The sequence below is a fragment of the Heptranchias perlo genome, unplaced genomic scaffold (genome assembly GCF_035084215.1).
Source record: "Heptranchias perlo isolate sHepPer1 unplaced genomic scaffold, sHepPer1.hap1 HAP1_SCAFFOLD_73, whole genome shotgun sequence".
Classification (NCBI taxonomy): Eukaryota; Metazoa; Chordata; class Chondrichthyes; order Hexanchiformes; family Hexanchidae; genus Heptranchias; species Heptranchias perlo.
Genome location: NW_027139761.1, coordinates 1917800 through 2061978, shown reverse-complemented (window position 1 = coordinate 2061978; position 144179 = coordinate 1917800). Strand labels below are relative to the sequence as shown.

The following is a 144179-nucleotide window of genomic DNA, read 5'->3' as shown; positions in this document are numbered from 1 at the left end:
GTGATGAATTGAAGGGATTGGTGCTCCAAGCAGATCTGAAAAGTGCGCAGTGCAGGCGCTCAGGCATTCCAAATCCACCCTCTCGCCACTCGGCGATCTCATTAACTGAGCTTTACACTGGTCTTGTGTCACCGCGCTGAAATCGAACACGTTTCTCTGAACTTCACAGTTGCTGTTTCCGGAGTGAAGACCAGCTCGTTGGTTGAAGCTTGCAGGAGTAAAAATCCAGTCATTTTGGAGAAGTAAACTGACAGTAGACAACTGTTATATTGGTGGCTGCAATCTCATAGTTTCGCTCAGTGAATTGCTGGTTTAGCAGGTGACCTCTTTGTATGTTTCGGTGGTGCTCTCATTTAGCGAGAAAGTTTGATGGTTCGAACCCTTATTTATTTTTTCTCCAAGGATTCATCGCCTCAAAGTTCCAGGGTTTCAATCTGTGTTTGGTTTGTAACAAAATGTACCGTGATCATAGCCGGCTGAGCAGGGCTGATATTCCACCATTTACCCTGCGGTCGGAAATCAGGCACATCAATCATATAAAGGAATGGAACATTGGCTTCACGGATATCACAACTGATAACCCATTTCTTTTAAGCGGGTTTACTTTAAATCAGTTAACGCCTGCTTTAAATGGTAGACTCAGGACTGTCAAACAAACATAGAATAATTACCACAGTCATTTTTAGACTGGACGCCGCACGGTGACTTTGATGTCAGTGACGAGCGACGGGAAAGACCAAAGTGTCGTTTCCCCCCTCAGTGTGGCCCTGAAGGACTGTGTCCAGGCTGAAGTTCTGTTCCCACCGGACGATCCTCCCCGCAGATTGTGCTTTCTGAGCTCCAGTCAGGTGATGCTAAACACTCAGGTGGGAAAGACCAAAATCTACAACAAGGTGTTTAAAACATAGCTGATTTATTTAACATATCCAGAATCTTAAACTCCAGCCCAGTTATAGCGGTTATTAACATCAGCAGAAACAAACCCCAAATGTCAGAATGAATATGGTTCAGTCCTGGATGGGATTAACAGCAGAATCCAACCCCTGCAGTCACTTGTGAACTCGCTGGTGTCTCAGCACGTGTGATGACTGAACGAATCCCTTCACACACATAGAATCATAAAAAGTTACAGAACAGAAGGAAGCCATTCGGCCTATCGTGTCTGTGACGGCCGAAAAAGAGCTATCCAACTTAATCGCACTTTCCAACACTTGGTCATCGCCCTGTAGGTTACGGCACTTCAAATGCACATCCAAGTACTTTTTAAATGAGTTGAGGTTTTCTGCCTCGACCACCCTTTCAGACAGTGAGTTCCAGACCCCGAACATCCTGTCCGCTTCTGTGTATCCCGTTACTTTTTCACTGCTGTCAGGAAGTCTATGAACAACTCCCACCAAAGTCTTGCATTCTATTCTGTTACTCATTTCCACGCAAAGCCTTTCTACTGCGTGCTCACCTTTACTGATATGTCTTCTTTCTCATGCAGTAATAGTATCCCTCATCAATATCGCTACTCCACCGCCTTTTCCAATGTCCCTATCCTTTCTAAACGGCTTATAACTTGAAATATTTATCTCCCAGTCATGCCCAGTTTGTAGCCAGGTCTCAGTGATGAGCACTAAGTCATGCACTATAAGCTCAATTTACGCTTCTAATTCCCTTGTTTTATTTCTTATGCTACGGACATTAGTGTATAGAACATTTAATTGGGCATTAGAACTTGTCCTACCCTTATGCCCTGATGTTGTGTTTAACATACTTGGTAAATAAGGTTGGTGAGCTGCAGACACAAGTGGTAACATGGGATTATGTTATAGTGTCAATAATGGAGACCTGGCTCAAACAAGCGGAGGAGTGGCCACTTACATATTCCTGGCTACAACGTATTCAGGAAAGGCAGGGGATAAAAGTTGGGGGAGGGGGTGTGGGCCAGGCACTATTGATCAAAAATACTGTTACAGCGGTAGAAAGGGTCGCCATGCTTAAGGGTTCAAAGGCAGAATCTATTTGTTTAGAATTAAGGAACAATTGAGGAGCTATTACGCTGCTGGATGCAGACTATAGGGGGCCAACTTGTGGGAAGGAGATGGAGGAGCAAATTGGCAGCAAATTGCAGAAAGATGCAATAATTTTAGAGCATTGATAAAAGGGAACTTCATTTATCCGAATATAGACTGGGAAAGAGCAGTGCAAAAGTCAAAGAGGGCGAGCAATTCCTGAAATGTGTCCAAGAGAACTTTCTTAATCTGTATGTTTTCAGCCCAACGAGGAAGGAAGCAGTGCTGGATTTATTTAGGGGAAAGAAGTGGGGCAAGTGGAGCATGATTCAGTGGGGGAGCATTTGCAGCAGGTTTAGTATAGTTATGGAAAATGCAAGGAAATATCAAGCATGAAAATACTGAACTGGGAAGAGCGAATTTCAGCGAGTTGAAAAGTGATCGGGTCCAGGTGGATTGGAATCAAAGATTGGCAGGTAAAACAGTAAATGAGCAATGGGAGGCTTTGAGTGAGGAGATAGTTCGGGTACAGACTGGACACATTCTTACTAGGGGAAAGGTTGGACATGCAAAACTAGAGCTCCCTGGATGACAACAGAATATTTCAGACAGCATTTTGTACATTCTGACTACCAATGTCCGGACAGGTGTGTCCGCGGTTATCAACCACAACCTCGTCACCTCCATGCTGAAACAAAAAGGGGCCACATTCTGCTTCAGTGAGATGAAATCCGAGAGCGGTTTCAAGGTCAATTGCAATTGCAAGTAGAATGCATTCAGAGGACGTGAGATTATTGAGATACCGACAAGCACCCTGCCAGTTTGAACAGCAGCTCAAGATCAAAAATCGGGCGGGGGGGCGGGGGGAATGAGGGCTTGTCCGGGATTTGAACCCGGGATCTCTCACATATTTCAAACAACAAACCCGAAGCGAGAATCATACCCCTGGACCAACGAGCCCGCTGAGCAAAAAAACACAAGCAGTAGTTTCTGAGTATCAGCGGCCACTTTCCCCAAATCTCCTTCAAAGTTCCGTTAATAAAAATGTGTCCGTACATTAGTGAAGAATCACAAAGCCAATTTCTTCACTGTTGGGTTTTGTTTAGGGCTCCTGACGCTAATAAAGATGATTGGGGACAGTTGATGAGTTAATGGTTGTAAGGGCGCAGATACTCCGGTGCAACGGTGCACATACTCCAGTGTGAGGGTGCAGATACTCTGCTGCAAAGGTGCAGATACTCCGATTTAAGGGAGCAGATACTCGGATGTGAGGATTTGTTGCCGCGACTGAAATGCGGCTTAGAACTGTTGTTATTATCCAAGGCAGCGCTGCAGGATCCTTTCATGATCTCTCACAAATCAACTGAAACCGTTCGGAATGTGAATACAATTTTGCGTTTCCAAAATAAAAGGGAGTGACATTCATTGTGGAAACAGTCTGGTGTCGGTCACTGCAGAAATATCGATGTCAGACCTTGTCTGTCAAGAAGAATTCAGAATTCGGCGAAGCCAATCACAGGTGAAATGATGGAAGATCGGCCGCACTCAGCTGGCCATCGAAAGCGGGCATTTGTTTTGCAGCCAAAACAAACATCAGAAACCAGGAAATGCGAGACCATGAAGATAAAAGTTTCCCTGCCGTCTCTGGGTGGGCTCGAACCACTAACTTTTCGGTTAACAGCCGAACGCACTAACCGATTGCGCCACAGAGACAGCACACGTTTGTTGTTGAACTACTGATTCAACGAACTAAAAATTCAGGTTGCAGCGATCAAAATAAATTCTCTCTGCGATCAGTTTACTTTTCCAAAATAAAGTGTGTGAAGTTTGCACGAGTGAAAATCTGTGCTCTATTATTCATGAACATTAAACTCACCTCGCCATTAAACACCTGTATGTTGGAAGACTCCGTCCCCTCGTGGTCGAGAGGATTGATTTCTCGAGCTGTGATTCGCCATTCTCTATTCCAGTAATATTCAGGTTTGCAGAAAATGAGATGAGATGAAATGAGCAGGTCCGACGAGCAGGTCTGTGACACGACTCGGTGTTTGCAAAGATGTCTCTTGCACTTACAGTGAAGCGGACGGCAGTTTTCACTCTTAAACCAGTAACCATGATGTTCAGAAAAACTGTGGCCGAGACATACTCGATTTCAGTTCGGTGACACTGGGTCAGATTAAAGTTCAGTTCATGCGATTGCCGAGTGGCGAGAAGGTGGATTTGGAACTCCTGTGCGGCTGCACTGCGAGTTGTCCAGATCTGCTTGGAGCGATATTCACTTCAATTCATCACTGACAGGGACAATTTGATTCCAAGATTCTTTTTCTCTGCTGCTTGGTGAGATTTCAAAAGTTGGAAACGACCCACACCAACCCCAAACTCGTCACTTACACTCTGACAGATGTAACGCGGTCACACTCTTCACTTCAGTGAGATGAAAGCCGGGAGCGATTTCACGGTCGAATGCAATGGCGAACAAAACTCATTCCAAGAAATTGCAGGTCATTGAGGTGCCTTTAAATTCCTAACTGTTTGCACTGAACTTCTTCCCAAAGCGTTTAAGATTCACGTGGAGCGATTTGGGGACTTCTTTTCCATCTTTGCAAAAGTTTCAACCGTCGGTCAAAATCAAAAGTCGAGGGCGGAATGAGACGCCTTCCTGAAGTTTGAGAACCAGGGAAGCAGACTTTAGAGCAAGGTTCTGTTTATTGAGAAAAAGCAGATACAATATTCATCCCGGAACGATCCAGAATCTGATCAGCTCGAAAAGTAACGGTTACCCCGTGATTTGAACACGCAGCCTTCTGGTGACGCAAAATGTCATGAAGATTGAAGCAGGAAGTTGAAAAGTGGGAATTGATAGATTCAGTGAGTGGGCAAAACTGCGGCAAATATAGTTCAATGGGGGGTGAGCGAGATCATCCAATTTAAATCTAAGAAAGATAAATCAGAATGTTTTCTAAATGGTGAGAAGCTAGGAACTGTGGAGGAGCAGAGAGATTTCGGGGTCCAAGTACAGAAAGCGCTACCAACTAGCGTACAGGTCCAGAAATTAATTAAAATGTCTAATGGACAGTCAGTACGGCCGGTTAACTGTTGATTAAAGTGTGTTGTAACGCCTTAATCACGGATTCGATTCTTTTAATTTACTTTACTTATTTCGGCTTTTTATAACTTTTAAAATCGAAGCTTTACAAAAAAAATATAAAGACAGATTTGAGGGGACAGTTTTTTGAATAATATCCATTGTCACTTTGCCCCTGGACCGGAGAAACACGTCTTTCTTTTTGTTCGGGATTTTTTGGCAACTGACCCTGTGACGCAATGGCGAGTGTGTTGGACTTCTACTTGTTTTGTTTGATAAGCCATTCAAAGGTTGTGGATTCGAGTTGCAACGGCGTTGGATTTTAGTTCGGGAGCTGGGAAGTGAAATTTTGCAGCAAAACCGCAACAGGATCATTAATGTCCGTCAAGGATGTGAAACTGCCCCCTACACTTCATCTTACACAAGTGGCTCCAGTCACACCCGAATTCATGATTCTTAATCCACTCTGAGCTTGATTGGCGAAACTCTCTCAAGAAGGAGACTCAACATCTGCTCAGACCGAAAGTCAATCTGCTGGACTTCCGGCTCTGTCAGACTGCATGTTCCTTCAGACAGGTTTCTAACTGGACACATGCATCCTGCTGCCGTGCGAGCATTGGTGCTTCAGGGGTAGAATTCTTGCTTGCAGTAATTCTATTCCTGTAAAACTAGCTCCTGAAGTGTAGAATGGAAAGTATCCTGGCTGAGCGGCCTCTGGCTCTGGTTTAAAGCTCCAGTTAAATCCCACGATTTGAAGATGGATCAAAATCATAGTTTGTGTCTACAAAACCGCAGCCTCCCTCCTGTAAACAAGTAATACTAAACATCTCATCTGCTCTTGCAACCGCGTAGTCCGGAGGAACCACATGGCAATTCAGATAATTAAATGAATTTTGGAACACAGCAATTGTACCTTCAACTCCGGTCGAAATGTTCACAAGGAAAAGGATAGTTTGATCTTGCTGAGATTCGAATCAAAAACCCCGGCATTTCCTGAGCCTGTAACTAATATAAGGACTGATTGCGCCGCGAGAGCCCGGTCACTCTGATCACCTGTCACACTCTGCTGGAAAGAATCTGAAGGTGAGATCTCATTACCTGTGGAAACGTGTCCTGTCCCCGTGATGAAACTAATATCTGCACTTTCACTTTCAGCTTCTTTCACATCCTCTGCTCCATTGCACTGCAATCGGGATTTCTGTGAACAGGTCAAAATGGATATTTGCAGAAATTCAGTCAGTGGTAAAATTAGAATCGAGAAACGCCCCAAACATTGAAACCAGCGATTTAAACCACGAGCTCACACTTCCACAAAACAAGGCCTGCCTTTAAAGGTCTGTTTAATGATCAAATAAATTAATTGAAGCTAATTGACCGCATTTGCCTCGTGCTGGGGTTGTTCGCCTTGGAGCAGAGAAGGTTCAGAGGAGATTTGATAGAAGTGTTCAAAGTCATGAAGAATTTAGATAAAGTAAACAAAGAGAAGCTGTTTTAATTGGCGGAATGGTCGGGAACCAGAGGACACAGATTTGAGGTGATTGCAAAAGAACAAAAGGCGATATGAGGAAAAACTTAATGACGCAGCGAGTAGTTCTGATCTGGAATGCGCTGCTTGAAAGGATGGTGGAATCAGATTCAATCGTGACTTAAAAAAGGAATTTGAAGGGGAAAAATACCGAGCACCGGGAAAGGGCCGGGGAATGGAACTAATTGGATTGCTCTTATAAAAATCCGCCACGGGCTCGATGAGCCGAACAGCCTCCTTCTGCGCTGGAACCATTCTATGATTCGATGGACAGAAGCGGTCTGAATGAATGGGCGATCGGTTGTGGGGAGCAGGGAAATTTTCGACTGGTTGTCCGGTTGTGTGACTGACGGCTCCTTGTTCTCGGATTATGGTTTTCATTTTGGGCGTTTCACTGATTGATATGTGAGAGGTCCCCAGTTCAAATTCCAGAACCCTCCTGTTTCACTATTTCCAGTGAAGATTCACTCATTTCTTTCTCACATCTTTTCAGCGTTGTAGAAAGCAGGATTGATTTAATTCTCGAGCATATTTGAGGTCCAGAGGCCAGAATGCAGCCGGTTTGTCGACGCAACACACACGGAGAGAGTAAAATGTCTCACGGCGGTGTGCAGATTGAAACTCAAGGTGAATTTATCCCAATTCAGGCGATCTCAGAAGTACAGAATAAAAATGCTCCTTAATTGGTCTGGAATACGAACCCTGTTCCCTCGCGTGGTCAGTGCAAATTCTACCAGTGAAACAGCAACGTTTGCATGGTATCGGGCTCTCTGTGTCCAGTTGGAAACCTGTTTGAAACAACATATAATTTCACAAATCTCCTCTGAGTACCTTGCGCATTCTGATTTACAGCCCTGCATTACTTGCACTCGCTGCTTGTGATGGCCGAGTGGTTCAGGCGTTACATCTAAAACTTGACCGGGTCTTTCGGTGATACACTGGAATGCTGCTCGCGGCGCTATAGATTAAAGTTTTGTTCAATGCTCAAATAAATATGAACTGGAGATAACGGGCCGCATTTCCTTCTCTCAGAGAGATCCTCCACCGCGGCAGAGCCTTTTAATTGGGAGCCCAATGGTCTTGCAAAGTTTCAAGGTGCGTGATGGAAACTTCACAATAATCCACAACTGGAGTATTGTGTCCAATTCTGGGCACCGCACTTTAGGAAGGATGTGAAGGCCTTAGAGGTGGCGCAGAAAAGATTTACTGGAATGGTTTCAGAGCTGAGAGACTTCAGTTACGTGGATAGACTGGAGAAGCTGGGGTTGTTCTCCTTAGGGCAGGAAGGTTGAGAGGAGATTTGATCGAAGTGTTCAAAATCATGACGGGTTTAGATAAAGTAAATAAAGAGAAACTGCTCCCGTTGGCGGAAGGGTCGAGAACCAGAGGACACAGATTTACGGTGGTTGACAAAAGAACCAAAGGCGATATAAGGAAAAACGTTTTAAATCAGCGAGTAGTTATAATCTGGAATGCATCGCCTGAAAGGGTGGTGGAAGCAGATTTAATCGTGACTTTCTAAAAGGAATTGGATAATTATTTGAAGGAAAAATATTTGCGGGTCTACAGGGAAAGAACGGGGGAATGGGACTAACTGGATTCCTCTTGAAGAGAGTCGGGGTAGGCTTCATGGGCCGAATGGCCTCCTTCTGTGCAGTAACGATTCTATGAATGTATGATTCCATCTCTCTCAAGCTTCATTTCAAATTCTGCTCACTTGATATTCAGGCTTTTTTTTTCTATACTTTTATTTCTCTATCTCTCCCTGTCTCTGTCCCTCTCTGTATTCCCCTGATGAACATCTCAGACTTGCTTGAACGGCCAAAGCTCATCGAACCTGCGACACCAGCAGAGAAGGTTAAGATCGAAAGACTGAGACGGTAGGAAAAGTAAAGGACCAACCCAGATGATGAATTCATAGCCAATGTCCACAAATTGATATCTCTTCGTCCTCATAGTGAAATCATCAGTACTTTTAGCCCAGTATAAAAACTAAGTCTTGTCTTTATAAAGCGCTTTTCACGACCTCAAGACGTCCCAAAGCGCTACACAGCCAATGAAGTATTTTTGAAGTGTAGTCACTGTTATACTTGTGGTAGTGTGGATAATCTGCGGATGCCGAGACAGACAACAATGTAGCTTTAGAGCAATTAATTCTGCAAAATCGCACTTAATAATACAATTCGCACATTCGAAACGAATGTGGTAAAGAGAGGCTAATATTGTTGATATGTAATAGTGTGCAACTTTATATGGCCGGACATCGGAATAGAAAAAGTGATAGGATGTACACAGCCGATCGGCTGTGGGTGGCATCGAATTCTGCATTGGTTTCACCCCTCTGTTATCAGTGGCTCTTTGGTCTTCGGGTATGATTCTCGCTTTGGGGATTTGCTGATTGTTATGTGAGAGATCCCGGACGAGCCCTGCGGTGTTACCATTTTTAGTTCAAAATCACTAATTGGCTTCTCACGTCTTGTCAGCGGTGTAGTCGGCAGGATTGTCTTAATTCCAGTGCATGGAGGACAGAATACAGAGGTTCTGTCGACGACAACACACATGGAGAAAGGAAAATGTCTCAAGATGGTGTTCAAATTGAAGGTGAATGTAAACATATCCCAATTCACGTAACCTCATGAATGGAGAATGAAAATGCTCCTCTATTGAGCGGTGATCGAACCCGGGCCTCCCGCGCAGAAAGCAAGAATTTTATCACTGAAATATCAAAGTCCGCACAGCAGCCGGCGGCATGCGCTCAGTTCGAAACCTGTCTAAAAGAATATACAGTCTCAGAGTTCTCCTGTCATAACCTTATTCATTCTCTTCTGCAGCCGTGTCGGATTTGTCGCTTGCAGCTGCGATGACCCAATGATTAAGGCGTCGGACTTGCAATGTGATTTTCCAACCCAGCTTCGACGCAACACACGTGGAGAAAGGTAAATGTCTCAAAATGGTGCGCAGATTGAAGCTGAGGGCGAATGTCGCACAATTCACGCGATCTTATGAATGGAGAATGAAAATAATCCTGAATTCGAACCCCGGTTTCCCACGTGATAAATGAGAATTCTATCACTGAGACGCAAAGTCAGCACATTCACGCGCTCGAAGTTTCCAGTTGGAAACCTGTCTGAGAGAACAAAGTGTCACAGATCTCGTGTGATAACCCTACGCATTCTGATTTACAGCCGTGCATTATGTATTTTTGCAGCTGCGATGGCCGAGTGGTTAAGGCGTTGAACTTGAAATCCAATGGGGTTTCCCTACACAGGTTCGAATCCTGTTCGCAGCGTTCATTTTTAAAGTTTCTTCAATAATCAAATACGTATGAAATGGAACGAACGGACCTTGTTCGCTCCCTCAGAGAGGTGCTCCATCGCCAACGACGCTTTTAACTCGGAGCCCAATGATCTCTTGCAAAATTGCAAGACACGTGAAGGAATCTCTATCAAGCTCCATCCTAAATTCTGCTCGTTCTCCGAACTTGACATTTATACTATTTGTTTCCATACTTCAATCTCTCCCTGTCTCTGTTTCTTGACTCTCTGTGTTTTCTCCTGATGGATTTCTCAGGCTTCCTTGAACAGCCTGAGATGATGGAACCTGCAAAACCAGCAAAGAAGGGTAAAGATGGAAAGACTGCGACTGTAGGAGAAGCAAAACTGCAACCCAGCTGATGAATTCGTAACTAATGTCCACACATTTATGTCTCTTCGCCCTCACAGTGAAAAATCAACAATTTGAGTACAGTACACTTATGGTAGAGTGTATAATATGCGGATGTTGAGACCGACAATCGAACCTTTGCCGTGGTGATGAAAGCGCTGAATCCTAAACACTAAACCCCAAGGAAACGCTGAAAATTCTTTGCTGTGAACAAGCAGAGCAACGCAGCCTTTCCTACTTGCCACTGTTGTAATTCAAGTCATTTTGGGGCCAGACAAGCTGCTCGCACAAAATGCCATTTTCTGTTCAAACTACTATCGCGACAGAAGGTGATGTTCAGGCAATGAAAGCACCAAGTGCAAGTCGGCATGTACATGAAATGGAAAGTGAGGTAAAATACTCCCACAAGCTAGCGGTGTAAATGTTTCCATTTCCAAAATTCACGCACCGAATCAATGCAGCTCCTGGGAAAACTGCAAGGAAAAGCAGGTCCATCGTGAATCGTTTGAAGCAACTCGCAGTTTAAAGTGGCATTTCCTGCTGCTCCTGTGGGGAGTGAGGGAGAGACACTGTCGGTATCTGCGTACAGTTTGATTTTGTTCGGAACTGTACAGAGAAAATGTAAATATACCGGGGCTGTGAGATATTCTATATTATTCATATTTGACGACAAGAATATCCGCAGTCAGAAGCTGAAAAGAAGGGAGAGATAAGAGGCCTGAGATTAAACACAGAGCTGAATGAATCACGGAATAGTGAAAGAAAAATAAATGTAATCAGTTCCACTTTGTCTCGTGCGCAATCTTGGGAGCTCCCTGATGAACTGGTGGTTAAAATTCAGTGCTCCCACCGCCGCGTGGTTCGATTGTCGGTCAGGACATCAACTTTAGCAAGATTTATGAATTTATTAAATTAATTACATGAAGATATGAACCCTGTTCATACCTGAATGACTGTTTTAATCATCATTAATCAACCGATAACTTTTTATTTGAGACTGGAGGAGATACTGACGGGGCGACCGAGACACAGTCAAAACTTTAATAAGATTTTTGTGCTTTGATGTGATGAAATTTCTTCATTTAATAGACTGCATCTTAAGAATGGGATTAAAAACTCAATGCAGTCGTTGTTAAATTTATAATTAACTGGCAATTGTCGCTGTTCATCACAGGAACGCCCTCACCGGTTCTGCGATCAAGATAAAACTAACGTAACAAGGAACTTCTGATACAACACGAAAGTCATCGGGCTGTGACAAAAATCCCCACCGTTTTGCTTTTCCAAAATAAACGGTGTGACATTTATTCTCTGAAGATAGAAACAGTCTGGTCTCGCTCACTACAGAAATCTCCATGTCACAGCGAACCAGCTCTCCTGCAGCTCGTGCAGCCTCCCTTCGGGCCTTTCGGGGGCTTGTCTGTCAAGGAGAATTGTAATTACCGTGAAGCCAATGTTCCATTCCTTTATATGATTCATGTGCCTGATTCCCGACCGCAGGGTAAATGGTAGAATATCAGCCCTGCTCAGCTGGCAATGATTCCGGTACATTTTCTTGCTTCCAAAACATGCGTTGAAACCCTGGAACTTTGAGGCGATGAATCCTGAGGAAAAATAAAATAAGGGCTCGAACAATCAAACTTTCACGCTAACCGATAACACCGCCGAGAACAGGTGAAGAGGTCACCTGCTAAACCAATAATTCACTGGGCTAAACTTTGAGTTTGCAGCGACCAATATAACAACTGTCTGCAGTCAGTAAAAAATGAATGGTTGAAACTTGCAGGAGTGAAAATCCAACAAACCGGCCTTCACTCTTAAACCAGCAACTATAAAGAAAAACATGCCGCACAAATACTCGATTTCAGTGCGGTGACACTGGGCCAGAGTAAAGCTCAGTTAATATGATTGCCGAGTGGCTGGAGGGTGGATTTGGAACTCCTGACCGATTGCACTGCGCATTTTCCAGATCTGCTTGGATCACCAATCACTTCACTTCATCAATTCGATTCTCGGTTTCTTTTCCCTGACGATTGATGAATTTTACAAATTGGAAGCGATCAATATCAAAGCTCAACACGCCGCCGACATGCTCACAGATACAAAGCGGCCACACTCTGCTTCAGTGAGATGAAAGTCAAGAACGATTTCACGGTCGAATGTAATGTCTAACAAAATTGATTCAACGAAAGTTCAGGTCGTTGAGGTGCCTTTAAAGTCCTGTTTGTTTCCATTGAACTTCTTCCCAAAGCGTTTGAGATTCACGTGGGACGATTTGGGGACGTTATTTCCTTTTATGCAAAAGTTTCAACTGCAGTTCAAGATCAAAATTCCTGGGACCACAGTTGTTCACATTTTGTCGGCGCTGGGACCACTGCTGTTCACAATTTATCGGTGCTTGGACCACTGTTCACAATTTATCGGTGCTGGGACCACTGTTGTTCACAATTTATCGGTTCTGGGACCACTGTTGTTCACAATTTATCAGTGCTGGGACCACTGTTGTTCACACTTTATCGGTGCTGGGACCACTGTTGTTCAAAATTTACATTCATGATTTGGACACGGGAATCGGAAGTACAATTTCAAAATTTAGGAATGACACTTAATTGCGAGCTGTAATTTATACAAAGGAAAAATGAGAAAAATAAAGGAAGACATTAGTAAATTTGCAGAATGGGCGTGTAAATGGCAAATTAATTACAATATTTGTTGTGTACTCCGTTGCCTTTTTGCCCCCCCCCCCCAACTAACTCACACTTCTTCAGATTGAATTGCATTTGCCACTTTTCTATCCACCTGTCCGCTCTATGGATATCTTCCTGCAGTCTACAGCTTTCCTCCTCACTCTCAACCACAGGAACAATTTTTGTATCATCTTCAAATTTCTTAACCAAGCCCCCTACATTTAAGTCCAAATCAATAATCTGCACCATGAAAAGCAGGGACCTGGTAGGAAGCCGCATGGAACCCCACTCGAAACAGCCTTCCAGTCACAAAAGCACCCGTCGACCACAACCGCTTGCTTCCTGCTACTCAGCCAATTTTGGATTCAACTTGCCAATGTCCCTTGGATCCAATGGGCTTTTACATTTTTGACCAATCTGCCATGTAGGACTTTGTCAAAAGCCTCGCTAAAATCCATGTTGACTACATCAATCGCGCTACCCTCATCGATCCTCCTTGATACCTCCTCAAATAATTCAATTCAAACGACCTTCCCTTAACAAATCCACACTGACTGTCCTTGATTAATCCGTGCCTTTTTAAATGACGATTTATACCTTCCCTCAGAATTGTGCTCGATAATTTACCCACCATCGAGTTTATGGTGACTGGCCTGTATTTACTCGATCTATCCCTTTCTCCCTTTTTAAACAATGATACAACGTTAGCAATCGTCAAATACTCCAGCACTATCACTTTTGCCAGGGTGGATTGGAAAATAATGGTCAGAGCCTCCGCTATTTCCTTCCTTGCTTCTGTTAACATCCTTGGATATATTTTATCTGGGCCTGGAGATTCAGTTGGGGCGATTTGAGGACTTCTTTTTCCTATTTGCAAACGTTTGTACCGCAGGTCAAGATCACAAGTCGAGGTCCAAATTTGGACGAATTCCGGCTTTGAACCTCAAATCGTGAATTATACACCGACCCCAACGAGCCCAGAAACAAGAACGTGTCCTTAAATTAACGTGTTACAGACACATTCTCTGAGAGGTCTGTCTGTCGAATGAAAGGGCGTTTTTGAACAGTCATTCTGTTATCCGTTTCCTCCTGAAACCTTAACAAATACGAACACCACATTGTTATTTTGTCGCTTTATTCCACAAATTCGGTAAAATACTAAGCTGCACAAGGCACTGCTGGAAGTTGAACCCAGAATCTTCTGTTTACTAGACAGATGCTTTAACCAGCTAAGCCACAGCGCCAATTGCGGATACTTTGCCCCCACCTCCTCTCACTAATATCTATCAGCGACACTTCACTTTTGGGGGTTCAGGCTGTTTTATCTCTGTCCATTTCGCTTGTCCGTTTCCCTGTGCATCCCGATACTGCCTGCATTTCTCGCTGTGTTTATCTTTGTGTATCCATCAGTGCGTTGATACACGGATGGTGACGTGTGATTGTATTTGTTACATTAAATAAATTAGGGCTTCAGACAATTCTCGCTCTGACATTGGAGAACGACTGAGCCGAACTTTACAGCGAAGTGTTGTTTATTGTGGTGCTGAAACTAAAAAATCCTCAGAGGAGCAAAAAGGGAAAAGGAGAAAAAGTTGTGAGGGAAAATGAGGACAACTCTCAAGGTTTTTACAAGTGTATTCAGAGAAAGAAGGGAGGCTTGGACTAATGTGGGCGCTTAAAGACAGATGGAGGTGATATCGTAATTGAAAATCAGGAAATGGCAGAGTTGCGAAATTTTTACTTTGCATTGGTCGTCACAGAAATGGATGAGGCTAACATACCAGAGACACGAGGAAAACTGTTAATAAATCAAGGAGTTTCGTATCAGTAAAATAATGGCAATGGAGAAAATAATTAGGCTAAAGATAGACAAATCTCCAGGACCTGATTGTTACCATCCCAGGGGATGAAAAGGAACAGGTGAGGAAATTGTACATGCTTTAGTCATGATCGATCAAAACTCTCTTGATTTAGGAATTGTTATTTAACGAAGCGCATCTTGATTGGAGGGTTCTTTTTGAGAAAGATCTCGAAGTGATAATTGAGAGACCGCAATTAAAGCTGTTTGGCAGGAGCGCTGATGCTGTCGGTTGTTCGCTGCTCTCGTGTTGCACAATTGTTAAGCGTGCGTTACTTATTTATAGCAGTATGGGCTCCAGAAATGACCAGGTTGTGAGTTCGAGCGTCGTTTCAGACAATCAAACCTTTTACTCCGAACATTTTGACCGGAGTTCAAGGTACAACTGTTATGTTCCATAACGCATCTTGTTAACAACCAGTCCTTTTTACAATACGCCCGTGTGGGACAAACGTACGGAGGTCAACAATCTACTTCTTAGTTTTCCCATGTGGGCACTTGGGTTCCTCTGGCCTACCGTCTTTCAATAGCAGGTGCCAGTTTACTTGTTCAAAGGGGGAAAGTGGGCTTTTAGCGGCAGCTCATGTGGCAAAGGGGCCGGTACAAGATCTTTAAATCTAAAGAACCAAACAAACAATTCTTCTTTTCTTTAAGCCGATATTCATCGGTTGGAAGTTTCGTGTTGGGAAAATTTGGAAGAGAAATATGCTGCCTGGTTTCACTGGGTAACGGGTGAAATTATTCAGCTTACAGATGTTAATACGCTGAAAGGTCGAGAGGCCTTTTCCAGCTCCCGTGTGGGACAAGTTCAGCTTTTGAGCCGGTGGGTAAAGTGCTATTTTAATTGCTGCTAACGAATGACAAGAGATTTGACACAAACAAGAAGCATTGTAAACTCACGAGTTCACTGTCCATGTTTCTTACATTTTGTTCAACAGGAACAAGGATTCTCCTCAACACGTTGCTGAGAATTTTATCAAACGGACCTCACCCTCGTTCGACGGCTGCAGGGATAATTCAGAGATCTCCCATGAATATGTCCGATGGGAGCTTATGCAGTATCGACCCTGGGTCGCTCAGTCAGTAGAGTGTCAGACTTTTAAAGTGGGCAGTGAGCTGAAGGTCCAGCGTTTAACTCCCTGTCCAGGCTCCAAATTTCGGAACAGCTGGCAAGCTGTGACTTTGTAGGGGGACCTGAGATGTGTTGTCAAAGTTTCGATAGTATCTTGTTTCCCAGGGATGGGCAGTAATGCGCTGTCTGAGGCGGTTCCCGATCAGGAATTCAACTTTACTGTATTCGTTCACTATTAATTTCGCAAAACTCATTCAACTCTGTAAAAAAGACGAATACTTGTTCAAATCGCCATTGATCAACCAGTAACTTTCTGTTTCCGGCTGAAAGAAATGCTTACTTTTTTATGCGTCAATTCACCAGGCCGAATTTTGGGAGTTCAGAGGGGAAGTGAAAAAGGGAATGAGAGGCAAAGAGAAATATGACTATAGACTGACGGCCAACATAAAAGGGAATCCAAAAGACTTCGACAGGCATGCAAACTGGAAGCGGGTAGTCAGAGGAGGGGTGAGGCCGATTCGGCACGATAAAGGAGATCTACTCATGGAGGCAGAGGGGATGGCCTTGGTACCAAATGAGTACTTTGCATCTATCTTTACCAAGAAGACAGAGTCTCAGCAAAGGAAGTTATCGTTGAGATACTGGATGGTCTAAAAATTGATAAAGAAGAGGCACTTGAACGGCTGGCTGTACTTAAAGTAGATAAGCCACCACGTCCGGATGGGATGCATGCTAGGTTGCTGAGGGAAGTAAGGGTGCAAATTGCAGAGGTACTGGCCATAAACTATCAACATCCCTCGATATGTGGGTGGTGCCAGAGGACTGGAGAATTGCAAAGGTTACACCCTTGTCCAAAAAAGGGTGTACGGATAAACCCAGCAACTATCGGCCAGTCAGTTTAACCTCAGTGGTGGGGAAACGTTTAGAAACGATAACCCGGGACAGAATTAACAGCCACTTGGACGAGGGTGGATTGATTAGGGAAAGGCAGCACAGATTTGTTAAAGGCAAATCGTGGTTAACTGACCTGTTAGAGTTTTTGGATCAGGTAACAGAGAGGATAGATGAGGGCAATTTAGTTGATGTGGTGTATATGGACTTTCAAAAGGTGTTTGCTAAAGTGCCGCATGGTAGGCTTCTCATCAAGATTGCGGCCCATGGAATAAACGGGGCAGGAACAACATAAATGCAGAATTGACGAACAGCAGGAAACAGATTACTGGTGAACTGTTGTTTTTCGAACTGGCGAGAGGTGTCCAGTGGCGTTCCCCAGGGATCAGTGCTGGGACCACTGCTTTTCTTGATATATATTAATGACTTGGACTTGAGTGCACAGAGCACAATTTCAAAATTTGCAGATGAAACAAAACTTGGAAGAGTAGTAAACAATGATAAGGATAGTGATGGACTTCAAAGGATATGGACAGGCTGGTGGCATGGGCGGAGACGGGACAGATGAAATTTAACGCAAAAAAAATGCGAAGTGTTACATTTCGGTCGGAAAAACGAGGAGAGGCAAAATAAACTCCAGGACACAAATGTAAAAGCGGTAGAGGAACAAAGAGGGGTTTATGTGTACAAATCGTTGAATGTGGCAGGGCAGGTTGAGAAAGCGGTTAAAAAGCATACGGGATCCTGGGCTTTATAAATAGATGTATAGAGTACAAAAGTATAGAAATCAGGATGAAACTTTATAACACACTGCTTCGAACACAACTGAAATTTTGTGTGGGGTTCGGGAAACCGCACTTCAGGAAAGATGTGAAGGCCTTGGAGAGGGTGCAGAAAATAAATACGATCATAATTCCAGGGATGAGGGACTTCACTTACGTGGATAGACCGGAGAATCTGAGGTTGTTCTCCTTGGAACAGAGACGGTTTTGTAGACATTTGATAGAGGTATTCAAAATCATGAAGGATCTCGGCATGGAAGATGGAGAGAAACTGTTACCATTGGCGGAAGGGTCAAGAACCAGAGGACATAGATTTAAGCTGATTGGCAAAATAACCAAAGGTGACATGAGGAAAAACTTTTTTACACAGCGAGAGGTTCGGATCTCGAATGCACTGCCCGAGGGTGTGATGGAGGCCGATTCAATCATGGCCTTCAAAGGGGAGCTGGATAAGTACTTGAAAGGAAAAAAAAATGGAGGGCTTCGGGGAAGTGGTTCGAGCTGGATTGCTCTTGCAGAGATCTCGCACGGACTCGATGGCGCGAATGGCCTCTTTCCTTGCTGTAAGCTTTCTATGATTCAATTCTATGTGTTGGTTGCAATGCAAAGGGAACAGAGCGTGCCATAAATCGACACGACTCTGAGTATCCTCACAAGCAATGCAGTTTAAGAGCAACTAATTCTGAAACGTCTTACTTGATAACTCAAGTCGTGCACTCGAAAGCAATTTGGTAAAGGGAGACTAATATTGGTGACTGGGAATAGTTCGTGTACAACTTGATATTGCTGTCCTCCCGAATCGAAAACGAGATTGAATGGATCGAAGAGGTCTGAAAGGATGGTCGATCGGCTGTGAGACGCAACCAACATTTACACTGGCTGCACACCTAAACTAACAGGGGCTCGTTGGTCTAGGGGTATGATTCTCGCTTAGGGAGTTTCTTTGAATGATATGCGAGAGGTCCCGGGTTCAAATCCCGGATGAGCCCGCATGTGTTACTCCTTTTAGTGAAAAGTCACCAATTGGCTTCTCACATCTTTTCAGTTTTGCTGTTGGGAGAACTGAATTCTGTCCAGAGGATGTTTGAGCTCCAGTGGACTGAATGCCGAAGTTTCGTCGGCGCAATACACATGAAGCAAATAAAATGTCTCAAGATGATGAGGAGATTGAAACTGAATTTGGATTTTTCCCAATTCAGGCGGATATTAGATGACGGGATAGAAAGCCACATATCCAAGTTTGCCGATGACACCAAGATGGGCAGCATTGTAAGCAGTGCAGATGAAAGCATAAAATTACAGAGAGGCATTAATATAATAAATGAATGGGTAAAATTGTGGCAAATCGATATGAATTTCGTCAAGTGTGAGGTCATCCACTTTGGACCTGAAAGGATAAATCAGAGTACTTTCGAAATGGTGAAAAACTCGAAACAGTGGAGCTCCACGCGCTTAAATTCTGTCGTTTCCGAACAAAATCCCCTCCGCGCCGAACTTTCAAAGGACCTTTCGCTCACGGCCGATCTCCTGTAATCGACACTTTTTCACCATTGCCGCTCTTCTAATTTCTCCTCATTCCTTTTCAATCGGATATTTCCACAGACCTTTTAAGATCAAGCGGAACATTTCCGACTTTCCTGCACCGCCCAGATTGCCTAAAATGCACATTTCACTCGTCATTCGCAGCTATGTCGCTCCGCCCGTCTCTCCCGCACATCAACTGCTCGGTGAAAAGCGCCAACGACCATGGAAACAAAATCCAGTTCTTCAGTTAACATCCCCCGTATCACAAGATACCCCATGGAAATTTCACGGAAAAGTATGCGCTGTCCTTCCGAATGCCAGCCCTGCTTTCTTAGAGCTTGTCTCTGGAGCAGATCGAAATGTATCGACTGGTTTCAAGGCACAAATGAACATTGGTGCGAACGGGCCATGTGCCCCCGAGAAACAGCGTTCGATGGAGAGCAAACTTAAAGGCGTAAGAATGTGAAAGTGAATGTTAGAGTGGGCAAGGCCGCAGGAAAGTCTCAATGAAATAGACCATGATTGTGGAAGGAAGGAAAAGCTGGAAGAAGCGGCGGGTCTGAATTTTGGATCATCCAACAGAGACACATGAGAGAACAAAAACAGGATACAGACAAAGGTGCTGGGGCAGAAAGACAAAGAACGAAATAAGAGGAATGAAAAGAGAGTGAAAGAAAGAATGGGAGAGAGGGAGGTGAAAGAAAGAAAGAGAGGAAGAAAGATAGAAGGGAGAGAGAAAATCAAGCGTGCAATACTCATCCCGCAAACGGGCGCTGCTCCCAATCGGCTACACTTCGCCCCACAGACCCTCATCCCATTCACACCATCCTACAATACACTGTCAATGTTGTGCAGTGAAACAGAGAGTTTAAAGGTATAAAGACACACACACCATCCTACAATACACTGTCAATGCTTTGCAGTGAAACAGAGAGTTTAAAGATACAGAGATACTTACATACTATCCTACAGTACACATTAAACATCCGTGCAGTGAGTCAGAGAGTTTACAGGTACAGAGACACTCACAGCGTCCCACAATACACTTTAAATCATGTGCAGTGAGACAGAGCGTTTAAAGATATAGAGAAATTCACCTTGTTTTTCAAAAGTGGCACATCCCAGAAGCAAGAGAAAGCGTGGGTCAGTCTCCCTCTCCTGATAGAGCTGAGGCTTGTCAGTCAAGAGTCTCCTCCTCCCTGTATTGGCCGTGGAGGAAGTGCAGAGTAGATTTAATAGAACACCTTCAGCCTGACCGAGATTAGGCTGACTGGCCTGTTATTACTTGATCTATCCTTTTCTCCCTTTTTATACAACAGTACAACTTTAGCAGTCCTCCAATCCTTCGGCATATCACCTGTAACCAGGGAGGATTGGACAATTATGGTCATAGCCTCCGTTATTTCCTCCCTTGCTTCTGTTAACAGCCTGGGATATATTTCATCGGGGTCTGGAGATTCAGGTGGAGTGATCTGCGGACTTCATTTTCCTCTTTGCAAAGATTTTCACCGCAGGTCAAGATCACAAGTCCAGGTCCAAATTAGGACTACTTCCGGGTTTGAACCTCAAATTGTGAATTATACCCTGACCTCAACAAGCCCAGAAACGAGAACGTGTCTTTAAGTTAACCCGTTGCAGACACATTCTATGAGAGGTCTGACTGTACAATGAAAGGGCGTTTTAGAAGAGTCAATCTGATATCAGTTTCCTCCTCAAACCTGAACAAACACCAATTCCAAAGTGCCATTTTGTCGTTTAATTCCACAAATTAGGTAAAAATAATTAGTTACACAAGGCACTGCTGGGAGTTGAACCCAGGATCTCCTGTTTACAAGACAGATGCTTTAACCAACTAAGCCACAGCGCCCATTCATGCCAGCTCCGCACCACCTCCTCTCACTAATATCTATCAGCGATACGTCACTGTCTGTTTGGGGTTCAGACCGTTTCATCTTTGTCTGTTTCGCTTGTCCGTTCACCTGTGCATCCCGATGCTGCCTGCATATCTCGTTTTGTTTATCTTTGTGTGTCCATCAATGCGTTGATATACGGATAAGTATGTGTACTTATGTTTGTTACATTAAATAAATTGCCGGTTTGGACAATTCTCGCTCTGAAAGTGAAGAACTATTGAGACGAACTTTACAGCAAAGTATTGTTTATTTTGGTGCTGAAAATAAAAAACCGGAAGAGGTCCAAAGAGGGAAAAGGAGAAAAACCTATTAGGGAAAATGAAGACAACAGTCAAGATTTTTACCAGTATATTAAGTGAAAGAAGGGAGGCTGGGAGTAATGTGGGCCGCTTAAAGACAGATGGAGGTGATATTGTAGTTGAAAATCATGAAATGTAGAGTTGCTAAATATTGACTTTGCTTCGTTCTTCACAGAAATAAATGAGGCTAACATATCAAAGATATGAGGAAAACTGTAAATAAATCAAGGGGATTCAGTATATGTAAAATAATGGCAATGGAGAAAATAATTAGATTAAAGATAGACAAATCTCCAGGACCTGATGGTTACCATCCCAGGGGAATGAGAGGACTCGGTGAGGAAATTGTACATGCTTCAGTCATGATCGTTCAAACTCTCTTGATTCAGGAATTGTTCCTTTGATGGAAACAATTTCAATGTCACTCCATTATTTGGGATGGGGAGCAGAGATGATGTTCGAAATTATAGACCCATTAGTCTGACATCCGTTGTGGGGAAGTTGCCAGTATCCGTTATTAGGGAAAGAGAGATTGAGCACTTGGATAAACATGAATTGATCAGAGAGAGCCAGCATGGATTTGTAAAGGGTAAGTCAAGTCGAACAAAACTAGTTGAACTTTATGAAGATGTAACTAACGTGGTATATAATGGAGTTTCCATGGTTGTTATATGATATTGACTTCCAGAGGTATTCGATAAGGTACCATATAAGAGACTGTTAACGACAATGACAGTGCGTAGAATTTAAGGCAACCTAATGAAATGGGTAGGGAGTTGGATAGAAGGTGGGAGATAGAGTCCCGGTATATAAATGACTTAGACCAAGGAACAGAGAGCCGTAAATCCACGTGTGTCGCTGACACCAAGATAGGTGTCACAGTGAGTCGTGTGGATGGAAGCATAAAGTTGCCAAGGGAAATTGATAAATTCAGTGAGTTGGCAAAACTGTGGCAGATGGAGCTGACATCGAATTATATAGAATGTACATCACGGAAACAGGCAATTCAGCCCAGCGAGACAATGCCGGTGTTTATGCTGCAAAAAAGCCTCCGCCATCCCCATTTAATTTAACCCGATGAGCAAACCCTAATATTCCTTTCTCCTCCATTTGTTTTTCTAGCTTCGCTGTAAACGAATCCATGCTATTCGCCGAAACTACTCCTTGTGGTAGCGAATTGCATATTCTAACTTCTCTCTGGGTAAACGTGTTCCTCTTGAATGACATGTTGAATTAAATAGTGACTACCTTATATTCATTGCCTCAATGATTTGGAGTCCCCACCTCCACAAATGCAAACACCTTATCTACGTCCAACCTATCAAACCCTTGGATAATCTTAAAGTCCTGTATCAGGTCACCCCTCAGCCTTCTCTTTTCTATACAGAAGAGCCCCAGTCTGTTCAAACTTTCAATATGGAAAAGTGTGAGTTCATTGACGTTGGACTGAAGCAAGGCAGATCAGAATATTTTCTGAATGGTGAGAAGTTAGGAACTGTGGAGGAGCAGAGAGATTTAGGGGTCCAAGTACAGGAATCGGTAAAAGCCAGTGGAATGGGAGAAAAATTAATTTAAATGTCTCATGGGATGTTGGTCTTTATCTCAAGGAAGCTGGTATACAAAGGTGGGAAGTATGTTTCAGATAGAAATCCCTGCTGAGACCCCATTTAAAGTACTGCATTCAGTTCTGGGCACCACATCTCAGGAAGGAAATATTGGACTTGGAGGGGGTGCAGCGCAGAATCACCAGAATGATACCGGGGCTAAAATGGTTAAATTATGAAGACAGGTTATGCGGAGGTCGGTCCTCATTTTTCTCTTATGGATCTGGCCCCATCCGTTTACTGTGGACGGGAGCGCGTCTGATACTCAGTCAGTCAGAATCGGATGCAAATCACATCACGGGCACAGCGGGTCTGGGACTGGCGACTGGTTTTACATTGAAATTTTTTTATGGGATAGGCTGTACATTGTATAATAATAATAATAAGTTTGATACAGTGAAGGTTTTTTCAGTTATTTCCCATTTCCACCCACACCAGTTTTTTACAGTCACAGGTAACAATGTTTAAGGGAAGTGATGTACAGTGTTGGTGGAATCAGTGTAATTTAACTTGATATATTGTAGAATCTCTTGTCTATCCCAAGCTCTTAACTCAGCTTTAGACCCTCATCTAGTTTAAAATCAGCCACTCACTGATATAAATAAACCAGTAACAACCCCGAAACCTCAGCGGGTATATTTGTTCCGATACTAAGTGACGGTCCCAATTTCCACTGAAATTCTCGATGAGCAAATACCAGAGGCTGTTTTGGGTTTGACAAACTGTGAAACAGATTGTTTTAAAAGCCGGAAAGAGGGAAAAACTCGTGGTTGATATTAAGTGTTATACATTAACTCTTTCTGTTTCCGATTTACAATTTATCTTTGTGTGTGACTGACAGGAGCGGCTATAACGGAGCCCAGTGACTGGGTAACGAGCTGCACTGAATCATTGTCCTGTGTTACAGACCGGCTCGTTAGACCTGTTCATTCCGTCACATCTCATTGTCAGCAAACAGGAAATTACTGAAGTTAAGGCTGGTGAATAACAGCTCGAAATAGCAATCCTCTCGATCACTGGGGACAGAGTCTTCCGAAAAACAGGGATTTTCACTCGTGCAAATTTCATCCACATTTTCTGCTCTTCATTTCCCTGATCTGTTTGATGCGCCTTTCCCTTCAATTCACGACCTACAGGAAAAACCCGATTTTCTCGTCGATTTTCGGGTCAAGAGGCATGGTGAGATTTCAAATAATTGAAATCGACTCTTATCAAACCCAATATCGTCACCAACACGTTTGACGAATGCAAAGCGGCTTCACTCACGGTTTTGCTGCACAACTCGTTCAAAGATACTGTCGGTAATTGGAGGGTCTTTGAAGTGATGACACGAACATAACAGTTCGCGCTGCCGTTTTTCTCAAGACGCTTCAGATTCATGTGGAATGATTTCGGTCTGGCGGTTAAATCCGCTCCCTCTTCACAAATCCGCCTTTGAACCCGTATCCGTTTAGTATTTTTGATAACCGATACCAAATCGGTTTGCCCTGTACTGAACATTACGTTTTTAAATATTACAGATAAGTAGAGCACTTGAGCTGTCACAGCTGTGACTTTGACTTTTCTCCCTCTGCTCTCGATCACCCCGGCAACTGCCACGAACCACAATCTTCTGTCACAATTCTCCATCAGAAAGTTCCGAGCCGAGGTTTTCAAATGAAATAATGCCCATCTCTTCAATCAACGACAGCTCAGAGAGAGTTTCTCAGTTTCATTTCACACTTTATCCAAATCCTCCTTAAAGCACCATCAAAAGTTGTCCTTTAGTTAATAATAAGATCAATAAAAGTTCTTATCTTCTGGGGTTTTGTTTCAGATTCCAGGGCTTTTAAAGTTCACTGCGGATATTTATCGAAGCGCATCTTGATTGGACGCTTCTTGGAGAAATCGGAGAAAGATCACAAAGCGATAATTCAGAGACGGAAAATGAAGCTGTTTGACGGGAGCACTGATCGGACCGATTGTGCGCTGCTCTTGTGGCGCAAGCGCTCAGCGTGCGGTACTTTTATGAACACCAGAAATGCCCAGGTTGTGAGTTTGAGCCTCATCTGGAACAATCGAACATTTTGAGTTGAAGGTACAACTGGTATGTTCCATAACGCATCTACTTCTTAGTGTTCCCATGTGAGCACTTGGGTTCCTCTGGCCTCCCGTCTTGCAACAGTAGGTGTGAATTTACTTGTTTATTGGGGGAGAGGGAGCGATTAGCGGCAGCTGATATGGCAAAGGGGCCGGTACGAGAAGTTTCAATCTAAAGAACTAAACATACAATTCTTCTTTTCGTTCAGCGGATATTCATCAGTTGGAAGTTTCGTTTGGGGAAAATCTGGATGGGAAATATCCTACCTGGTGTCACTGTGTAACGGGTGAAATTATTCAGCTTACAGATGTTAATACGCTGAAAGGTCGAGAGGCCTTTTCCAACTCCCGTGTGGGACAAGTTTAGATTTTGAGCAAATGGGTAAAGTGTTATTTTAATTGCTGCTAACGAATGACAAGACATTGTTAAATAATAGCTACATCATTAAATAAATTTAAAACAGAAATAGATAGTTTCCTAGAAGTAAAGGGAATTCGGGGTTCCGGGGAGCGGGCAGGAAATTGGACATGAACTTAGATTTGAGGTTAGGATCAGATCAGCCATGATCTTATTGAATGACGGAACAGGCTCGAGGGGTCGATTGGCCTACTCCTGCTCCTATTTCTTATGTTCTTATGTTCTTATTTGGCACAAACACGAGAATTCTAAACTCACGAGTTCACTGTCCATGTTTCTTACATCATGTTCAACAGAAACAAGGATTCTCCTCAACACGTTGCTGACAATTTTATAACAGGGACCCTCACCCAATTTCGACGTCCACGATGGATAATTCAGAGTCCGACATTGAATAAGTACGATAGGAACTTAACAAATTGCGAGCCTGCATAGCTCAGTAGGTAGAGCAACAAACTTTTAAAACGGATAGTGATCTGAGGATCCAGTGTTCCGGTTGTAAATTTTGAAACAGCTGGCAAGTTCTGTCTTCGCAGCGGAGCAACAACTGCGGGACAGACGATGCCTGCGATGTGTTGTCAAAGCTTCGGTGTTATCTTTTTTCCCAGGGATGGGCAGTAATGCGCTGCCTGAAGCGGCAATTGCAGCTTCCCGCCAGCAACCTGTGATTGGAGAGAGCGGGGCTGGACAGGCGGCCTGAATGTTGTTGCTCTCGTGGCCTCACTCAATGCCGGAGCTGGGGAACATCGAACATCGAAAAACTGATCTGTTTGTTGCCGCGGCTGCAATGCTGTTTATAACTGCATTTATAAACCGAGGCAGCGCTGCAGGATCCTTTAATGACCTCTCACAAATCAACTGAATACAATCGCAATGTGCAGCTTTGAGAGGGGCTTCCTGCACAGTCGGGGCATGAAACGTGAATGAGGGCGAGACACTGTCTGTATATGTGTAGTGTTTGAATGTGTATTGAGCTATACAGAGAATGGAAAATATATCGGTTCAGTTAGGTGTGCTATTTTATTCACATTTCACCACAGACCGAATTCTTGCTTTTTTCAGACGTATTGATTTTTAGTGGGTAACTTTTTCAAAATGTTACTGCCCGGTTTCGAACCGGAGACCTTTCGCGTGTTAGGCGAACGTGATAACCACTACACTACAGAAACTCTGCTGTACACGTTGCTTATAGGAAACCCTCAGAAGATAGCTGCCGACTGCAAATGCTCTCATGTGGGAGATGGGTCCCTTTCCCGTTCAGGGAATTAACTTCTACAAAATAGTTTACTGTATTCATTTCGCAATAAAGTCAACTAATAACTTTCTGTTTCAAGCTGACGGAAAAACTAACTTTTTTAATTTATTCACCAGGCAGAATACAGAAAGTTCAGAGGGGAACTGAAAGTGGAAATAAGAGGGGCAAAGAGAGGGTATGAGAATAGACTGGCGGCCAACATAAAAGGCAATCCAAAAGTCTTCCACAGGCATGTAAATATTAAACTGGTAGTAAGAACCCGACTCTGATTCGGGACCACAAAGGAGATCGATTCATGGAGGCAGCACAAAAATGTTTCTGCCCGGTTTTGAACCGGGGACCTTTCGCGTGTTAGACGAATGTGATAACAACTACACTACAGAAACTCTGCTACATGTATTATTATAGGAAACCCTCAGAAGAAATCTGCCGTCTGCACATGCTCTCAGTGTGGGAGACGGGTCCCTTTCCCGTTCAGGGAATTAACTTCTGCAAAATAGTTTACTGTATTAATTTCTCAATTCTCATTAAACTCTGAAAAAAGACGAATCGTTGTTCAAATCGCCATTAATCAACTAATAACTTTCTGTTTCAGGCTGACGGAAATCCTAACTATTTTTTATTCATTCACCAGCAGAATATCGAAAGTTGAGAGGGGAACTGAAAGGAGAAATAAGAGGGGCAAAGAGAGGGTTTGAGAATAGACTGGCGACCAACATTGAAGGGAATTCAAAAGTCTTCCACACGCATGTAAACATTAAACGAGCAATAAGAACCCGACTCTGATTCGCGACCATGAAGGAAATCGTTTCATGGAGGCAGAGGGGGTGGCCCAAAAATGTTTCGTTCCGGTTTCGAACCAGGAACTTTTCGCGTGTTAAGCGAACGTGATAACCACCACACTACAGAAACTCTGCTGCGTCGTTGGTTTTAGGAAACCCTCAGAAGATAGCTGCCGTCTGCAAATGCTCTCAGTGTGGGAGACGGGTCCCTTTCCCGTTCAGGGAATTAACTTCTACAAAATAGTTAACTGTATTAATTTCGCAATACTCATTAAACTCTGAAAAAAGATGAATAGTTGTTCAAATCGCCATTAATCAACGAATAACTTTCTGTTTCAGGCTGACGGAAATCCTAACTTTTTTTTTCTTCATTCACCAGGCAGAACAAATAAATTTGAGAGGGGAACTGAAAGGGGAAATAAGAGGGGCAAAGACAGGGTATGAGAATAGACTGGCCGCCAACATAAAATGCAATCCCAAAGCCTTCAACAGGCATGTAAACATTAAACGTCTGTTTTTGGTAAAATTTTTGAATCTATTATTAAGGAGACAGTAGCAGAACATTTGGATCAACATAATTTAATAGGACAAAGTCAGCATGGCTTTACGAAGGGGAAGTCATGTCTGACAAATTTGCTTGAGTTCTTTGAGGACATAAGGTACAGGGTGGATAAAGGGGAACCAGTGGACGTGGTGTATTTGGACTTCCAGAAGGCATTCGACAAGGTGCCACATAAAAGATTATTGCTCAAGATAAAGAATCACTGGATTGGGGGTAATATTCTGGCATGGGTGGAGGATTGGTAATCGAACAGGAAGCAGAGAGTTGGGATAAATGGTTCGTTCTCGGACGAACAACCAGTGGCCAGTCGTGTTCCGCAGTGTTCGGTGCTGGGTCTCAACTCTTTACAATCTATATTAACGATTTGGAGGAGGGGACCGATTGTAACATATCAAAGTCTGCAGATGATACAAAGATGGGAGGGAAAGTCGGGAGTGAGGAGGACATAAAAACCTACAAGGGGATACAGATAGGCTGGGCGAGGAGGCGGAGATTTGGCAGATGCAATACAATATTGGAAAATGTGAGGTTATACACTTTGGCAGGAAAAACCAGAGAGCAAGTTATTATCTTGATGGCAAGAGACTGGACAGTACTGCAGTACAAAGGGATCTGGGGGTCCGAGAGCAAGAAAATCAAAAAGTTGGTATGCAGGTGCAGCAGGTGATCAAGAAGGCCAACGGAATGTTGGCGTTTGTTGCGAGAGGGATAGAATATAAAAACAGGGAGGTATTGCTGCAGTTATATAAGGTATTGGTGAGACCGCACCTGGAATACTGCATACAGTTTTGGTCTCCATACTTAAGAAAAGACATACTTGCTCTCGAGGCAGGACAAAGAAGGTTCACTCGGTTAATCCCGGGGATGAGGGGGCGGACATATGAGGAGAGGTTGAGTAGATTGGGACTCTACTCATTGGAGTTCAGAAGAATGAGAGGCGATCTTATTGAAACATATAAGATTGTGAAGGGGCTTGATCGGGTGGATGCAGTAAGGATGTTCCCAAGGATGGGTGAAACTAGAACTAGGGGGCATAATCTTAGAATAAGGGGCTGCTCCTTCAAAACTGAGATGAGGGGAAACTTCTTCACTCAGAGGGTAGTAGGTCTGTGGAATTTGCTGCCCCAGGAAGCTTTGGAAGCGACATAATTGAATAAATTCAAAGCAGAAATAGACAGTTTCCTAGAAGTAAAGGGAATTAGGGGTTACGGGGAGCGGGCAAGAAATTGGACATGAATTCAGATTTGAGGTTAGGATTAGATCAGCCGTGATCTTATTAAATGGCGGAGCAGGCTCGAAGGGCCGATTGGCCTACTCCTGCTCCCATTTCTTATGTTCTTATGTGAACGGGTAGTAAGAACAGCACTCTGATTCGGGAGCACAAATGAGATCGACTCAAGGAGGCAGAGGGGGTGGCCCAAAAATGTTGCTGCATGGTTTTGAACGGGGGACTTTTTGCGTGTTCGGTGAACGTGATAACCACTGCACTACAGAAACTCTGTCGCATACGTTGTTTTTGGAAACCCTCAGAAGATAGCTGCCGTCTGCACAGGCTCTCAGTGTGGGAGACGGGTCCCTTTCCCGTTCAGGGAATTAACTTCGACAAAATAGTTTACTGTATTAATTTCGCAATGCTGATTAAACTCTGCAAAAAGACGAATAGTTGTTCAAATCGCCATTAATCAACCAATAACTTTCTGTTTCAGGCTGACGGAAATCCTAACTTTTTTTTTATTCATTCACCAGGCAGAATACAGAAAGTTGAGAGGAGAACTGAAAGGGGAAATACGAGGTGCAAAGAGAATACCTTGCATCTGTCTTTACCAAGAGTGAAGTTGCTGCCAGAGTCTCAGCATAGGAAGATATAGTTGAGATACTGAATGGGTTAAACATTGATAAAGAACGGGTACTTGAAAGGCCAGCTGCACTTGAAGTCGATCAGTCACCCGATCCGGATGGGATGCATCCTCGGTTGCTGAGGGAAGTAAGAGGGGAAATTGTGGAGGTACTGGCCATAATCTTCCAAACATCCAAAGATACCGGGGTGGTGCAGAGGACTGGAGAATTGCAAATGTTACACCCTTCTTCAAAAAAGAGTGCAAGGGTGAACCCAGCAACAAGAGGCCAGTCAGGTAAACTCAGTGGTGGGGAAACGTTCAGAAACTATAATCAGGGACATAATTAACAGTCACTTGGACGAGTGTGGATTGATTAGGAAAAGCCAGCACGTCTTTGTTAAAGGCCAATCGTGTTTAACTGACCTGTTGGAATATTAAGATGAGTTAACACAGAGGGTAGATGAAAGCAATGCAGTTGATGCAGTGTATATGGACTTTCAAAAGGCGTTTGATAAAGTGCCGCACTTTAGACTTATCAGTAAGTTTGTGGCCCATGGATTAAAGGGGGCAGTAGAAACATGGATACAGAATTAGCTCAGGGACAGGAAACAGACAGTAATGGAGAGCGGATGTTTTGTGGAATGGAGGGAGTTGTACAGTGGTGTTCCCCAGGGGTCAATGCTGGGACCACTGCTTTTCTTGATATATATTAATGATTTGGACTTGGGTGTACAGGGCACAACTTCAAAATTTGCAGATGACACAAAATTTGGAAGGGTAGTCAACAGTGTGGAGGAGAGTAATACTCTGCAAGAGGTTATAGACAGGCTGGTGGCATAGCGGACAAGAGGCAGATTAAATTTAACGCAGAAAAATGCGTACTGATCCATTTCGTGTCGGAAGAACGAGTAGAGGCAATATAAACTAGAGGGCATAACTCTAAAAGAGGTACAGGAACAGATAGATATGGGGGTTTATGTGCACAGCTGGTTGAAGGTGGCAGAGCAGGTTGAGAAAGCAATTAAAAAGCATCCGGAATCCTGGGCTTTATAAATGGAGGCATAGAGTACAAAAGTATGGAAGACATTATGAAACTTAATAAAACACTGGTTCGGCCACAACCGGAGTATTGTGTCCAGTTCTGGGCACGGCACTTTAGTAAAGATGTGAAGGCCTTAGAGAGGGTGCAGAAGAGATTTACTAAAATTATTAAAGGGATGACCTACTTTAGTTACGTGGATAGACTGGAGAAGCTGGGATTGTTCTCCTTGGAACAGAGACGGTTGCGAGGAGAATTTATAGAGGTATTCAAGATCATGATGGGTCCAGACAGAATAGATGGGGAGAAACTTTTCCCATTGGCTGAAGTGTCAAGAACCAGAGGATATCGATTTCAGGTGATTGGCAAAAGAGCCAAAGGTGACATGAGGAAAAACTTTTTCAAACAGCGAATGGTTCGAACCTGGAATGCACTGCCCGAGGGGGTGGTGGAGGCAGATTCAATCTCGGGCTTCAAAAGGGAACTGGATAATTACTTCAAAGGAAAAGAATTTCCGGACGACGGCGATCGGATGGGAAAGTGGGACCAGCTGGATTGCTGTTGCATTGAGCCGAAGGGTCTCCTTCCTTGCTGCAACCTTTCTCCCAAATCTATGATTTCATGGGATGTAGGTGTCGCTGACAATGCCAGCATTTATTGCCCATCCTTAATTGCCCTTGAGAAGGTGGTGGTGAGCCACCTTCCTGAACCGCTGAAGTCCGTGTGCTGAAGGTTCTCCAACAGTGCTGTTTGATAGGGAGTTCCAGGATTGCGACCAAGTGATGATGAAGGAACGGCGATATATTTCCAAGTGAGGATGATGTGTGACTTGGAGGGGAATGTTCAGGTTGTGTTGTTCCCATGGGCCTGCTGCTCTTGTCCTTCTACGTGGTAGAGGTCGCGGGTTTTGGTGGTGCTGTCGAAGAAACCTTATCGAATAGCACTGCTACATTGCATCTTATAGATGGTACACACTGCAGCCACGGTGCGCTGGTCGTGGAGGGAGTGAATGTTTAAGGTAGTGAATGGAGTGCCATTCAAGCGGGCTGCTTTGTCCTGGATGGTGTCGAGCTTCTTGAGTGTTGTTGGAGCTATACTCATCCAGGCAAGTGGACAGTATTCCATCACACTCCTGACTTGCGCCTTGGAGATGGTGGAAAGGCTTTGGTGAGTCACTCGCCGCAGAATTCACAGCCTCTGACCTGCTCTTGTTGCCACAATATTTATGCGGCTGGTGCAGTTAAGTTTCTGTTCAACGGTGACCCCCAGGATTTTGATGGTGGGGGATTCAGCCATGGTAATGCCGTTGAATGTCAAGGAGAGGTGATTAGATTCTCTCTTGTTGGAGATGGTCATTGTCTCGAACTTGCCTGGTGGGAATGCTGCTTGCTACTTATCAGCCCAAGCCTGGTTATTGTCCAGGTCTGGCTGCATGCGGGCTCGGGCTGCCTCATTATTTGAGGGTTGCGAATGGAACTGAACACTGCGCAATCATCAGCGAACATCCCCATTTCTTACCTTATGATGGAAGGAAGGTCATTGATGAAGCAGCTGAAGTTGTTTGAACCGAGGACACTGCCTTGAGGAACTCCTGCAGCAATGCCCTGCGGCTGAGATGATTGGCCTCCAACAACCACTACCATCTTCCTTTTTGCTAGGTATGACTCTAGCCAGTGGATAGATTTCCCCTGATTCCCATTGACTTCAATTTAGTCGGGCTCCTTGGTGCCACACTCGGTGAAATGCTGCCTTGATATGAAAGGCAGTCACTCTCACCTCACCTCTGGAATTCAGCTCTTTTGTCCATGTTTGAACCACGGCTGAAATGAGGTCTGGAGCCGAGTTGTCCTGGCGGAACCCAAACTGAGCATCGGTGAGCAGGTTATTGGTAAGTAAGTGCCTCTTGATAGCACTGTCGTCGACACCTTCCATCACTTTGCTGGTGATTGAGAGTCGACTGATGGAGCGTATTTGGCCTGATTGGATTTGTCCTGCTTATTGTGGACAGGACATACCTGGGCAATTTTCCACATTGTTGGATTGATGCCAGTGTTGTAGCTGCACTGGAACAGTTTGGCTAGAGGCGCGGCTAGTTCTGGAGCACAAATCTTCAGCACGACAGCCGAGATGTTGTCGGCGCCCATAGCCTTTGCTGTATCCAGTGCATTCAGCCGTTTCTTCAGATCACGTGGAGTGAATCGAATTGGCTGAAGACCTGCTTCCGTGATGGTGGGGATATTGGGAGGAGGCCGAGATGAATCATCCACTCAGCACTTCTGGCTGAAGATGGTTGCAAATGCTTCAGGCTTGTCTTTTGCACTCACGTGCTGGACTCCGCCATCATTGAGGATGGGGATGTTTGCAGAGCCTCCTCCTCCCGTTAGTTGTTTAATTGTCCACCACCATTCACGACTGGATGTGGCAGGACTGCAGAGCTTTGATCTGATCCGTTGGTTGTGGAATCGCTTAGCTCTGTCGATAGCATGTTGCTTCTGCTGTTTAGCATGCATGTAGTCCTGTGTTGTAGCTTCACCAGGATGGCACCTCATTTTTAGGTACGCCTGGTGCTGTTCCTGGCATGCTCTTCTACACTCCTCATTGAACCAGGGTTGATCCCCTTGCTTGTTGGTAATGTTAGAGTGGGGAATATGCCGGGCCATGAGGTTACAGATTGTGCTGGAATACAATTCTGCTGCTGCTGATGGCCCACCGCACCTCATGGATGCCTAGTTTTGAGCTGCCAGATCTGTTCTGAACCTTTCCCATTTAGCACGGTGGTAGTGCCACAAAACACGTTGGATGGTGTCGTCATTGTGAAGACGGGAATTCGTGTCCACGAGGGCTGTGCGGTGGTCACTCCTACCAATGCTGTCATCGACAGATACATCTTAGACAAGAAAACTGGTGAGAGACGAAGTCAAACAGGTTTTTCCCACCTCTTGTTTCACTCACCACCTGCCGCATGCCGGGTCTGACAGCTATGGCCTTCAGGACTCAGCCAGCTCGTTCAGTAGCGGTGCTACCGAGCCACTCTTGGTGATAGACATTGAAGTCCCCCGCCATAGTACATTCTGTGGCCTTTCCACCCTCAGTGCTTCCCAACATGGAAGAGGACTGATTCATCAGCTAAGGGAGGACGTTAGGTGGTAATCAGCAGGAGGTTTCCCTGCCCATGTTTTACCTGATGTCATGAGATTTCATGCGGTTCGGCGTCGATGTTGAGGGCTCCCTCCTAACTGTTGATCACTGTACCGCCACCTCCGGTCGATCTGCCCTGCCGATGGGACAGAGCATACCCAGAGATGGATGATGGATGAGTTTGCGACCTTGGCTGAAAGGTCCGATTCTGTGAGTATGTCTATGTCAGGCTGTTGCTTGACTCGCCTGTGGGACAGCTCTCCCAATTTTGGCACATGTCCCCAGATGTTAGTGAGGAGGACTTTGGAGGGTGAACAAGGGCTTGGTTTGCCTTTGTCATATCCGGTGCCGAGTGCTCCATCCGGTTTTATTCTTATTAGGATTTTTTTTGGCGAGATTGTGCAACTTAGTGGCTTGCTGGGACATTTCAGAGGGCAATTGAGAATCAAGCACATTGCTGTGGGTCTGGAGTCACATATCGGCCAAACCGGGTAAGGGCGGCACGTTTCCTTCCCAAAAGGACATTACTGAACCAGATAGGTTTTTGCGATAATCCAGAAGTTTCATGGTGGTTTTTACTGATTACAGTTTTTTAATTCCCGATTTTATTTAATTGAATTGAAATTTCCCACTTGCCGCAGCGAGATTTGAACGCATAATTTTAGATAAATTAGTGCAGGTTGCTTGTATTACCAGTTCAGTAACATAACCACTATGTTACCGCGCAAAGCTAGTTAAGTTTATGGTCAATAGTGACCCCCACGATGTTGATGATAGGGGATTCGGCGATAGTGTTGCCCTTAAATATTAAGGGGAGGTGGTTCGACTCTCTCTTGTTGGATATGATCATTGCCTGGCTGTTGAATGTTACTTGCCACTTATCAGCCCAAGTCTGAATGTTGTCCAGGTCTTGCTGCATGCAGGCACGGACTGCTTCATTATCTGAGGGGTTGCGAATGGAACTGAAAACTGTCTAATCATCAGTAAACGTCCTTACTCCTGACCTTAGGATGGAGAGAAGGTCATTGATGAAGCGGCTGAAGATGGTTGAGACTAGGACAGTGCCCTGAGGATCTCTTGCAGCAATGTCCTGGGACTGAGATGATTGGCCTCCAACAACCACTACCATCTTCCTTTGTGCTGGGTAAGACTCCAGTCACTGGAGAGTTTTCCCCTTGATTCCCATTGACTTCGACTTTCCTAAGGCTCCATGATGCTACACTCGGTCAAGGCTGTCTTGATGTCAAGGGCAGTCACTCTCGCCTCTCCTCTGGAATTCAGCTCTTTCGCTCATGTTTGGACCAAAGGCTTTACTGAGCCATGGAGCCGAGTGGTCCTGGCGGAACCCAAACTGAGCATCGGTGAGCAGGTTCTTGGTGAGTAAGTGCCGCTTGATAGCACTGCCGACGACTCGTTGCATCACTTTGATGATGATTGAGAGAACATAAGAACATAAGAACATAAGAAATTGGAGCAGGAGTAGGCCAATCGGCCCCTCGAGCCTGCTCCGCCATTCAATAAGATCATGGCTGATCTGATCCCAACCACAAATCTAAAGAACACAAGAAGTCGGAGCAGGACCCGGCCACACAGCCCCTGGGCCCTCTCCGCCACCCACAGGGCATTGACCGATCCGAACTCAGCTTCATGTCCAATTTCCTGCCCGCTCCCCATAACCCCTAATTCCCTTTACTTCTAGGAAACTGTCTATTTCTGTTTTAAATTTATCTAATGATGTAGCTTCCACAGCTTCCTGGGGCAGCAAATTCCACAGACCTACCACCCTCTGAGTGAAGAAGTTTCTCCTCATCTCAGTTTTGAAAGAGCAGCCCCTTATTCTAAGATTATGCCCCCTAGTTCTAGTTTCACCCATCTTTGGGAACATCCTTACTGCATCCACCCGATCAAGACCCTTCACAATCTTATATGTTTCAATAAGATCGCCTCTCATTCTTCTGAACTCCAATGAGTAGAGTCCCAATCTACTCAACCTCTCCTCATATGTCCGCCCCCTCATCCCCGGGATTAACCGAGTGAACCTTCTTTGTACTGCCTCGAGAGCAAGTATGTCTTTTCTTAAGTATGGAGACCAAAACTGTATGCAGGAGACTGATGGGGCGGTATTTGACTGGATTGGATTTTTCCTGCTTTTTCTGAAGAAGACATACCTGAGCAATTATCAACTTTGTCGGTTTTCCACCTTGGTGACCAAGTGACAGTCTAAACTTTAATAAGTTTGTTGTGTTTTGCCTGTGTTGAATTGTCATCCGTTCCCATTTTACAGTCGTGATTTTCGGACTTAGTTAAAAATGTTCCGTGTTTATGATTCAAGGAACCTGGTGCAGTTAAATTCCCCACCTCAGTAACACAGAAGGGCGACGACTGCTCCACTTTATCGTACAACCCCAACTAGTGCCGCCTCAATTAAAGTACATGAACTATTGCCCTCCACTATTGTACAACCTCAAATGTGTTCACACAAAGTGTGTGTGCGTTTGCTTGACTGCGATATTATGCAACAGCAGCCGCCAATCACTCCGTGTCAATGGAAAGTTTGTGAGCGACGAAAATTCGAAACCCACCCGGACAATCCTGGAATATCAATGTCCGGGCTCAATCCACTCGGCCATGCTCTATGCCTCCATGCAGTGTTGTCCAGGAGAAATTGCTGACGAGCCGCAGGCGTGGCTATGGTGACATCGTTTCAGGCAGATGAACGAATTTTAGTGGAAAACATCTTACACACAAACAATATACAGTACTTCACATGTGTATATTTCATAGCAAACATCTCCCACCATTCAGTAACCAAGGAAGTGAAGCACTCACAACGATCAAACCACCTCTACACTCTGCTTTTCGCCCTTTGATCAAAAACACACAAAACGTTTAAAGTCCACATGCATACGTCATGCGAATATGAGTATTGAGATCACAAGCCCAAAAACTGTGCCCATTAATCATTCTTATTTAATAATTGGAATTGCAATTAGCCACATCTGGATTCCCATTTCGCCAGATGAGGCGAGTGGCTAAGGAATTGGGACAACTGGTCAATGTCACAATGGATTGATTCCACGGGCCGTGTTCTGCTGACCCCCAACACTACACATTCTGACAACAAATAAAAACAAACCTGCCGTGGACGGATGTCGGGTTGATTTTCTGGAAGCAGCAAATCAAGTGTGCGGGAAAATCACCTCCAGCATAAGGAACAAAAAAAATCCGACATGTGAAGGACTGAATGTGAGAATTCGAAACCACACCACGAGAGGAAATTGCGATCTGAATACCGCGCCTTAGACCGCTCGCTCATCCTGACTCCAGCAGCTGTAATTTACTGACCTTGATTTTCTCAATGAGGCCTAATGACAGTTTCACTCACTTTGGTTCTCGGTAAATCCTGCTGGAAGGCCAAGTGATCAGGATATAAACTTCCCGGAGCTTCCTCTGCCTGTGCTCAGTGTATGTGAAGGTTTGGTCGGGCCGTGGTACCCAGTTTCCCAGGGAAGGGCAGTAATGCTCGGTCTGAGACTGCATTTGCTGCATTCCGTTGGCAGCCGGTGATTGGAGAGAGCAGGGCGGGACAGGCGGCCTGAATGGCGCTGCTCTCACGGTCTCATGCACTCCGGGAGCTGGGGAACAGCGAACGACTGATGGGATTGTTGCTGCGTCTGAAATGAGCCTTAGAACTGCTGTTGTTAACGGAGGCAGCGCTGCAGGATCCTTTAATGATCTCTCATAAATCAACTGTCGGAATGTGAATACCATTTTACTTTTCCAAAGTAAGGTGAGTGACATTCATTGCGGAAAAATGGGAAACAGTTTGCATCTCGCTCACTGCAGAAATATCCGCGTCACAGCGAGACAACTCTCCGACAAACAGTGAATCTTCTCTTCGGACCTGGTCTGTCAAGAAGAATTCTGATTCCCTTGAAGCCAATCTCGCTTTTTTTTATTTATTGTTCGTGTGCCTGCTCCGACCGCAGGCTAAATTGTGGAATATCAGCCGTGCTCAGCTGGTAGCAGCACTTTAGAAACCCGGCAATGCGAGACAATGAATGTTAAGGTCACAGTTACCCCCTGTGAGTGGAATTGAACCACCAACAATTATTAATTAACAGGAAACAATTGCGCTATAGAAACACGACGCCTTGCGCACTGAACCATGAATTCACCGAGCGAAAGCTTCAGCTTGCAGTGACCAATATAACAGCTGTCTTACCATCAGTTTACTTTTCCAAAATAAAGGGTGTGCAGCTTGCACGAGTGAAAATCGGTGCTGTCTTATTTCTGAACTTCAAATTCCCCTTGCCTCTCAATGCCTGTATGTTGGAAGACTCAGTCCTCCAGTGATAGACAGCATTGATTTTTCGAGCTGTGATTCACCATCCTCTATTTCAGTAACGTTCTGGTTTGCTGAAAATGAGATGAGTTGAAATGAGCAGGTCCAATGAGCCGGTCTGTGACACTATACGGTGTCTCCAAAGTTGTCTCTTGCAATTACAGTGAAACGAACGGCAGTTTTCTCTTTTAAACCAGTGGTTATGATGTTCAGAAAAAAATGTGCCCGAGAAAGACTGGATTTCAGCGGGTGACTCTGGGCCAGAGTAAAGTTCAGTTAAAATTTATGATTGCCGAGTGGCTGGACGGTGGATTTGGAACTCCTGTGAGACTGCACTGCGCGCTGTCCAGATCTGCTTGGATCGATATTCCCTTCAACTCATCACTAACAGGGACAGTTCGCTACTAAGTTTCTTTCCCCCGGCGCTTGGTGATATTTCAAAAATTGGATAAGACCCGTGCTTAGCCCAACCTCGTCTCTTGCACGCTGACAGATACAAAGCGGCCATTCTCTGCTTCAGTGAGATGATTTGGAGATGCCGGTGATGGACTGGGGTGGACAAATGTGAGGAATCTTACAACACCAGATTATAGTCCAACAGTTTTATTTGAAAATCACAAGCTTTCGGAGCTTACCTCCTTCGTCTGGTGAGTGAGGTCTGCTGCTTCACTATAAACAATATCTGATTACGAAATTTAATTCTTTGTTCCCCAGTGTCAGAGATAAAATTGCATGAACCTGAACCAGGTAGGAGTCGAACCTACAATCTGTTAATCCGCAGTCAGACGCGTTATCCATTGTGCCACTGGCCCATGTGATGACAATTAGTGTGTTATATTTCATTTTTCATTCACAATCAACCGACAGGTTGACGCAGATCAACACAGCGAAATCGACAAGAGGAATAGAAATGAACCATTCGGCCTCAAACTCCAACACACAGTGGCGAGCATCTGACAGGTATCAGTGAGAGGAGATGGTGAATTTGCAGCTTGATTTGGCTCCGTGGCTTCGCTGCTCAAAGTGCCTATTTCGTCGGGTCCTTTATTGACTTAAGCCTCCGATGTGATATTTGCCCAATTTGTGAGTTAAGCAAAGAAATAACATTTAACGAAATAATATTTGTATTCGTTTCGGAGTCAACAAGGAAAGGATTCCAGAACTGCAGTGCGGAAGTGGTCCTTCATTCACAGACGGACCTCTCATACAATGTCTCCGAAACACGTTTCGAGGATACTGTTCCAGAGGGCTGATTTTACAAATTACTTTAGTTCAAACCAGCAACCAATCTCCATTAAAAGTTGCGAAGCGATACTCGTTTCAGAGCAGTTTTCGCTGTTCAGCTTTTGTAAAATTAATAGAAACTCATTTTGAACACATCTTAGTATTAATGAGAATATCAGGCACATGACAATTGGGATGGAACCGTCTCTTACAATAAGTACAAAGTATAATCGATTACAAAGTGAAAAAGCCAATCCAATCTCTCAGTCTCTCTCTGTCACTTTCTCTGTGAGTGAACTTAAACCAGCAGAAGAAGCTAAAACAAAGAACTGAGCAGTTTTGTTTGTTTTCTTTTCCTTCGGGCGAGTACAGTTGAAGAGAAGGATTTCTGTTTCCTGCTGGACAAGTAACAGGAATGAGCAGTGTATCTGGTTCCCGTGGTACCCAGTGAAACATCGCACTAATTATAGGAAAATTTTGGTAAGTTTCAATCACACTTCAGAAGTCCAGAAGCAAAAAGGAAGGTAGACACCTCATGGTGACGTCAGCTACAATCGAGAGAGGTTTGCAGTTTTACCTGGAGCTGTAAATGTATAAACTCCTTCCAATGTACAAACTCCCCTCACCAACAGTAATTCAATTCTAACTGATCTGAGACTGGTCATTTATGGTGATTATACTTTGTGAATTTAAAACAGCAGGAAATCCGTTGTGTGTTATATACATAGCCGTTCAGTCAATATAAAACATTGTCATCCGACCTACCATGAGCAATGCCACACGGGGTATGTTGGGTTACGGACAGTTCTGCCTCCAGCAGTTGTTCTCTCGGTCACACATCCGGCATCACCTCTCGGTCTCACACTTCAGAGTCACGCCTGAATATAAACACATTTCTGTTTCAGACTTTTACCTGGAGGTTAATAAATCACAAGTCAAGAGGGAGAGAACAAATAAATCAAATATTTAAGAACGTTAACAGATAGAAAATTAACCATAAATGACTGAGGAAAAATGAAGCAAACGGATCAAGATGAACAATTATCAAAAGGTAACAATTAAAGAAAGGAGAAGTGGAACCGATCAAATCGCTCCAAATAGTTTTTGAAAAATCCTTTCGGTTTTCATCTTAGTTTCTCCGTTAAGTTGGGGACGGACATCTAGAAATATTTTCCATAACATCATAAAGACAATTAGAATACAAATTTCACAAAGTAATGATTAATCTCACTTATACATTTGCATCATGCTCTGTGTTTGAAATCTGGGATTATTTTACCATTATTTAAGTGTGGAGAGCAGTTCTGAATGTATGTTCTACATTTAAACGTAAACGAATGAACAAAAAAAAATCCGTAAGTTGTTTTTAATGACAGGAAGAGCTGCTTTTCCAGGTTACATATCGTGATTTATTTATTTACGCAACTGTCATTTGCGAAATGAACGAATGTATTTATTTAATTATCTGTACGGGTAAGGAAATCCCCACTGGATCATTTCCAGGAAACAGTCAAGTAATTAAATTAGTTTCTCAAATCCAAAACACCCGCTGGGATTTGCTGATTAAAATTTTCAATGGAAATCGAGATGGTCACTAAGTATTGCAACAAATATACCGGCTGAGATTTCGGGGTTGCTACTGATTGATTTATATCACTGACTATCCCATTTTGAACTCGTGAAGCTATAAATCTAACGACAAGAGTTTGGGCTGGAGAAGGAACAGACTGAAGTAGCAAATTTAATTATACTGATTCCATAAACATTGCACACCATAGCCCTTAAAAATTGATATCTGTTTCTATATAAAGCTGGAGAGGGTCGATATGGAAAGTAACAGAAAAAATAATATTAATGTATCAAATTTAAGTTTGTTACTATTGCGTAAACACTGAACAGCCAATCCCTAAAACACTGTCCAGATTTAAAATCAGTCGCAGAACCCTGAGCCGCAGTGAAAATGCTGGGACCCCAACGTAATTCAAACACACAGCCTTCGGATCTGGAATCAGACGCTGTAGTTCTGCAACCAGCTCCAAAACAAACGTGTGGACACGGATCCATAGGATGGAGATTGGTACCGACCACCACCGCGGCTCTCGGAGTGCGAGAGAGGGAAGCAGCTGCCAGCCGCACCCGCTCACCAACAGCCCAGAATTCCCACCCGCCAATCCAGCCCCTGGCGGCGGAGAGCTGATGCTCCCGGCCTGAGCCGTGTTTGGGAGCTGACTGCCGAACGGGATCGATTCAGGTGCAGCTCACACACGGGCTCAAAAATCCCACTTCTGAGAGATTCATTGCTGAAAACGTCGTTTAGATTCAGTTCAAGATTTAATTGAATCCTTATCTGCCCTCCGCTCTGTCAGTTCAGGACTTTATTTAAACCGATACTTGGAGCTCTGTTTTACAGAGTGCCGGCTGTTTAAGCATTTCTCTGTCCCACTACTTCCATTAATATCACGTTTGCTGCTAACTGCTATTTGATAGAAAGCACCGGTCCTGTAAAATCGAACGACTTTTGCCCCAGGTTCATGGTGTGATAAACACTGAGCAATTTTATAAATACCGAACGTGTTGCAGTTTCTGTGTTATCGCGATTATCACGTTTGCTATACAATGAAAAAGTCCCCGGTTCGATCCCGGGCAGAAAGTTTTCATTATATTGGATCATGTTTCAGATGTGCTTCCCGGGGCGAGTTTCTTCACCTGTGAGAAGAGGTCAAAAATCGGCTGTTCCTTTTCAATTTAACAACGGCTGCAACAAACTCCTGGTGTCAGACACACTGAACATTTCCCACCAGGCTCCTAAAATGCAATCTGAAAAGTGTCTCATATACAAAACACAGTCATTATTAAACTTGTGAGTGTCATTCGGTAACCATGTTAGGGTTTCTTTCAGTCTGCAACAGAAAGTTATAGGTTGGTTAATGGTGTTTGCAGAAATATTCCTCTTTTCGTACAGTTTATTTGGTTTCATGTAATTAATTATATAGGTGTGAACGCCGAATCATAACCACTCGCCCACCAGGCACCTGTCCAGAGAGTTCACCCAATCCGGTTACTTTGATCATCTGCCCTACTCTGGCAGAAAAAAAAAACAATAGGATGAACAACCCCTGCTTGTGAAAAGGTGTCCTCTCCCCTTGATCAAACTAATATCTGCAATTGATGAACTGGAGCGAATTGAGCTCGAAGCACATCTGGAAAATGCGCAATGCAGCTGCACAGGAATTCCAAATGAACTCTACGTGGATGAAAAGGAGTGACAGAAGCAGAAGGAGATGACACATGAAAGATTTGGACCCAGACCTGCTCCATGAGACTTTAAATGTTGTCAGCCTTTAGCTCACAGTGTCCGAACAGTCACTGTTATCGTTTGGCTTTTATATATTTTCTTGCACTGCATCTCCTCAACAGCCCCGGGTTATCACAGCATCGCTTTCTTCAAATTAAATCCCAGGGTGAAAACAGACACGATTTCAAACCTAGACAAAGATGTGTGAGATTGGAAGGAGACTGCGAGTGGGGATCATGGGCCTGGGGGGGAGGGGGCAGTGAGATCATCTCCTGAGCATTGATATTCCGCAAAGCAAAGAAGCAGGGAGATGAGGTCTTTGTGTCTATTTTTCCCGGCATGTGCAAAATCTAACCCTTCTCAACGGCCAGCCCCTGTCTTTCCCTCTCTCTCCCTGCTGTCCAAGTCAGGAGGGGTTTCATGAATTTACTGTTTGGATCAAGCATCTAATTTACCTGGCAGCTGGAAAAGCAGAGGAAGCGTGAGGAAACGAAGATTCAGAAACAGGAGATGCCACGTGAAACCGGCCGAATCTTGTGTGTACCGGTTGCTTCAAATGATCCACGTCAGCCCTGCGTCGCCTCGCAGCTTTCCCAGGAACAGCATCGATTCGGCCCGTGCGTGTGTGCATTGTGGAAATGGAAACAGAGACATCCGCTGCTTGTGGGAGTATTTCACCTCACTTTTCCATTTCACGCGCAGGCCTACCCGCACTCGGTAGTGTCATGGCCTGAACAAGTCTTTCGTGTTCTCACAGAAAATGCAACTTTGTGCGTGCTGCTTGTCTGGACTGGACTGCACTGAGCTGAGACACTGAGGATATTCAATAAATTAAATCAGTACTTCAAACAGGAAACATTCTTCACTCACTCATCCTAATACATTAGGGTCTCTATACTTGATTTATTGTTTCATTCATTGGAAAATAGGAACAGCAGTAGGCCATTCAGCCACTCGAGTCTCCAGGTTCATACCATCCTTCCTGAGGTGGGGTGCCCAGAATTGAATGCAGTCTTCCAGATGGGGTCTCACCAGAGCTCTGTGCAGCTGTAACATAACTTCCACCCCTTGTATTCCAGCCCTCGTGAGATAAACGAGGAGAGTGAGAGCTCAAGAGAGAAAGCTAGAGAGAGTAAAAGGAAGAGAGAGAGAAAGAGAGAGCAAAAGGGAGAGACAGAGGGAGAGAGAGAGGACTGTGCATTGCACAAACCATCGCTTTGTCGATTTCTCAGCAGCGCTTTGAATCCCCACTGAGCTTTTGAACCACTTACTGCAGCGCAGCAAAAGTTCCCAAGCAGCATAAGGGTAACGTCAAATAACCTAATCGATAGCCGATTTTTAGTGCCATGTGTAGCACGTGGGACTTCTTCGAATCACTGCTAAAGGTTGTGAGTCCGAATCTCACCATCGTTGAATTTTAGCTCAGGGTTCGGTGATTTCGGCGCTGGGAAGTGAAATTTTGCAGCAAAACTACAACAGGATCATTAATGCCCGTCAAGGAAGGGAAACAACCCCCTGCACTTCATCTTACACAAGTGGCTCCAGTCCCACCCGAATTTATAATGCTTAATCCACTCTGAGCTGGATTGGCGAAACACTCTCAAGAAGGAGGCTGATCATCTGCTCACCGCAACAGTCAATCTGCTGAACTTCCGGCTCTGTCAGACTGCATGTTCCTTCAGACTGGTTTCTAACTGGACACATTCATCCTGCTGTTTTTCGAGCATTGGTGCTTGAGGGGTATAATTCTTGCTTGCAGTAATTCAATTCCTGTAAAAGTAGCTCCTGATGATCGCAAGATGGAAAGTATCGTGGCTGAGCGTTCTAACGCGCTGGTTTAAAGCTCAAGCCAAATCCCAAAATTAGGAGATTGATCAAAATCATAGTTTATGGTTCCAATACCGCAGCCTCCCTCCTGTAAACTAATAACGCTGAATATCTCATCACTATTGCAACAAGAGGAACCACGTAGCGATAAAACTAATTGATGCATTTTGGAACACTCAATTATACGTTCAGCTCCGTTCGAAATGTTCACAAGGAAAAGGATTCGTTGATCTTGGTGAGACTCATCCAACAACCTCGGCATTTCCCGACCCTGTACTGTCAGATAAGGACCGCGCACTGACTGCGCCGCGAGAGCCCGGTCACTCTGATCACCTGTCCCACTCTGCTGGAAAGAATCTTAAGGTGAGAGGACCTTACCTGTGGAAACGTGTCCTGTCCCCGTGATGAAAATAATATCTGCAGTTACACTTTCAGCTCCTTTCACATCCTCTGCTCCATCGCACTACAATCGGGATTTCTGTGAACAGAACAAAATAAACATTGGCAGAAATTCTAAAAGCAGCGGGATTCAAACCCAGGCATCAAAAGAAATTAAATTTAACACCTTTGACCGCGAGGCCACGCTACCATAATTTCACAGTAACGTTTAAAGAGCTGTTTAATGCTCAAATTAATGAATTGAAGCTAATTGACCGCATTTACCCCGTGCTGGAGTTGTTCTCCTTGGAGCAGAGAACGTTAAGAGGAGAATTGATAGAAGTGTTCAAAATCATGAAGGGCTTAGATAAAGTAAATAAAGAGAACCTGTTCCCATTGGCGGAAAGGTTGAGAACCAGAGGACACAGATTTACGGTGATTGGCAAAAGAACCAAAGGCGATATGAGGAAACACTTTTTTACCCGGCGAGTAGTTATAATCTGGAATGTGCTGCCTGAAAGGATGGTGGAAGCAGATTCAATCGTGGCTTTTAAAAAGGAATTCGATAAATACTTGAAGGCATAAAAATATAGAGCTACCGGAAGGAGCGGGGGAATGGGACTGACTGGATTGCTCTTAAAATGATCCGGCACGGGCTCGATGGGCCGAATAGTCTCCTTCTGTTCTGTAACCATTTTATGATTGTATGATTCTATTGATAACCTTTATTTTCATTGCATGCATTTCTCTCTCTCTCCCTGTCTCTGTCTCCTGTGTTGTCGCCTGATGGACTTTTTAGGCTTCCTTGAACGGCGTTGGCTGATCGAACCTGCAACACCAGCAGAGAAGGTTAAAGAAAGACTGAGACGGTCGGAAAAGTAAAGGTGCAACCCAGCTGCTGCAGCCAATGTCTACACATTTATGTCTCGTCGCTCTCACAGTGAAACAAATCACCAATTTGATTAAAGTATTCTTATGGTAGAGTGTATGTTATCACCATGCCGAGACAGACGACAATCATATCAGAGAATCAGACAATCTTAAAAATTTCACCGACATTCACCTGACGAAGGAGGAAGCCTCCGAAAGCTTGTGATTTTCAAATAAAATTGTTGGACTTTAACTTGGTGTTGTAAGATTGTTTTCATTTGTCAACCCCAGTCCATCACCGGCATCTCCACACCTTAAAAATTTACGCCAGCGGAGGCGATTCCGTCCATCGTGTTTGTACCGACCGGAAAAGAAGTATCCAGCATCGCCGGACTTCCCAGCGTTTGGTCCGTAGTCTTGTCGGTTATGGCTCTTCAAGTGCACATTGAAGTGCTTTTTAAATCCGATGAGGGTTTCTGCTTCTCCCACCCTCTCAGGCAGTGAGTTCTAGACCCCCATCACCCGCTGGGTGGAAAAAAATCCCCTCTGCTCCACTCTAATCCTCCACCAATTACCTTAAATCTATGCCCCCTTTTTATTGACCTCCATGCTCAGTGAAACAGATCCTTCCTTTCCACTCTATCCAGGCCCGTCATAATTTTGTACACCTCAATTAAATCTCCCCTCAGCCTCCTCGGTTCCAGAGAAAACACCCTCAGCCTATCCAATCTATTCTCATAGCTAAAATTCTCCAGTCCTCTCAACATCGTCGTAAATCACATCTGTACCATTTCGAGTGCAGTCACACCATTCCTGTAATGTGGTGACAACAACTGTACGCAAAACTCCAGCTGTGGCCAAACTAGTGTTATATTCATTCCGAGAATAACCTCCCTGCTCTTTCATTCTATGCCTCGGCAACACATGTAATTAAATAAAATGTCTCAAGATGATGAAGAGATTGATGCTGAATGTGAATTTCCCCCAGGTCAGGCGGTCTCATTGATGTTGGATGACGGGATAGAGAACGATATATCGAAGTTTGCCGATGCCTCCAAAATGGGCAGCGTTGTAAGCAGTGAAGATGAAAGCATAACATTCCATTGAGACATTAATATAATAAATGAATGGCCAAAAACGTGGCAAATGGATTTCAATTTTGGCAAGTGTGAGGTCATCCACTTTGGACCTCACAAAGATAGATCAGAATACTTTACAAAAGGTGAAAAATTCGAAACTGTGGAGTTCCAAAGGAACTTAGGTGTCCATGTACATAGATCAATAACATGTCATGGGCAGGTACATGAAATAATCAAAAATGCTAATGGAATGGTGGCCTATATATTTAGAGGACGAGAATACAAGGGAATAGACATTATTCCAGAGCTACACAAAGCTCTGGTTGGACCACACCTGGAGTACTGTGTTCAGTTCTGGACACCGCACCTTAGGAAGGATATACTGTCCTTGGAGGGAGTGCAGTGTAGATTTACTGGAATGACACCTGGACTCCAAGCGTTAAATTACGAGGAGAGATTACACAAACTATGGTTGTATTCCCTGCAGTTTATTAGATTAAAGGCTGATGTGGTCGAAATTATCAAGATATTAAGGGGAACTGATGGGGTCGTTACAAAGAAACTATTTCCGCTCGTTGGGGTGTCTAGGACTTGGGGGCAGAGCCTAAACATTAGAGTCAGGACTTTCAGCAGTGAAGTTAGGACACACTTCTCCAAGCAAAGGGAGGTAGAAGTGTGGAAGTCTCTTCCACAAACGGCAGTTGATGCGAGCACAATTGTTAATTTCAAACCCATGATTGAGAGATTTTTGTTAACCAATGAAAATTAGAGATATGGGACGAAGGCGGGTACAGGGAGATCGGTCACAACTCAGCCATGATCTCATTGAGTTGCGGAACAGGCTGGAAGGACCAAACACCACAATCCTGTTCCAAAGTTCCTCCTTGGTGCAGAATGCAAAAAGATCATGCATTGACAGGGAATCGAACCCGGGTCGCTCGCGTAGCGGGCGGGAATTCTACAAAAATTGCATCTTTCTAAATGGAATCCTGTCTGAACGAACATGCCGTTGACAGCTGCGATGGCCGAGTGGTTCAAGCTGTGGTCTCAAAACTCCAATGGGGTTTTCCTGCCCAGGTTCAAATTCGGCTCGCAGTGCTGCGGCTTAAAGATCTCTTCAATGCTCAAATACATTAATTGGCATTAAATGACCGCATTCACCTCTCTCCCAGCATCAGAGATACTTCAACGTGACCGGTGCTTTTAATCGGGCGTCCAATCTTCTCTTCCAAGATTTCAAGACCCGAGAAGGAATCTTTCCCAATCTGCAACTTCAATTCTGCTAGTTTGCAAAACCTGACATTTATACTCTTTATTTTCATTTCATGCATCTCTCTATCTTTGCCTGCCTCTCTCTCTTGTCTCTCTGTTTGACCCCTGATGGACTTCTCAGACTTCCTTGAACGGCGAAGGCTGCAACACCAGCAGAGAAGGGTAAAAAAGGGGACTGAGACAGTTGGAAAAGTAAAGGTGCAACCCAGCTGCTGCAGCTAATGTCGACACAATTATGTCTCTTCGCTCTCACAGTGAAACAAAGCACCAATTTGATTCAAGTATACTTATGTTAGAGTGTATGTTATCACGATGCCGAGACAGACAGCAATCATATCATTGAATCCAAGACAGTTCGGCGAAAGAAGGAAGCCATTCTGCACATCGTGCCAGTGCCGGCCGAAAACTCGGCAGCGAGCCTCACCCCACTTTCCAGCGTTTGGTCCCTAATCCTGTTGGTTACGGATCTTGACGTGCATATTGAAGTTTTTAGTTTTCAATGCGATGAGGGTTTCTGCCTCTCCCACCCTTTCAGGCAGTGATTTCCAGCCCCCCACCACCCGCTGGGTGGAAAAAAAATCTTCCGCTCCCCTCTAATCCTTCCACCAATTATCCAAGATCCATGTACCCTGATTCTTCACCTTCCTGCTAAGGGAAATAGGTTCTTGCTATCCACTCTATCTAGGCCCGTTATAATTTTACACACCTCAATTAAATCTCCCAACAGCCTCATCAGTTCCAAAGCAAACAACCCCAGCCTATCCAATCTAATCTCATAGCTAAAATTCTCATGTTCTGGCAACAGTGTCGTAAATCTCCTCTGCACCATCTCGACTGCAATCACATCTTTCCTGCAATGTGGTGACCACAACTGTATGCAGTATTCTTGCTGTGGCCTAACTATAGTTTCATAATTTTCTGCCATTACCTCCCTGCTCATACATTCTATGCCTCGGGTAATAAAGGAAAGTATCTTGTATGCCTTTTTAACCACCTTAACTACCTGTCCTCTTATCTTCAGGGATCTGTGGACATGCACTCCAAGGTCCCTATTTTCATCAACAGCTCTCAGTATCCTCCAATGCAATGTAGTTTCAAAGCAACCAATTCTGAAACGTCTTACTTGATAATACAAGTCATACAGACGAAACCAATTTCGTAAAGGGAAACGAAAATTGGTGACAGGAAATAGTTAGTGTACAACTTGATATTACTGAAGACCGGAATAGAAAACGAGATTGGATGGATAGAAGAGGTCTGAAAGGATGGCCGATCGGCTTTGTGAGACAGCGAAACTTTACACTGGCTGCACGAAGCAAGCAACAGCGCTTGGTTGATCCAGATGCATGATTCTCGCTTTGGGGCTTTTGTTGATTAATATCCAAGAAGTTCCGTGTTCAAATCCCCGATGAGCCTTGCTGTCCCACTACTTTGAGTGAAAAGACACCAATTGGCTTCTGACATCTTCTCAGTATTGCTGTTGGTCGGATTGAATTACATGCAGAGCATGTTTGAGCTCCAGAGGACAGAGTGATGGAGTTCCCAAGACGCAACACATGTAAAGTAAATAAAATGTCTCAAGATGATGAAGAGATTGATGCTGAATGTGAATTTCCCCCAGTTCAGGCGGTCTCATTGATATTAGATGATAGGATAGAGAACGACATATCGAAGTTTGCTGATGGCCACAAAATGGGCAGCGTTGTCAGCAGTGTGGATGAAAGCATAACATTCAAGAGAGACATTAATATAATAAATGAATGGCCAAAACCGTGGCAAATGGATTTAAATTTTGGCAAGTGTGAGGTCATCCACTTTGGACCTCACAAAGATAGATCAGAATACTTTACTAAAGGTGAAAAATTCGAAACTGTGGAGTTCCAAAGGAACTTAGCTGTCCATGTGCAGAGATCATTAACATGTCATGGACAGGTTCAGAAAATAATCAAAAAGGCTAATGGAATGATGGCGTATATATTTAGATTACTCGAATACAAGGGAATAGATGTTATTCTACAGCTACACAAAGCTCTGGTTGGACCACACCTGGAGTACTGTGTTCAGTTCAGGCCACCGCAGCTGAGGAAGGACATACTGTCCTTGGAGGGAGTGCAGTGTAGAATTACAAGAATGATACCTGGACTATAAGCGTTAAATTACGAGGAGAGATTACACAAACTATGGTTGTATTCCCTGCAATTTCGTGGATTAAGGGCTGATGTGATCGAAATTTTCAAGATATTAAGAGGAACAGATGGGGTAGTTACATCGAAACTATTTCCGCTCGTTAAGGTGTCTGTGACTTGGGGGCATAGCCGAAACATTAGAGTCAGGACTTTCAGGAGTAAAGTTAGGACACACTTCCACAAGCAAAGGGAAGTCGAAGTGGGGAAGTCTCTTCCACAAACGGCAGTTGTTGCGAGCTCAATTGTTAATTTCAAACCCGTGATTTATAGATTTTTGGTAACCAAAGGTATTAAGAGATATGGGACTAAGGCGGGGACAGGGACTTCGGTCACAACTCAGCCATGATCTCATTGAGTTGCGGAACAGGCTGGAAGGAACAAATACCACACTCCTGTTCTGAAGTTCCTCCTTGGTGCAGAATGCAAAAAGATCGTGCATTGGTCTGGAATCGAACCCGGGTCTCCCGTGCGGCAGGTGGGAATTCTCCCCCTGAACCACCAATGCTGGCTTGTACAGAATTTGCATGTTTCTAAATGGAATCCTGTTTGAACGAACATGCCGTTCACAGCTGCGATGGCCGAGTGGTTCAAGCTGTGGTCTCAAAACTCCAATGGGGTTTTCCTGCCTCGGTCTGAATTCGGCTCGCAGTGCTCCGGCTTTAAGATCTCTTCAATGCTCAAATGCATTAAATGGAATTAATTGACCGCATTTACTTCTCTCCCATCTTGAGAGATACTTCAAAGTGGCCGCTGCTTTTAATCGGGCGTCCAATCTTCTCTTCTAAGATTTCAAGACCCGAGAAGGAATCTTTACCAATCTGTAACTTAAATGCTGCTGGTTTGCAAAACCTGACATTTATACTCTTTATTTTCTTTGCATGCATCTCTCTATCTTTCCCTGTCTCTTTCTCTTGTCTCTCTGTGTGACCCCTGATGGACTTCTCAGACTTCCTTGAACGGCGAAGGCTGATCGAACCTGCAACACTGGCAGAGAAGAGTAAAAAATTGCACTGAGACGGTTGGAAAAGTAAAGGTGCAACCCAGCTGCTGCAGCTAATGTCTACACACTTATGTCTCTTCGCTCTCACAGTGAAACAAAGCACCAATTTGATTAAAGTATACTTATGGTAGAGTGTATGTTATCACGATGCCGAGACAGACGGCAATCTTATCATAGAATCCGAGAAAGTTAGGCCACAGAAGGAGGCCATGCTGTACATCGTGCCAGTGCCGGCGAAACATCGGTACTGAGCCTCATCCCCCTTTCCAGCGTTTGGTCCCTAACCCGTAGGTTACAGATCTTAACGTGCATATTGACCTTTTTATTTTTCAATGCGATGAGCGTTTCTGCATCTACCAGAATTTCAGGCAGTGATTTCCCAACCCCCTCCGCCCACTGGATGGAAAAAATATCTTCCGTTCCCCGCTAATCCTTCGACCAATTATCCTAGATCCATGTACCCTGATTATTGACCTCCCTGCTAAGGGAAATAGGTTCTTGCTATCCACTCTATCCAGGCCCGCCATAATTTATACACTTCAATTAAATCTCCCACCAGCCTCATCAGTTCCAAACCGAACAACCTGAGCCTATCCAATCGAATCTCATAGCTAACATTCTCATGTTCTGGCAACAGTGTGGTAAATCTCCTCTGTACCCTCTCCAGTGCAATCACGTCTTTCCTGTCATGTCGTGACCACAACTTTACGAAGTATACTTGCTGTGGCCTAACTATTGTTTTATAAATTTCTGCCATAACCTCCCTGCTCTTACATTCTATGCCTCGGTTAATAAAGGAAAGTATCCTGTATGCATTTTTAACCACCTTAACTACTTGCCCACTTACCTTCAGGGATCTGTGGACATGCACTCCAAGGTCCCTCTTTTCATCAACACCTCTCAGTATCCTCCAAAGCAATGTAGTTTCAGAGCAACTAATTCTGAAACGTCTTGCTTGATAATAAAAGTCGTACAGACGAAACCAATTTAGTAAACGGAAACTAATCTTGGCGACAGGAAATAGTTATTGTACAGCTTGATATTGGTGCACACCGGAATGGAAAACGATATTGGATGGACAGAAGAGGTCTGAAAGGATGGCCGATCGGCTTTGGAAGACAGCGAAACTTTACACTGGCTGCACGAAGCAAGGAACAGCGCCTGGTGGATCAGGATGTCTGATTCTCGCTGAGGGACGTTAGTTAATTAAAGTCCGAGAAGTTCCGCGTTCAAATACCGGATAAGCCTTGCTGTACCACTAATTTGAGTGAAAACACACCAACTGGCTTCTGACATCTTCTCAGAATTGCTGTTGGTAGGATTGAATTACATACAGAGCATGTTTGAGCTTCAGAGGACAGAGTGCTGAAGTTCCCAAGGCGCAACACATGTGAAATAAAGAAAATATCTCAAGATGATGAAGAGATTGATGCTGAATGTGAATTCCCCCAGTTCAGGCGGTCTCATTGATATTAGATGACGGGTTAGAGAACGACATATCGAAGTTTGTGGATGGCCCCAAAATGGGCAGCGTTGTGAGCAGTGTGGATGAACGCATAACATTCCAGAGAGACATTAATATAAGAAATGAATGGCCAAAAGCATGGCAAATGGATTGCAATTTTAGCAAGTGTGAGGTCATCCACTTTGGACTTCACAAAGACAGATCAGAATACTTTACAAAAGGTCAAAAATTCGAAACTGTGAAGTTCCAAAGGAACTTCGGTGTCCATGTACATAGATCAATAATGTGTCATGGACAGGTACAGGAAATAATCAAAAATTCTAATGGAATGTTGGCCGATATATTTAGAGGACGAGAATACAAGGGAATAGACATTATGCTACAGCTGCACAAAGCTCTGGTTGGACCACACCTGGAGTACTGTGTTCAGTTCTGGACACCGCACCTTAGGAAGGATATACTGTCCTTGGAGGGAGTGCAGTGTCGATTTACTGGAATGATACCTGGACTGTAAGCGTTAAATTACGAGGAGAGATTACACAAACTATGGTTGTATTCCCTGCAATTTCGGAGATTAAAGGCTGATATGATCGAAATTGTCAAGATATTAAGAGGAACTGATGGGTTAGTTACAGAGAAACTATTTCCGCTCGTTGGGATGTCTAGGAATTGGGGGCATAGCCTAAACATTAGAGTCAGGACTTTCAGGAGTGAAGTTAAGACACACTTCTACAAGCAAAGGGAGGTAGAAGTGCGGAAGTCTCTTCCACAAACAGCAGTGAATGCGAGCACAATTGTTAATTTCAAACCCGTGATTTATAGATTTTTGTTAACCAAAGGTATTTCGAGATATGGGACTAAGGCGGGGACAGGGAGTTCGGTCACAACTCAGCCATGATCTCATTGAGTTGCGGAACAGGCTGGAAGGATCAAACACCACACTCCTGTTCCGGAGTTCCTCCTTGGTGCAGAACGCAAAATGATCGTGCATTGGCCGGGAATCGAACCCGTGTCTCCCGCGTGGCAGGCGAGAATTCTACCCCTGAACCACCAATGCTGGCTTTTGTAGCAGTTGCATGTTTCTATATGGAATCCTGTCTGAACGAACATGCCGTTGACAGCTGCGATGGACGAGTGGTTGAAGCTGTGGTCTCAAAACTCCAATGTGGTTTTCCTGCCTCGGTTTGAATTCTGCTCGAAGCGCTACTCTTCCAAGATCTCTTCAATGCTCAAATACATTAATTGGAATTAATTGACCGCATTCACCTCTCTCCAAGCATTAGAGATACTTCAACGTGGCCGGTGCTTTTAATTGGGCGTCCAATCTTCTCTTCCAAGATTTCAAGACGGAGGATCAATATCTCCCAATCTGGAACTTAAATTCTGCTAGATTGCAAAGCCTGATATTTATACTCTTTATTTTCCTTGCATGCATCTCTCTATCTTTCCCTGTCTATGTCTCTTGTCTCTCTGTGTGTCCCCTGATGGACTTCCCAGGCTTCCTTGAACGGCGAAGGCTGATCTCACCTGCAACACCAGCAGAGGAGGGTAAAAAAAGGACTGAGACGGTTGGAAAAGTAAAGGTGAAACGCAGTTGCAGCAGCCAATGTCTACACACTTATGTCTCTTCGCTCTCACAGTGAAACAAAGCTCCAATTTGATTAAATATACTTATGGTAGAGTGTATATTATCACGATGCCGAATCATACGGCAATCATATCATAGAATCATAGAAAGTTCGGCCACGGAAGGAAACCATTCTGCACATCGTGCCAGTGCAGGCCGAAAAATCGATACCGAGCCTCATCTCACTTTCCAGCGTTTGGTCCCGAATCTTGTTGGTTACGGATCTTGACGTGCATATTGAAGTTTTTATTTTTCAATGCGATGAGGGTTTCCGCATCTCCCACCCTTTCAGCCAGTGATTTCCCGACCCCCACCGCCCACTGGGTGGGAAATAAGTCTTCCGCTCCCCTCGAATCCTTCCACCAATTAACTTAGATCTATGTATCCTGATTATTGACTTCCCTGCTCAGTGAAATAGGTCCTTGCTTTCCACTCTATCCAGGCCCGTCAAAGTTTTATACACCTCAATTAAATCTCCCAACAGCCTCCTCAGTTCCAAAGCAAATAACCCCAGCCTATCCAATCTGTCCTCAGAGCTAAAATTCTCCAGTTCTGGCAACATTGTCGTAAATCTCCTCTGTACCATCTCTAGTGCAATCACACCTTTCCTGTAATGTGGTGACCACAACTGTACGCAGTATTCTTGCTGTGGCCTAACTCTTGTTTTATAAATTTCTACCATAACCCCCCTGCTCTTATATTCTATGCCTCGGCTAATAAAGTAGAGTATCCTTTATGCCATCTCAACCACCTTATCTACCTGTTCTGCTACCTTCTGGGACCTGTGGACATGCACTGCAAGGTTCCGCTGTTTGTCTACACCTCTCAGTCTCCTCCCAAGCAATGTAGTTTCAGAGCAACTAATTCTGAAACGGCATACTTCATACTTCAAGTCGTACAGTAGAAACCAATTTGTTAAAGTGAGACCAATATTGGTCACTGGAAGTAGTTCATGTACAACTTGATATTGCTGTGCACCAGAATAGAAAACGAGATTGGATGGTGAGAAGAGGTCTGAAAGGATGGCCGATCGGCAGTGGGAGGCAGCGCACTTTTCAACTGGCTGCACAATTTCGCAATCAGCGGTTCGTGGTTCGAGGGTTATGATTCTCGCTTCGAGGTTTGCGTTAAATGATACATGCGAGATCTCAGCTTCAAATCCCGCACGACCCCTCCTGTCTCATTGCTTTACGTGAAAATTCAGCAATTAGCTTCCGACATCATTTCTGTGTTGCTGTTGGGAGAATTGATTTTTTTCCAGAGAATATTTGAGCTCCAGAGGACAGGGTGTGGAAGTTTCCAAGGCGCAACACACGTGAAGGAGCGGGTGAGTGGGACGAACTGGATCGCTCTTCCAATGAGCCGGCACGGGCTCGATGGACCGAATAGCCTCCTTCTGTGTTGTAACCATTTTATGATTGTATGATTCTATGTATTCTCTTTATTTTCTTTGCATGCATTTCTTTATCTCTCCCTGTCTCTGTCTCTTGTCTTGTCCCCTGATGGACTTCTCAGGCTTCCTTAAACGGCGATGCCTGATCGAACCTGCAACACCAGCAGAGAAGGTTAATGGAAGATTGAGGCAGGAGGAAAAGTAAAGGTGCAACCCCGCTGCTGCAGCTAATGTCTTCACATTTATTGCCCATCCCTAATTGAGCTTGAGAAGGTGGTGGTGAGCCGCCTTCTTGAACCGCTGCAGTCCGTGTGGTGAAGGTTTTCCCACAGTGTTGTTAGGAAGGGAATTCCAGGATTTTTACCCAGCGACGATGAAGGAACGGCGATATATTTCCAAGTCGAGATGGTGTGTGACTTGGAGGGGAACGTGCAGGTGGTGTTGTTCCCATGTGCCTACTGCTCTTGTCCTTCTAGGTGGTAGAGGGTGTGGGTTTTGGAGGTGCTGTCGAAGAAGCCTTGGCGAGTTGCTGCAGTGCATCCTGTGGATGGTACACACTGCAGCCACTGTGCGCAGGTGTTGAAGGGAGTGAATGTTTGGGGTGGTGGCTACGTTTCCAATCAAGCGGCCTGGTTTGTCCTGGATGGTGTCGAGCTTCTTGAGTGTTGTTGGAGCTGCACTCCTCCAGGCAAGGGAAGAGTATTCCATCAAACTCCTGACTTGAGCCTTGTTGATGGCGGAAAGGCTTTGGGGAGTCAGGAGTTGAGTAACTCGCCGCAGAATACCCAGCAGCTGAACTGCCCTCGCAGCCACAGTATTTATATGGCTCGTCCAGTTAAGTTTCTGGTCAATGGTGACCCCCAGGATGTTGATGGTGGGGGATCCGGCGATGGTAATGCTGTTGAATGTCAAGTGGAGGTAATTAGACTCTCTCTTGTTGGAGATGGTCATTGCCTGGCACTTAACTGGCGCGAATGTTACTTGCCACTTATGAGCCCAAGCATGGATGTTGTCCAGGTCTTGCTGCATGCCGGCTCGGACTGCTTCATTATCTGAGGGGTCGTGAATGGAATTGAACACTGTGCAGTCATCAGCGAACATCCCCATTTCTTACCTTATGATGGAGGGAAGGTCATTGATGAAGCAGCTGAAGATTCTTGGGCCGAGGACACTGCCCTGAGGAACTCCTGCAGCAATGAACTGGGGCTGAGATGATTGGCCTCCAACAATCACTATCATCTTCCTTTGTGCTAGGTATGACTCCAGCCACTGGAGAGTTTCCCCCCTGATTCCCATTGACTTCAATTTTACGAGGGCTCCTTTGTGTCACACTCGGTCAAATGCTGTCTTGATGTGAAGGGCAGTCACTCTCACCTCACCTCTGGAATTCAGCTCTTTTATCCATGTTTGGACCCAGGCTGTAATGAGGTCTGGAGCCGCGAGGTCCTGACCGAACCCAAACTGAGCATCGTTGAACAGGTTATTGGTGAGTAAATTCCGCTTGATTGGACTGTCAACGACACCTTCCATCACTTTGCTGATGATTGAGAGGAGACTGGTGGGGCGGTAATTGGCCGGATTGTATTTGTCCTGCTGTTTTGGACAGGACATACCTGGGCAATTTTCCACATTGTCGGGTAGATGCCAGTATTGTAGCTGTACTGGAACAGCTTGGCGAGAGGCGCAGCTAGTTCTGGAGCAAAAGTCTTCAGTACTACAGCCGGGATGTTGTCGGGGCCCACAGCCTTTGATGTATCCAGTGCACTCAGCCGTTTCTTGATATCACGTGGAGTGAATCGAATTGGCTGAAGACTGGCTGCTATGAATGCTATGGGGAGGAGGCCGTGATGGATTCATCCACTCGGCACTTCTGGCTGCAAACGCTTACAGCCTTGCCTTTTGCACTCACGTGCTGGACTCCTCCATCATTTAAGGATGGGGATGTTTACAGAGTTTACAGAGCCTCCTCCTCCCGTTAGTTGTTTAATTATCCACCACCATTCACAATTCGTTGTGGCAGGACTGCCGAGCTTTGATCTGATCCTTTTGTGGATTCGCTTAGCTCTAATCTTTAGCATGTTGCTTCAGCTGTTCAGCATGCATTTAGTCCTGAGTTGTAGCTTCACGAGGTTGGCACCTCATTTTTAGGTATGCCTGGTGCTGCTTTTGGCATGCTCTTCTACACTCCTCATTGAACCAGGGTTGATACCCTGGCTTGTTGGTAGAGTGAGGAATATGCCGGGCCATGAATTTACAGATTGTGCTGGAGTACAATTGTGCTGCTGCAGGAAAGCCACACAGCACCTCATGGAATGCCCAGTTTTGCGCTGCTGGATCTGTTATGAATCTATCCCATTTAGCACGGTGGTAGTGCCACACAACACGTTGGATTGTATCCTCAGTGCGAAGACAGGACTTCGTCTCCACGAGGCCTATGCAGTGGTCACGCCTACCAATACAGTCATGGACAGATGCATCTGCGACAGGTAGATTGGTGAGGACGAGGTCAAGTTGGTTTTCCCCTCGTGTTGGTTCATTCACCATCTACCGTGGGCCCAATCTTGCAGCAATGCCCTTCAGGTTTCGGCGAGTAGTGCTGCTACCGAGCCACCTTTGGTGATGAACATTGAAGTCCCCCAGCTACCCTCAGTGCTTCTTCCAAGTGGTGTTCAACATGGAGGAGGACTGATATCAGCTGCTGAGGGCTGGTCAGTAGATGGTTTCACTTGCCCATGTTTGACCTGATGGCATGAGGTCCACAGTCAAGGTTGAACACTCCCATCCTGACTGTATATCACTGTACCGCCACCGTCTGGTCTGTCTGTCCTGCCGGTGGGACAGGACATACCCAGGGATGGTACATAAGAACATAAGAAATAGGCGCCGGAGTAGGCCAATCGGCCCCTCGAGCCTGCTCCGCCATTCAATAAGATCATGGCTGATCTGATCCGAACCTCAAATCTCAATTCATGTCCAATTTCCTGCCCGCTCCCCGTGACCCCTAATTCCCTTTACTTCTAGGAAACTGTCTATTTCTGTTTTAAATGTATTTAATGATGGTGATGGAAGAGTCTGCGGACTTTGGCTGAAAGGTATGAATCTGTGAGTGTGGCTATGTCAGGCAGTTGCTTGACAAGTCTGTGGGACAGCTCTCCCAATTTTGGCACAAGTCCCCAGATGTTCGTGAGGAGGACTTTGCAGGGTCGACTCGGCTTGCTTTGAGCCTTTGTCGTGTCTGGTGCCTGGTGGCCCGTCCGGTTTTATTATGACTTTTTTTTAATCGAGGTTTTACAACTGAGTGGCTTGCTTGGCCATTTTAGAGGGCAATTAGGAATCAACCACATTGGTCGCTGTGGGTCTGGAGTCACATATAGGCCAGACTGGGTAAGGACGGCAGGTTTCCTTCCCTGAGGGGCTTGAGTAAACCAGATGGGTTTTTATAACAATCCGGTCGTTTAATGGCCTCCATTACTGACACCGGTATTTTAATTCCAGGTTTTATTTTTCATTAATTGAATTGAAATTCTCCAGCTGTCATGGCGGGATTATGAACTCGTGACCTCGGATAATGAGTCCAGGCCTCTGGTTTATTAGCCATTAGCATAACCACTCTGCTTCTGTATCTCTTCGCGCTCCACTAATTCACTCTCTTTTCATTCCTCTTATTTCGTGCTTTTTCTTTCTGCCTCCAGCACCTTTGTCTGTATCCTGTTTTTGTTCTCTCATGTGTCTCTGTTGGATGATCCAAATTTCCGACCTGCCGCTTCTTCCAGCTTTTCCTTCCTTCCACAATCATCGTCCATTTCATTGAGATTTTACTTTTGCCTTGCCTACTCCAACATTTACTTTCACATTCTTACGCCTTTAAGTTTGCTCCACATCGACCGCTGTTTCTCGGGGGCACATGTTCCGTTCACACCAATGTTCATTTGTGCCTTGAAACCAATCGATACATTTCGATCTGCGTGACTGTTCCAGAGACAAGCACTGAGAAAGCAGGGCTGGCATTCGGAAGGACAGCGGCATACTTTTCCGTGAAATTTCCGTGGGGTATCTTGTGACACGAGGGATGTTAACTGAAGAACTGGGTTTTGTTTTCATGGTCGTTGGCGCTTTTCACCGAGCAGTTGATGTGCGGGAGAGACGGGCGGCGCTGCACAGCTGCGAATGACGGCTGAAAGGTGCACTTTTTGCAATCTGAGCGGTGCAGTCAGGTCGGAAATGTTCCGCTTGATCTTAATAGGTCTGTGGAAATGTCCGATTGAAAAGGAATGAGGAGAAATGAGAAGAGCGGGAATGGTGAAAAAGTGTGGATGACAGGAGGTTGGCCGTGAGCGAAAGGTCCTTTGAATGTCCGGCGCGGAGGGGATTTTGTTCAGAAACGACAGACCTCAAAGCGCGTGGGGAAAGTGAAGTGTGAGCTTTGTCCTTGGGTCAAATTGGGTGTTTTCAGGAAAACAGCCATTGTAAAATCACAAAAATGAAAACAGAAAATACTGGAAACACTCAGCAGGTCAGGCAGCGCCTGTGGAGAAAGAACCAGAGGTCAGGTTTCAGCCCTCTGAACTTTTTCGTCAGAAATGGGCAGACTGGTATGCAGGAGAGTAGCTGAGCTGTCTGAGATGCTGGAGCCAATTTTTCGATTATGGTGGTTGGAATCTCACCTCGACCACAATCAGGAGAGCTGTTTATTTTGGCCGCCTCACCTAAAAATCTTCTTTCCAAAGAAGTGCGTTTCCGCATTGCTGGCTTGCATCTGTTTGCACAAATCAGCAAAGTCTGAATTGCCACACAAAATGTTTCTTGCACGGAGGTGTTGGGATTGTAAGGGGTGATCCAGGTGAAGTATCAATCAAAGTGCGCAATGGCCCCCTGGTAAACGAAGTACCTCTTATGGTGAGCAGAAGATGAAAGATATGGACCATAATTATGTATTTCTTCTTTGCCTCACACTAGGATTTATTATCAGGGAATGGACATGAGCACGTCGATTTACGTCATGCTCCGGTCGCTTTGCATCGCCCCCTGCACATAGAATAGAATCATCGAAAGGTTACAGCATGGAAAGAGGCCATTCGGCACATCGAGTCCGTACCGGCTCTCTGCAAGAGCAATCCAGCTGGACCCCACCGCCCCAACGCGCCCTTTCCCTGTAGCCCTGTATTATTTTCTCGTTTCAAATACTTATCAAGTTCCCTGTTGAAGGCCATGATTGAATCTGCCTCCACCACCCCTCGGGCGGTGCATTCCAGATCCTAAACACTCGCCGTGTAGAAAAGTTTTTCCTTATGTCACCTTTGGCTCTTTTGCCAAACACCTTAAATCCTCTGGTCCTTGACCCTTCCGCCAATGGGAACAGTTTCTGTCTATCTACTCTGTCCAGATCCTTCATGATTTTGAATACCTCTATTAAATATCCTCGCAACCGTCTCTATTCCAAGGAGAATAACCCCAGCTTCTCCAGTCTATCCATGAAACTAAAGCCCCTCATTCCTGGAATCTTTCCAGGAATCCCACACCATCAACATCCTGGTGGTCACCATGAACCAGAAAGTTAACTGGACCAGCCACCTAAATACTGTGGCGACAAGAGCAGGTCAGAGGCTGGATATTCTGCGCCGAGTGACTCACCTCCTGACTCCCCAAAGCCATCCCACAAGGCGCAAGTCAGGATTATAATAGATTACTCATGTGATGGTCACCGATATGAAATGTTAACTCTGTATCGATATCTAAAGATTCTGCCTGACCTGTTGAGGATATCCAGCATTTCCTTTTTTATTTCATTTTGGCAACACAGCCAGTATTTTCATTTGGAATAAAGGAGCTTTCGCAAGTTTGCGCATGCGACGAGGTGGCCGAGTGGTTAAGGTGATGGACTGCTAAACCATTGTGCTCTGCACGCGTGAGTTCAAATCCCATCCTCGTCGGTGATGTGTTTTAATCTTGTTTATTTCATCCAGAAAGTCGGATCCCTTCTCGAAACTGCAGGCGGAGGTTTTTGCATTGTTTGCTGAAATCAGCAACAGTTCCAACCACGAAGGTGTTGAGATTGTGAGGTCGCGAATAATCAAAGTGTGCAGTGGTGTCATTGTTGAACGAGTAAATTTTATGGTCAACGTAAGAGAAACTTATGTACCATAATTATGATTTATGTCCGGATCATTCCGAGTCTGTGTCTGTTTAAAAGCGATGCGCTGGAAGTCTCGAATCATTCCGTGTCTGTGTCTGTTCAAAAGCGATGTGCTGCAAGTCCCGGATCATTCCGTGTGTGTGTCTATTTAAAAGCGATGTGTTGAAAGTTCCGGATCATTCCGTGTGTCTATCTGTTTAAAAGCGATGTGCTGTAAGTCCCTGATTATTCCGTGTCTGTGTCTGTTTAAAAGGGATGTGCTGTCAGTCCCTGATCATTCCGTGTCAGTATCTGTTTAAAAGGGATGTGCTGTCAGTCCCGGATCATTCCGTGTATCGATCTGTTTAAAAGCAATGTGTTGGAAGCCCCTGATTATTCCGCATGTGTGTCTGTTTAAAGGGATGTGCTGTTAGTCCCGGATCATTCAATGTCTGTGTCTGTTTAAAAGGGATGTGCTGTCAGTCCCGGATCATTCCTTGTCTGTGTCTGTTTAAAAGGGATGTGCTGTAAGTCCTGGATCCTTCCGTGTCTCTATCTGTTTAAAAGGGATGTGCTGTTAGTCCCGGATCACTCTGTGTCTGCGTCTGTTTAAAAGGGATGTGCTGTTAGTCCCTGATCATTCCGTGTCAGTATCTGTTTAAAAGCGATGTGCTGTTAGTCCCGGATCACTCTGTGTCTGTGTCTATTTAAAAGGGATGTGCTGTTAGTCCCGGATCATTCCGTGTCTGTGTCTGTTTAAAAGGGATGTGCTGTCAGTCCCGGATCATTCCGTGTGTCGATCTGTTTAAAAGCAATGTGCTGGAAGCCCCTGATTATTCCGCATGTGTGTCTGTTTAAAGGGATGTGCTGTCAGTCCCGGATCATTCAATGTCTGTGTCTGTTTAAAAGGGATGTGCTGTCAGTCCCGGATCATTCCTTGTCTGTGTCTGTTTAAAAGGGATGTGCTGTAAGTCCTGGATCCTTCCGTGTCTCTATCTGTTTAAAAGGGATGTGCTGCAAGTCCCGGATCATTCCGTGTCTGTGTCTGTTTAAAAGGGATGTGCTGTAAGTCTCCAATCTCTGTTTAAAAGGGATGTGCTGTAAGTCCCGGATCATTCCGTGTCTGTGTCTGTTAAAAAGGGATGTGCTGTCAGTCCCGGATCATTCCGTATCTGTTTCACCCGATTTTCTTGATATATTTTTCCCTCTGAACTGAAATGACGAATCTCTCTGGAGAAGAAGGTTCACCGCCTGCTGCTGAGATCAAGTTGATTCTGCTGGGCTTCCATTCCAATCTCCGTACTCTATCCCCCATTCAGTCCCACCCCGCCTGGACATAAAAATCTCCGATATTCATAAGGGAATGGAGAAGCCGAATATCATGGTTATAATTTTCTTGGCTCCAAAACACTGAATATTATCAATTCCAACGATTCAGAAGGTAATCATAGAATCATAGACTCTTACAGCATGGAAGGAGGCCATTCGGCCATCGTACCTGTGCCGACTATTTTTCGAAGTCCTGTCCAAATTAGACCCACACCCCAGATTTTCCCCATAACCCTGCAAATTAGTCCTCCTCAAGTACATGTCCAATTGCCTTTTGAATGATCCTGTGGAATCTGCTTCCACCCCCCTTTCAGGAAGTGCGTTCCTGATCTTAACAAACCCTCTGTGTGAAAAAAAATCTCTTAGATTCCTCTCTAGTTATTTTGCCAAATATTTTAAATCTATGACCTTTGGTAAGCGACCCACTTGCCAGAGGAAACAGTTTCTCCCTACTTGCTCTTTCAAAACTCCTAATTATTTTGAATACCTCTATTAGGTCTCCCGTTAATCTTCTCTGCTGTAAGGAGAATAATCTCAGCTTCTCCAATCTCTCCAAATAACTAAAGTCCCTCATCCCTGGTATCATCCAGGCCAACCTGCTCTGAATCCTCTTCAATCCCTTTTCATCCTTCTTATAATATGTTGCCCAGAAGTGTAATATACATTCCAGCTGAGGCCTAACCAGTTGTTTGTAAAGGTTTATTGTGACTTCCTTGTATTTAAATTCAATGCCCCCATTTACAAAGCCAAATATCCCATACGCTTGTTTAACTACCTTATCAACTTGCCCTGTTTTGTGAATATGCTCCCCCAGGTCCCTCTGCTCTTGGAACCCCCCATAAATTGTTCCATTTCGATTATACTGCCTCTTCTTGTTCTTCTTCCAAAAGTGCATCACTTCACACTGATCGGCGTTAAATCTGTCACGTGACTGTCCATTTCACCAGTCTGTCCATGTCCTCCTGAAGTCTGCTGCTATCTTCCTCACTATTTTCGACGTTGCCAAGTTTTGTATCATCCGCAAACTTCGAAACTGTACTCCCTATCCTACCTCCAAGTCACGTATATATAACAAGAAAAGCAATAGTCCTAATACCGGCCCCTGGGGGATCAAACTGCATATTTCTCTCCAGTCAGAAAAACATCCGTTCACCACTGCTCTCTGCCTCCTATCCTTTAGCTAATTACGTGCTCACGTTACCACCGGTCCTTTAATCCCACGTGCTTCTAGTTTTCGAATAAGTCTGTTATGTGTTAATTTCTAAAATGTGTCCTCAAAATAACTGTAACCCCGTAATTTTATTCTTAAGCAATGAGAATACAGATATTAAGACCGAGTGCGAGATCGGGTCCATTCCCATTACCAGAAGGTGACGGGACCCGAGGAGGTGAAAACCCATCTGGGTTTATATTTTCCAAAAACGGAGACGAAAATCGCAAAGCTCATCCCGTCGAAATCCAACAAATGGACTGAAGATCTGACATTCTGGAAACCCGGGCGTTCCAGAAACCCTTCTGGAACGCCTGGGTTTCCAGACCTGGCTGTTCAAAGAAGCCGGATAAGTCCATCAGGGGGAAACACAGAGAGAGAAGAAACGCAGACAGAGATAGAGAGATACATGCAAAGAAAAATAGTATAAATCTCCAAATTCTGTGATTGAACAGAATTTAAGGTGCAGCTTAAAGCCAATTCGTCGCATGTCGTGGAATCTTACAAGACCAGGTTATAGTCCAACAATTTTATTTTAAAATCACAAGCTTTCGGAGATTATCCCCTTCGTCAGGTGAGTGATGAATAAGAGGTTCTCAAATCCCATATCTTATATTAAATCTTGGAGGTGGACATATGGCTGGATAATATTGTTATTTATGGGAGAAACAAGCACTGCTTGGTAATTACAGCTCTTATTTATTTAACCATTGTTTACAGTAGCAGTATGAACTGGTTTTGAACCCCCCGTGAATTTCAAGTCCATGTTTGACCTACTTATTCAGTCACAGGAATTCTGCCAGACTGCATGTTCCAGACATGTATCCAACGCTGCACGTGCAGTCTGCAGCCGTGTGTGCATTGGTGGTTCATTGTGGAACCCTTGCCTTCCGGCGGTAAACCATGAGTTTGTTTCCAGGACAATGCAGCATCCTTTACCTTTTGTATTCTGTGCCCTTGAGATCGCCTGAATTGGGATAAATTCATGTGCCGGCTTCAATCTGTCCAACTTCTTGAAAGATTATCTTCATTTCGTCTACGTGTGTTACGTGGACAAACCCTCTGCATTCTGTCCTCTGGTGCTCAAACATTCTCTGCTGGAGATAAGTCAAACCTGCCTTCTGCACCACTGAAAGGAAATGAGAAGCCAATTGGTGATCTTTGACTGAAAATGGGGACACAACGGGGCTCAACGGGTTTTGAACCAGTGAAACTCCCTGACCGAGAATCAGACCCGAAGACCAACTCGCAACAGAGCCGTGCAGCCACTGTAAAATTTTACTGCAACGCAGCCGATCCGCCATCCTTTCAGAACGCTCTGTCCATACAATCCCGCTTTCTTGTACGATATACGATGTCGAAAAATGTCAGGTTCTACACCAATTATATCATATCAACAACATCAAATTCCTTTTGAATGGACGACTTGTATTATCAAGTAACACTTTACAGAATGAATTACTCTGAAACGACATTGTTGTTTACACTCCACCATAAGTAAACTTTACTCAAATTGCTGCTTTCATTCACTATGAGAGCGAAGAGCCATGAATGTGGAGACATTAGCTACGAATTTATCAGCTGGGTTGCACCTTTCCTTTTCCTACTGTCTCAGTCTTTTTTTCCTTTACCCTTTTCTGCTATTATTGCCGGTTAGATCAGCTCTCGCCATTCAAGGAAACCTGAGAAGTCCATCGGGGACAACACAGAGAGACAAGAGACAGAGACAGGGAGAGATAGAGAGATGCAGGCAAAGAAAATAAAGAGTATAAATGTCAGGTTTTGCAAACTAGCAGAATTTAAGTTACAGGTTGGGAGAGATTCCTTCTCGGGTCTTGAAGTCTTTCAAGAGAAGATCTGACACTAATTAAAAGCACCGGCCACGCTGTAGAATCTCTCATTCTGGGAGAGAGATAAATGCGGTCAATTAACTCCAATTAATCTATTTCAGCACTGAAGTGATCTTTAAACAGGAGCTCTGCGAGCAGAATTCAACACTGCGCAGGAAAACCTCAATTGAATTTTGAGTCCAACGCTTTAAACACTCGGCCACCGCAGCTGTAAACGGCATGTTCGTTCAGATAGGATTCCAAATGGACACTTGCCGCTATTAAGAACGCGCGCATTGGTTGTGCAGGGGTCGAATTCTCAACTCTTCTGCGGGAGACTTTGGTTCGATTTCCGGCCAATGCAGAATCATTCTCACCAATGAGGAGCTGAGTATGCCATTTCGCCCCTCGAGCCTGTTCCGCAATTCAAACAGATCATGGCTGATATATGACCGAACTCCACATAATCGCTTCAGCCCCGGATCGCTTAATAACTTCAGTTAACAAAAATCGATCAATCTCAGGTTTAAAATTAACAATTGAGCTCGCATCAACTGCCGTTTGCGGAAGAGAGTTCCAAACTTCTACCTCCCTTTGCTTGCAGAGGTGTTTCCCAACTTCACTCCTGAAAGTCCTGACCCGAATGTTCAGGCGATGTCCCCTCGTCCGAGACATCCCAACCGGCGGAAATAGTTTTTCTCTATCTACTCCATCAGTTCCCCTTAATATTTTGAAAAGTTCGATCAAATCAGCCCTTAATCGACTAAATTCGAGGTAAACCCTGGTTTGTGTAATCTCTCCGCGTATTTTAACCCTTGGGGTCCAGGTAACATTCCAGTAAATCGACGCTGCACTCACTCCACAGCCAATATATCCTTCCTTTGGTGCGTTACCCAGAACTGAGTACAGTACTTCAGGTGTGGTCTAAGCAGGGCTTTGTATAGCTGTAGCATAATGCCTAGCCCCTTGTATTCTCGTCCTCTAGATATAAAGACCAACATTCCATTAACATTTTTGGTTATTTTTTGTACCTGTCAATGATATTTTAATGATGTATGTACATGGACACATCAGTCTTTTTGGACCTCCACTGTTTCGAGCTTTTCACCATTTACAAAGTATTCTGATCGATCCTTTTTGGTCCAAAGTGGATGAGCTCACACTTGACTAAATTGATATCGATTTGCCACAATTTTACCCATTCATTTATTATATTAATGCCTCTCTGTAATTTTATGTTTCCATCTGCACTGCTTACAATGCTGCCCATCTTGGTGTCATCGGCAAACTTGGATATGTGACTTTCTATCCCGTCATCTAATATCCGCCTGAATTGGGAAAAATCCAAATTCAGCTTCAATCTCCTCATCATCTTGAGACATTTTATTCCCTTCACGTGTGTTGCGCCGACGAAACTTCGGCATTGAGTCCACTGGAGCTCAAACATCCTCTGGATTTCATTCAGTTCAACCAACAGCAACACTGAAAAGATATCAGAAGCCAATTGGTGACTTTTCACTAAAAGGAGGACTCGTCCGGGATTTGAACCCGGGACCTCTCGCATAGCACTCAATGAAACACCCTAAGCGAGAATCATACCCCTAGACCAACGAGCCGCTATTATTTCAGCTATGCAGCCAGTATAAAAGTTCGTTGCCTCCCACAGCCGATCGGCCATCCTTTCAGACCACGTCTGTGCATCCAATCTCGTTTTCTGCTCCGGTGTCCATCAATATCAAGTTGCACACTAAATATTTCCAATCACCAATATTAGTCTCCCTTTACCAAATTGGTTTCGAGTGTACGACTTGAGTTGTCAAGTGAGACGTTTCAGAATTATTTGCTCTTAAACTGCATTGCTTGGGAGGATACTGAGAGGTGTGTCGATTTGAGGCACGCTCTGTTCCCTTTGCATCGCCTCACGCACATTGAGTTGAATCATGGAAAGGCAACAGCACGGAAAGAGGCCATTCGGCCCATCGAGTCCGTGCTCGCTCTCTGCAAGAGCAATCCAGCTAGAAACACTCCCCCGCCTTTCCCCGAAGCCCTGCATTTTTTGTCCTTTCAAGTACTTATCCAGTTCCCCTTTGAAGGCCATGATTGAATCTGCCTCCATCACACCCTCGGGCAGTGCATTTCAGATCCGAACCTCTTGCTGTGTGAAAAAGTTTTTCCTCATGTCACCTTTGGTTATTTTGCCAATCACCTGAAACCGATGTCCTCTGGTTCTTGACCCTTCCGCCAATGGGAACATCTTCTCTCCATCTTCTATGTCGAGATCCTTCATGATTTTGAATACCTCTATCAAATCTCCACAAAACCGTCTCTTTTCCGAGGAGAACAACCTAAGATTCTCCAGTCTATCCACGTAACTAAAGTCCCTCATCCCTGCAATTATGCTGGTAATTTTTTTCTGCTCCCCCTCCAAGGCCTTCACATCTTTCCTGAAGTGCGGTGTCCCGAACCGGACACAATACTTCAGTTGTGTTCGAACCAATGTGTTATAATGTTTCATCCTGACTTCTATACTTTTGCACTCTATGCATCTATTTATAAAGCCCAGGACCCCGAATGCTTTTTAACCGCTTTCTCAACCTGCCCTGCCACATTCAACTATTTGTACACATGAACCTCTCCTTGTTCCTGTACCGCTTTCACATTTGTGCCCTGGAGTTTATATTGCCTCTCCTCGTTCTTCCAACCGAAATGTATCACTTCGCATTTTTCAGCGTTAAATTTCATCTGCCACGTCTCCGCCCATGCCACCAGCCTGTCTATGTCATTTGAAGTCTATCACTGTCCTTAACACTGTTTACTACCCTTCCAAGGTTTGTTTCATCTGCAAATTTTGAAATTGTGCTCTGTGCACTGAAGTCCAAGTCATTAATATATATCAAGAAAAGCAGTGGTCCGAGCACTGATCCCTGGGGAACACCACTGGACAACTTTCTCCAGTTCGAAAAACAACCATTCACCAGTAATCTCTGTTTCCTGTCCCTTTCTTGATGATAAGCCTACCATGCAGCACTTTATCAAAGACCTTTTGAAAGTCCATATACACCGCATCAACTGAATTGCCTTCATCTATCCTCTCTGTTACCTCATCAAAAACTCTTACAGGTTAGTTAAGCACGATTTGCATTTAACAAATCCGTGCTGGCTTTCCCTAATCAATTCATCCTCGACCAAGTGACTGTTAATTCTGTCCCGGATTATCGTTTCTAAAAGTTTCCCCATCACTGAGGTTAAACTGACTGGCCTATATTTGCTGGGTTTATCCGTACACCCATTTCTGAACAAGGGTGCAACGTTTGCAATTCTCCAGTCCTCTGGCACCACCCACATATCGAAGGATGTTCATAGATTATGGCCAGTACCTCTGCAATTTCCACGCTTACTTCCCTCAGCAACACAGCATGCATCCCATCCGGACCAGGAGGTTTACCTACTTTAAGTACAGCCAGCCGTTCAAGTGCCTCTTCTTTTTCAATTTTTAGACCATCCAGTATCTCAACTATAAGTTCCTTTGCTGAGACTCTGGCAGCATCTTCTTCCTTGGTAAAGACAGATGCAAAGTACTCATTTGGTACCTCGGCCATCCCCTCTGCCTCCATGAGTAGATCTCCTTGATCCGGACGAATCCGCCTCTCGCCTCCGCTTACTGCCCGTTTACTGTTTACATGCCTGCAGAAGACTTTTGGATTCCCTTTTATGTTGGCCGTCAGTCCATAGTCATATTTCTCTTTGCCTCTCATTTCCTTTTTCTCTTCCCCTCTGAACTCCCTAATTTCGGCCTGGTGAATGAGAGCATAAAAAAGTTAGCATTTCATTCAGCCGGAAACAAAAAGTTACTGGTTGATTAATGGCGATTTGAACAAGCATTCGTCTTTTTTACAGAGTTTAATGAGTGTTGCGAAATTAATACAGTGAACTAGAATTCCTGATGGGGAACCGCTTCAGACATCACATTACTGCCCACACTGGGAAAAAGGATACTTCCGAAACTTTGACAACACATAGCAGGTCCCGCTGCAAAGTGACAGCTTGCCAGCTATTCCGAAATTTGGAGCCTGGACAGGGAATTAAACGCTGGACCTTCAGCTCACTGCCCACTTTAAAAGTCTGATACTCTACCGACTGACCTACCCAGGCTCGATACTACATAAGCTCCCATCGTGCATATTCATGGGAGGCCTCTGAATCATCCCTGCAGCCGGCAAGCAAGGGTGAGGTCCGTTTTATAAAATTATCAGCAACATGTTGAGGAGAATCCTTGTTCCTGTTGAACATGATGTAAGAAACATGGACAGTGAACTCGTGAGTTTACAATTCTTCTTGTTTGTGCCAAATGTCTTGTCATTCGTTAGCACCAATTAAAATAACACTTTACCCAGCGGCACAAAAGCTGAACTTGTCCCACACGGGAGCTGGAAAAGGCCTCTCGACCTTTCAGCGTATTAACATCTGTAAGCTGAATAATTTCTTCCGTTACACAGTGACACCAGGAAGCATATTTCCCTTCCAAATTTTGCCAACACGAAACTTCCAACCGATGAATATCGGCTTAACGAAAAGAAGAATTGTTTGTTTGGTTCTTTAGATTTAAAGATCTCGTACCGGCCCCTTTGCCATATGAGCTGCCGCTAAAAGTCCCCTCTCCCCCTATGAACAAGTAAACTGGCACCTGCTAGTGCAAGACGGCAGGCCGGAGGAACCCAAGAGCTCCCATGGGAACTCTAAGAAATAGACGCGTTATGGAACATACCAGTTGTACCTTGAACTCCAGTCAAAATGTTCGGAGTAAAAGGTTTGATTGTTTTAGAAGACGCTCGAACTCACAACCTGGTCATTTCTGGAGCCCATACTGCTATAAATAAGTAACGCACGCTTAACAATTGGGCAACACGAGAGCAGCGAACAACCGACAGCATCAGCGCTCCTGACAAACAGCTTCATTTTCGGTCTCTCAATTATCACTTCGAGATCTTTCTCAAACAGAAGCCTCCAATCAAGATGCGCTTCATTAAATAACAATTCTTAAATCAAGAGAGTTTTGATCGATCATGACTAAAGCATGTACAATTTCCTCACTTGTTCCTTTCAATCCCCTGGGATGGTAAACATCAGGTCGTGGAGATTTGTCTATCTTTAGCCTAATTATTTTCTCCATTGCCATTATTTTACTAAAACGAAACCCCTTGATTTGTTAACAGTTTTCCTAGTGTCTCTGCTATGATAGCCTCATCCATTTCTGTGACGACCGATGCAAAGTAAAAATTTAGCAACTCTGCCATTTCCTGATTTTCAATTACAATATCACCTCCATCTGTCTTCAAGCGGCCCACATTACTCCAAGCCTCCCTTCGTTCTCTTAATATATTTGGAAAAACCTTGAGAGTTGTCCTCATTTTCCCTCACAAGTTTTTCTCCTTTTCCCTTTTTGCTCCTCTTACGATTTTTTAGTTTCAGCACCACAATAAACAACACTTCGCTGTGAAGTTCGGCTCAATAGTTCTCCAATGTCAGAGCGAGAATTGTCTGATCCCCGAATTTATTTAATGTAACAAATACAATCACACATAATCATCCGTGTATCAACGCACTGATGGATACACAAAGATAAACACAGCGAGAAATCCGGTTAGTGTCGGAATGCACAGGTGAACGGACAAGCGAAACAGACAAAGATAAAACGGCCTGAACCCCCAACAGTGAAGTGTCGCTGATAGATATTAATGAGAGGAGGTGGAGACAAAATGTCATCAATTGGCGCTGTGGCTTAGTTGGTTAAAGCGTCTGTCTAGTAAACAGAAGATCCTGGGTTCAACTCCCAGCAGTGCCTTGTGCAGCTGATTATTTTACCTAATTTGTGGAATTGAGCGACAAAATAACACTGTGGTGTTTGTTCAGGAGGAAACGGATAACCGAATGACAGTTCAAAAACGCCCTTTCATTGTCCAGACAGACCTCTCATAGAATGTGTCTGCAACACGTTAATTTAAAGACACGTTCTTGTTTCTGGGCTCGTTGGGGTCGGGGTGTATTTCGCGATTTGAGGTTCAAACCCGGAAGTAGCCCAAATTTGGAACTGGATTTGTGATCTTGACCTGCGGTGCAAACGTTTGCAAAGAGGGAAGGGAAGTCCCCAAATCACTCCACCTGAATCGCCAGGCCCGGATGAAATACATCCCAGGCTGTTAACAGAAGCAAGGAAGGAAATATCGGAGGCTGTGACCATCATTTTCCAATCCTCCCTGGCGACAGGTGTGATGCCGGAGGATTGGAGGACTGCTGAAGTTGTACCGTTGTTTAAAAAGGGAGAAAGGAATAGATCGAATTATTGCAGGCCAGTCAGCCTAACCTCGGTATTGAGCACAATTCTGGGGGAAAGTATTAATCTTCATTTAGAAAGGGACGGATTAATGAAGGGCAGTCAGCATGGATTTGTTAAGGGAAGGTCGTTTGAATTGAATTGTTTTGGAGGTATCAAGGAAGGTGGATGAGGGTAGTGCGTTTTTTGTAGTCTACATAGATTTTCGCGAGGCTTTTGACAAAGTCCTACATGGCAGATTGGTCAAAAGTGTAAAAGCCCATTGGATCCAAGGGAAATTGTCAAGTTGATCCAAAATTGACTGAGTGGCAGGAAGCAATGGTCGACGGGTGTTTTTGTGACTGCAAGGCTGTCTCGAGTGGGGTTCCGCAGGGATCCGTACTCGGTCGCTGCTTTTCGTAGCACAGATCATTGATTTGGATTTAAATGTACGGGGTATTATTAACAATTTTGCAGAAGATGCAAAAATTGGTCGTGTGGTTGATGGTGAGGAGGGAAGCTGTGGACTGCAGGAAGATATCAGTGGAATGGAGAGGTGGATAGAATAGTGGCAAATGCAATTCAATCTGGAGAATGAGGTAATGCATTTAGGGAGGGCAAACAAGGCAAGGGAATACACAATAAATATTGAAACTAATTTGCCATTTACACGCCCATTTTGCAAGTTTACTGACGTCTTCCTGTATTTTTCGCATTTTTCCTTTGTATTAACTACAGCTGCCAATTATGTGCTGACTGTCAATTTTGAAATTGTATTTCCGATTCCGATGACTAAATCATTAATGTAAGTTGTGAACAACAGTGGTCCCATCACCGATAAATTGTGAACAACAGTTGTCCCACCACCGATAAATTGTGAACAACAGTTGTCCCAGCACCGATAAATTGTGAACAACAGTGGTCCCAGCACCGACAAATTGAGAACAACAGTGGACCCAGCACCGACAAATTGAGAACAACAGTGGTCCCAGCACCGATAAATTGTGAACAACTGTGAACCCAGCACCGATAAATTGTGAACAACCGTGAACCTGACGATACCGGATTTATTTACCCTTAGTCTGGTTCAGCAATAACTGATGAGAATAACACTTGAAAGTTTAACACAATTTATTAGCTGCAGCTGACCTTATCTTTAGAATTGATTTCAACTCTTGACAGAGTCTGGTCAATCTCATAGAGCAGGCAAAATTACATAGGCAGATCCACACAATTATACATTTTCAGAGTGGGGAGGGACATGAGTAGCAAGGGGTTAAAACCAATCATAAGCTGAGTCTTGGCAAGCCATGCTAACTGACATAATGACCGACCACTCACAGGTAATACTTGTTCATGCCAAGGAAAAGGGAGGCTACCTTATCTCTGGCTTGGGATGTGTTTTGACCTTGCCTGCAAAGGGAGATCCATTCATTAATGCAGCTGCATGACAACTCCTTATACTAGAATTCAACTTTATCATATCTCTTTGCTTGATTAACACAAGGCAGGCTTATACATAAAGAAAATCAATAACGTAAACAGGTGGTCAAAGAAGAAGCTCATTGTTTCTAATTCTAGCAAGCAAAATGGGCTACTTATATTAACCATTGGTTCACCACACTGCTACTTCGCTATGGAGGTATCTCACTATAAACCACTAAAAGCTTACCCCATATGCATTTTTATTAAAAGGGCGCCCCGTATGCATTCTCAAACCCAGCACTGATAAATTGTGAACAACAGTAATCCCAGCACCGATAAATTGTGAACAACAATGGTCCCAGCACCGACAAATTGTGAACAACAGTGATCCCAGAACCGATAAATTGTGAACAACAATGGTCGCAGCACCGACAAATTGTGAACAACAGTGGTCCCAGCACCGATAAATTGTGAACAACAATGGTCCCAGCACTGGTAAATTGTGAACAACAGTGATCCGAGAACCGATAAATTGCGAACAACAATGGTCGCAGCACCGGTAAATTGTAAACAACAGTGGTCCCAACACCGATAAATTGCGAACAACAGTGGTCCCAGCACCGGTAAATTGTGAACAACAGTGTTCCCAGGACTTTTGACCTTGAACTGCATTTGAAACTTCTGCATAAAATGAAATGAAGTCCCCAAATCGCCCCATGTGGCTCTCAAACGCAATGGGAAGAAGTTCAATGCGAACAATCAGGAATTTAAAGGCAACTCAACGACCTGCACTTTCTTTGAATAAGTTTTGTTAGCCATTATATTTGACCGTGAAATCGCTCTCGGCTTTCATCTTGCTGAAGCAGAGTGTGGCCGCTTTGTATCTGCGAGCATGTCGGTGACGTGGTGAGCTTTGACACTGATCGCTTCCAATTTGTAAAATTTCACCAAGCGTCAGCGAAATGAAACCGAGAATCGAATTGTCCCTGTAAGTGATGAATTGAAGGGATTGGTGCTCCAAGCAGATCTGGAAAATGCACAGTGCAATCGGTCAGGAGTTCGAAATCCACCCTCCAGCCACTCACGAATCATATTAACTGAGCTTTACTCTGGCCCAGTGTCACCGCACTGAAAGCGAGTATTTCTCCGGCATGTTTTTCTTCAGAGTTGCTGGTTTAAGAGTGAAGACCGGCTGTTTGGATTTTCACTCCTACAAGTTTCAACCATTCATTTTGGACTGACTGCAGACAGTTGTTATATTGGTCGCTGCAAACTCAAAGTTTAGCCCAATTAATTATTGGTTTAGCAGGTGACCTCTTCGCCTGTCCAGTTGGTGCTGTCGGTTTGCACGGAAGTTTGATGGTTCGAGCTCTTATTTGATTTTTCCTCAGGATTCATCGCCTCAAAGTTCCAGGGTTTCAATGTATGTTTTGGAAGCAAGAAAATTACAATTCTCCTTGGCAGACAAGCCGAAGGGAGGCCGCACTCGCTGCAGGAGAGCTGGTTCGCTGTGACATGGAGATTTCTGTAGTGAGCGAGACCAGACTGTTTCTATGTTCAGAAAATAAATGTCACACCCTTTATGTTGGAAAAGCAAAACGGTGGGGATTTTTGTATCAGATGTTCCTCGTTGCGTTACTTTCATCTTGATCGTAGAACCGGTTCGGGCGTTCTTGTAATAAAAGGCGACAATTTCCTATTCATTTTAAATTTAACAACAGCTGCACTGAGCTTTTAATCATACTCTTAAGATACAGTCTGTAAAATGATGAAATTTGATCACCTGCAAAGCATAAAAATCTGATTAAAGTTTTGACTGTCTCTCGGTAACCACGTCAACATCTCCTTCAGTATGAAATCGAAAGTTATCGTTTGATTAATGGTGAATAAAACAGTCATTCATCTACCAACAGGGTTTAATTAGTTTCATGTAATTAATTTAATAACTTTTGCGAAAGTTAATTCGCTGACTTGGAATCGAACTCATGCGTTGGTGGGAGCACTGAATTCTCACCATCAGTCCATCGGGGAGCGCCCAAGATTGCGCACGGAACACAGCAGAACTGGTAAGATTGACTTTTCTTTCACTCTTCCGTGATTCATTCAGCTCTGTGTTTATTTTCAGGCCTCTTATCTCTCCCTTCTTTTCAGCTTCTGACTGCGGATATTCTTGTGGTTAAATATGAATAATATGGAATATCTCACAGCCCCAGTATATGTGCTCCTTCTCTGTACAGTTCTGTACAAAATCAAACTGTACGTTTATAACGACGGTGTCTCTCCTTCACCCCCGACAGAAGCAGGAGGAGATGCCACTTTAAACTGCCAGTTGCTTCAAATGATTCATGATGGACCTGCGTGGCCTTGCAGTTTTCCCAGGAGCTGCATTCAGGTTCGTGAATTTTGGAAATGGAAACATGTCCATCAGCAGCTTGTGGTAGTATTTTACCTCACTTTCCATTTCAAGTACATGCCTAGTTGCACTTGGTGCTGTCATTGCCTGAACATCACCTTCTGTCGCGATAGTAGTTTGAACAGAAAATGCCATTTTTTTGCGAGCAGCTTGTCTCGCACGATAATGACCTGAATTACAAAGAGGCAAGTAGGAAAGGCCGCGTTGGGCTGCTTGTTCGCACCAAAGAATTTTCAGCGTTTCCTTGTGGTCTAGTGTTTAGATTCGATCATCACCATGGCAACGGTTTGATTGTTGTATGTCTCAACATTCGCATTTAAACACTCTACCATAAGTGCACTGTATTCAAATTGCTGATTTTTTTCACTGTGAGGTCGAAGAGACATAAATGTGTGGACAATAGCTCCGAATACATCAACAGGGTTGCACCTTTGCTTCTCCCCCCGTCTCAGTCTTTCCATCTTTACCCTTCTCTGCTGGTGTTGCAGGTTCGATCATCCTTGGCCGTTCAAGAAAACCTGAGAAGTCCATCAGGGGAAAATTCAGAGAGTCAAGAGACAGGGAGAGATTAAAGTATAGAAACAAATCGGATAAATATCAAGCTTTGCGAACGAGCAGAATTTAAGATGGAGCTTGGTAGAGATTCTTTCACGTGCCTTGCAACTCTGCAAGAGACCATTGGCTCCGAATTAAAAGCATTTGCCACGCTGGATCATCTCTCTGAGGAAGGGAACACGGTCCGTCAACTCCAGTCCTTATTTGTTTGATCATTGAACAAATCTATAAGAAATAGCGCTACGAGCAGGATTCGAACCTGCGCAGGAAAACCCCATTAGATTTCGAGTCCAACGCCTTAACCACTCGGCCATCGCAGCTATGCAAAAACAGAGCAGCTACTGCTACCAAAAGGGTGCAACCAGTGCAGAATTCGGTGCAACCCATCGCCGATCGGCCATCCTGCGATCCATCCAATCACTTTTTCTATTCCGATGCACAGCAATGTGAAGTTGTTCACTAACTATTTCGTATCAACAATATTAGCCTCTCTTTACCACATTCGTTTTGAATGTGCGACTTGTCATGCCAAGTGAGACTTTTCAGAATTAATTTCTCGAAAGTTACATTGTTGTCTCCCTCGGGATCCGCAGATTATCCACTCAACCACAAGTATAACAGTGACGACACTTCAAAAATACCTCATTGGCTGAAAAGCGCTTTGGGAGCTCTTGAGGTCGTGAAAAGCGCTTTTTAAGACAAGACTTTCTTTCTTTTTATACTGGAATAAAATTACTGATGTTTTCACTATGAGGACGAAGAGACATTAATGTGTAGATATTATCTGCGAGTTCATCATCTGGGTTGGATTTTTAGTTTTCCTCCCGTCTCAGTCTTTCTATCTTTACCCTTCTCTGCTGGTGTCGCAGGTTCGATCAGCTTTGGCCGTTCAAGGCTGCCTGAGAAGTCCATCAGGGGGAAACACAGAGAGACAGAGAGAGACAGAGAGATAAAAGTATCGAAAAAACCTAACGTCAAGTTAGCAGCATTTACGATGGAGATTGGGAGATATAGAATCATAGAATCGTCACTGCACAGAAGGAGGCCATTCGGCCCATCGAGCCTGTGCCAGCTCTCTTTAAGTGCAATCCAGATCGTCCCATTCCCCCGTTCTTTCCCCGTATACCTGCAAATATTTTCCCTTCAAATACTTATCCAATTCCTCTTAGAAACAATGATTAAATCTGCTTCCACCACCCTTTCAGGCGATGCATTCCAGATTATATCCACTCGCTAGTTTAAGAAGTTTTTCCTTTTATCGCCTTTGGTTCTTTTGTCAACCACCGTAAATCTGCGTCCTCTGGTTCTCGACCCTTCCGCCAACGGGAGCAGTTTTTTTTAATTTACTTTATCTAAACCCGTCATGATTTGAACACTTCTATCAAATCTCCACTCAACTTTCTCTGCTCGAAGGGAACAACTCCAGCTTCTCCAGTCTACCCACGTAACTGATGACCTCATCCCTGGAACCATTCCAGTAAATGTTTCTGCACCCTCTCTGACGCCTTCACATCCTTTATAAAGTGCGGTGCCCAGTTTTGGACAGTTGTGGAACATTGTGAAGTTCCCTTCACGTATCTTGATATTTTGCAAGTGACCACTGGGCTCCCAGTTAAAATGATCTGCCGCGGTGGAGTATCTCTCTGAGGGAAGGAATTGCAGCCCGTTATCTCCAGTTCATATTTATTTGAGCATTGAACAAAACTTTACACAATAGCGCCGATAGCACGATTCCAACTTCTGCCGGAACACCCCATTGGGTTTCAGATCTAACGTCTGAACCACGCGACTACCGCAGCTGCGAGCGCCTTTGATGCACGGCTGTAAATCAGAATGAACAGGGTGCTCACAGGAGATTTGTGAGACAATATGTTCTTTCAGACAGGTTTCCAACTGGACACATGCAGCCGCGACCGTCTGGACGTTGCTGTTTCACTGGTAGAATTCTCACCTGCCACCCGAGGAGACGGGGATTGGTTCCCGGCCGATGAAGGAGCATTTTCTTTCTGCACCCCTGAAAAGAGATAGATTCACATTCAGCTTCAATCTGCACACCACGTTGAGACATTTTCCTTTCCCTATGTGGTGTTGCGTCGACAAACCCTCTGCATTCCAGCCACGAAACGTCAAACATGCTCTAGAATTAAGTCAATCCTGTATTCTGCAAGGCTGAAAAGATGTGAAAAATAAATGAATGAATTTCCACTGAAAATAGTGACACAGGAGGGCTCGTTCAGGAATTTGAACCCCGGACCTCTCACATATCAATTAGTGAAACGCCCAAAGTGAAAACCATAATCCGAGACCAACGAGCCGTCAGTAACACAGCCGTGCAACCAGTCGAAAGTTTCCCTGCTCCCCACAACCGATCGCCCATCCTATTAGACCGCTCTGTCCATCCAATCATCGAATCATAGAATGATTACAGCACAGAAGGAAGTCAATTCGGCCCATCCAGACCGTGCTATCTCTTTGTCAGAGCAATCCAGTTCGTCTCATTCCCCCGCTCTTTCCACGTGGCCCTGCAATTTTTTCCCTTCAAGTATTTATCCCATTCCTTTTTGATAGCCACGATTGATTCTGCTTCCACCGTTTCAGGCAGCACGTTCCAGATCATAACAAGTCTCTGCGTAAAAAAGTTTTACTCATTTCGCCTTTGGTTTCTTTTGCCAATCACCTTAAATCTGTGTCGTCTGGTTCTCGACCTTTCTGCCAATGGGAACAGCTTCTCTTTATTTACTTTTTCAACACCCTTCATGATTTTGATCACTTCTATCAAATCTCCTCTCAACCGACTCTGCTCTAAGAACAATCCTAACTTCTCCAGTCTGTCCACCTAACTGAAGTCCCTCATCCCTGGAACCATTCCAGTAAATCTTTTCTGCATGCTCCCGGAGGCCTTCACATCCTTCCTAAAATGCGGTGCCCAGAATTGGACACAATACTCTGGTTGTAGCCGAACCAGTGTTTTATAAAGGTTCAACATAACTTTCTTGATTTTGTACTCCATGCCTCTATTGATACCCAGAACCACTTTCTCAGCCTGTCCTGCCACCTTCAAAGATGTGTGCACATATGCCCCCAGGACTCTCTATTCCAGCATTTCATTGAGAATTGTATCATTTAGTTTATATTGCCTCTCCCCATTCTTCCTGCCAAAATATATCACTTCGCATTTCTCTGCATTAAATGTTATCTGCCATGTGTCCGCCCAATCCACCAGCCCGTCTGTGTACTCTTGAAGACTATTATTATCCTCTTCACTGTTTACTACAATTACTAGTTTTGTGTTATCCGCGAATTTTGAAATTGTTCCTGTCCGGACAAGTCCAATTTATTAATATATATCAAAAAGCAGTGGTCCTAGTCCCGACCCCTGTGAAACAACACTGACTACCTTCCACCAGTCCGAAAAAAAATACCTTCACCACGACTGTTTGTTTCCTGTCATTTATCCAATTTAGTATCCATGCTTTTATTCCATGTGCTTCGATTTTGCTGAGAAGCCTATTATGTGGCACTTTACTTCATCGAAAAACTCAATGAAGTTAGTTCAACATGATTTGCCTTTAACAAATTCGTGATGGCTTTCCTTTATTAATCTACACTTGTCGAACTGGCTGTTATTGTTATCCCGTATTTATCGTTTCCAGAAGCTTCCCTGCCACCGAGTTTTAACTGACTGTCCTGCAGTTGCTGGGTTTATCCTTGCACACGTTTTTAAAAAGTTAGTAACATTTGAGATTTTCCAGTCGTCTGGCACCACCCCCATATCTCAGGACGATTGGAGATTATGGCCAGCAACTCTGAAATTTTCACCCTGACTTCCCTCAGAAACCAAGGATGCATCCGATCCGGACCGTGTGACTTACCCACTTTAAGTACAGCCAGCCTTTCTCGTACCTTTTCTTTATCAATTTTTATCCCATCCAGTATCTCCACGACCTCCTCTTTTACTGACTCTGGCAGCTTCTTCTTCCTTGGTGAAGACAGATGCAAAGTACTCATTTAATACTTCAGCCTTGCCCTCTGCCTCCGTGCATCATCTGCTTTTCTGGCCCCGAATCTGAATTTCGATTCCGATGTGGTGCAATGTCAAGTTGGACACTAACTATTTCAAGTCAACAATATTAGTCACTTTTCATCAAATTCATTTATGGTGCATTTTCTTACAGTGAAAACACGCATTGAAATCCAGGATATTGTATCGTCCCTTGGGGGTCATTGGACCATCAAATTTTGGGTTAAGAGCCGAACGCGCTAAATGATTGTGCCAGAGAAAAACATCACATCGCATGATTAACAACATTAATTTTTCACCGAGCTAAAGCTTGTGGTTGCAGTAACCAAAGAACGTTATTAAATTAATTGATGAAACTAATGAAATTCTGTGAAAGATGAATAATTGTTGTAACCGATAACTTTGTGCTGCAGACTCACGGAAATACTAACATGGACAGTGAAACCTTAAATAAGTTTTTGTGTTTTGTATGTGATGAACTTTCACCGTTTTCCACTTTCCAGACTGCATTTAAGGGTCTGGTTTCAAATATTGATAGTTTATGACACTTGGAATTTGGTACAGCCGTTGTTAAAGTTAACAGGAAGGAACAATAATTGTCCCTTCTCGAAGCACAAGTTGACGACTGGAGGTTTATCCGAAGCAAGTTCCTCAAAACTATGTTTTTATGCGGGGATTGAAATAGAGCTTTTTCACGTAAAAGGCGAACATGATAAGCATCACACTACGGAAAACTCAGCACACGATTTTCGCAGTCCCTCAGTGTCCTGCCCACTGTTTTCACAGCGGGGCAGTGTTTCAGGGGTGGGCTTTCAATGTTCAGAACATAATTTTGACCAGAATTAAATTTGTCGCATTAAAGTGCTCCTTATCTGTTAATTTCGATTTACACCCTTGCCAGTTTTATGCAGAAACAAGTAACAATGTTTAAGGGATGTGGTGTGTTCAATGTTCCTGCAATAACCGAACAACGCAGTGAAAGAAGTAAAACACAGACCACCCAATGAGTGCCCCAAACCGATTGCCGTAAGAAAAAAAAAATGGCCGGTTAGCTCAGTTGGTTCGAGCGTGGTGCTAATAACGCCAAGGTCGCGGGTTCGATCCCCGTACGGGCCATCAGTAATTTATAACATTATTTGAGTGACTTTGAAAATCCAGACTTTACAAACAAGGAAGTTCATGCAAAATTCAGAAGGAATCGTTTTTGGAATAGCATTCATTGCAATGTTTGATATACCTTTGCCCCTGGGGCGGAGAAAAAAAAATCTTTCCGCTCATTTTTCATTTATCCTTCATTCCTCACTCACCTTTCCGTGTCTCCATCTCTTTCTGTCTGTCTCTTTTCCCATCTCTCCATTTCTTTCCATTTCCGGGACCATTCTTCCAGGTATGCTTACTGACAAACATTACAACCTGTGTCACTCAGTGTCCGGGTATGTTTACTGACACACATTGCAATCCGTGTCACGCAGTATCCGGGTGTGTTCACTGAAAAACATTACAAACTGTGTCACTCAGTATCCGGGTATGTTTACTGACACATATTACAATCTGAGTCACTGAGTATCTCACAATGTGAAGCAACGAGTTTTATTCCCGCTGTGATATCTCTCTGTCGGTTTGCTGATAAACGTTTAACTCGGGGCCTGTTCCCTTTAACGGCCACAAGCAGTTAGAAACAGACAGAGCGGAGATGAGGAAAAGGCATCTGTTTAGGAATCAAATGCTTCAAATCAAATGTTCGCCGGCGATGAGAGAGGCAAAAAACAGAGAAAAATGCAGAAAGAAATAAAGCTAAATAAAGATGCTATCAATATTTCTCATCCTTGATGCTTCTCTGCTCCTTCCCCAAGCCTCCAGCGCCGGTTAATATTTCAGTGTAAATTAATGCGAGATTCGACCCAAAGAATGAGATCCAAACAACCAAATTTTTCTGAAATTCGGAATTGAACTCGGGACTTTCAAATTTTTGCATTCTCAACTGAGCTGTATCGGCTCCATCCCAAGTTCGACTGTCTGGCACAGGCCTGGGACTGTGCCTTGGCGTTTCCTGCTCTGTGGGGCTCAGTACCATTCCGGGTGAGATCAGGAAACGCACCCCAGACCGGAAACTGTGGTTTTCCTGTTTTGTGTGGAGCAGAGTAGAAGACTGAGATTGTGGAATAAAAGCAGCAGCAGACCTGCACCAAGAGACAACTACTGTGCGACATCACAGGGACTTAACTCCTGGACCTAAGATAAATAAGAAGCAAAAAGTAATCCAAGTGGGACGTCACCAAGGAAGAGGTAAGTGATTGGCTGGTGAGTATTTTCCTGCTGAATTTGTGCAAGGATAGAGTTTGTGGATTCTCTGGTCTCTGTTGTGTAGTGGGGGACTGCTGTTCAGCAACGGCCCTTGAGTATACCTATTTAATTGAAGTGAAATTGGTGGGATTCATTTCACTTGAATTAATTAGTTAAAGGGTAAGTCATGTCAGGACAGTCCAGCCCCGTGTTATGCTCTTCCTGCTCTATGTGGGAAATCAGGGACCCTTCCGGTGTCCCTGACGACCATGTGTGCGGGAAATGTATCCAGCTGCAGCTACTGACAAACCGCATTGCGGCACTGGAGCTGCGGATGGATTCATTATGGAGCGTTCGCGATGCTGAGAACGTCGTGGACAGCACGTTTAGTGAGATGGTCACACCGCAGGTAAAGGTTGTACAGGCAGAAAGTAATTGGGTGACCACCAGGCACAGTAAGAAGAGCAGACAGGCAGTGCAGGGGTCCCCTGTGGCCGTCCCCCTCTCAAACAAATATACCGCTTTGGATATTGTTGAGGGGGATGACTTATCAGGGGAAGGCAGCAGCAGCCAACTTCCTGGCACCAGGGGTAGCTCTGCTGCACAGGCTGGGAGGAAAAAGAGTGGAAGAGCCTATAGTGGTAGGGGATTCTATCGTAAGGGGTACAGACAGGCGTTTCTGTGGCCGTAAACGTGACTCCAGGATGGTTTGTTGCCTCCCTGGTGCCAGGGTCATGGATGTCACTGAGCGGCAACAGGGCATTCTCAAGGGGGAGGGGGAGCAGGCAGAGGTCGTGGTCCACATTGGGACCAACGACATAGGTAGGAAGGGAGATGAGGTCCTGCATCAAGAATTTAGGGAGCGAGGTAGCAGATTAAAGAGCAGGACCTCAAAGGTTGTAATCTCTGGATTACTCCCAGTGCCACGGGCTAGTGAGTATAGAAATAGGAGGATAGAACAGATGAATGCGTGGCTAAAGAGTTGGTGCAGGAGGGAGGGTTTCACTTTCCTGGATCACTGGGCCTGCTTCTGGGGAAGGTGGGACTTGTACAAGTCGGACGGGTTGCACCTGAACCAGAGCGGGACAAATATCCTTGCGGGGAGGTTTGCTAGCACTGTTGGGGGGGGTTTAAACTAACTTGGCAGGGGGATGGGATACAGAGTGGAGCTACAATAGGGGGTGATGTGCAGCCAAATATAGAGAAAACAACAAGTCAGCTTGGAAGACAGGGCAAATATGTAAGAGCAAGGCTGGATGGCATCTATTTTAATGCAAGGAGTCTTGCGAATAAGGTGGATGAACTGAAGGTTTTGATAAACACATGGGAGTATGATATTGTTGCTGTCACAGAGACATGGTTAAGGGAGTGGCAAGACTGGCAGCTCAATATTCCGGGGTACAGAATCTTCAGGCGAGACAGAGGGGGGGGTATAAGAGGAGGGGGGGTCGCAATATTAATTAAAGAATCATTTACTGCCATAAGGAGGGATGATATATTAGCAGGTTCCTCTAATGAGGCCATATGGGTGGAGCTTAAAAACAAAAAGGGGGCAAGCACTTTGATGGGAGTGTACTATAGGCCCCCAAACAGTCAGGGGGAGATAGAGGAACAGATATGTAGGCAAATCTCAGAAAATTGTGCAAATAATAGGGTAATAATAGTGGGGGATTTCAACTTCCCCAATATTAACTGGGATACTCAGAGTGTAAAAGGCTTAGAGGGTACAAAATTCTTAACGTGCATCCAGGAGAGCTTTTTGAGCCAGCATGTAGAAAGTCCTACAAGAGAGGGGGCGGTACTGGACCTAATTCTAGGGAATGTGGCCGGCCAAGTGGAAGAAGTGCTAGTCGGTGAGCACTTTGGTGACAGTGACCATAATTCGGTGAGATTTAAGGTGGTCATGGAAAAGGACAGGGAGGGGCCGGAAATAAAGGTTCTAAATTGGGGGAAGGCCGATTTTAATAGGATAAGGCAGGATCTGGCCAAAATGGACTGGGATCAGCTGCTTGTAGGAAAATCCGCATCGGAGCAATGGGAGTCTTTCAGAAGGGAGATTGAGACCATACAATGGCAACATGTTCCCGTAAAGGACAAGGGTGGTTCCAAGAACTCCAGGGAACCTTGGATGTCAGGGGATATACGAGAATGGATTCGGAAAAAAAGGAGGGCTTTTGGCAGATACAAAAGGCTAAAGACGGAGGAAGCCCCAGAGGAGTACAAAAAGTGCAGTGGGATACTTAAAAAAGAAATTAGGAGATCAAGGAGGGGCCATGAAATAACACTGGCGAGCAAAATAACGGAAAATCCTAAGATGTTTTATAAGTATATTAAGGGTAAGAGGATGACTCGGGAAAAAAATAGGGCCCATTCGGGACAAAAATGGCAATCTGTGTGTGGAGCCGGCAGATGTAGGAGGGGTTCTAAATGATTTTTTTGCATCTGTTTTCACTATGGAGAAGGACGACGTTGACATAGAAATACGGCAGGGGGACTGTGATATACTCGATAATATTAAAATCGAGCGGGAGGAGGTATTGGCGGTTTTAGCAGGCCTAAAAATGGATAAATCCCCAGGCCCGGACGAAATGTATCCCAGGCTACTGTGTGAGGCAAAGGAGGAGATTGTGGGGGCTCTGTCACATATATTCAGAACCTCTCTGGCCACAGGGGATGTGCCAGAGGACTGGAGAACCGCTAATGTAATACCATTATTCAAGAAGGGGAGTAGGGAAAAACCGGGGAACTACAGGCCAGTGAGCCTAACATCAGTGGTAGGAAAATTATTGGAAAAAATTCTGAAGGACAAAATTAGTCTCCACTTGGAGAAGCAAGGATTAATCAGGGATAGTCAACATGGCTTTGTCAAGGGAAGATCATGTCTGACTAATTTGATTGAATTTTTTGAGGGGGTGACTAGGCGTGTGTATGAGCGTAACGCAGTGGATGTGGTATACATGGATTTCAGTAAGGCCTTCGATAAAGTCCCCCACAGGAGACTGGTCAAGAATGTACGAGCCCAAGGAATCCAGGGTGCCTTGGCACTTTGGATACAAAACTGGCTTAGTGGCAGAAGGCAGAGGGTGATGGTCGAAGGTTGTTTTTGTGACTGGAAGCCTGTGGCCAGTGGGGTACCACAGGGATCGGTGCTGGGTCCCTTGCTGTTTGTGGTCTACATTAATGACTTGGATATGAATGTAAAAGGTATGATCAGTAAGTTCGCTGATGATACAAAGATTGGTAGGGTGGTAAATAGTGAGGAGGATAGCCTCAGTCTGCAGGACGATATAGATGGGTTGGTCAGATGGGCGGAACAGTGGCAAATGGAATTTAACCCGGAAAAGTGCGAGGTGATGCACTTTGGAGGGACTAACAAGGCAAGGGAATACACAATGAATGGGAGGACCCTAGGCAAGACAGAGGGTCAGAGGGATCTTGGTGTGCAAGTTCACAGATCCCTGAAGGCGGCGGAACAGGTCGATAAGGTGGTAAAGAAGGCATATGGGATACTTGCCTTTATTAGCCGAGGCATAGAATATAAGAGCAAGGAGGTTATGATGGAGCTGTATAAAACACTGGTTAGGCCACAGCTGGAGTACTGTGTGCAGTTCTGGTCGCCACACGACAGGAAGGATGTGATCGCTTTGGAGAGGGTGCAGAGGAGATTCACCAGGATGTTACCAGGGCTGGAGCGCTTCAGCTATGAGGAGAGACTGGGAAGATTGGGTTTGTTTTCCTTGGAGCAGAGGAGGCTGAGGGGGGACATGATTGAGGAGTACAAAATTATGAGGGGCACAGATAGGATGGATACTAAGGAGCTTTTTCCCTTCGTTGAGGGTTCTATAACAAGGGGACATAGATTCAAGGTAAAAGGCGGGAGGTTTAGAGGGGATTTGAGAAAGAACTTTTTCACCCAGAGGGTGGTTGGAGTCTGGAACTCACTGCCTGAAAGGGTTGTGGAGGCAGGAACCCTCACAACATTCAAGAAGCATTTGGATGAGCACTTGAAATGCCATAGCATACAAGGCTGCGGACCAAATGCTGGAATATGGGATTAGAGTAGACAGGGCTGATGGCCGGCGCGGACACGATGGGCCGAAGGGCCTCTATCCGTGCTGTATGACTCTAAAAAAATAAAAAATTAAAAAAAATGTGAACTGCCTCTGCCCAGTGTGACTGCGTCGATGTGTTTCCAGCTCTGATGGGTAATTGAATCCCTTCCCACAGTCCCCACATTTCCACGGTTTCTCCGTGGTGCGGGTGTCCTTGTGTCTCTCCAGGTTGGATGATCAGTTGAAGCCTCGTCCACACGCAGGACACGTGTACCGTTTCTCCCCGCTGTGAATGGTGCAGTGTTTTTTCAGGCTGTGTAACCGGTGAAAACTCTTTCCACAGTCAGTGCATTGGAACACTCTCACTCGGGTGTGTGTGTCTCGGTGCTTTTCCACTCACAGTGATGTTTGAAATCTTCTTCCACAGACAGAAAAGACAAACATTTCTCATTCCACATTCATTGGTCGATGATATTCAAGTCCTGATGAATCGAGTGACTCTGTCAGATCTTGACGTGATCTTTGGTTTGAATTTCCCGTCTGCAAATCCTCCCCTTCTAATACCCTGTAAAAGTTCATAAAAGTCATCACTCTAAATACAGGATCGAAATTTGAAACAGACAATTCTAGTTTCTGTGGAACTTTCTATCCTCTCTTTTCCGCCAAAGCCGTAAATCCCCGTCCCACACACTCTCCCTCCTCCCTGTGCTGAAATCCAAACCCATCCCACCATCTCCAATATTTCTTCCCTCCACTCCCAGTTTTCTCCCTCCCTCTCCTCTGATTGGGTTCAGTTCTACACCCGCTGTGGGCAGAGTGAGGATAAAATAAATGAGGCAATGGTTTTCTCTCCAGGTCACTGGGACCCATAAGCCCCGCCCACTCTTTGTTCCCGGTCACTGGGACCCATAAGCCCCGCCCACTCTTTGTTCCCGGTCACTGGGACCCATAAGCCCCGCCCACTCTTTGTTCCCGGTCACTGGGACCCATAAGCCCCGCCCACTCTTTGTTCCTGGTCACTGTGACCCAGAAGCCCCGCCCACTCTTTGTTACCGGTCACTGGGACCCTGAAACCCCGCCCACTCGTTGTTCCAGTGCCAAGATGGCCGCGCATGCGCCAAGATTCGACCATGACTTCCGCTCGCAAGATGGCGGCCAGTCACACTGATTTTCGGACGGCTGCTGGTCGGGCCTGTCACCGAGGTGCAAACACTGGGCCTGTGGACTCGGATTTGTGGCCTCAAGACGCCATCAGGTGCTTGTGACGCTTCTCCGCCTAACCACAGGTCCAATTACTCCCCCGTCTTCTCCCGGCCTCCGACACGCCTGTTCCTCCTCAGTCCTTCGCCACCACTCGCACTGCGCATGCTCAGAGCACAGCCCGGTCCTGGAACCGCGCACTGGACTCCTGTATTCATTGATAGGGCACATTCTGAGGCACGGGGGACTGTGGGGAAATGCCCCGCCATTGAAAGCCGGAATTGGTGAACAGAAAATTAATTATTGTCATCCCATCGAGGTTGGTGCCAGGGAAGCAACAAACATAATAAATAAATAAATTATACAGAAACCTGAGTGCTCAGCCCTTCCCCATGGTGCGAAGTAAACTGGCCGCTACTTTTCCGTTAGTAAGTCGCAACTCAGGCCCGACCCGCCCAGTCTGGTTTAATTGCTCAATGTTCTCTAACTCGAATTCAGACCTGTCATTCTCAGGGAAACTGACGAGGTCTCATTTTTTTCTGTGCCCTACCCGAGAGCCAGTTAATGGCTTTAATAAGCTGGCAACAATTTTTGCAAAAGTGAAAAGAGGAGAAAAATTCCACGAGCGATGCCTCAATACACAAGGGATCGCGAACACTGTGACACCAAATCGAGGGCAACTTACACGGGACACCAAATCCGGGAACAACTTACACTGAGACACCAAATCCAGGACCACTTGCACTTGGACACCAAATCCAGGGACCACTTCCACTTGGACACCAAATCCAGGGACCACTTACACTGGGACACCAAATCCACGAAACACTTACACTGAGACACCAAATCCAAGGACACGTGGACAGGGATACCAAATATAGGGACCACTTGCACAGAGACACCAAATCCAGGGACCACTTACACTGGGACACCAAATACAGGGATCAGTTGCACAGAGACACCAAATCCAGCGACCACTTATATGGTGACATCCTTTTTGCACCTTCTCCAGTATCTCTATATCCTTCATATAATATGGAGACCAGAACTGTTCACTGTACTCCAAGTGTAGTCTAATCAAGGTTTTATACAAGTTTAACATAACTTTCCAATTCTATCCCTCTAGAAATGAACCCTAGTGCTTGGTTTGCTTTTTTATGGCCTTTTTAACCTGCATCACTAATTTTAGTGATTTGTGTATCTGTGTCCCCAGATCCCATTGCATTTCTACCCCATATACACTCTTATTGTCCAAGCAGTATGCGGCCTCCTTGTTCTTGCGACCAAAATGCTCCACTTCATCCTCATCTTTATTAAAATTAATTTGCCAATTACACCCCCATTCTGCAAGTTTATTAATGTCTTCTTGTATATTCTTGTAGTCTTCATCAGTATCAGCTATACCCCGCCCCAAACTGGTGTCATCCGTAAATTTTGAAATTGTACATCCGATTCCCGAGTCCAGATCATTTATATAAATTGTGGCCATGATGTGGAGATGCCGGTGATGGACTGGGGTTAACAATTGTAAACAATTTTACAACACCAAGTTATAGTCCAACGATTTTATTTTTAATCCCACAAGCTTTCGGTCCATCACCGGCATCTCCACATCATAAATTGTGAACAGTGGTCCCAGCACCGATCCTTGTGGAACACCACTTTCCACCTTTTACCAGTCTGAGGAGCGAACCTTAACCCCTACTTTCTGCTTTAATGCAGTGATCAAGAGAAACATCTTTACACAGGGAGTTGTGAAACTGTGGAAATCACTTCCAAAGTTCTGTCATGACAAGTGGCCTCATGTTTTTATCCAAGACATCACACAGCCCAGTCATTTACTCCAAATGTTGATGCAATGGTTCAAGCTAAGAGGTGCCAGGTATTGGGAGCAGCAGTAGCAATAAATAAAATCTAAACGTAAGTAAGTACCAATATCGTTCATCTTCATCTATTTCTAGTTTAATAACTTTTGCTGAATGTGGCCCAGGCCAAGTGCCATAATATCGGATCAGGCTCATCATCCAAAATGAGTTTGACAAGCCTAAGATAGACAATGTGAAGCGGATTACCCTCATCCACTAACCCAGCAACTTATTCAAAAAACTGAAGCAAGTTTGCAAGACACGACCTTCTTTCCCGGAAGCAGTGTTGAGGATCTCTGATGGCGCCTTCTCTTTCCCCGTGGTCAGAAACAGCATCTCTTCGGATCCCTTCAAGCATATTCCCTCTGATCGATGTCACACCGATGGGCCTGTCATTCCCTGGCTCTGATTTGTCCCCTTTAATGAAAATGGGAACTACTTAAGCTATTTTCTAATCTCAGGAGACAATCGCTGACTCTACTGAGCTGTTGAAGATACACGCAAGGGGCTCACAGAGCACCCGTCTCATCTCTTTAAACACCCGTGGGTGAATATCATCGGGACCTGGAGCACAATCTATTTTGAGATTTCGTATTTTATCCAAGATGACATCCCTTTCTATTTTAATATTTATGATGTTATTGTCGACAGCACATCCCACAGCTGGAATCTGAGCATCATCCACAGGAGTGTAGGCTGATGAGAAATAGTCATTTAACAGCTCTGCCATAGCCTGGGAATCTGTCCTGAACTGTCTTTCAGTGGCCCTAAACCATCTTTAATGGTCTTCTGACTCCTGTCGCAGCTGAAAAGGCGTTTGCTTTTATTCACACAATTGTGCACCATCTGCTTTTCCAATGATCTCTGAGCTTCTCTAATGGCTGCTTTTGTCTCCCTCGATTGTGGGTGATATTTGACACTATCCTCCTGTAAACTGAATTCATCCTGATCTGACCTGAGTTAAATGTGAGACAGTTCGGGGAGTCAGGAATCATTCACCCTGAGACCTAAACTTACAGGTAAAATCCCAGACGGTTCCTTCGTAAGGTTTCCTCTGGTTCCTCGGCATATATTTGTCAGGATGCCTAAACCCAGCTTTCTTACAGTCCACTCCTGGAGGTCCCACTCCCTGAGCCTACAACCTTCAGCAGTGTCAGTGGTGGAGTTCACAAATGAACTGAAACCCTTCGGAATGCGAAAACAATTTTGCGTTTCCAAAATAAAAGGACTGACATTTATCGTGGAAACAGTCTGGTGTCGCTCACTGCAGAAACATCCATGTCAAAGTGAAGCGGCTCTCCTGCAATCTTTGGACCTTGTCTGTCAAGAAGAATTCTGATTTTCGTGAAGGCAATCTCAAGTTAAATGGTGGAAGATCGGCCATGCTCAGCTGGCCATCCAAACCGTGCATTTTCTTCCAGACAAAACATATATTTGAAACGAGGAAATGCGAGACCATGAATCTTAAGGTAAAAGCTTCCCGACCGTCTCTGGGTGGGCTCGAACCACCAACCTTTCAGTTAACAGCCGAACCGATTGCGCCACAGAGACACCGCACGTTTGTTTTTGAAACATTGATTTAACGAGCTAAAAATTCTGGTTGCCGCGATCAATTTTCCCTCTCTCGACCATCAGTTTACTTTTCCAAAATAAAGGGTGTGAAGTTTGCACGAGTGAAAATCTGTGCTGTATTATTTCTGAACATTAAACTCACCTTGCCATTAAACAACTGTATGTTTGAAGTCTTCGTCCCATCGTGGCAGAGAGGATTGATTTTTCGAGCTGTGATTCTCCGTCCTCTATTCCAGTAATATTCAGGTTTGGTGAAAATCAGATGAGATGAAACGATCAGGTCCAACGAGCTGGTCTTTGACACTACACGGTGTCTACAAAGTTGTCGCTTGCACTTACAGTGAAGCTGGCGGCAGTTTTCACTCTTAAACCAGTAACTGTGATGTTGAAAGAAAATGTGGCCGACAAACACTCGATTTCCGCGCGGTGACACAGTAAAGTTCAGTTAATGCGATTGCCGATTGGCGAGAGGGTGGATTTGGAACTCCTGTGCGGCTGCACTGCGCATTGCCCAGATCTGCTTGGAGCGATATTCACCTCAATTTATCACTGACAGGGACAGTTTTATTCAATGTCTCTTTTCTCTGGTAATTGTTGAGATTTCAAAAGTTGAAAACGGCCCGTGCTGACCCCAACCTCGCCACTTACACGCTGACAGATACAATGCGGTCACGCTCTGGTTCATTGAGATGAAAACCGAGAGCGATTTCATAGTCGAATGCAATGCGAACAAAACTCATTTTAAGAAAGTGCAGGTCACAGAGGTGCCTTTAAAGTCCCGAATGTTCGAAGCAGAACTGGAAAATGCGCAATGCAGCCTCACAGAAATTCCAAATGAACTCTCCGTGGAGGAAAATGAGTGACAGGAGCAGAAGGAGATACCACGTGAAAGATTTGGACCCAGATCTGCTGCATGAGACTTTAAATGTTGTCCACCTTTAACTGTCGCTCATAGTGTCAGAACTGTCACTGTTATCATTAGCCTTCTTGCACTGCAACTCCTCAATAGCAGCAGGTTATCACAGCATCGCTTTCTTCAAATTGAATCGCAGTGTGAAAAGTTACACGATTTCAAACCCAAGCAAAGGTGTGCGAGTTTGGAAGGAGAGTGCGAGTGGAGATCATGGGCAGGGGGGCAGTGAGATCATCACCTGAGCATTAAGATATCCCACATACCAAAGAAGCAGGGAGATGAGATCTTTGTGTCTATTTTTCCCGGCATGTGCAAAATCCATCCCTTCTCAATGGCCAGTACCGTTCTTTCCCTCTCGCTCCCTGCTGTCCAGGTCAGGATGGGATTCATGAATTCCCCTGTGTTTTCACCAAGCATCTAATTCACCTGGCAGCTGGAAGAGTGGAGGAAGCGGGAGGGGAAGAAAAGTTTTAAACAGGAGATGCCACGTGAAACGGGCCGAATCGTGTGTGTGTCAGTTGCTTCAAATTATCCACGGCAGCCCTGCCTCGCCTCGGAGCTTTCCCAGGAGCTGCATCGATTCGGCCCGTGCGTGCGTGCGTGCATTTTGGAAATGGAAACAGAGACATCCGCTGCTTGTGGGAGTATTTCACCTCAATTTTAAATTTCACGCACAGGCCGACCCGCACTCGGTACTGTCATGGCCTGAACAAGTCTTTCGTGTTGTCAAAGAAAATGCCACTTTGTGCGAGCAGGTGTTTGGACTGGACTGCACTGAGCTGAGTCACTGAGGATATTCAATTCATGAAATCAGTACTTCAAACAGAAAAATTCTTCGCTCACTCATCCTGATACATTCGCGTCTTGATTCTTGAATTATTGTTTCATTCATTGCAAAATAGGAACAGGAATAGGCCATTCAGCCCCTCGAGCCTCCAGGTTAATACATACTTCTTGAGGTGGGGTGCCCAGAACTGAATGCAGTCCTCCAGATGGCGTCTCACCAGAGCTCTGTGCAGCTGAAACATAACTTCCACCTCTTTGCATTCGAACCCTCTACAGATAAACGGGGAGAGTGAGAGCTCAAGAGAGAAAGCGAGAGAGAGCAAAAGGAAGAGAAAGAGGGAGAGAGAGCACTATGCATTGGACAAACTTTCTAAAGGAGTTCATTTGAAACCCCACTGAGCTTTCGAACCGCTTGCTCTCCCGCATCAAAATTTCATAAGCAGCATATGGGTAATGTGAAATCTATAATTCATAACCGGTTTAGTCGCGCAATGGGTAGCACATCGGACTTTTCGCTCAGAAATTGTGTGTTCGCATCACACCAGCGTTAAATTTTAGTTCGTTGATTTCGGAGCTGGGAAGTGAAATTTTGCAGCAAAACCGGAACAGGATCATTAATATCTGTCAAGGAAGGGAAACAGCCCCCATCCACTTCCTCTGATACAAGTGGCTCCAGTCCCACCCGAATTTATAAGGCTTAATCCACTCTGAGCTGGATTGGCGAAACACTCTCAAGAAGGAGGCTCATCATCTGCTCACCGCAAAAGTCAATCTGCTGGACTTCCGGCTCTGTCAGACGGGATGTTCCTTCAGACAGGTTTCTAACTGGACACATTCATCCTGCTGCCATGCGAGCATTGGTGCTTGAGGGGTAGAATTCTTGTTTGCAGTAATTCTATTCCTGTAAAAGTAGCTCCTGAAGATCGCAAGATGGAAAGTATCGTGGCTGAGCGGTCGAACGCGCTGGTTTAAAGCTCAATCTAAATCCCATAATTTGTAGATGGATCAAAATCATAGTTTGTGGCTCCAATTCCGAAGCCTCCCTCTGTAAACTAAGAAGACTAAACATCTCATCTGCGTTTGCGACAGAGTGGGCCGGAGGAACCACATAGCTGAACAAATAACTAGATGCATTACGGAACACACCAATTGTAAATAGAAACTTGGAAAATAGGAGCAGGAGTAGGCCATTGGGCCCTTCGAGCCTGCTCCGCCTTTCAATATGATCATGGCTGATCCTGGACCTCAATACCATATTCCCGCTCTCTCCCCATACCCTTTGATGCCTTTTGTGTCTAGAAATCTATCCAGCTCCTTCTTACATATATTCATTGACTTGGACTCCACAGTCTTCTGTGGTAGAGAATTCCGTAGGTTCACCACCCTCTGAGTGAAGAAATTTCTCCTCATCTCAGTCCGAAATGTTCCCATCTGCTATTGCAACAGCATACGCCGGAGGAACCACACGGCGATGCAAATAACTAGATGCATTTTGGAACACACCAATTGTACCTTCAACTGCGGCTGAAATTTTCACAAGGAAAATGATTGGTTGGTTTCGGTGGGCCTCGACTAACAACCTTGCCATTTCCCGGCCCTGGACTGTCATATAAGGACCGCGCACTGACTGGTTGCGCCGCTCGAGCCCAGTTACTTTGATCACCTGTCCCACTCTGCTGGAAAGAACCTTAAGGTGAGAGGCCTTTACCTGTGGAAACGTGTCCAGTCATTGCGATGAAAATAATATCTGCACTTTCACTTTCAGCTTCTTTCACATCCTCTGCTCCATCGCACGACAATTGGGTTTTCTGCGAACAGGCCAAAATGAACATTGGTAGAAATTCTAACAGCAGTGGGGTTCAAACCCACGCCTCCGTAGAAATTTGATGGAACACCTGAGACATCGAGTGCACGCTACCATAATGTCACAGTAATGTTTAAAGAGCTGTTTAATGCTCAAATAAATGAATTGAAGCTAATTGACCGCATTTACCCCGTGCTGGGGTTGTTCTCCTTGGAGCAGGGAACATTTAGAGGAGATTTGATAGACGTGTTCAAAATAATGTAGGGTTTAGATAAAGTAAATAAATAGAAACTGTTCCCATTGGCGGAAGGGTCGTGAAGCAGAGGACACAGATTTAAGGTGATTGGCAACAGACCCAAAGGCGACATGGGGAAACACGTTTTTACCAACGAGCAGTTGTAATCTGGAACGCGCAGCCTGAAAGGATAGTGGAAGCAGATTCAATCGTGGCTTTCAAAAAGAAATTTGATAAGTGCTTGAAGGGAAATAATGCAGGGCTACCGGGAAGGAGCGGGGGGTTGGGACTAACTGGATTGCTCTTACAATGAGCCTGCACGGGCTCGATTGGCTGAATAACTTCCTTCTGTACTGTAACCATAACTCAAGGGCAATGAGGGATGGGCAATAAATGCTGGCCTCGCCAGCGACGCCCACATCCCATGAACGATCTCAAAAAATAATGACTGTATAATTCTATTCATACAGTTTATTTTCATTGCATGCATTTCTCTATCTCTCCCTGTCTCTGTCTCTTGTGTTATCCGCTGATGGACTTCTCAGGCTTCCTTGAACGGCGATGGCTGATCGAACCTGCAACACCAGCAGAGGAGGTTAAAGAAAGATTGGGACAGGAGGAAAAGTAAAGGGGCAATCCAGCTGTTGCAGCCAATGTCTGCACATTAATGCCTCTTCTCTCTCACTGTGGAACAGAGGCACCAATTTGATTAAAGTATTTTTACAGTAGATTGTATATCAACACAATTCCGAGACAGACAGCAATCATATCATGGAATCATACAATCATAGAATGTTACCACACAGAAGGAGGCTATTCGGCCCTTCGTGTCTGAGCCGTCCGAAAAAGAGGTATCGAGCCACAACCCACTTTCCAGAGTTTGGTCCACAGTCTTTTGGGCCAAACCCTCTGCCTCCATGAGTCGATCTCCTTCATGCTCCCAAATCAGAGTCGGGTTCTTACGACCCGTTTAATATTTACATGCCTGTGGAAGACTTTTGGATTGCCTTTTATGTTGGCCCCCAGTCTATTCTCATACCCTCTCTTTGCCCCTCTTATTTCCCCTTTCAATTCCCCTCTGAACTTTCTGTATTCTGCCTGGTGATTGAATGAAAAAAAAGTTAGGATTTCCGTCAGCCTGAAACAGAAAGTTATTAGTTGATTAATGGCGATTTGAACAACTATTCGTCTTTTTTCAGAGTTTAATGAGTATTGCGAAATTAATAGAGTAAACTATTTTGTAGAAGTTAATTCCCTGAACGGGAAAGGGATCCGTCACCCACACTGAGAGCATTTGCAGACGGCAGCTGTGTTCTGAGGGTTTCCTATAACAACATGTGCAGCACAGTTTCTGCAGTGTTGTGGTTATCACGTCCGCCACACACGATAAGTCCCCGGTTTCAAACCGGGCAGCAATATTTTTGGGCCACCCACTCTGCCTCCATGAGTCGATCTCCTTTATGATCCCGAATCAGCGTCGGGTTCTTCCCACCCGTTTAATGTTTACATGCCTGTGGAAGACTTTTGGATTGCCTCTTATGTTGGCCCCCAGTCTATTCTCATACCCTCTCTTTGCCCCTCTTATTTCCCCTTTCAGTTCCCCTCTGAACTTTCGATATTCTGCCTGGTGAATGAATAAAAAAAAAGTTAGGATTTCCGTCAGCCTGAAACAGAAAGTTATGAGTTGATTATTGGCGATTTTAACAACTATTCGTCTTTTTTCAGAGTTTAATGAGTGTTGCGAAATTAATTCAGTGAACTATTTTGTAGAAGTTAATCCCCTGAACGGGAAAGGGACCCGTCTCCCACACTGAGAGCATTTGCAGACGGCAGCTATCTTCTGAGGGTTTCCTATAACAATCTATCCAGCAGAGTTTCTGTAGTGTAGTGGTTATCACGTTCGTCTAACACGCGAAAAGTCTCCGGTTCGAAACCGAGCAGAAGCATTTTTGAGCTGCCTCCATGAATCGATCTCCTTTGTGGTCCCGAATCAGAGTCGGGTTCTCACGACCCGTTTAATGTTTCAATGCCTGTGGAAGACTTTTGGATTGCCTTTTATGTTGGCCGCCAGTCTGTTCTCATACCCTCTCTTTGCCCCTCTTATTTCCCCTTTCAGTTCCCCTCTGAACTTTCTGTAATCTACCTGGTGAATAATTTTTTTAAAAGTCAGTATTTCCGTCAGCTTGAAACAAAAAGTTATTAGTTGACTAATGGCGATTTGAACAACTATTCTTTTTTCAGAGTTTAATGAGTATTGCGAAATTAATACAGTCAACTATTTTGGAGAATTGAATTCCCTGAACGGGACAGGGACCCGTCTCCCACACTGAGAGCATTTGCAGTCGGCAGCTATCTTCTGAGGGTTTCCTATAGTGAACTGTATAGCAGAGTTTCTGTAGTGTAGTGGCTATCACGTTCGCCTAACACGCGAAAGGTCCCCGGTTCGAAACCGGGCAGAAACATTTTGAAAAAGTTCCCCACTAAAAATCAATCCGTCTGAAAAAAAGCAAGAATTCATTCTGTGGTTAAATGTGAATAAAATACCACACCTCACAGAACCGATATGTTTTCCATTCTCTGTCGAGTTCAATACACATTCAAACACTACACATATACAGACAGTGTCTCGCCCTCATTCACGTTTCATGCCCCGACTGTGCAGGAAACCCCTCTCAAAGCTGCACATTGCGATTGTTTTCAGTTGATTTGTGAGAGGTTATTGAAGGATCCTGCAGCGCTGCCTCGGTTTATAAATACAGTTATAAACAGCATTGCAGCCGCGGCAACAAACAGATCAGTTTTTCGATGTTCCCCGTTCCCCAGCTCCCGCATTGAGTGAGGCCACGAGAGCAACAACATTCAGGCCGCCTGTCCGATCACACGTTGCTGGCGGGAAGCTGCAATTGCCGCTTCAGGCAGCGCATTACTGCCCATCCCTGGGAAACAAGATAACACCAAAGCTTTGACAACACATTGCAGGCATCGTCTGTCCCGTAGTTGTTGCTCCGCTGCGAAGACAGAACTTGCCAGCTGTTTCAAAATTTACAACCAGAACACTGGATCCTCAGATCACTACCCGTTTTAAAAGTCTGTTCCTCTATCTGCTGAGCGACGCAGGCTCACAATTTGTTAAGTTCCTATCGTACTTATTCATTGTAGGACTCTGAATTATCCATCGTAGATGTCGAAATTGGGTGAGGGTCCCTGTTATAAAATTGTCAGCAACGTGTTGAGGACAATCCTTGTTTCTGTTGAACATGATGTAAGAAACATGGACAGTGAAATCGTGAGTTTACAATTCTTCGTGTTTGTGCCAAATAAGAACATAAGAACATAAGAAATAGGAGCAGGAGTAGGCCAATCGGCCCCTCGAGCCTGCTCCGCCATTCAATAAGATCATGGCTGATCTGATCCTAACCTCAAATCGAAATTCATGTCCAATTTCCTGCCCGCTCCCCGTAACCCCGAATTCCCTTTAATTCTAGGAAACTACCTATTTCTGTTTTAAATTTATTTCATGATGTAGCTATTATTTAACAATATCTTGTCATTCGTTAGCAGCAATTAAAATAACACTTCACCCAGTGGCTCAAAAGCTGAACTTGTCCCACACGGCAGCTGGAAAAGGCCTCTCGACCTTTCAGCGTATTAACATCTGTGAGCTGAATAATTTCACCCGTTACACAGTGACACCAGGGAGAATATTTCCCATCCAGATTTTCCCCACACGAAACTTCCAACTGATGAATATCCGCTAAACGAAAAGAAGAATTGTATGTTTAGTTCTTTAGTTTGAAAGTTCTCATACCGGCCCCTTTGCAGTATCAGCTGTCGCTAATCGCCCCCTCTCCCCCTATAAACAAGTAAATTCACACCTACTATTGCAAGACGGTAGGCCAGAGGAACACTAAGAAGTAGATGCGTTATGGAACATACCAGTTGTACCTTGAACTCAAAATGTTCGATTGTTCCAGATGAGGCTCAAATTCACAACCTGGGCATTTCTGGAGTTCATAAAAGTACCGCACGGTGAGCACTTGCGCCACAAGAGCAGCGCACAATCGGTCCTATCAGTGCTCCCGTCAAACAGCTTCATTTTCCGTCTCTCAGTTATCGCTTTGTGATCTTTCTCCGATTTCTCCAAGAAGCCTCCAATCAAGATGCACTTCGATAAATATCCGCAGTGAACTTTAAAAGCCCTGGAATCTGAAACAAAACCCCAGAAGATAAGAACTTTTATTGATCTTATTATTAACTAAATGACAACTTTTGATGGTGCTTTAAGGAGGATTTGGATAAAGTGTGAAATGAAACAGAGAAACTCTCCCTGGGCTGTCGTTGATTGAAGAGATGGGCGTTATTTCATTTGGAAACCGAGGCTCGGAACTTTCTGATGGAGAAGTGAGACAGAAGATTGTGGTTAGTGGCAGTTGCCGGGGAGATCTGGAGGAGAGGGAGAAAAGTCAAAGTCACAGCTGTGACAGCTCAAGTGCTCTGCTTATCTGTAATATTTAAAAAGTAATGTAAAATACAGGACAAACCGATTTGGTATCGGTTATCAAAAATACTAAAGGATACGGGTTCAAAGGCGGATTTGTGAAAAGGGAACAGATTTAACCGCCAGACCGAAATCATTCCACATGAATCTGAAGCGTCTTGAGGAAAATGGCAGCGCGAACTGTTATGTTCCTGTCATCACTTCAATGACCCTCGAATTACCGACAGTATCTTTGAACGAGTTGTGCAGCAAAACCGTGAGTGAAGCCGCTTTGCATTCATCAAACGTGTAGGTGACGATATTGGCGTTAATAAGGGTCGATTTCAATTATTTGAAATCTCACCATACCTCTTGACCCGAAAATCGACGATAAAATCGGGTTTTTCCTGTTATTCGTGAATTGAAGGGAAAGCCGCATCAAACAGATCAGAGAAATGAAGAGCAGAAAATGTGGATGAAATTTGTACGAGTGAAAATCCCTGTTTTTCGGAAGACTCTGTCCCCAATGGTGGAGAGGATTGATATTTCGAGCTGTTATTCACCAGCCTCAACTTCAGTAATTTCCTGTTTGCTGACAATGAGATGAGACGGAATGAACAGGTCTAACGAGCCGGTCTGTAACACAGGACAATGATTCAGTGCAGCTCGTTACCCAGTCACTGGGCTCCGTTATAGCCGCTCCTGTCAGTCACACACAAAGATAAATTGTAAATCGGCAATAGAAAGCGTTAATGTAAAACACTTAATATCAACCACCAGTTTTTCCCTCTTTCCTGCTTTTAAAACAATATGTTTCACAGTTTGTCAAACCCAAAACAGCCTCTGGTATTTGCTGATCGAGAATTTCAGTGGAAATTGGGACCGTCACTTAGTATCGGAACAAATATACCCGCTGAGGTTTCGGGGTTGTTACTGGTTTATTTATATCAGTGAGTGACTGGTTTTAAACTAGGTGAGGATCCAAGCCTGAGGTAAGAGCCTGGGATGGACAAGAGATTCTACAATATATCAAGTTAAATTACATTGATTCCACCAACACTGTACATCACATCCCTTAAATATTGTTACCTTTTGCAATGTAAAACTGGTGTGGGTGGAAATGGGAAATAACTGAAAAAACCTTCATTGTATCAAACTTATTATTATTATACAAACAATGTACAGCCTATTCCATAAAAAAGACTCAATGTAAAACCAGTCGCCAGTTCCAGAGCTGCTGTGCCGGTGATGTGATTGGCATCCGATTCTGACTGACTTCGTATCAGACGCGCTCCCGTCCACAGTAAACGGATGGGGCCGGATCCTGAAGAGAAAAATGAGGACCGACCTCCGCATAACCTGTCCTCATAATTTAACCATTTTAGCCCCGGTATCATTCTGGTCATTCGGCGCTACAGCCCCTCCAAGGCCAATATTTCCTTCCTGATGTGTGGTGCCCAGAGCTGAATGCAGTACTTTAAATGGGGTCTCAGCAGATATTTCTATCTGTAACATTCTCCCCCTTTGAATACCAGCTTCTTTGAGATAAAGGCCAACATCCCATGGGACATTTAAATAAATTTTTCGACCATTCCACTGGCTTTTAGTGATTTCTGTACTTGGACCCCTAAATCTCTCTGCTCCTCCACAGTTCCTAGCTTCTCACTTTTCAGAAAATACTCTGATCTATCTTGCGACAGTCCAAAGTGGATGAACTCACACTTCTCCATATTGAAAGTTTGAACAGACTGGAACTCTTCTGCATAGAAAAGAGAAGGCTGAGGGGTGACCTGATATAGGACTTTAAGATTATGCAAGGGTTTGATAGGTTGGACGTGGATAAGGTGTTTGCATTTGTGGAGGTGGGGGCTCCAAATCATTGAGGCAATGAATATAAGGTATTCACTATTTAATTCAATATGGCATTCAAGAGGAACACATTCACCCAGAGAGTGGTTAGAATGTGCAATTCGCTCCCACAAGGAGTAGTTTAGGCGAATAGCATGGATTCGTTTACAGCGAAGCTAGAAAAACAAATGGAGGAGAAAGGAATCTAAGGGTTTGCTCATAGGGTTTGATTAAATGGGGATGGCGGAGGCTTGTTTGCAGCATAAACACCGGCATTGTCTCGTTGGGCCGAATTGCCTGTTTCCGTGATGTACTTTCCATGTAATTCTATGTTGCTCCATCTGCCACAGTTTTGCCAACTCTCTTAATTTATCAATTTCCCTTTGTAACTTTATGCTTCCATCGACACGACTCATTGCGACACCTATCTCGGTGTCAGCGACACACGTGGATACACGGCTCTCTATTCCTTCGTCTATGTCATTTATATACCGGGTCTCTGTCTCCCACCTTCTAACCAACTCCCTACCCATTTCATTAGGTTGCCTCAAATTCTACGCACTGTCATTGTCTTTAACAGTCTCTTATATGGTACCTTATCGAATACCTCTGGAAGTCAATATCATTTAACAACCATGGACACTCCATTATCCACCACGTTCGTTACATCTTCATAAAGTTCAACTAGTTTTGTTAGACTTGACTTACCCTTTACAAATCCATGCTGGCTCTCTCTGATCAATTCATGTTTATCCAAGTGCTCAATCTTTCTTTCCCTAACAACGGATACTGGCAACTTCCCCACAACGGATGTCAGACTAATAGGTCTAGAATTTCCAACATCATCTCATCCCAAATAATGGAGTGACATTGAAATTGTTTCCATCAAAGGAACAATTCCTGAATCAAGATATTTTGAACGATCATGACTAAAGCATGTACAATTTCCTCACCGAGTCCTCTCAGTCCCCTGGGATGGTAACCATCAGGTCCTGGAGATTTGTCTATCTTTAATCTAATTATTTTCTCCATTGCCATTATTTTACTTATACTGAAACCCCTTGATTTATTTACAGTTTTCCTCATATCTCTGATATGTTAGCCTCATTTATTTCTGTGACGAACGAAGCAAAGTAAATATTTAGCAACTCTACATTTCATGATTTTCAATTACAATATCACCTCCATCTGTCTTTAAGCGGCCCACATTACTCTCAGCCTCCCTTCTTTCACTTAATATACTGGTAAAAATCTTGACTGTTGTCCTCATTTTCCCGAACAGGTTTATCTCCTTTTCCCTGTTTGGACCTCTTACGGTTTTTTATTTTCAGCACCAAAATAAACAATACTTTGCTGTGAAGTTCGTCTCAATAGTTCTTCACTTTCAGAGCGAGAATTGTCTAAACCGGTAATTTATTTAATGTAACAAACAAAAGTACACATACTCATCCGTATATCAACGCATTGATGGAGACACAAAGATAAACAAAACAAGATATGTCGGCAGCATCGGGATGCACAGGTGAACGGACAAACCAAACAGACAAAGATGAAACGGTCTGAACCCCAAACAGACAGTGACATATCGCTGATAGATATTAGTGAGAGGAGGTGGGGCTGAGCGATCATGAATGGGCGCTGTGGCTTAGTTAGTTAAAGCATCTGTCTTGTAAACAGGAGATCCTGGGTTCAACTCCCAGCAGTGCCTTGTGTAACTAATTATTTTTACCAAATTTGTGGAATTAAGCGACAAAATGGCACTTTGGAATTGGTATTTGTTCAGGTTTGAGGAGGAAACTGATATCAGATTGACTCTTCTAAAACGCCCTTTCATTGTGCAGTCAGACCTCTCATAGAATGTGTCAGCAACGGGTTAACTTAAAGACACGTTCTCGTTTTTGGGCTCGTTGAGGTCAGGGTATAATTCACGATTTGAGGTTCAAACCCGGAAGTAGTCCTAATTTGGACCGAGATTTGTGATCTTGACCTGCGGTGAAAATCTTTGCAAAGAGGAAAATGAAGTCCGCAGATCACTCCACCTGAATCTCCCGACCCCGATGAAATATATCCCAGGCTGTTAACAGAAGCAAGGGAGGAAATAACGGAGGCTCTGGTCATCATTTTCCAATCCTCCCTGGTTACAGGTGATATGCCGAAGGATTGGAGGACTGCGAAAGTTGTACTGTTGTATAAACAGGGAGAAAAGGATAGATCAAGTAATTACAGGCCGGTCAGGCTGAAGGTATTCTATTAAATCTACTCTGCACTTCCTCCACGGCCAATACACGAAGGAGAGGACACTTGACTGACAAGCCTCAGCTCTATCAGGAGAGGGAGACTGACCCACGCTCTCTCTTGCTTCTGGGATGTACCACTTTTGAAAAAAGAAGGTGAATTTCTCTATATCTTTAAACGCTCTGTCTCACTGCACATGGTTTAAAGTGTATTGTGGGACGCTGTACCTGTAAACTCTCTGACTCACAGCACGGATGTTTAATGTGTACTGTAGGATAGTATGTCAGTATCTCTGTATCTTTAAACTCTCTGTCTCTCTGCACAGGTATTGAAAGTGTATTTTAGGATGGTGTGTGTGTCTTTATGCCTTTAAACTCTCTGTTTCACTGCACAGCATTGACAATGTATTTTTGGATGGTGTGTGTGTCTTTATACCTTTAAACTCTCTGTTTCACTGCACAACATTGACAGTGTATTGTAGGATGGTGTGAATGGGATGAGGGTCTGTGGGGCGAAGTGTAGCCGATTGGGAGCAGCGCCCGTTGGCGGGGTGAGTATTGCACGCTTGATTTTCTCTCTCCCTTCTATCTTTCTTTCTCTCTTTCTTTCTTTCACCTCCCTCTCTCCCATTCTTTCTTTCACTCTCTTTTCATTCCTCTTATTTCGTGCTTTTTCTTTCTGCCCCAGCACCATTGTCTTTATCCTGTTTTTGTTCTCCATGTGTCTCTGTTGGATGATCCACAATTCAGACCTGCCGCTTCTTCCAGCTTTTCCTTCCTTCTACGATCATGGTCTATTTCATTGAGACTTTCCTGCGGCCTTGCCGAATCTAACATTCACTTTCACATTCTTCCGGCTTTAATTTTGCTCTCCATCGACCGCTGTTTCTCGGGGGCACATGTCCCGTTCGCATCAATGTTCATTTGTGCCTTGAAACCAGTCGATACATTTCGATCTGCTCCAGAGACAAGCTCTAAGAAAGCAGGGCTGGCATTCGGTAGGACAGCGCATACTTTTCCGTGAAATTTCCATGGGGTATCTTGTGACACGGGGGATGTTAACTGAAGAACTGGGTTTTGTTTTCATGGTCGTTGGCGCTTTTCCCCGAACAGTTGATGTGCGGGAGAGACGGGCGGCGCGACATTGCTGCGAAAGACGGCTGAAATGTGCATTTTTGGCAATCTGGGCGGTGCAGGAAAGTCGGAAATGTTCCGCTTGATCTTAATAGGTCTGTGGAAATGTCCGATTGAAAAGGAATGAGGAGAAATGAAAAGAGCGGGAATGGTGAAAAAGTGTCGATAACAGGAGGTTGGCCGTGAGCGAAAGGTCCTTTGAATGTTCGGCGTGGAGGAGATTTAGTTCGGAAACGGCAGACTTTAAGCGCGTGAGGAAAGTGAAGTGTGAGCTGCGTCCTTGGGTCAAATTGGGTGTTTTCAGGAAAACAGCCATTGTGAAATCACAAGAATGAAAACACTGAAAACGCTGAGCAGGTTAGGCAGCACCTGTGGAGAAAGAACCAGAGGAAACGTTTCAGCTCTATGAGCTTTGTCATCCGATCTCAATGGCTTACCATGTGCGTGAGAAACTGCGCTGTTTCAGATGCTGGTTTCGATCTCTGAATTATGAGGGTTCGAATCTCACTGCTGCCAGAATTTGTCGACCCTGCCATTTTCGCCGCCTCACCAAAACCGTTCTTTGACAGGAAGTGCTTTTCCGCATTGCTGGTTTCCACCTGTTTGCACAATTCAGCTCAGTCTGGATTGCCACCCAACTGTTTCTTGGACGGAGGTGTTGGGACTGTGAGGGGTGATCTCGGTGAAGTATCAATCAATGTGCACAATGGCGCCCTGGTGAACCGAGTACCTCTTATCGTCAGTATAATATAAAAGATATGCACCATAATTATGAATTTCTTCTTTGCATCACACTCGGATTTATTATCAGGGAATGTACATGAGCAGGTCGATTTACGTCACGCTCCGGTCGCTTCGCATCGCCTCCCACAAATAGAATAGAATCATAGAAAGGTCACAGCACGAAAAGAGGCCATTCGGCACATCGAGTCCGTGCCGGCTCTCTGCAAGTGCAATCCAGACAGACCCACTCCCCCACCCTTTCCCTGTAGACCTGTATTCTCTTTCGTTTCAAATACTTATCCAGTTCTTTATTGAACACCATGATTGAATCTGCCCCCACCAGCCCCTCGGGCGGTGTATTCCAGATCCTAAACACTCGCTGTGTCGAAAAGTTTTTCCTCATGTCATCTTTGGTTCTTTTGCCAAACACCTTAAATCTATGTTCTCTGTTCCTTGAACCTTCCGCAAATTGGAACAGTTTCTCTCTATCTCCTCTGTCAAGATCCTTCATGATTTTGAATACCTCCATCAAATCTCCTCGTGATTTTGAATAACTCTATCAAACCTCCTGAAACATTTACCTGAGGAAGGAGGAAGTCTCCGAAAGATTGTGAATTTAAAATAAAATTGCTGGACTATAACTTGGTGTTGTAAAATTGTTTACAAATCTCCTCGTAACCGTCTCTGTTCCAAGCAGAACAACCCCAGCTTCTCCAATCTATTCATGAAACTTATACCCCTCATCCCTGGAATCATTACAGTAAATCTCTTCTGTGGGGATTCGTTAGTAACATCGCCGAATCCCCCACCACCAACATACTAGTGGTCATCATTAACCAGAAATTTAACTGGACCAGCTGCATAAATATTGTGGCGACAAGAGCAGGTCAGAGGCTGGATATTCTGCGCCATGTGACTCACCTTCTAACTCCCTAAAGCCGTTCAACCATCTACAAGGCGCAAGTTGAGTGAGTTGGAATACTCATGTGATGGTCATGGACCTGAAACGTTAACTCTGTTTCTGTGTCGAAAGATTCTGCCTGACCTGCTGAGGAAAAACACATTTACAGTTTTTATTTCAGATTGGCAACATAGCCAGAATTTTAATTTTGAATAAAGGGGGTTTCGCATATTTCTGCATGCGACGAGGTGGCCGAGAGGTTAAGGCGATGGACTGCTAATCTGTTGTGCTCTGCACGCGTGGGTTCGAATCCCATCCTCGTCGTTATTGCGTTTAAGTTTTGTTTCTCCCATTCAGTCCACCCAGAAGGTCTGGTGAAAGTCCCATCCTTCTCGAAACGGCAGACGGAGGGTTTTGCATTGTTTCCAGGAAGGTGTTGAGATTGTGAGATTGTGAGATCGCGAAATATCAGAGTGTACATTGGTGTCATTGTAAAAAGAGTAAATCTTATGGTCAACGTAAGAGAAACTTACGTCCCATAATTATGATTTATGTCCGGATCATTTCGTGTCTTTGTCTGTTCAAAAGGGATGTGCTGTAAGTCCCGGATCATTCTGTGTGCGTTTTACCCGATTTTCTTGATACCTTTTTCCTTCTGAACTGAAATGACGATCCTCTCTCGAGAAAAAGGTTCACCGCCTGCTTCGGGAAACTGGTCGGAAAAATAACAAAAACTGATGAGACCAAGTTCATTCTGCTGGGCTTCCATTCCAAGCTCCGCACTCTATCCCCCATTCAGACCCACCCCCGCCTGGACAGTATAATCTGCGATATTCATAAGGGAATGGAGAAGCAGAATATCACGGTTATAATTTTCTTCGTTGCTCAACACTGAATAGCTTCAATTGTAATGATTCAGAAGGTAATCATCGGATCATAGAATCTTACAGCACAGAAGGAGGCCATTCGGCCGTCGTGCCAGTGTCGGCTTTTTCGAAGACCTGTCCAAATTAGACCCATACCCCAGATTTTTCCCCATAACACTGCAAATTAGTCCTCTTCAATTATGTCCAATTGCCTTTTGAATGATCCCATGGAATCGGCTTCCACCATCCTTTCAGGAAGTGCGTTCCTGATCTTAACAACCCTCTGTGTGAAAAAAATTCTCCTCAATTCCCCTCGAGTTATTTTCCCAATTATTTTAAATCTATGATCTCTGGTTACCGACCCACATGCCAGAGGAAACAATTTCTCCCTACTTGCTCTTTCAAAACCCCTCATTATTTTGAACACCTTTATTCGGTCTCCCGTTAACCATCTCTGCTGTAAGGAGAACAATCCCAGCTTCTCCAATCTCTCCAAATAACTGAAGTCCCTCATCCCTGGTATCATCCAGGTCAACCTGCTCTGAATCCTCTTCAATCCCTTTTCATCCTAAAGTGTGGTGCCCAGATCTGTACAATATACTCCAGATGAGACCTAAACACTGATTTGTAAGGATTAGTATGATTTCCATTTTTTTGTATTCAATGCCCCTATTTACAAAGCGAAGTATCCCATATGCTTTCTTAACCGCCTTATCAACTTGCCCTGTTTTCTGAATATGAACCCCCAGGTCCCTCTGCTCTTGGAACCCCCCATAAATTGTTCCATTTAGATTATACTGCCTCTCCATGTTCTTCTTCTAAAAGTGCATCACTTCACACTGATCGGCGTTAAATCTGTCACGTGACCGCCCATTTCACCAGTCTGTCCATGTCCTCCTGAAGTCTGCTGTTATCATGCTCACTATTTACTACGTTGCCAAGTTCTGTATCATCCGCAAACTTCGAAATTGTATTCCCTATTCCCACATCCAAGACATTTATATACAACAAGAAAAGCAATAGTCCTAATACCGACCCCTGGGGGATTCCACTGCATATTTCTCCCCCGTCAGAAAAACATCCGTTCACCACGACTCTCTGCCTCCTATCCCACAGTCTATTACTTGGAGTCCATGATTCACTTTGAACCTTGTCAGCGCCATTCACCTGCTCTGATACCTATTGCTTGCCGCCTTACACAGATGCGCCCTGAGCCGCCTTACACTCTCCCATACTCGGCAGTCCTTCCCCTCTCTCAGATCTTAAAACACTCTCTGATGCCATCTGACTGCCCGCTCTCCTCTTTGAGCCCCCTTACACTCTCTGATGCCCTCTGATAGTACCTTCCCCTCTCTGAGATGCCCTTGCCACAATGGATCGCCACTAAGAAGCGATTGGACGCCCTGAGGCTTTCTCAGAAGCAATTACCGTCCCTGCTATCAAAGTGCGGTGTAACTTCACAGGTGGATCTACCGGTCTGTGTTAAGGATGAGATCAAGAGTTTGATCGGTCGCTGCTGCTTCCGCCTCTGAGAGCTCTATCGGCGGTCGGTACCGATCTTCCTCCCACAAACTGGGTGTGGATGTTTGAGTGCGCTGTTGATTTATAAACTTTGGTAGTTTACGTATGACAACGATGTTTATATATGAACTGTGGGTGTATCTCTACGAGTACGATGTTTATGTATGAATTGTGGAATGAACAGGAGGGGCAATTCCTCCTGGGGTTATATTTTCTTCCACGACAATAACACAAAGTAATCGTTGGGTACAGAGCCGAAATAGCTCAGTTGGGAGAGCGTTAGACTGAAGATCTGAAGGTCCTTGGTTCAATCCCGAGTTTCGGCAGTTTTTGTTTGTTTACTTTCTTCTTCCTTGCTTCGATTCTCGGATTTATTTGCAGTGAAATTTAATTCCCGCCACTGAAGGATTGGGGATTGAATAGAGAGACATCAAGGATGGGAATTATTTATATCGTTTGCATTTGGCTGATATTTCAATGTTACCTTCTGCCTTTTTCTCTTGGTTTTGTCTCTCTCGGTGCCAGGTGACTATTTGATTTGTCCGAAACTGTTCCATTTTCCACATCTCGGGGCGGTCAGACCCGCTCTGTCTGTCTGTTGCTGCTGATGATCATTAATGGGAACAGGCCGCGAGTTAAACGTTTATCTGCAAATTGGAGAAAGACAAATCAAAAGAAAGACGTGTTTATCCTGCCCAGGGGCAAAGTAACAACGGATGTAATTCACAAACGGTCCCCGTGAATTTTTCTGTTGATTTTCTTTTTAAAGCTTCGATTTCAAAAGTTACAAAAACGCGAAATAAATAAAGTAAATTACAAGAATCGAATCCGTGATCATTATGTTACAGTATACTCTTTGCAAACGAGTTAACCGGCCGTACCAACGGCACATTAGGCTGTTTAATTAATTTTTGCATCTGCAGCGATTTCTGTACTTTGACCCCGAAATCTCTCTGCTCCTCCACAGCACCGAGTTTCTCACCATTTAGAAAATACTCTGATTTATCTTTCTTAGATTTAAAGTGTATGACCTCGGTCTTCCCCACATTGAACACTATTTGCCACAGTTTTGTCCACACACTTAATCCATCAATTCCACTTTTCAATTTCCTGCGACCAACTGCGTTTCTTCCTGCGTCACCAGAAGGCTGCGTGTTCAAAACACGGGGTAACCGTTGCCTTTAGAGCTGATAGGGTTCTGTATCGTTCCGGAATGAATTTTTCATCTGCTTTTTCTAAATAAACAGAACCTTGCTCTATATTCTGGTTCTCTGGATCTCAAATTTGAGCAAATCGTTTCATTTTACCCTCGACTTTTGATCTTGTGCTGCGGATGAAACTTTTGCAAAGAGGGAGAAGAAGTCCCCAAATCGCCCCACGTGTATCTCAAACGCTTTGGGAAGAAGTTCTGTGTAAACAATCAGGAATTTAAAAGCACCTCAATGACCTGCACTTTCATTGAATGACTTTTTTTCGCCATTGGAATCGACGAGAAATCGCTGTCGGCTTTCATCTCACTGAAGTGCAGAGTGTGGCCGCCTTGTATCGGTCAACGTGTTAGTGACGAGTTTGGGTTAAGCACGGGTCGCGTTTATTTCTGAAATCTCACCAAGCACCGGGGAAAAGAAACTTAGCATCAAACTGTCCCTGTAAGTGATGAATTGAAGGGAATATCGCTCCAAACAGATCTGGACAATGTGCAGCGCAGACGCACAGGAGTTACAAATCCACCCTCTTGCCACTCGGCAATCGCATGAACTGAACTTTACTCTGGCCCGTGTCACCGCGCTGAAATCGAGTCTTTCACGGCCACATTTTTTCTTAACATAATAATTACTGGTTTAAGAGTGAAAATTGTCGTCCACTTCACTGTAAGTGCAAGAGACAACTTTGTAGACACCGTGTAGTGTCACAGACCTGCTGGTTTGTGCTGCTCATTTCATCTCATCTCATTTTCCGCAAACCTGAATATTACTGGAACAGAGAATGGCGAATCACAGCTCAAAAATCAATCCTCTCTTCCACGAGCGGACTGAGTCTTTCAACATACAGGTGTTTAATGGCAAGGTGAGTTTAATTTTCAGAAATAATACAGCACAGATTTTGACTCGTGCAAGCTGCACACATTTTATTTTGGAAAAGTAAACTGATTGGAAGAAAGCTGTTACATTGAGTGCGGCAACCTGAAGCTTCAGCTCGATGAATTAGTCCTTGAACATTTGCAAGTTCTGTTTCTGTGGCGCAATTGGTTAGCGCGTTTCGCTGCGAACTGAAAAGTTGGTCGTTAGAGGACACGAAGGCAACCTTTTACCTTAACATTCATTGTCTCGCAAATTCTTGGGTTCGAATGTGTGTCTTGTCTGCCAGAAAATGTACCGCAAGCATTGCCAGCTGAGTGCGTCTGATTTTCCACCATTTATTCTGCGGTTGGATAACAGGCATATGAAAAATATCCAAAAAAACGAGGTTGGCTTGAACGAAGTCGGAATACTTCTTGACAGAGAAGGTTCGAAGGTTGCAAGCGAGCTCCTTCACACTGACATGGATATTTCTGCAGTGAGCGACATCAGACTGTTTCCACAATGAATGTCACTCCCTTTATTTTGGAAAAGTGAAATGGTATTCACATTCCGACTGGTTTCAGTTGATTTGTGAGAGATCGCTAAAGGATCAATCTCCGGTGAAGACGGCCTTTTTCTCTCTCTCTGTTGGCCGAATCCAAAATGAAATTGGAGCTGGACGAATCATGCAAGAAATCAGGAATCACTTTAGCAAACAAAATACGGCCGAAAGCTGGAACTCTCTCATCCCAAAGGATGTGGATTGTGGTTCAATTCATAATTTGAAGTCTGATATTGACAGATCGTTTTTCGATTCGGGTCCCAAGGAATATGAGTCCAAGACGGAGAAACAGAGATGAATTGCAGATCAACTCATGATCCAATTGAATGGGGCAGCAGGTTCGAGGGGCTGAATGGCCTTCTCTTGTCCCGATGTTCCGATACTGCTCAGCGCGGAGCTGGACGAATGGTAAAAGACATCAGACTAACTCCAGAATGAAAAAAACGGTGTTCAGAAGTCGATACCCTGAGATTGTGGAACGAACTGAACTCCTGCAGCAAAGCCAACAGTTGTCTCTCTGCAATGATAAGATGGGAAGAATTTGAGCAGTCGGCCCGGCTGGCTCAGTCGGTAGAGCATGAGACTCTTAATCTCAGGGTCGTGGGTTCGAGCCCCACGTTGGGCGATTTGTGTTCTACTTTTCACACTCGGTGATAAAATTTTTAAAGTGCAACCTCTTGTGTCCAGATTCGAAACAGGCACAACCCTGAGCTGTGTGAAAGGAAACCGTGAGCGTTGCCAAATATCCACTCCCGATCGATTCTACCTTCTCGTTCCCTCCACATGGGACACGGACAGGTTATCGGTTCAATTGGATTCACTTTTTGTTGTTATTAAAAATGTTGAAGTTCAGAAAATGTAATATTTAGGAGATGCCAACGCTGGAACAATTCGCCTCTCTGATACCTCCTGATCCCCCCTTACCCCATTTGATTCTCCCTGTGCTCCTTATCATCGCTGATACGCTCTGTCTCCTACCTTCTCCGATACCCTCAGAGAGTCCATGATTCACTTTGAACCTTGTCAGCGCCATTCACCTGCTCTGATACCGATTGATTGCCCCTTACACAGATGCGCCCTGAGCCGCCTTTCACTCTCCCATCCTCGGCAGTCCTTCCCCTCTCTCAAATCTTAATACACTCTCTGATGCCATCTGACTTCCCGCTCTCCTCTTTGAGCCCCCTTACACTCTCTGATGCCCTCTGATAGTACCTTCCCCTCTCTGAGATGCCCTTGCCACAATGGATCGCCACTAAGCAGCGATTAGACGCCCTGAGGCCTTCTCAGAAGCAAATACCGTCCCTGCTATCAAAGTGCGGTGTAACTTCACAGGTGGATCTACCGGTCTGTGTTGAGGATGAGATCAAGAGTTTGATCGGTCGCTGCTGCTTCCGCCTCTGAGAGCTCTATCGGCGGTCGGTACCGATCGTCCTCCCACAAACTGGGTGTGGATGTATGAGTGCGCTGTTGATTTATAAACTTTGGTAGTTTACAAGTGACAACAATGTTTATATATGAACTGTGGGTGTATCTCTTCGAGTACGATGTTTGTATATGAATTGTGGAATGAACAGGAGGGGCAATTCCTCCTGGGGTTATATTTTCTTCCACGACAATAACACAAAGTAATCGTTGGGTACAGAGCCGAAATAGCTCAGTTGGGAGAGCGTTAGACTGAAGATCTGAATGGTCCTTGGTTCAATCCCGAGTTTCGGCAGTTTTTGTTTGTTTACTTTCTTCTTCCTTGCTTCGATTCTCGGATTTATTTGCAGTGAAATTTAATTCCCGCCACTGAAGGATTGAGGATTGAACAGAGAGACATCAAGGATGGGAATTATTGATATCGTTTGTATTTGGCTGTTATTTCACTGTTACCTTCTGCCTTTTTCTCTTGGTTTTGTCTCTCTCGGTGCCAGGTGACTATTTGATTTGTCCGAAACTGTTCCATTTTCCACATCTCGGGGCGGTCAGACCCGCTCTGTCTGTCTGTTGCTGCTGATGATCATTAATGGGAACAGGCCGCGAGTTAAACGTTTATCTGCAAATTGGAGAAAGACAAATCAAAAGAAAGACGTGTTTATCCTGCCCAGGGGCAAAGTTACAACGGATGTAATTCAAAAACGGTCCCCGTGAATTTTTCTGTTGATTTTCTTTTTAAAGCTTCGATTTCAAAAGTTACAAAAACGCGAAATAAATAAAGTAAATTACAAGAATCGAGTCCGTGATCATTATGTTACAGTATACTCTTTGCAAACGAGTTAACCGGCCGTACCAACGGCACATTAGGCTGTTTAATTAATTTTTGGACCTGCAGCGATTTCTGTACTTGGACCCCTAAATCTCTCTGCTCCTCCACAGCACCGAGTTTCTCACCATTTAGAAAATACTCTGATTTATCTTTCTTAGATTTAAAGTGTATGACCTCGGTCTCCCCCACATTGAACACTATTTGCCACAGTTTTGTCCACACACTTAATCTATCAATTCCCACTTTTCAATTTCCTGCTACCATCTGCGTGACTTCCTGCGTCACCAGAAGGCTGCGTGTTCAAAACACGGGGTAACCGTTGCCTTTAGAGCTGATAGGGTTCTGTATCGTTCCGGAATGAATGTTTCATCTGCTTTTTCTCAATAAACAGAACCTTGCTCTATATTCTAGTTCTCTGGATCTCAAATTTGAGCAAATCGTTTCATTTTGCCCTCGACTTTTGATCTTGTGCTGCGGATGAAACTTTTGCAAAGAGGGAGAAGAAGTCCCCAAATCGCCCCACGTGTATCTCAAACGCTTTGGGAAGAAGTTCTGTGTAAACAATCAGGAATTTAAAGGCACCTCAATGACCTGCACTTTCATTGAATTACTTTTTTTCGCCATTGGAATCGACGTGAAATCGCTGTCGGCTTTCATCTCACTGAAGTGGAGAGTGTGGCCGCCTTGTATCGGTCAACGTGTTCGTGACGAGTTTGGGTTAAGCACGGGTCGCGTTTATTTCTGAAATCTCACCAAGCACCGGGAAAAAGAAACTTGGAATCAAACTGTCCCTGTAAGTGATGAATTGAAGGGAATATCGCTCCAAACAGATCTGGACAATGCGCAGCGCAGCCGCACAGGAGTTACAAATCCACCCTCTCGCCACTCGGCAATCGCATGAACTGAACTTTACTCTGGCCCGTGTCACCGCGCTGAAATCGAGTCTTTCACGGCCACATTTTTTCTTAACATAATAATTACTGGTTTAAGAGTGAAAATTGTCGTCCACTTCACTGTAAGTGCATGAGACAACTTTGTAGACACCGTGTAGTATCACAGACCTGCTGGTTTGTCCTGCTCATTTCATCTCATCTCATTTTCATCAAACCTGCATATTACTGGAACAGAGAATGGCGAATCACAGCTCAAAAATCAATCCTCTCTTCCACGAGCGGACTGAGTCTTTCAACATACAGGTGTTTAATGGCAAGGTGAGTTTAATTTTCAGAAATGATACAGCACAGATTTTCACTCGTGCAAGCTGCACACCCTTTATTTTGGAAAAGTAAACTGATTGGAAGAAAGCTGTTGCATTGAGCGCGGCAACCTGAAGCTTCAGCTCGATGAATTCGTCCTTGAACATTTACAAGCTCTGTTTCTGTGGCGCAATTGATTAGCGCGTTCGGCGACTAACTAAAAGGTTGGTGGTTCAAACCCACTAGAATACGCTAAAGCAACCTTTTACCTTAACATTCATTGTCTCACGTTTTTTGGATTCGAATGTGTGTCTTGTCTACCAGAAAATGTACCGCAAACATTGCCAGCTGAGTGCGTCTGATTTTCCACCATTTATTCTGCGGTTGGATAACAGGCATCTGAAAAATATCCAAAAAAAACGAGATTGGCTTGAACGAAGTCGGAATACTTCTTGACAGAGAAGGTTCGAAGGTTGCAGGCGAGCTCCTTCAGACTGAATCACAATGACATGGATATTTCTGCAGTGAGCGACATCAGACTGTTTCCACAATGAATGTCACTCCCTTTATTTTGGAAAAGCGAAATGGTATTCACATTCCGACTGATTTCAGTTGATTTGTGAGAGATCGTTAAAGGATCAATCTCCGGTTAAGACGGCCTTTTTCTCGCTCTCTGTTGGCCGAATCCAAAATGAATTTGGAGCTGGACTGATCATGCAAGAAATCAGGAAACACTTTAGCAAACAAAATACGGCCGAAAGTTGGAACTCTCTCATCCCAAAGGATGTGGATTGTGGCTCAATTCATAATTTGAAGTCTGATATTGATAGATCGTTTTTCGATTCGGATACCAAGGAATATGAGTCCAAAGCGGAGAAACAGAGATGAATTGCAGATCAACTCATGATCTAATTGAGTGGGGCAGCAGGTTCAAGGGGCTGAATGGCCTTCTCTTGTCCCGATGTTACTGTACTGCTCAGCACGGGGCTGGACGAATGGTAAAAGACATCAGACTAACTCCAGAATGAAAAACCGGGTGTTCAGAAGCAGATACCCTGAGATTGTGGAACGAACAGAACTCCTGCAGCAAAGCCAACAGCTGTCTCTCTGCAATAATAGGATGGGAAGAATTTTGGCAATCGGTCCGGCTAGCTCAGTCGGTAGAGCATGCGACTTTTAATCTCAGAATCGTGCGTTCGAACCCCACGTTGAGCGATTTGTGTTTTATTTTCACACTGGGTGATGAAAGTTTCAAAGTGCAACCTCTGATCTCCAGATTCTTACCAGACACAACCCTGAGCTGTGTGAAAGGAAACCGTGAGCGTTGCCAAATATCCACTCCGTCCCGATTCTACTTTCTCGTTCACTCCACATGGGACACCGACAGATTATCGGTTCAATCGGATTCATTTTTTGCTGTTATTAAAAATGTTGAAGGTCAGAAAATGTAATATTGACAAGATGACAACTCTGGATCAATTCGCCTCGCTGATACCTCCTGAGCAACCCTCCCCCCACCGCTCTTGCCCTCTTCGATTCTCCCTGAGCGCCTTACCTTTTCCGATGTCCTCAGAGAATCCATTATCCTGTTTGAACCTTTTCACGCCCTTATCTGTTCTCTGATACCCGCTAAATGCCCCTTATCCACTTAGACGCCCTGAGCCTTCTTACACTCTCTGATACCCTCTGACACTCCCTTGCCCTTTCTGAGATCCCCTTAGATTCTCTGATACCCTCTGACAGTCCCTTCCCCTCTCTGAGATCGCCTTACACTCTCTAATACCTTATGACACTCCCTTTCGCTCTCTGAGTTCCCATTGCCCCACCGGATCGCCACTAAGAAGGCATTAGACTCCCTGATTCCTTCTCAGAACCCATTCCCCTCCCTCATACACAAGTGCGATGCAATGTCACAGGTGGATCTACCTGCCTGTGTTAACGATGAGATCCAGAGGTTGTTCGGCTCCTGCTGCTTCCGCCTCTGCCACTTCTAGAGCTCTAGCGGCGGTGGGAACCGATCTCCCTCCCATAAACTCAGTGTGTAAGTTTTAGTGCGCTGGTGTTTCATAAACTGTGGGAGTGTATATATGGGTGCGATGTTTATTTTTGAACTGTGCGAGTGTATATATGGGTGCGACGTTTATATATGAACTGTGGGTGTATATATGGGTACGATGTTCATATATGAACAGTAGGTGTGTATATATGAGTGCGATGTTTATATATGAACTGTGGGTGTGTATATATGAGCGTGATGCTTATATATGAACTGTGTGTGTATATATATGAGTGCGATGTTTACATATGAAGTGCGGTAATGAACAGGAGCGGCAAGGCCTCGCGGGGGTTATATTTTCTTGCAAGACAATGGCGAAAAGTTGCATTTGCTTTGGTGTCCAAATATCTCATCTCATTCGGAGTTGCATTGGACTGAAAATTTAAAGGTCTTTGATTCACTCCAGTGTTTGGCAGTTTTTGATTGTTTAATTTCTTCTTCTTTGGGTCAATTCTCACATTTATTTACAGTGAAATTTTATTCCCGCCACTGAAGGATTGGGGCTGGAACAGAGAGACATCAAGGATGGGAAATATTTCTATCGTCTGTATTTGGTTTTTATTTCTCTGTTACCTTTTGCCTTTTTCTCTTGGTTTTGTCTCTCTCGGTGCCGGGTGACTACTTGATTTGATGCATTTGTCCTAAACTGATCCCTTTTCCACATCTCTTGGCGGTCAGACCCTCTCTGTCTGTCTGTTGCTGCTGATGATCATTAATGGGAACAGGCCGCGAGTTAAACGTTTATCTGCAAACCGGACAAAGACAAATAACAAAAAAGACGTGTTTCTCCGGCCCAGGGGTAAAGTTACAATGGATGTTATTCAAAAAACTGATCCCGTGAATTGATCCGTGGACCTGTTTGTAAAGCTTGGATTTTAAAAGTTACGAAAACCCAAAACAAAGCCCCTTCTCAGCCCACACAGTTTTCAATCTTTTTTGTACCTATACTAGTTTGAAATGATTTCTGTACATGGCCCCCAAAATCTCTCTGCTCCTCCACAGTTCCGAGCTTCTCACCATTTAGAAAATACTGTGGTTAATCTTTCTTACATTTAAAGTGGATGACCTCGCTCTCCCCCACATTGAACTCTATTTGCCGCAGTTTTGCCCAATCACTGAATTTATCAATTCCCACTTTTCAACTTCCTCCTTCTATCCACATTACTCACTGCTCCACCAGAAGGCTGCGTGTTCAAATCACACCGGGGTAGCAGTTGCTTTTCAAGCTGATAGGATTCTGGATAGTTCCGGAATGAATGATTCATCTGCTTTTTCTCAATAAACAGAACCTTGCTCTAAAGTCTGCTTCACTAGTTCCCAAATTTCAGGAAGGCGTCTCATTCTGCCCTGGACTTTTGATCTTCAACTGCGGATGGCACTTTTGCAAAGAGGGAAAAGAAGTCCCCAAATCTCTCCACGTGAAGCTCAAACGCTTCGGGAACAATTTCAGTGCAAACAATCTGGACTTTAAAGGCATCTCAATGACCTGCACTTTCTTTGAATGAGTTTTGTTCGCCTTTGCATTTTACCTTGAAATCGCACTCGGTTTTCATCTCAATGAACCAGAGTGTGACCGCCTTGTATCTGACAGCGTGTAATTGGCGAGGTTGGGGTAAGCACGGGTCGTTTTCAACTTCTGAAATCTCACCAATCACCAGAGAAAAGAAACGTGGAATCAAATTGTCCCTGTCAGTGACGAATTGAAGTGAATATCGCTCCAAGCAGATCTGGAGAACTCGCAGTGCAGCCGCACAGGAGTTCCAAATCCACCCTCTCGCCACTCGGCAATCATATAAACTGAACTTTACTCTGGCCCAGTGTCACCGCGCTGAAATCGAGTATTTCTCGGCCTCTTTTTTTCTTAACATTATAGTTACTGATTTAAGAGCGAAAACTGCCGCCCGCCTAAATGTAAGTGCAAGAGACAACTTTGTAGACACCGTGTATTGTCAGAGACCTGCTCGTTGGACCTGCTCATTTCAACGTATCACATTTTCAGCAAACCCGAATATTATTGGGAGAGAATGAAGAATGGCGAATCACAGCTCGAAAGATCAATCGTCTCTACCACGAGGGGATTAAGTCTTCCAACACACAAGTGTTTAATGGCAAGGTGAGTTTAATGTTCAGAAATAATACAACACAGATTTTCACTGGTGCAAGCTGCACACCTTTATTTTGGACAAGTAAACTGATCGTGGAGAGATGTTAAATTGATCGCCGCAACCTGAATTTTTAGCTCTTTGAATTAGTGGTTCAATAGCAAACGCATTGCTTCGCTGTGGCGCAATAGGTTAGCGCGTTCGGCTTTTAACATAAAACTTAGTAGGTCAGAACCCACCCAGAAACGGTAGGGAAACTTTCATCTTAAGGCTCATGGTCTCGCATTTCCTCGTTTCCAATGTGTGCTTTGGCTGAAAAAGAAATGCCCGGTTTCGATGCCCAGCTGAGTGCGGCCGATATTCCTCCATTTAACCTGTGATTGGATTCACGGAAATCAGAATTCTTCTTGGCAGACAAGGTCCGAAGGTTGCAGGAGAGCCGCTTCACTCTGACATGGATATTTCTGCAGTGAGCGACACCAGACTGTTTCCACAATGAATATCAATCCCTTTTATTTTGGAAACGCAAAATTGTCTTCACATTCCGAAGGGTTTCAGTTGATTTGTGAGAGATCATTAAAGGATCCTGCAGCGCTGCCTCGGACAATAACACCAGTTCTAAGCCGCATTTCAGTCGCGGCAACAAATCCTTACATCCGAGTATCTGCAGCTTTAAATCCGAGTATCTGCACCGCTACACCGGAGTATCGCACCCTCACACGCGTTAACTCATTAACTGTCCGCAATCACCTATAACAGCATCGGGAACGCTGAACAAAATCTAACACAGAAGAAATGAGCTTTATAACTTTTCACTCATGTACGGACACATTTATATTCACTGGACTTGAAGGGAGATTTGGGGAAAGTGGGCGCTGATACTCAGAAACTCTCCCTCACGTATCGCTACTTGGTGCTATTTTTTTCAGCAGGCACGTTGGTCTAGGTGTCTTATTCTCGATTCGGGTTTGCTGATTGAAATATGCGAGAGATCCCGGACGAGCCCTCATTTTCCCCACGCCTTTTGATCTTGACCCGCTGTTAAAACTAGCGATTTCGGTGCTGGAATGTAAAATTTTGCAGCAAAACCGCAACAGCTTCATTAATGTTCGTCAAGGAAGTGAAATAACCCCCTCCACTTCCTCTTATACAAGTGGCTCCAGTCCCACCGGAATTTATAATGCTTAATCCACTCTGAGCTGGATTGGCGAAACACTCTCAAGTAGGAGGCTCATCATCTGTTCACTGCTAAAAGTCAATCTCCTGGACTTCTAGCTCTGTCAGACTGCATGTTCCTTCAGACAGATTTCTAACGGGACACATGCATCCTGCTGCCGTGCGAGCATTGGTGCTTCAGGGGTAGAATTCTTGCTTGCATTAATTCTATTCCTGTAAAAGTAGCTCCTGAAGATCACAAGATGGAAAGTATCATGTCTGAGCGGTCTCACCAGCTGGTTTAAAGCTCAAGCTAAATCCCACAATTTGTCTTTGGATCAAAATCATAGTTTGTGGCGCCGATTCCGCAGTCCACCTCCTGTAAAATAATAACACTAAACATCTCATCTGTTATTGCAACAGCGTAGACGGGAGGAACCACATGGCCATTCAAATAAGCAGATGCATTTTGGAACACACCAATTGAACCTTCAACTCCGGTCGAAATGTTCACAAGGAAAAGGACTGGTTGATGTAGGTGAGACTCGACTAACAACCTCGGTGTTTCCCGACCCTGTACGGTCATATAAGGACCGCGCACTGACTGATTGCGCCGCTGGAGCCAGGTCACTCTGATCACCTGTCCCACTCTGCTGGAAAGAATATTATGGTGAGAGGCCCTTACCTGTGGAAACGTGTCCTGTCCTCGTGATGAAAATAATATCTACGATTTCACTTTCAGCTTTTTTCACATCCTCTGCTCCATCGCACCACAATCTGGTTTTCTGAGAACAGATCAAAATAAACATTGGCAGAAATTCTAACAGCAGTGGGATTCAAACCCACGCCTCCATAGAAATTTGATGGAACACCTTCGACCACGAGGCCACGCTACCATAATGTCACAGTAATGTTTAAAGAGCTGTTTAATGCTCAAATAAATGAACTGAAGTTGATTGATCGCATTTACCCCGTGCTGGGGTTGTTCTGCTTAGAGCAGAGAACGTTAAGAGGAGATTTGATAGAAGTGTTCAAAATCATGAAGGGTTTGGACAAAGTAAATGAAGAGAAACTATTCTCATTGGCGGAAGGGTCGAGAACCAGAGGACACAGATTTGAGATGATTGGCAAAAGAACCAAAGGCGACATAAGTAAACACTTCTTTACCCGGCGAGTAGTTATAATCTGGAATGCGCTGATTGAAAGGATGGTGGAGGCAGATTCAATGGTGGCATTCAAAAAGGAATTGGATAAGTACTTGAAGGGATAAAAATGCAGGGCTACCGGGATAGAGCGGGGAATGGGACCAACTGGATTGCTTTTACAATGAGCCGGCACGGACTCGATGGAACGATTAGCCTCCTTCTGTACTGTAACCACTTTATGATCGTATGATTCTATTTGTAATCTTTAATTTCTTTGCTTGCATTTCTCTATCTCTCCCTGTCTCTGTCTCTCGTGTTGTCCCCTGATGGACTTCTCAGGCTTCCTTGAACGGCGATTGCTGATCGAACCTACAACACCAGCAGAGAAGGTTAAAGAAAGATTGAGACGGTCGGAAAAGTAAAGGTGCAACCCAGCTGCTGCAGCCAATGTCTAAACATTTATGTCTCGTCGCTCTCACAGTGAAACAAATCATAAATTTGATTAAAGAATTCTTAAGATAGAGTGTATGTTATCACCATGCCGAGACAGACTGCAATCATATCATAGAATCATAGAATCATTAAAATTTACCCCAACGGAGGCCATTCGGCCCATCGTGTCTGTACCTGCCGGAAAGAGGTATCCAGCATCACTCGACTTCCCAGTGTTTGGTCTATCGTCTTGAAGGTAACGGCTCTTCAAGTGCATATTGTAGTGCTTTTTAAACCCGATGAGGGTTTCTGCTTCTCCCACCCTCTCAGGCAGTGAGTTCCAGACCCCCACCACCAGCTGGGTGGAAAGAAATTCCCCTCAGCTCCACTCTAATCCATCTGCCAATTACCTTAAATCTCTGCCCCCTTTTTATTGAACTCTCTGCTAAGTGAAACAGGTCCTTCCTTTCCACTCTATTGAGGCCCGTCATAATTTTATGCACCTCGTCGGTTCCAGAGAAAACAACCCCAGCCTATCCAATCTATCCACACAGCTAAACTTCTCCAGTCCTCGCAACATCGTCGTAGTCTCCTATGAAACCTCTCTAGTGCAATCACATCTTTCCTGTAATGTGGTGACCAGAACTATACGCTATACTCCAGCTGTGGCCTAACTAGTGCTTTATTCAATTCTAGAATAACCTCCCTGCTCGAGCATTCCATGCCTCGGGTAACAAAGGAAAGTATCCAGTATGCCTATTTAACCAACTTAACTACCTGTCCTCTTACATTCAGGGATCTGTGGACATGCACTCCAAGGTCCCTCTTTTCAGCTACACCTCTCAGTAACCTCCAAAGCAATGTAGCTTCAGAGAACTAATTCTGAAACGTCTTACTTGATAATACAAGTCGTGCAGTCGAAACCAATTTAGTAAAGGGAAACGAATATTGGTGACAGGAAATTGTTCGTGTACAACTTGATATTACTACACACAGGAATAGAAAACGAGATTGGATGGACAGAAGAGGTCTGAAAGGATGGCCGATCGGCTTTGGAAAGACAGCGAAACTTCACACTGGATACACGAAACAAGTAACAGCGCTTCGTTGATCTGGATGTATGATTCTCGCTTTGGGGCTTTTGTTGATTAATATCCGAGAAGTTCCGGGTTCAAATCCCGGCTGAGTCTTGCTGTCTCACTACTTTGTGTGAAAAGGCACCCATTGGCTTCTGACATCTTTTCAGTATTGCTGTTGGTAGGATTGAATTACATGCAGAGCATGTTTGAGCTCCAGAGGACAGAGTGATGGAGTTCCCAAGGCGCAACACGTGTAAATTAAATAAAATGTCTCAAGATGATGAAGAGATTGATGCTGAATGTGAATTTCCCCCAGTTCAGGCGGTCTCATTGATATTAGGTGACGGGTTAGAGAACGACATATCGAAGTTTGCCAATGGTCCCAAAATGGTCAGCGTTGCAAGCAGTGTCGATGAAATTATAACATTCCAGTGAGACATCAATATAATAAATGAATGGCCAAAACCGTGCAAATGGATTTCAATTTTGGCAAGTGTGAGGCCATCCACTTTGGACCTCACAAAGATAGACCAGATACTTTACAAAAAGTGAAAAATTCGAAACTGTGGAGTTCCAAAGAAACTTCGGTGTCCCTGTACACAGATCAATAACATGTCATGGACAGGTACAGGAAATAGTCAAAACGGCAAATGGAATGGTGGCCTATATATTTAGATGAGGAGAAAACAAGGGAATAGACATTATTCTACAGCTACACAAAGCTCTGGTTGGACCACACCTGGAGTACTGTGTGCAGTTCTGGACACCCCACCTTAGGAAGGATATACTGTCCTTGGAGGGAGTGCAGTGTAGATTTACGAGAATGATACCTGGACTCGAAGCGTTAAATTACGAGGCGAGATTACACAAACTATGGTTGTATTCCTTGAAATTTAGTAGATTAAGGGCTGATGTGATCGAAATTATCAAGATATTAAGAGGAACTGATGGGGTCGTTACATAGAAATTATTTCCGCTCCTTGGTGTGTCTATGACTTGGGGGCATAGCCTCAACATTAGAGTCAGGACTTTTCAGGAGTGAAGTTAGGACACACTTCGACAAGCAAAGGGAGGTAGAAGTTTGGAACTCTCTTCCACAAACGGCAAATGATGCGAGCTCAATTGTTAATTTTATCCCCGTGATTTATAGATTTTTGTTCACCAAATGTATTAAGAGATATGGGAATAAGGCGGGTGCAGGGAGTTCGGTCACGAATCAGCCATGATCTCATTGAGTTGCGGAACAGGCTGGAAGGACCAAACACCACACTCCTGTTCCGAAGTTCCTCCTTGGTGCAGAATGTAAAATGATCATGCATTGGCTGGGAATCGAACCCGAATCTCCCGCGAGGCAGGCGAGAATTCAACCCCTGAACCACCAATGCTGGTTTGCGGAGGTGGTGTATGTTTCCATATGGAATCCTATCTGAACGAACATGCCGTTTGCAGCTGCGATGGCCGAGTGTTTAAAGCGGTGGTCTCAAAGCTCCAATGAGGTTTTCCTGCCGAGGTATGAATTCTGCTCGCGGCGCTACGGTTTAAAGATCTCTTCAATGCTTAAATACATTAATTGTAATTAATTGACCGCATTCACCTCTCTCCCAGCATGAGAGATACTTCACCGTGACCAGTTCTTTTATTTAGGCGTCCAATCTTCTCTTCCAAGATTTCAAGAGCCGAGAAGGAATCTCTCCCAATCTGTAACTTAAATTCTGCTAGTTTGCAAAACCTGACATTTATACTCTTTATTTTCTTTGCATGCATCTCTCTATCTTTCCCTGTCTCTGTCTCTTGCCTCTCTGTGTGTCCCCTGATGGACTTCTCAGGCTTCCTTGAACGGCGAAGGCTGAACTAACCTGCAACACCAGCAGAGAAGGGTAAAAAAAGGGACTGAGACGGTCGGAAAAGTAAAGGTGCGACCTAGCTGCTGTAGCTAATGTCTGCTCACTTATGTATCTTCCCTCTCATCGGGAAACAAAGCACCAATTTGATTAAAGTATACTCATGATAGTGTGTATATTATCCCGATGCCGAGACAAACGGCATTCATATCACAGCATCCTCGAAAGTTACACCACAGAAGGAAACCATTCTGCACATCGTGCCTGTGGCGGCCGAAAAATCAGTACCGAGCCTCATCTCACTTTCCAGCGGTTTGGTCCCTAATTCTGTTGGTTACGGATCTTCACGTGCATATTGAAGTTTTTATTTTTCAATGCGATGAGGGTTTCTGCCTCTCCCACCCTTTCAGGCAGTGATTTCCCGACCCCCACCACCCGCTGGGTGGAAAAAAAATCTTCCGCTCCCCTCTATTCCTTCTACCGATTATCCTAAATCTATGTTCCCTGATTATTGACCTTCCTGCTAAGGGAAATAGGTTCTTACTATCCACTCTATCTAGCCGCGTCATAATTTTATACACCGCAATTAAATCTCCCAACAGCATCCTCAGTTCCAAAGCAAACAACCCCAGCCTATCCAATCTAATCTCATAGCTAAAATTCTCATGTCCTGGCAACAGTGTCGTAAATCTCCTCTGTACCATCTCTGGTGCAATCACATCTTTCCTGTAATGTGGTGACCACAACTGTATGTAATATTCTTGCTGTGGCCTAACTATTGTTTTATAAATTTCTCCCATAACCTCCCTGCTCTTACATTCTATGCTTCGGTTAAGAAAGGAAAGTATCCTGTATGCCTTTTTAACCACCTTAACTACCTGTCCTCTTACCTTCAGGGATCTGTGGACATGCACTCCAAGGTCCCTCTTTTCATCTACACCTCTCAGTATCCTCCAAAGCAATGTAGTTTCAGAGCAACCAATTCTGAAACGTCCAACTTGATAATACAAGTTGTACAGACGAAACCAATTTAGTAAAGGGAAACGAATATTGATGACAGGAAATAGTTAGTGTACAACTTGATATTACTGCACACCAGAATAGAAAACGAGATTGGATGGATAGAAGACGTCTGAAAGGATGGCCGATCGGCTTTGGAAGACAGCGAAACTTTACATTGGTTGCACGAAGCAAGCAACAGCGCCTGGTTGATCTATATGTATGATTCTCGCTTAGGGGCTTTAGTTGATTAATATCCGAGAAGTTCCGGGTAAAGATCCCGGATGAGCCTTGCTGTCCCACTAGTTTGAGTGAAAAGACACCTATTGGCTTCTGACATCTTTTCAGTATTGCTGTTGGTAGGATTGAATTGTTGAGCTCCAGAGGACAGAGTGCTGAAGTTCTCAAGGCGCAACACATGTGAAGTAAATAAAATGTCTCAAGACGATGAAGAGATTGATGCTGAATGTGAATTTCCCCCAGTTCAGGCGGTCTCATTGATATTAGATGGGGGGATGGAGAGCGACATAACGAAGTTTTCCGATGACCCCAAATTGGGCAGCGTTTTAAGCAGTGCAGATGAAAGCATAATATTCCAGAGAGACATTAATATCATAAATGAATGGCCAAAACCGTGGCAAATGGATTTCAATTTAGGCAAGTGCGAGGGCATCCACTTTGGACCTCATAAGGATAGATCAGAATACTTTATAAAAGGTGAAAAATTCGAAACTGTGGAGTTCCGAAGGGACTTGGGTGTCCATGTACATAGATCAATAACATGTCATGCACAGGTACAGGAAATAATCAAAAAGGCTAATGGAATGGTTGCCTATATATTTAGAGGACGAGAATACAAGGGAATAGACATTATTCTACAGCTACACAAAGCTCTCGTTGGACCACACCTGGAGTACATGTTCAGTTCTGGGTACCGCACATTTGGAAGGATATATTGTCCTTCGAGGGATTGCAGTGTAGATTTACTCGAATGATACCTGGAATCTAAGCGTTAAATTACGAGGAGAGATTACACAAACTATGGTTGTATTCCCTGCAATTTAATAGATTAAGGGCTGATATGTTAGAAATTTTCAAGATATTATGAGGAACTTATGGGGTGGTTACATAGAAACTATTTTCGCTCGTTGGTGTGTCTCGGACTTGGGGGCATCGCCTGAACATTCGAGTCAGGACTTTCAGGAGTGAAGTTAGGACACACTTCGACAAGCAAAGGGAGGTAGAAGTGTGGAAGTCTCTTCCACGAACGGCAGTTGATGCGAGCACAATTGTTAATTTCATCCCCGTGATTTATAGATTTTTGTTAACCAAATGTATTAAGAGATATGGGAATAAGGCGGGTGCAGGGAGTTCGGTCACGAATCAGCCATGATCTCATTGAGTTGCGGAACAGGCTGGAAGGACCAAACACCACACTCCTGTTCCGAAGTTCCTCCTTGGTGCAGAATGCAAAATGATCGTGCATTGGCCGGGAATCGAACCCGGGTCTCCCGCGTGGCAGGCGAGAATTCTACCCCTGAACCACCAATGCTGACTTGTGCAGAAATTGCATGTTTCTTTATGGAATCCTATCTGAAACAACCTGCCTTTTACAGCTGCGATGGCCGAGTGGTCAAAGCTGTGGTCTCAAAACTCCAATTCGGTTTTCCTGCCTCGGTTTGAATTCTACTCGCAGTGCGACGTCTTTAAGATCTCTTCAATACTCAAATAAATTAAATGGAATTAATTGACCGCATTTACCTCTCTCCCAGCATGAGAGATCCTTCAACGTGGCCGGTGCTTTTCATCGGGCGTCAAATGTTCTCTTCCAAGATTTCCAGACCCGAGAAGGAATCTTTCCCAATCTGTAACTTAAATTCTGCTAATTTGCAAAACCTGACATTTATACTCTTTATTTTCTTTGCATGCATCTTTCTTTCTTTTCCTGTCTCTGTCTCTTGTCTCTCTCTGTGTCCCCTGATGGACTTCTCAGACTTCCTTGAACGGCGAAGGCTGACCTAACCTGCAACACCAGCAGAGAAGGGTAAAAAAAGGGACTGAGACGGTCGGAAAAGCAAAGGTGCAACCCAGCTGCTGCAGCGAATGTCTGCAGACTTATGTCTCTTCGCTCTCACAGTGAAACAAAGCACCAATTTGATTAAAGTATACTTATGGTAGAGTGTATATTATCGCGATGCCGAGACAGACGGCAATTATATCATAGAATAATAGAAAGTTAGGCTACGGAAGGAAGCCATTCTGCACATCGTGCCAGTACCGGCCGAAAAATCGGTACCGAGCCTCATCCCACTTTCCAGCGTTTGGTCCCTAATCCTGTTGGTTACGGATCTTCACGTGCATATTGAAGTTTTTATTTTTCAATGCGATGAGGGTTTCTGCATCTTCCACCCTTTCAGGCAGTGATTTCCCGACCCCCCATCGCCATCCTTTCAGAACGCTATGTCCCTCCAATCTCGCTTTCTTGTACGATACACTATGTAGAGCAACATCAGGTTCTACACTAATTATTTCATATCAACAATATTAGCCTCTCTTTATCAAATTCCTTTTGAATGTACGACTTGTATTATCAAGTAACACTTTACAGAATGAATTGCTCTGAAACGACATTGTCGTCTGTCTCGGCATCGTCATAGTTTACACTCCACCATAAGTACACTTTACTCAAATTGCTGCTTTCATTCACTATGAGGGCGAAGATCCATGAATGTGGAGACATTAGCTACGAATTTATCAACTGGGTTGCAGTTCTAATTTTCCTACTGTCTCAGTCTTTTATTTCTTTACCCTTCTCTGCTGGTGTTGCAGGTAAGATCAGCCTTCGCCGTTCAAGGAAGCCTGAGAAGTCCACCCGGGACAACACAGAGAGACAAGAGACAGAGACAGGGAGAGACAGAGAGATGCAGGCAAAGAAAATAAAGAGTATAAATGTCAGGTTTTGCAAACTAACAGAATTTAAGTTACAGATTGGGAGAGATTCCTTCTCGGGTCTGTAAATCTTGCAAGAGAAGATCTGGCACTAATTAAAAGCACCGGCCACGCTGTTGAATCTCTCATTCTGGGAGAGAGATAAATGCGGTCAATTAACACCAATTAATCTATTTCAGCACTGAAGTGATCTTTAAACAGTAGCTCTGCGAGCAGAATTCAAACCTGCGCAGGAAAACCTCAATTGAATTTTGAGTCCAACGCTTTAAACACTCGGCCACCGCAGCTGTAAACGGCATGTTCGTTCAGATAGGATTCCAAATGGACACTTGCCGCTATTAAGAACGCGCGCATTGGTTGTGCAGGGGTCGAATTCTCAATTCTTATGCGAGAGAATTTGTTTCGATTTCCGGCCAATGCAGAATCATTCTCACCAATGAGGAGCTGAGGAATATATGTATGCCATTTCACCCCTCGAGCCTGTTCCGCAATTCAAACAGATCATGGCTGATATGTGACCGAACTCCATATAATCGCGTTAGCCCCGTCTCGCTTAATAACTTCAGTTAACAAAAATCTATCAATCTCAGGTTTACAATTAACAATTCAGCTCGCATCAACTGCCGTTTGCGGAATAGAATTCCAAACTTCTACCTCCCTTTGCTTGCAGAGGTGTTTCCCAACTTCACTCCTGAAAGTCCTGACCCTAATGTTCAGGCGATGTCCCCTCGTCCAAGACTAGGAAATAGTTTTTCTCTATCTACTCCATCGGTTCCCCTTAATATTTTGAAAAGTTCATTTAAATCAGCGCTTAATCTACAAAATTCGAGGTAAACCCTAGTTTGTGTAATCTCTCCGCGTAATTTTACCCTTGGGGTCCAGGTAACATTCTAGGAAATGGACGCTGCACTCCCTCCACAGCCAATATATCCTTCCTAAGGTGCGTTACCCAGAACTGAATACAGTAATTCAGGTGTGGTCTAACCAGGGCTTTGTATAGCTGTATCACAATGCCTATCCACTTGTATTCTGGTCCTCTAGATATAAAGATCAACACTCCATTAATATTTTTGATCATTTTTTGTACTTGTCCATGACATTTTAATGATGTATGTACATGGACACCGAAGTCTTTTTGGACCTTCACTGTTTCGAACTTTTCACCATTTCGAAAGTACTCTGATTTATCCTTTTAGGTCCAAAGTGGATGACCTCACACTTGACGATATTGATATCGATTTGCCACAATTTTGCCTATTCATTTATTATATTAATTCCTCTCTGTAATTTTATGCTTTCATCTGCACTGCTTGCAATGCTGCCCATCTTGGTGTCATCGGCAAACTTGGATATGTGGCTTTCCATCCCGTCATCGAATATCCGCCTGAATTGGGAAAAATCCAAATTCAGCTTCAATCTGCTCATCATCTTGAGACATTTTATTTGCTTCATGTGTATTGCGCCGACGAAACTTCGGCATTAAATCCACTGGAGCTCAAAAATACTCTGGATAAAATTCAGTTCCACCAACAGCAAAACTGAAAAATATCATGAGCCAACTGGTGACTTTTCATTAAAAGGAGCAACACAGAAGGGCTCGTCTGGGATTTGAACCCGGGACCTCTCGCATATCACTCAATCAGACGCCCAAAGCGAGAATCATAGCCCTAGACCAACGAGCAGCTTTTAGTTTAATCGTGCAACCAGTGTAAAAGTTCGTTGCCTCCCACAGCCGATCGGCCATCCTTTCAGACCACTTCTCTCCATCCAATCTCGTTTTCTATTCCAGTGCACAGCAATATCAAGTTGTACACTAAATATTTCCAGTCACCAATATTAGTCTCCATTTACCAAATTGGTTTCGAGTGTACGACTTGACTTTATCAAGTAAGACGTTTCACAATTAGTTGCTCTTAAACTCCGTTGCTTTGGAGGACACTGAGAGTTATGTCGAATCACGGCACGCTCTGTTCCCTTTGCATCGCCTCCTAAACATCGAGTTGAATCATGGAAAGGTTACAGCACGGAAAGACGCCATTCGGCCCATCGAGTCGTGTCTGCAAGAGCAATCCTGCTGGAACCACTCCCCCGCCATTCCCCGAAGCCGTGCAATTATTTCCTTTCAAGTACTTATCCAGTTCCCCTTTGAAGGCCATGATTGAATCTGCCTCCATCACACCCTCGGGCAGTGCATTCCACATCCTAACCTCTCGCTGTGTAAAAAAGTTTTTCGTCATGTCACCTTTGGTTATTTTGCCAATCACCTTAAATCTATGTCCTCTGGTACTTGACCCTTCCGCCAATGGGAACAGTTTCTCTCCATCTTCTATGTCGAGATCCTTCATGATTTTGAATACCTCGATCAAATCTCTACAAAACCGTATCTGTTCCAAGGAGAATAACCTCAGATTCTCCAGTCTATCCACGTAACTAAAGTCTCTCATCCCTGGAATTATGCGAGTATTTTTTTCTGCACCCCCTCGAAGGCATTCACATCTTTCCTGAAGTGCGATGTCCCGAACCAGACAAGATACTTCAGTTGTGTTCGAACCAGTGTGTTATAAAGTTTCATCCTGACTTCTATACTGTTGTACTTTTGTACTCTATGCATCTATTTATAAAGCCCAGGGCCCGCATGCTTTTTAACCGCTTTCTCAACCTGCCCTGCCACATTCAACGATTTCAACACATACACCCCTCTTTATTCCTGTACCAATTTTACATTTGTGCCCTGGAGTTTATGTTGCCTCTCCTCGTTCTTCCGACCGAAATGTATCACTTCGCATTTTTCTGCGTTAAATTTTATCTGCCACGTCTCCGCCCATGCCAACAGCCTGTCTATGTCCTTTCAAGTCTATCACTATCCTTATCACTGTTTACTACCCTTTCAAGTTTTGTTTCATCTGCAAATTTTGAAATTGTGCCCTGTGCACTCAAGTCCAAGTCATTAATATATATCAAGAAAAGCAGTGGTCCCAGCACTGATCCCTGGGGAACACCACTGTACAACTCTCTCCAGTTCGAAAAACAACCGTTCACCAGTAATCTCTGTTTCCTGCCCTTAGACAATTCTGCATTCATGTTGTTACTGCCCCCTTTATTCCATGGGCCGCAATCTTGATGATAAGCCTACCATGTGACACTTTATCAAACACCTTTTGAAAGTCCATTAAACCACATCAACTGGATTGCCCTCATCTCTCCTCTCTGTTACCTCATCAAAAAACTCTTACAGGTTAGTTAAGCACGATTTGCCTTTAATAAATCCGTGCTGGCTTTCCCTAATCAATCCACCCTCGTCCAAGTGACTGTGAATTCTGTCCCGGATTATCGTTTCTAAAAGTTCCCCCACCACTGAGGTTAAACTGACTGGACTATAGTTGTTGGGTTTATCTGTACACACTTTTTTGAACAAGGGTGTAACCTTTGCAATTCTCCAGTCCTCTGGCACCACGCACATATCTAAGGATGTTGATAGATAATGGCCAGTACCTCAGCAATTTCCACCCTTACTTCCCTCAGCAACCTAGCATGCATCCCATCCGGAGTGGTGGTTTATCTACTTTAAGTACAGCCAGCCGTTCAAGTGCCTCTTCTTTATCAATTTTTAGACCATCCAGTATCTCAACTATACCTTCCGTTGCTGAGACTCTGGCAGCAACTTCTTCCTTGGTAAATACAAATGTAAAGTCCTCATTTAGTACATAGGCCATCCCCTCTGCCTCCATGAGTAGATCTCCTTTATCGTGCCTAATCGGCCCTTTCTACCCGTTTACTCTTTACATGCCTGTAGAAGACTTTTGGATTCACTTTTATGCTGGCTGTCAGTCTATATTCATATTTCTCTTTGCCTCTGATTTCCATTTTCACTTCCCCTCTGAACTCCCTAATTTCGGCCTGGTGAATGAGCGCATAAAAAAGTTAGCATTTCTTTCAGCCGGAAACAGAAAGTTACTGGTTGATTAATGGCGATTTGAACAAGTATTCGTCTTTTTTTACAGAGTTTAATGAGTTTTGCGAAATTAATACAGTAAACTATTTTGCAAATGTTGAATTCCTGATCGGGAACCGCCTCAGACAGCGCATTACTGCCGATCCCTGGGAAACAAGATACTATCGAAGCTTTGACAACATATCGCAGGTCCCGCTGAAAAGACACAGCTTGCCAGCTGTTCCGAAATTTGGAACCTGGAAAGGGAGTTCAACGCTGGACTATCAGCTCATTACCCTCTTTAAAAGTCTGATACTCTACCGACTGAGCGGCCCAGGCTCGATACTACATAAGCTCCCATCGTACGTATTCATGGGAGGTCTCTGAATTATCCCTGCAGCCGTCGAGCAAGGGTGAGGTCTGTTTGATAAAATTCTCAATGACGTGTTGAGGAGAATCCTTGTGTTGAACATGATTTAAGAAATATGGACAGTGAACTCGTGAGTTTACAATGCTTCTTGTTTGTGCTAAATGTCGTGTCATTCGTTAGCACCAATTAAAATAACACTTTACCCAGCGGCTCAAAAGCTGAACTTGTCCCACACGGGAGTTGGAAAAGGCCTCTCGACCTTTCAGCGTATTAACATCTGCAAGCTGAATAATTTCTCCCGTTACACAGTGACACCAGGCAGCAGATTTCCCTTCCAAATTTTCCCCACACGAAACTTCCAACCGATGAATGTCGGCTTAAAGAAAAGAAGAATTGTTTGTTTGGTTCTTTCGATTTAAAGATCTCGTACTGGCCCCTTTGCCATATGAGCTGCCGCTAAAAGCCCCCTCTCCCCCTTTGAACAAGTAAACTGACACTTGCTATTGAAAGACGGTAGACCAGAGGAACCCAAGTGCCCACATGGGAAAACTAAGAAGTAGATTGTTGACCTCCATACGTTTGTCCCACAAGGCCGTATTGTAAAAAGGACTGGTTGTTAACAAGATGCGTTATTGAACATACCAGTTGTACCTTGAACTCCGGTCAAAATGTTCGGAGTAAAAGGTTTGATTGTTTTGGAAGACGCTCGAACTCACAACCTGGTCATTTCTGGAGCCCATACTGCTATAAATAAATAACGCACGCTTCACAATTGTGCAACACGAGAGCAGCGAACAACCGACAGCATCAGCGCTCCTGCCAAACAGCTTTATTTTCGGTCTCCCAATTATCACTTCGAGATCTTTCTCAAACAGAAGCTTCCACTCAAGATGCTCTTCGTTAAATAACAATTCCCGAATCAAGAGAGTTTTGATCGATCATGACTAAAGCATGTACAATTTCCTCACCTGTTCCTTTTAATCCCTGGGGTGGTAAACATCAGGTCCTGGAGATTTGTCTATCTTTCGCCTAATTATTTTCTCCATTGCCGTTATTTTAGTGATACGAATCCCCGTGATTTATTAACAGTTTTCCTCGTATCTCTGGTATGTTAGCCTCATCCATTTCTGTGACGACCGATGCAAAGTAAAAATTGAGCAACTCTGCCATTTCCTGATTTTCAATTACAATATCATCTCCATCTGTCTTTAAGCATCCCAAGTTATTCTAAGCCTCCCTTCTTTCTCTTAATATAATTGTAAAAACCTTGTGAATTGTCCTCATTTTCCCTCACAAGTTTTTCTCCTTTTCCCATTTTGCTCCTCTTACGATTTTTTAGTTTCAGCACCACGACAAACAACACTTCGCTGTAAAGTTCGGCTCAATAGTTCTCCAATGTCAGAGCGAGAATTGTCTGAAGCCCTAATTGATGTAATGTAACAAATACAATCACACATAATCATCCGTGTATCAACGCACTGATGGATACACAAAGATAAACACAGCGAGAAATACAGTCAATATCGGGATGCACAGGTGAACCGACAAGCGAAATCGACAAAGAAAAAACGGCCTGCACCCCCAATAGTGAAGTGTCGCTGGTAGATATTAGTGAGAGGATGTGGAGCGACTTTATTGTTAGTTGGCGCTGTGGCTTAGTTGGTTAAAGCATCTGTTTAGTAAACAGGAGATCCTGGATTCAACTCCCAGCAGTGCCTTGTGCAGCTTATTATTTTACCTAATTTGTGGAAATTAAGCGACAAAATAACACTGTGGTGTTTGTCTTTGTTCAGGTTTCAGGAGGAAACGGATAACAGAATGACTGTTCAAAAACGCCCTTTCATTGTACAGACAGACCTCTCATATAATGTGTCTGTCACACGTTAATTTAAGGACACGTTCTTGTTTCTGGGCTCGTTGGGGTCGAGGCATAATTCACGATTTGAGGTTCAAAGTCGGAAGTCGTCCTAATTTGGACCTCGACTTGTGATCTTGACCTGCGGTACAAACGTTTGCAAACAGGAAAAAGAAGTCCTCAAATCGCTCCACCTGAATCTCCAGACCCGAATGAAATATATCCCAGGATGTTAACAGAAGCAAGAAAGGAAATAGTGGAGGCTCTGACCATCATTTTCCAATCCACCCTGGCAAAAGTTGTTGTGCTGGAGGATTGGAGGATTGCGAACGTTGTACCATTGTTTAAAAAGGGAAAAAGAAATAGATCGAGTAAATACAGGCCAGTCAGCCTAAACTCGATGGTGGGTAAATTATTGAGCACAATTCTGAGGGAAAGTATGAATCGTCATTTAGAAAGGCACGGATTCATCAAGGACAGTCAGCGTGGATTTGAAAAGGGAAGGTCGTTTGAATTGAATTATTTGAGGAGATATCAAGGAGGATCGATGAGGGTATCGCGATTGATGTAGTCTATATGGATTTTAGCGAGGCTTTTGACAAAGTCCTACATGGCAGATTGGTCAAAAATGTAAAAGCCCATTGAATCCAAGGGAAATTGGAAAGTTGAATCCAAAATTGTCTGAGTGGCAGGAACCAAGCGGTTGTGGTCGACGGGTGCTTTTGTGACTGGAAGGCTGTTTCGAGTGGGGTTCCATGCGGCTTCCTACCAGGTCCCTGCTTTTCGTGGTGCAGATCATTTATTTAGACTTAAATGTAGGGGGCATGGTTAAGAAATTTGCAGATGATACAAAAATTGGTCCTGTGGCTGATAGTGAGGAGGAATGCTGCAGACCGCAGGAAGAAATCCATAGAGCGGACAGGTGGATGGAAAAGTGGCAAATGCAATTCAATCTGAAGAAGTGTGAGTTAGTTGGGGGGGGGGGGGTAAAAAGGCAAAGGAGTACACAACAAATATTGTAATTAATTTGCCATTTACACGCCCATTCTGCAAATTTACTGATGTCTTCCTTTATTTTTCTCATTTTTCCTTTGTATAAAGTACAGCTCGCAATTAGGTGTCGTCCCTAAATTTTGAAATTGTACTTCCGATTCCCGTGTCCAAATCATGAATGTAAATTTTGAACAACAGTGGTCCCACCATTGCTAAATTGTGAACAACAGTGGTCCCACCACTGATAAATTGTGAACAACAGTGGCCCCAGAACCGATAAATTGTGAACAACAGTAGTCCCAGCACCGATAAATTGTGAACAGTGGTCCCAACACCGATAAATTGTGAACAACTGTGGTCCCAGGAATTTTGATCTTGAATTGCAGTTGAAACATTTGCATAAAAGGAAATAACGTCCCCAAATCGTCCCACGTGAATCTCAAACGCTTTGGGAAGAAGTTCAATAGAAACAAACAGGACTTTAATGGCACCTCAATGACCTGAACTTTCATTGAATCAATTTTGTTCGCCATTACATTCGACCGTGAAATCGCTCTTGACTTTCATCTCACTGAAGCAGAGTGTGGCCGCTTTGTATCTGTGAGCATGTCGGTGGCGCGTTTAGCTTTGATATTGATCGCTTCCAATTTGTAAAATTCATCAATCGTCAGGGAAAAGAAACCGAGAATCGAATTGTCCTTGTAAGTGATGAAGTGAAGTGATTGGTGCTCCAAGCAGATCTGGAAAATGCGCAGTGCAATCGGTCAGGAGTTCCAAATCCACCCTCCAGCCACTCGGCAATTATATTAACTGAGCTTTACTCTGGCCCAGTGTCACCGCACTGAAATCGAGTATTTGTGCGGCATGTTTTGCTTCATAGTTGCTGGTTTAAGAGTGAAGGCCGGTTGGTTGCATTTTCACTCCTGCAAGTTTCAACCATTCATCTTGGACTGACTGTAGACCGTTATTATATTTGTCGCTGCAAACTCAAAGTTTAGCCCAGTGAATTATTGGTTTAGCAGGTGATCTCTTCACCTGTTCTCGGCGGTGTTATCGGTTAGCGTGAAAGTTTGATTGTTCGAGTCCTTATTTTATTTTATCCTCAGGATTCATCGCCTCAAAGTTCCAGAGTTTCAACGCATGCTTTGGAAGCAAGAAAATGTACCGGAATCATTGCCAGCTGAGCAGGGCTGATATTCCACCATTTACCCTGCGGTCGGAAATCAGGCACATGAATCATATAAAGGAATGCAACATTGGCTTCACGGAAATCACAATTCTCCTTGTCAGACAACCCCCCGAAAGGCCACAAGGGAGGTCGCACCAGCTGCAGGAGAGCTGGTTCGCTGTGACATGGAGATTTCTGTCGTGAGCGAGACCAGACTGTTTCTATGTTCAGAGAATGAATGTCACACCGTTTATTTTGGAAAAGCAAAACGGTGGGGATTTTTGTCACAGCCCGATGCGTTTCGTGTTGTGTCAGAAGTTCCTTGTTGCGTTAGTTTCATCTTGATCGCAGAACCGGTCTGGGCGTTCCTGTGATAAACGGAGACAATTGCCTGTTAATGTCAAATTTAACAACGACTGCACTGAGTTTTTGATCCCACTCTGAAGATGCAGTCTATAAAATGAAGAAATTTCATCACATCAAAGCACAAAATTCTCATTAAAGTTTTGACTGTCTCTCGGTAACCACGTCAGTATCTCCTTCAGTCTGAAATAGAAAGTTATCGGTTGATTAATGATGATTAAAGCAGTCATTCAGCTGTGAACAGGGTTTAATTTTCTTCATGTAATTAATTTAATAAGTTCATAACTCTTACTAAAGTTGATTTCCTGACCGGGGATCGAACCACGCGGCGGTGGGAGCACTGAATTTTATCCACCAGTCCATCGGGGAGCTCCCAAGATTGCGCACCGGATACGATGGAACTGATGACATTTATTTTTCTTTCACTCTTCCGTGATTCATTCAGCTCTGTGTTTATTCTCAGGCCTCTTGTCTCTCCCTTCTTTTCAGCTTCTGACTGCGGATATTCCTGTCGTCAAATATGAATAATATAGAATATCTCACAGCCCCGGTATATTTACTCTTTCTCTGTACAGTTCTGTACAAAATCAAACTCTACGCAGATACCGACAGTGACTCTCCCTCACTCTCCACAGAAGCAGCAGGAGATGTCACTTTAAACTGCCAGTTGCGTCAAACGATTCACCATGGACCTGCTTTGCCTTGCAGTTTTCCCAGGAGCTGCATTGATTCGGAACGTGAATTTTGGAAATGGAAACATTTACACCGCCAGCTTGTGGGAGTATTTTACCTCACTTTCCATTTCATGTACATGCCTACTTGCACTTGGTGCTGTCATTGCCTGAACATCACCTTCTGTCGCGATAGTAGCTTGAACAGAAAATACCATTTTGTGTGAGCAGCTTGTCTGGCCCGAAAATGACCTGAATTACAAAGGGATAAGTCGGAAAGGCCGCGTTGGTCTGCTTGTTCACAGCAAAGAATGTTCAGCGTTTCCTTGTGGTCCAGTGTTTAGGATTCAGCGCTTTCATCACCACGGCAACGGTTCGATTGGTGTCGGTCTCAACATCCGCATATTATACACTCTACCATAAGTGTACTGGACTCAAATTGCTGATTTTTCACTGTGAGGGCGAAGAGACATAAATGTGTGGACATTAGTTGCGAATTCATCAGCTGGTTTGCAGCTTTGCTTCTCCGTTGCAGTCTTTCCACCTTTACCCTTCTCTGTTCGTGTTGCAGGTTCGATCATCCTTGGCCGTTCAAGGAAGCCTGAGAAGTCCAAAAGGAGAAAACACAGAGAGTCAAGAAACAGAGACAGGGAGAGATTGAAGTATGGAAACAAATAGTATAAATGTCAAGTTCTGCGAACGAGCAGAATTTCGGATGGAGCTTGGGAGAGATTCCTTCACGTGTCTTGCAATTTTGCTGGAGACCATTGGGCTCCGAATGAAAAGCATCATTGGCGATGGAGCACCTCTCTGAGGGAGCGAACAAGGTCCGTTCGTTCCATTTCACATGTATTTGATTATTGAAGAAACGTTAAAAAGTAGCACTGCGAACAGGATTGGAACCTATGCAGGGAAACCCCATTGGATTTCAAGTCCAACGCATTAACCACTCGGCCATCGCAGCTGCAAACGTTTATGATGCACGGCTGTAAATCAGAATGCGTAGGGTTATCACACGAGATCTGTGACACTTTGTTCTCTCAGACAGGTTTCCAACTGGAAACTTCAAGCTTGTTAATGTGCTGACTTTGCTGTCTCAGTGATAGAATTCTCGTTTGTCATGTGGGAAGCCGGGGTTTGAATTCAGGATTATTTTCATTCCCCATTCATAAAATCGCGTGAATTGTGCGACATTCGCCTTCAGCTTCAATCTGCGCACCATTTCGAGACATTTTCCTTTCTCCACGTGTGTTGCGTCGAAGCGGGGTTGGAAAATAACATTGCAAGTCTAACGCCTAAATCATTGGGTCATCGCAGCTGCAAGCGACAAATCCGACACGGCTGCAGAAGAGAATGAAGAAGGTTATGACAGGAGAACTCTGAGACTGTATGTTCTTTTGGACAGGTTTCGAACTGAACGCATGCCGCCGGCTGCTGTGCGGACTTTGTTATTTCAGTAATAAAATTCTTGCTTTCTACGCGGGAGGCCCGGGTTCGATCACCGCCCACTGGAGGAGCATTTTCATTCTCCATTCATGAGGTCACGTGAATTGGGATACATTTACATTCAGCTTCAATTTGAACACCATCTTGTGATATTTTCCTTTCTCCATGTGTGTTGTCCTCGACAGAACCTTGGCATTCTGTCCTCCATGCACTGGAATTAAGACAATCCTGCCGACTGCACCGCTGACACGAGTTGAGAAACCAATTCGTGATTTTGAACGAAAAATGGTAACACAGCAGGGCTCGTCCGGGATCTCTCACATAACAATCAGCAAATCCCCAAAGCGAGAATCATACCCCAAGATCAACGAGCCACTGGTAATAGAGGGGTGAAACCAATGCAGAATTCGGTGCCACCCACAGCCGATCGGATACCATTCTGTACATCCCATCACTTTTTCTAGTCCGAGGTACAACAATGTGAAGTTGTATTCTAACTATTTCTTATCAACAATATTAGCCTCTCTTTACCACATTCGTTTCGAATGTGTGACTTGTATTATCAAGTGAGACTTTGCAGAATTAATTGCTCTTCAGCTACATTGTTGTCTGTCTCGGCATCCGCAGATTATCCACTCGACCACAAGTATAACAGTGACTACACTTCAAAAATACTTCATTGGCTGTAAAGCGCTTTGGGAAGTATTGAGGTCGTGAAAAGCGCTTTATAAATACAAGACTTTGTTTTTATACTGGGCTAAAAGTACTGATGTTTTCACTATGAGGACGAAGAGATATCAATATGTGGACATTGGCTACGAATTCATCATCTGGGTTGGTCCTTCACGTTTCCTACCGTCTCAGTCTTTCGATCTTTACCGTTCTCTGCTGGTGTCGCAGGTTCGATGAGCTTTGGCCGTTCAACGAAGCCTGAGAAGTCCATCAGGGCAAAACAGAGAGGGACAGAGACAGCGAGAGGTAGAGAGATAAAAGTTTCGAAAAAAAAGCCTGAATTTCAAGTTAGCAGAATTTGAAATGAGGCTTGAGAAAGATGGAATCATACACTCATAGAATCGTTACTGCACAGAAGGAGGCCATCCGGCCCATTGAGCCTGCCCCGGCTCTCTTTGAGAGCAATCCAGTTAGTCACATTCCCCCGTTCTTTCCCTGTAGACCCGCAAATATTATTCCTTCAAATACTTATCCAATTCCGTTCAGAAAGTCATGATTAAATCTGCTTCCACCAACCTTTCAGGCGATGCATTCCAGATTATAACTACTCGCTGATTTGAAACGTTTTTCCCCATATCGCCTTTGATTCTTTTGTCAACCACCGTAAATCTGTGTCCTCTGGTTCTCGACCCTTACGCCAACGGGAGCAGTTTCTGTTTATTTACTTTATCTAAACCCGTCATGATTATGACGGGTTAGTGTTAGTGAGGGATCACTTTGGGACCAGTGATCATAATTCCATTAGTTTTAAGATAGCTATGGAGAAGGATAGGTCTGGCCCAAAAGTTAACATTCTAAATTGGGGAAAGGCCAATTTTGATGGTATTAGACTGGAACTTTCAGAAGTTGATTGGGAGAGTCTGTTGGCAGGCAAAGGGACGTCTTCAAAAGTGTGTTAACCAGGGTTCAGGGTGAGCACATTCCTTATAAAGTAAAGGGCAAGGCTGGTAGAAGTAGGGAACCTTGGATGACTCGGGAGATTGAGGCCCTAGTCAGAAAGAAGAAGGAGGCATATGACATGCATAGGCAGCTGGGATCAAGTGGATCCCTTGAAGAGTATAGAGATTGCCGGAGTAGAGTTAAGAGAGAAATCAGGACGGCAAAAAGGGGACATGAGATTGCTTTGGCAGATAAGGCAAAGGAGAATCTAAAGAGCTTCTACAAATACATAAAGGGCAAAAGAGTAACTAGGGAGAAAGTAGGGCCTCTGAAGGATCAACAAGGTCATCTATGTGCGGAACCACAAGAGATGGGTGAGATCCTAAATGAATATTTCGCATCGGTATTTACGGTTGAGAAAGGCATGGATGTTAGGGAACTTGGGGAAATAAATAGTGATGTCTTGAGGAGTGTACATATTACAGAGAGGGAGGTGCTGGAAGTCTTAACGCGCATCAAGGTAGATAAATCTCCGGGACCTGATGAAATGTATCCCAGGACGTTATGGGAGGTTAGGGAGGACATTGCGGGTCCCCTAGCAGAGATATTTGAATCATCCACCGCTACAGGTGAGGTGCCTGAAGATTGGAGGTTAGCAAATGTTGTGCCTTTGTTTAAGAAGGGCGGCAGGGAAAAGCCTGGGAACTACAGACCGGTGAGCCTGACATCTGTAGTGGGTAAGTTGTTGGAGGGTATTCTGAGAGACAGGATCTACGGGCATTTGGAGAGGCAGGGACTGATTAGGAACAGTCAGCATGGTTTTGTGAGAGGAAAATCATGTCTCACGAATTTGATTGAGTTTTTTGAAGGGGGAACCAAGAAGATAGATGAGGGCTGTGCAGTAGACGTGGTCTTCATGGACTTTAGCAAAGCCTTTGACAAGGTACCGCATGGTAGGTTGTTACATAAGGTTAAATCTCACGGTATCCAAGGTGAGGTAGCCAATTGGATACAAAATTGGCTTGACGACAGAAGACAGAGGGTGGGTGTAGAGGGTTGTTTTTCAAATTGGAGGCTTGTGACCAGCGGTGTGCCTCAGGGATCGGTGCTGGGTCCGCTGTTATTTGTTATTTATATTAATGATTTGGATGAGAATTTAGGAGGCATGGTTAGTAAGTTTGCAGATGACACCAAGATTGGTGGCATCGTGGACAGTGAAGAAGGTTATCTAGGATTGCAACGGGATCTTGATAAATTGGGCCAGTGGGCCGATGAATGGCAGATGGAGTTTAATTTAGATAAATGTGAGGTGATGCTTTTTGGGAGATCGAATCGGGCCAGGGCCTACTCCGTTAATGGTAGGGCGTTGGGGAGAGTTATCGAACAAAGAGATCTAGGAGTACATGTTCATAGCTCCTTGAAAGTGGAGTCACAGGTGGATAGGGTGGTGAAGAAGGCATTCAGCTTGCTTGGTTTCATTGGTCAGAACATTGAATACAGGAGTTGGGATGTCTTGTTGAAGTTGTACAAGACATTAGTTAGGCCACACTTGGAATACTGTGTACAGTTCTGGTCACCCTATTATAGAAAGGATATTATTAAACTAGAAAGAGTGCAGAAAAGATTTACTAGGATGCTACCGGGACTTGATGGTTTGACTTATAGGGAGAGGTTAGATAGACTGGGACTTTATTCCCTGGAGAGTAGGAGGTTAAGGGGTGATCTTATAGAAGTCTATTAAATAATGAGGGGAACAGATAAGTTAGATAGTCAAAATCGTTTCCCAAAGGTAGGGGAGTCTATAACGAGGGGACATAGATTTAAGGTGAGAGGGGAGAGATACAAAAGGGTCCAGAGGGGCAATTTTTTCACTCAAAGGGTGGTGAGTGTCTGGAACGAGCTGCCAGAGGCAGTAGTAGAGGCGGGTACAATTTTGTCTTTTAAAAAGCATTTGGACAGTTACATGGGTAAGATGGGTATGGAGGGATATGGGCCAAGTGCAGGCAATTGGGACTAGCTTAGTGGTATAAACTGGGCGACATGGACATGTTGGGCCGAAGGGCCTGTTTCCATGTTGTAAACTTCTACTTCTATCAAATCTCCTCTCAACCTTCCTGCCCTAAGGAGAACAACCCCAGCTTCTCCAGTCGATCCACGTAACTGAAGTCTCTCATCCCTGGAACCATTCCAGTAAATCTTTTCTGCTCCACCTCTAAGGCCTTCACATCCTTCCAAAAGTGCGGTGCCCAGAATTGGACACAATACTCCAGTTGTGGATTATTCTGAAGTTTCCTTCACGCACCTTGAAGTTTTGCAAGAGACCATTGGGCTCCCAATTAAAAGGCTCTGCCGCGGTG

The 144179-nt window shown here is 44.3% G+C and overlaps 22 non-coding genes across 22 annotated transcripts; 12 read left to right on the top strand and 10 right to left on the bottom strand.

Annotated features, from left to right (window-relative positions):
• Positions 1-3636: 3636 nt before the first annotated feature.
• On the bottom strand, positions 3637-3710 carry trnan-guu (transfer RNA asparagine (anticodon GUU)). The gene has a single exon. It is a non-coding gene; the product is annotated as a tRNA-Asn (tRNA).
• A 6104-nt stretch (positions 3711-9814) lies between these two features.
• On the top strand, positions 9815-9896 carry trnas-uga (transfer RNA serine (anticodon UGA)). Its single transcript has one exon. It is a non-coding gene; the product is annotated as a tRNA-Ser (tRNA).
• A 4231-nt stretch (positions 9897-14127) lies between these two features.
• Positions 14128-14201, bottom strand: trnat-agu (transfer RNA threonine (anticodon AGU)). The gene has a single exon. It is a non-coding gene; the product is annotated as a tRNA-Thr (tRNA).
• A 4259-nt stretch (positions 14202-18460) lies between these two features.
• Positions 18461-18549, top strand: trnap-agg (transfer RNA proline (anticodon AGG)). Its single transcript is given in 2 exon segments — positions 18461-18496; positions 18514-18549. It is a non-coding gene; the product is annotated as a tRNA-Pro (tRNA).
• Positions 18550-20877: 2328 nt separating this feature from the next.
• On the bottom strand, positions 20878-20951 carry trnat-ugu (transfer RNA threonine (anticodon UGU)). The gene has a single exon. It is a non-coding gene; the product is annotated as a tRNA-Thr (tRNA).
• A 5542-nt stretch (positions 20952-26493) lies between these two features.
• trnav-aac (transfer RNA valine (anticodon AAC)) lies at positions 26494-26566 on the bottom strand. The gene has a single exon. It is a non-coding gene; the product is annotated as a tRNA-Val (tRNA).
• A 399-nt stretch (positions 26567-26965) lies between these two features.
• On the bottom strand, positions 26966-27038 carry trnav-aac (transfer RNA valine (anticodon AAC)). The gene has a single exon. It is a non-coding gene; the product is annotated as a tRNA-Val (tRNA).
• A 26900-nt stretch (positions 27039-53938) lies between these two features.
• trnag-gcc (transfer RNA glycine (anticodon GCC)) lies at positions 53939-54009 on the bottom strand. The gene has a single exon. It is a non-coding gene; the product is annotated as a tRNA-Gly (tRNA).
• A 7811-nt stretch (positions 54010-61820) lies between these two features.
• Positions 61821-61902, top strand: trnas-gcu (transfer RNA serine (anticodon GCU)). The gene has a single exon. It is a non-coding gene; the product is annotated as a tRNA-Ser (tRNA).
• Positions 61903-67979: 6077 nt separating this feature from the next.
• On the bottom strand, positions 67980-68068 carry trnap-agg (transfer RNA proline (anticodon AGG)). Its single transcript is given in 2 exon segments — positions 67980-68015; positions 68033-68068. It is a non-coding gene; the product is annotated as a tRNA-Pro (tRNA).
• Positions 68069-72220: 4152 nt separating this feature from the next.
• Positions 72221-72294, top strand: trnat-agu (transfer RNA threonine (anticodon AGU)). The gene has a single exon. It is a non-coding gene; the product is annotated as a tRNA-Thr (tRNA).
• A 5099-nt stretch (positions 72295-77393) lies between these two features.
• trnas-cga (transfer RNA serine (anticodon CGA)) lies at positions 77394-77475 on the bottom strand. The gene has a single exon. It is a non-coding gene; the product is annotated as a tRNA-Ser (tRNA).
• Positions 77476-82218: 4743 nt separating this feature from the next.
• trnai-aau (transfer RNA isoleucine (anticodon AAU)) lies at positions 82219-82292 on the top strand. Its single transcript has one exon. It is a non-coding gene; the product is annotated as a tRNA-Ile (tRNA).
• A 15983-nt stretch (positions 82293-98275) lies between these two features.
• trnav-aac (transfer RNA valine (anticodon AAC)) lies at positions 98276-98348 on the top strand. Its single transcript has one exon. It is a non-coding gene; the product is annotated as a tRNA-Val (tRNA).
• Positions 98349-103845: 5497 nt separating this feature from the next.
• On the top strand, positions 103846-103919 carry trnat-ugu (transfer RNA threonine (anticodon UGU)). The gene has a single exon. It is a non-coding gene; the product is annotated as a tRNA-Thr (tRNA).
• Positions 103920-107445: 3526 nt separating this feature from the next.
• Positions 107446-107527, top strand: trnas-gcu (transfer RNA serine (anticodon GCU)). The gene has a single exon. It is a non-coding gene; the product is annotated as a tRNA-Ser (tRNA).
• Positions 107528-109843: 2316 nt separating this feature from the next.
• Positions 109844-109916, top strand: trnaf-gaa (transfer RNA phenylalanine (anticodon GAA)). Its single transcript has one exon. It is a non-coding gene; the product is annotated as a tRNA-Phe (tRNA).
• A 2848-nt stretch (positions 109917-112764) lies between these two features.
• Positions 112765-112837, top strand: trnak-cuu (transfer RNA lysine (anticodon CUU)). Its single transcript has one exon. It is a non-coding gene; the product is annotated as a tRNA-Lys (tRNA).
• Positions 112838-113855: 1018 nt separating this feature from the next.
• trnaf-gaa (transfer RNA phenylalanine (anticodon GAA)) lies at positions 113856-113929 on the top strand. The gene has a single exon. It is a non-coding gene; the product is annotated as a tRNA-Phe (tRNA).
• A 14017-nt stretch (positions 113930-127946) lies between these two features.
• On the bottom strand, positions 127947-128017 carry trnag-gcc (transfer RNA glycine (anticodon GCC)). Its single transcript has one exon. It is a non-coding gene; the product is annotated as a tRNA-Gly (tRNA).
• A 7342-nt stretch (positions 128018-135359) lies between these two features.
• Positions 135360-135433, top strand: trnat-agu (transfer RNA threonine (anticodon AGU)). The gene has a single exon. It is a non-coding gene; the product is annotated as a tRNA-Thr (tRNA).
• Positions 135434-139647: 4214 nt separating this feature from the next.
• Positions 139648-139729, bottom strand: trnas-uga (transfer RNA serine (anticodon UGA)). Its single transcript has one exon. It is a non-coding gene; the product is annotated as a tRNA-Ser (tRNA).
• Positions 139730-144179: the final 4450 nt, after the last annotated feature.